This window comes from Amblyraja radiata, chromosome 10 (genome assembly GCF_010909765.2).
Source record: "Amblyraja radiata isolate CabotCenter1 chromosome 10, sAmbRad1.1.pri, whole genome shotgun sequence".
Classification (NCBI taxonomy): Eukaryota; Metazoa; Chordata; class Chondrichthyes; order Rajiformes; family Rajidae; genus Amblyraja; species Amblyraja radiata.
The window spans coordinates 49,584,445-49,728,623 of record NC_045965.1 but is presented as its reverse complement, the minus strand read 5'-3'; the positions used below and the strand labels follow the sequence as shown (position 1 = coordinate 49,728,623).

At 40.8% G+C, this 144,179-nt stretch overlaps 4 protein-coding genes and 1 long non-coding RNA gene across 10 annotated transcripts; 3 read left to right on the top strand and 2 right to left on the bottom strand.

Annotated features, from left to right (window-relative positions):
• Positions 1-32,137: 32,137 nt before the first annotated feature.
• Positions 32,138-48,877, bottom strand: LOC116977922. The gene is made up of 3 exons (XR_004413326.1): positions 48,858-48,877; positions 38,997-39,000; positions 32,138-32,179 (listed from the first exon to the last, which is right to left on the bottom strand). It is a non-coding gene; the product is annotated as an uncharacterized LOC116977922 (long non-coding RNA).
• pif1 (PIF1 5'-to-3' DNA helicase) lies at positions 32,832-63,115 on the top strand. Of its 2 annotated transcripts, none has more exons than XM_033028804.1 (13): positions 32,832-33,142; positions 34,578-35,164; positions 37,351-37,480; positions 39,793-39,918; positions 42,581-42,734; positions 44,300-44,414; positions 45,135-45,241; positions 47,290-47,429; positions 54,201-54,307; positions 56,115-56,202; positions 57,384-57,529; positions 58,678-58,869; positions 62,049-63,115. In XM_033028804.1, the coding sequence occupies exons 2-13, from the start codon at positions 34,604-34,606 to the stop codon at positions 62,091-62,093; spliced, it is 1,911 nt and encodes a 636-aa protein (XP_032884695.1). In that variant the 5' UTR covers positions 32,832-33,142; positions 34,578-34,603; the 3' UTR covers positions 62,094-63,115. The 2 variants fall into 2 exon arrangements, with proteins under 2 accessions (XP_032884695.1, XP_032884696.1); XM_033028805.1 differs by lacking the exon at positions 32,832-33,142 and adding an exon at positions 33,462-33,496.
• Positions 63,116-67,533: 4,418 nt separating this feature from the next.
• Positions 67,534-95,324, top strand: rad54l (RAD54 like). Of its 2 annotated transcripts, XM_033028800.1 has the most exons (18): positions 67,534-68,557; positions 70,089-70,157; positions 71,430-71,549; positions 73,554-73,614; positions 76,162-76,297; positions 76,933-77,002; positions 79,442-79,730; positions 80,728-80,852; positions 81,806-81,956; positions 82,210-82,336; positions 83,785-83,859; positions 84,328-84,467; positions 84,780-84,890; positions 85,803-85,926; positions 87,322-87,400; positions 92,496-92,675; positions 93,521-93,684; positions 93,789-95,324. In XM_033028800.1, exons 1-18 carry the CDS (start codon positions 68,555-68,557, stop codon positions 93,988-93,990), a joined length of 2,226 nt encoding a protein of 741 aa, XP_032884691.1. In that variant the 5' UTR covers positions 67,534-68,554; the 3' UTR covers positions 93,991-95,324. The 2 variants fall into 2 exon arrangements, with proteins under 2 accessions (XP_032884691.1, XP_032884692.1); XM_033028801.1 differs by lacking the exon at positions 76,162-76,297 and having other exon boundaries at positions 67,591-68,557; positions 70,089-70,162; positions 93,789-95,011.
• Positions 95,028-111,187, bottom strand: lrrc41 (leucine rich repeat containing 41). Of its 3 annotated transcripts, XM_033028798.1 has the most exons (10): positions 110,791-110,987; positions 109,416-109,502; positions 107,721-107,791; positions 104,079-105,753; positions 103,161-103,397; positions 101,372-101,536; positions 100,763-100,861; positions 100,138-100,257; positions 99,780-99,855; positions 95,028-95,668 (listed from the first exon to the last, which is right to left on the bottom strand). In XM_033028798.1, exons 1-10 carry the CDS (start codon positions 110,900-110,902, stop codon positions 95,428-95,430), a joined length of 2,883 nt encoding a protein of 960 aa, XP_032884689.1. In that variant the 5' UTR covers positions 110,903-110,987; the 3' UTR covers positions 95,028-95,427. The 3 variants fall into 3 exon arrangements, 2 of the variants coding, with proteins under 2 accessions (XP_032884689.1, XP_032884690.1); XM_033028799.1 differs by lacking the exon at positions 100,763-100,861 and having other exon boundaries at positions 110,791-111,187; XR_004413325.1 differs by lacking the exons at positions 95,028-95,668; positions 99,780-99,855 and having other exon boundaries at positions 101,365-101,536; positions 110,791-111,187.
• Positions 111,188-111,198: 11 nt separating this feature from the next.
• Positions 111,199-131,472, top strand: atpaf1 (ATP synthase mitochondrial F1 complex assembly factor 1). 2 transcript variants are annotated; one of them, XM_033028802.1, is made up of 9 exons: positions 111,199-111,443; positions 113,904-114,012; positions 116,842-116,898; positions 117,640-117,702; positions 122,762-122,812; positions 122,907-122,954; positions 124,029-124,124; positions 126,991-127,098; positions 130,912-131,472. In XM_033028802.1, the coding sequence occupies exons 1-9, from the start codon at positions 111,214-111,216 to the stop codon at positions 131,101-131,103; spliced, it is 954 nt and encodes a 317-aa protein (XP_032884693.1). In that variant the 5' UTR covers positions 111,199-111,213; the 3' UTR covers positions 131,104-131,472. The 2 variants fall into 2 exon arrangements, with proteins under 2 accessions (XP_032884693.1, XP_032884694.1); XM_033028803.1 differs by lacking the exon at positions 111,199-111,443 and adding an exon at positions 111,450-111,636.
• Positions 131,473-144,179: the final 12,707 nt, after the last annotated feature.

The window sequence follows — 144,179 nt, the reverse complement described above, 5'->3', positions numbered from 1 at the left end:
ATGCTGCTGCACCCGCTGAGTTTCCCCAGCAATTTTGTGTACCGGGGTGATGGAGAGGCAGGTAGGCAGATCCATTATGACGTCATCAGCGAGACCATTTATTTTCTAAGTTATTTGAGATTTGTAAACATTTTCATAAATAACTCGAGAAATAATGCATTAAATTTTCAGATAAGGCGATTTCTGACATCATGGTGTAAATCTCTATCTGAATATGTAAAAATAGTAAGATTAAACGAGAACTTACCAGTTTGAAGTTTGATCTTTATTTTATGAGGAGGAACGTTGAGGGACTACGTGAAGAACCCCACTAGGACGCATGCGTGTCGTTCTTCAAAGCAGCGGTGTGAAATCACAGATAACTAATGACTAAACATAGTAAGATTAGACAACAGATACCAGTTCAGACTATGATCAAGGGTGGGAGCGGAGGGTACGTAGTCCCTCAACGTTCCTCCTCATAAATTAAAGATCAAACTTCAAACTGGTAAGTTCTCGTTTAATCTTACTATTTTACTTCGGAGTCACGTGAGTGACTACGTGAAGATTTTAAAGCTCTGTGATTTCATGCCGTGGAACGAGTCCATGCATCACATCTGCCTTGATTTTTGGGGAGAATAGAGTTAACATCATTAGACATCAATACGATATTGAAATCCAACAGTAAAAATATTAACACCAATTATTGCCCCTATTTATGGGTATATTATAGTACAGAACTTAAATTTGTTTCTGCAAATGTTCCAGGTTCAATGACTGGTTTGTTATAAAGTCGTTGGAAAATTCCTCCGTTGACCTCCTGCTGTCTTGAGGATTAGGTCCATTGGTACGTCCAACTTCATTGCTGCCAATGTAGCTGCAGCCCTGGTGGAGTGAGATTTGAAATGCTAGTGTCCACTCCAGCCTATTTAGGATTTGTTTTAGCCATCTAGAGATGGTCTGGACTGTCACTGTTTTGAATGGCTGTTAGTAGCTGATTAAAGTGAAATTTCTTCCCTCTGATGATCTTAGTATACTTCATGTATGATAGTAAGTGAGTTATAATACAGAGACGACCATCTGTAGGGTAGGCTCTGAATTCTGTTTTTTTTTTTTAAGGCGTGTTGACCCCTGTCTGTTCTGTATGACTATTACACTGATGTAAACCTTAAATTGCAGATGAATTAATCATGTTGTCCAACCTTATTTTCTGTGGTGACTGGACCCTTTGTGGCATGACCAGGACCATCAGCATGACTGTTTTCATAGTCAGTTTCCGTAGGAACAGAGCTGTAGCTGGAGACCAGTTTCTTAACATGGTCAGTACAATGCTCACATCCCATATTTGGGAGTACCTGGTTCTTGGGGACTCATTTTAAAAATGCCCCTCATGAGTTTGTTTACCAGGGTTTGTCCCAACAGAATGCCGCTCTCTACCTTCGACAGGTATGTTGACAGAGCACTTCTGGCGCAGTTGATGGCACTATGACTGAGCCTCTCATCGTAATGGAGGCTTGCTAGGAATTCCACAACAGACGGGATGTTCATAGATCTGTGGGTGATGATTATTGTTGTGACAGTACTTCCCATTATTAGATGATACCAAGTACTGATGTTTAGGTGGACTGTCTGTGACCCGCTGAAATAATTCCGCATTCGGTCCGTCAGTCCCAGGTGTAGCAGAGGTGCTTACAACTCTAAATAAATAGGTTAATATATAATAGTGACATGGATAACTCCCCTTGTTGCGGGAAGACCTAGTAAGTTAGGTCTATGATGGATGGTGATGTATGGTTCTGACCCAAGTTGATATCACCAGTACCCATGGTTGCGTAGGGCAATCAGGTATTATAAAAATTCGAGACGTGGAGTCTATAGTTTCTTCCTAAATACCCGACTGATGAGGCAAAGGGAGGGATGCATAAAGGATCCCACAATCAGCGAAGATACATCTGAACCACTGCCCCAGGTTCTGGCTCCCAAGAACATAATTTGATAACTGGTAAGAGCATGGATGTGAATAGGTCGTTATCTGGTGTTCCATACCAGCTGTTCCAGCAATACATATTTTATCCAACATCCATACAGTGTTTTTAGACTTAGCGTGACCTGTTGTCTGCCACTAAATTCAGTTTCCCTGGTAGTTGGAAGCTGATATCCAATCTCTATCTGGATACGCTATTAATCCAGATTAATAGAGACAGTAACTCTAAGACTATTGCCTCCATCACAGTGAGGAAGTGTTTGGTGAACTCACTATGGTGGATGTTAGTTTGTGTTTATTGTGTGTTGTTATTATTACATGTATGGCTGCAGGCAACAACATCTCGTTCAGACCGAAAGGTCTGACTGACAATAAAGAATTCAATTCAATTCAATTCAATTCACAAATAGTGTTGGCCAGATAGTCAAATGGTGTTGATATGTTTCTACCCATATGGTTGACATATGCTACCCCGGTGGTGTTGTCAATTTGTAGACTAACATACTGGTGATATAACCCAAAACAATATGACTTAAAGCCATGACTAGCTCTCACTTCCCCAGGTATATATGCCCAACGTTAGTAGTGATGCCTCCTGAGCATTCCATCTCCCCCTGAGCTGGAGATGGAATTAGTAGCATCTCAATCCAAGGCCCATCAGTATGTGGTTCCATAGACGGGTAACTGAGTTTGGTTAGGAACAATGTCTAATGTATGTTCCACCATTTTGTACCATAGTGGCCTCTGTTGGTTGCTTCATTCGTCTGTCAGAATGAACCCCACATAATTTCTTGAGTGACGCGTGTTACGCTCTGTACTATGATTATGTAAAGGTCCGATATCATGTGGCTGTCACACAGCCCCTAATGCCAATTATTCTACTACCAGTCTGATGGATGGTTTAGTTCCCTGCAAGCTTCCATAAAGGCTGTACCCTTTCTTACGGCAAAGTCACTGCCATGTGAACTGTGTTAACGGTGGACCGCAGTCTATGTTTCTTTCCTGTGATACGTGTTGGATGTCCTCCATAACTCCTATAATACATGGGCACTGTAGTTCAGTATGCGCTTTAGTTGATTCTTACCCGTTAAACATGAACATTCAGTTCGGTACATGCTGAACTGGAGGATAATGGAATGAATAATTCTAAGGTATACCCTTATAACTCTGAATTTTAAGTGTCGGTAGAATAATTCTATGCATACAGATGGATCTGTTATCTCCCACCAACCTCCCTGGTTACTATTAGTAGGTGTGTTACTATTTCGGCATCCTCCGTGGTCATTGGGGTGCCGTGTCTGATGAGGGTAGCACATTTCCCAGGAAGTAGTTTTTAAGACGTTCCTTAATGTGCCCCAGAGTTCCCTCTATGTGAAGTTCTTTCCCTGTTAAGATAAGATGCCTCCAAATTTTAATATTGGAGGTTTGGGAGGTTCCAGGTTAGCATATAAGGCTAGTGCATCCTGGTGATCTAGTGTCATGTCTCTGTTTATAGTGCGACCGATCCCGTCCCGCTGTTAGGACTTAGAACTTTCTTTCGTTTCAATTCCCTGCCCTACCATGTTTTGGTTGATACTGGGAACATTCAGGTTTGCAGTTCCCTGATGGTAAGTGTTTTCCCATAGGTTATCTGCACCCTAAGTGTACTAGGGGTATGTTCTGCTCCCCTGTTCAAGTGCAGCCCAAAATTGACCCCCTATACTCCCCTCTGATGAGGGAGAACACTGTGCAGCCCTAGAAGAGGTACTGCTGTAGGACTTACTAGCTGCCCCTCTGTGACTAGTCTCCATCTCATGGAGCTGCCACTTACATGCTCCAACAGCCGCTCCAGCTGGTCCCGATGCTCTCGGGCACCCAACCGGCTCCAATGCACATGATCACTGGCCATCGCGGCTGCTCCTGAAGCCGTTACTCCTGAGGCTGCTCCTACTCCAGTTCCGGCAGCCAGCCCAGGATTGACTCTTGGTGTTCCCCTCTGATGAGTGAGAAACTCTGTGCCGCCCCACAAGGAGTACTGCTGTGGGCTTGTTAGTTGCCCACTGTGGCTTTGCCTCTTTGGAGTATTTCCACTCTGCAGCCCCACAAGGGGTACTGCTCCTGCAGCCGGTCCAACCGGCTCCAATGCTCTCGGGCACTGGCCGCTCCCGGCTGCTCTTTATCCTGCATGCTGCAGCCGCTACAACCGTCCCCGGTGCTCACGGGCACTGGCCGCTCACGGCTGCTCATCATGCTGCAGCCGCTCCAACCGACCCCGGTGCTCACGGGCACTGGTCGCTCGCGGCTGCTTAATTTCTCCTGCAGCCGCTCAAACCGACCCCTAAGCACACGGGCACTGGTCGCTTGCGGCTGCTCCTCTCCCGACCGGCCGGGCCGGCGCGGGAGCTAAGTCGGGCACAGCTGTTCCCATTACGGGAGATCAGCGTGCCGTTTGCTGCTGCTGCCGGCTGCCCGCAATTCTGCGGTTCTCCCCCGCCAGCGTTCCCGCAGCCTTCGTGGATCTGGTCCATGTCTCCATCTAAAAGGTAAGTGGAAGGAACGCAGACTCGCTTACCTGCTGTTCCCGACTTTCAAATTCTGGAACGCAGAGTCTTCTTACCTGCTGTTCCCGGCTTTCAAATTTTGCCGCTAAGGGGAACGTCGTTCCCCCTGCTGTGACTCGTTGCAATGCGTGTAGCGATATGACACGCATGCGTCCTAGCGGGGTTCTTCACGTAGTCACTCACGTGACTCCGAAGTAAAATCTCACCGTTAGCGCGTTGTGTTTTCGAGGAGATGTGAAACGCACACGAACATCACACACACAAATAAATACACATCCAAGATCAGAGTTTTATAAGTATAGAGATATTTATCATTTTACTAATTATATTTTAAAAAGAACTTAACTATTTTTGCAAAGTTTTCTAAGTATCTCTGACAGACTATGATATTTAGAAAAACTTACCAAGGGGCCAAGCAGCCAGAAATCTACTTGCTGCTTGGAAGCCATTCACCCCATCGAATATCAGATGTATGCAGTGGATTCATGAGTTTCGCCCTTCACATCTGTACAGTGGGCAGTCCAGCATGAATTTTCCCATTACGGAAAATAATTTCCAATGCAAGGTAGCGAAGCTGTCTTACAGCGCCAGAGACCCGGGTTTGATCCTGGCTACGGAGTTTTAAGTTCTCCCTGTGAACTGCCTGGGTTTTCTCTGGTTTCCTCCCACACTCCAAAGTCATACTGGTTTGTAGGGTAAATGGCTTGATAAAAATTGTAAATTGCCCTTAGTGTGTCGGATAGTGTTAGTGTGCGGGGATCGCTGGTCGGCGTGGACTCGGTGGGCAGAAGGGCCTGTTATCTCTAAACTAAACTAAACTAAATTATTACATTTTAGTTATAAGGAAAGAGTGTAAAGAGTTAAACACGATTGAACAAACAGAATATCTTTATGAGAATTCAGCCTTGCCTCAAGATATTCTGCTTTGGATATGTCATACGTGTAATGATCTCTTTCTTTTCCACATTTATAATGAGCTGCTGTACATGTTAACTTCTTGGTGCTTTAATAATTGATGAAAAGGCCATAGCCATCTACAGCAAAAGATTTTGATGTAAAGAACTGTAGACTCCAACTGTCGTGACAAAGTAACGTTTGCCAAATGCGGATATGCTTAAAAGAAACTTAGCGAATCATCTTGAGGCATCCTTATTTTACCTTTGCATTTACTTTCAGGGATGATGTAATATCTCCAGAATAATGAGATTTTTGCTGAGAATCTTTCATGTGATCTAGAGTATTTCATCAAATTCATATCACCACAGTCATTAATCTGAGTTTCAGCATTGAGCACAGTTAGGTTTGCTGCAGTATAAAATAAATGGGAGTGCCCAATTTGTAGCTTTCTCTGTTCACAGGATTCCACAAGACCCTTCTTTTCAGACTGAAGAAGAGTCTCGACACGAAACGTCACCCATTGCTTCTCTCCAGAGATGCTGCCGGTCCCGCTGAGTTACTCCAGCATTTTGTGTCTATCTTCAAATGACGTCACGTGCTCCAGACGGCTGTGCGTACGCACGTAATCGCGCCCGACCTTCGCAGGACCGTCTCGGCTCAATGCTACCACGAGGTCGCGCAAGTGGGACAGGCTCTTTAGCCTCCATTGCCATCTGTGGCAATGAATTCCACAGATTAACCACCCTCTGGTTGAAGAAATTCCTCCACACTGTGACAATCTAGCCTGTTGAGGTCTAGGTTTTCATTTCAAATTCACTCATTTGATCTGTATCAATTTTGCTGATCTTGTTGGTTTGGAAAATGTATCTGTAGTGCTTTCTTTGGCTATTCCAAGTTCACTAGGCTTTATCCAGCCTTGGTCCTAACACAAACCAAAGTGCCAAATTCCTGAGGTGAAGCCAAGGAAGTATTCAACTGAAAAAAACCCAACAAATGTTGGAAACCCTCAACAAGTTAGGGAACTCGTTGAAAGAGAAGCAATATTAATGTTTCAGGCCAAAAACCAAGGCCATAGATGCAATGAACTTCCATCACCTATTTACTTCCCTTCAAGACACACACAATCCTGACTTGGAAGTATTTAACCATCCCTTCATTGTTCTGGGTCTACATCTTGAAGTCTCATGCCTTCACCAGAAGGACTGATGCACCAAAATGAAGTGGCTCATCACTATGTTTCCAATGGTAGATAGGGATGAGGAAAAAATGACGGCCTTGCCAGGAACTCCAATATCCTACACTGATTTTTTTTTAAAAGCAGATCTGTATTTTTCTGGCACTCCACTTTCAAAAGCAGAAGTTTAATCACTAGCTTAAATGCCAAAACACAACTCCAAGTATTCGCAATAACGTCAATATGACATTTCCACATCAGACATTTCAATTACCTCCCAGATGATACCAATAAAAGTATCGATTGATCAGAGTTATGGACAGTTTGGTGCTGTTGGCTGAGTCAATGCCGTTGGAAATGTGGTTGTTCCTTCCACAGATGTATTTCACTTCACACACTGATAGCTAGAAGTGTCACTTTATTCATTAGTTCTGCTGTATTTGAATGATGACTACAGATTTAAAACTGGTGTTCTCGCTGTGCCACCATTTCTCAATTGTCCCAATGCTACTCCTGCCAGATAGTTTGCCAGAATGACTGATTTCTCTGTTGTTAAATGCACTGTCAGAGCACTCCACTTTATTAACTACTAGACTAAGTGGGACCCGATGGGTCCCATTCTCACACGGGAGGCCTGGTCCCCCAACGCAATATTCCACCACTCACCCATAGCCCCCGACTGCGCAGGCACGGCTGACGGGTTCCCGTTGTGACGCTCCTGATCCCCCCTCAACCCCCCTCCACACACTCTGCCCCTTGCCCTTCCACTGTCCCATTACGGTTTTACAGTTTTGCTTTTGTTTGAGTCACAAGTGCACCATCAACATTATTATGCGCGGTGACAACATATTTGCCATTCCAACAACAAAGCCGACATAAGCCAAGAGTAATTTGATTTCAACCAGCAAAACCAAAGCCAAGCACTATATTTCACACTCGCATCTCATGCCTCTGGTCATCTTCCTGTTGCGCGCTCAAGCTGAACCAACGAGTGCCATTGGAGCAGGCTTGTTGGGAGTCACTACAGCACTTTGTTTATTTTTCAACATATTAGTGAACTGTTTTCTCTCGCTCCATTTATCAGTAACAATCTTGAATTTATTCTGCAATAAATTAAAGATGGGTGAAGGTCATAAGGTCATAAGTGATAGGAGTAGGATTAGGCCATTCGGCCCATCACGTCTACTCCGCCATTTAAACATGGCTGATCTATCTCTCCCTCCTAACCCCATTCTCCTGTCTTCTCCCCATAACCTCTGACACCTGTACAACTCAAGAATCTATCTATCTCCACCTTAAAAATATCCACTGACTTGGCTTCCACAGCCTTCTGTGGCAAAGAATTCCACAAATTCACCACCCTCTGACTCAAGACTGAACATTACTCTGATTCGGGTCAGTCATAATGTTGGGATTTATCATCTCAGCTGTAATTAGCACTTCAAAGCCAAGATTACACTATTTCAGCCTAATTAATTGTCATGGATATTTTAGTTCCCTTTCTGGATTTCACTTGCATATTTATTTTCATCATGCTGCTGAAGCAAATTGTTATGTCACGTTAAATGACTTTCATTTGTAAATGCACCAACAATTAATAAAGTAAAGCAGCTTAAAAGAGTAACCTTCTCTCTTCTCATGCATTCCCAATTTCTCTCTCCCTCTTTCTCTTTAAGGCCCATCTCCACAGAGAGCTGGTGTCACATTGTAAAGCCGAAAGGCAAAACCCCGACTTGTAACAATATTTATTACAAGCATATCTGCAGGAAAACGGATACATTGATTATTCATCACCCTCGGATCACAGCTGGGTTCTCAGTGAACTCACAAGCATCTCTGATATTCTAAATTAAACACCTTGTGTACATAAGATTAGTTCAGGGTTCCCAACAGGGAATAAATCACGCTTCAATTTAAACAGTCCTGTTTACAATGTTGTAAATTAAGGTTTTGTCAATATTCTCAAAATACTTTATCAGCACTTATTGCTGAAATTGAGCTCGGTCTGTGAAATCATTTACCAGAGGAAGTCGGACCTTACATTGAAGCCAGAATACAGTAATACGTTGTCTGACCTATTCTCCTCAGGAAAGGAAATAACATTTTACATTTTCCTCATCGGTGTTCACCTTCCACGTGCCAATGCTTTGTTCTGCCCCTCTCTTCTTGCATTCTTCCCCGTAACCTATAATCAGTCTGAAGAAGGCTCCCGATCTGAAATGTCACCTGTCCATGTTCGCCAGAGATGCTACTTGACCCACTGATTTATTCCAGCACTTTGGATCTTTTTTGAAAACCAGCATCTGCTGTTCCTTTTTTCTAAAAGCAGGTATACTTTTTACTATAAGCATCAACGATTCTTCAACATAGAAATAAATTAATCAAAAATAACTCTTCTTCCCTTTTAAATATAGGAGTAGAATCAGCCATTAGAATCGATGGTACTTTATTGTCACATGTATCTAGGTACAATAACATTGTTTTTATGCATACAGTTCAGTAAAATCTTACTGTGCAATAGCACAATCATATAGAAGTACAAGAGTATAAGAATGTTAGATTATACTGAGTTAGTCCACAGGAGTCATATAGTTATAATGCAAGCCTCATGTTTCCATCAATTACCCAGATTTTAATACTTACCTACACGCAAGGGCAATTCAGTGACCAATTAGTCTCCCAATCAACATGTCTTTGGGATATATGAGAAAAGTAGAAAACCCGTGGGGAATCCACACAGTCACAGAGAGAACATGCAAACTCCATATAGACAGAACCTGACCTCAGGGTTAAGTCTAAATTGCTGGCACTGTGAGGTAGCAGCTCTGCCAGCTGTGTCATTGCACCATCCAAATTTGACAAAGATTGTGCACATTGAGCTCAGCTCTTTCATTCCCAAATTAGACATCTTCACTTCAAAATCATTTTGTTCCTAGTAATATCTGGTTGCAAGCACAGCAAAGATGAAAGCCCACCAGATCTTAAGCCTTGGGACTTAATTGAAAGCAGACCAGCAAGCTGTAAATATCTGCCGGGAGTAGACCTGAGAAGAGCTGCATCAACAGTAGAGGTCTCATGGGTCCTGGTACTCCATACGGAGTGATTGAAAGTAGGAAAAGGAAAAAAAAAGTGAGGGAGAGAGAAAATTAAAATGAGGGGGGAGGTTAGAAGAGGCACAGTGGTATAGCAGTGGAGCTGCTGTCTTACAGCGCCTGAGATCCAGTTTCAATGCTGACTACGGATGCTTTCTGTATGGAGTTTGTATGCTCTCTCTGTAACTGTATGGGTTTTCTCGAGATGCTCCGGTTTCCTCCCGCATTCCAAAGACGTGCATGTTTGTAGGTCAATCGGCTTCGGTAAATTGTCCCTAGTGTGTAGGATAGAATCAGTGTACGGCAGATCACTGGTCACGTAACTGGTTTTATTGATACAAGTTGTTGTCATCAACGCAGTGCCTGACCAACACAGAACTGGCCCCATGACCATGCATCTTACCAGTCAGCTCAGCTTGGTATCCTTACTTACTAAAATGATTCCAATCCATCCACGCTATCCCTTTCAATTTACCTTTTCCAGGACTGCATGGTTTCTGATACTATCAATAGTTTTCAATCAGTATTCTCAACACAGAGGACTTTGGATAGTCGCTTGTATGCATCTTACACTTCAATCAATCATTGGTTTAGACTGTGCCATGGGGTTCTTTCCTGTCCAACAAATAAATTCAAAACAAAAAGACGTTTCTTTTGTTCCAAACAACCACTACTATTTCTTCATGACTGCATCTGGGCATCATTGACAAGGCAAGCATTTATTGTCCATCTTTAATTGCTCTACATTGTAACGTTGACAAGAACACACAACCTTCTGACTCAGGAGATAAGAGTCTTACTCACTGAGTTAAAGTATTACAGTTTGTTGAATGAATCATCTCTTGCTTCATCAAAGCCGTTCAAGAATCACAACAGCAGATGATGAGCTTGTAAAAAAATACCATCTGCTTTGGATGACTATTCTTCCAATGTCTAAATCCACAAAATCATAATCTCATCACCAATGTAGAGTTTCTAAGCTCTTTGTATTGCATTACGTCCAAGCAAATAACAGAGGTATACCTATAAATAGAACATACTTTATAAAGTATCTTTCAATTAACAATAATGATGCAATATAATGTATGAAAGTCATCCTACATGGTATACTCAATTCTTAAAGGCACTAATATACACTGTATACCTTGCAGTACAGCACAGGACCAGGCCCTTCGGGGTGTAGGTGGGCGGCGCGACCGACGTTGCAGAGGCCTCTGCAGTCTGCCTGTCTTTTTTATCCATCCCATTGAGTGTACAGTTTGTAGTGGGTTTTTTAAATTGTTTATGTGCTATAAAACTGTGTATGTGTGGGAGGTGGGGTGGGGGAAACTTTAAAATCTCTTCCCTGTATGGGGGACCCGACCTTTTCCCTGTCGGGTCTCCGTTGTCGTTGGTGCTGAGCACCGTGGAGCGACCGGAACGACCTGGGGGCTCCAGGCGCGGAGCCTGCAGACCTGCCATCGTGGAGCTGGCCGAGTTCGGAACGGGAGGAACTGTGATAGCGCGCTGCTGCAGACCGACCCCGGAGCTTCGGAGGCTCCAGCCGCAGGTCCGGTGGATGGTGACATCAGGAGCTCGCGGGTCCCTGGTGGGAAACCGCTTTTCGGAGCTCCCGCAACGGCAACTTCTCCCGCCCGAATTGCGGGGTTGAAAATGACCTGGAGCGGGGCCTTACATCGCCCGGCACGGCTTTAATGGCCGTGGGACTTGCTAGCGCCCGCCGGGGGCTCCAACGTCAAGACCCGGAGCGCGGCCTTGCATCGCCCGGCGCGGCCTTAATGGACGCGGGACTTACCATCGCCTGCCGGGGGCTTTGACTTTGACATCGGGAGAAAAATGGGGAGCGGGGAGAGACAAGACTTTGCCTTCCATCACAATGAGGAGGAGATTCACTGTGATGGATGTTTGTGTAAATTGTGTTGGTGTGTGTCTTGGTTCTTTTCTTGTTGTATGACTGCAGAAACCAAATTTCGTTTGAACTTCATTTGAGGTTCAAATGACAATAAACGGTATTATATTGTATTATACAATCAGCCAACAAAAAAGAGGGAAACCTAAGCAATCCAATAACCCTTTACATTCATAAAATTATTCAACAAATTAGCTGCTTACCTCATAATACAACTCACCCAACTTACTCACCATCCATGGTTCTCTTTATTGAAAGATTGCCACTGCAGGCTGTATCTGACACCACTCTCAATGCAAACCCACCTCTGAAGATAACATTGTTTTATTCACTGTCATTCTGCTTTGAAGCGGCAAGATGATATATTGACGCATGGTGTTTTCTCTAATGTCGCAACATTTTTTTTGTCGCTGCTGTATTTTGAAATGTTCAAAATCTTTTGGCGGCCATGATATGATGCCGGCTGTTGGCGAAAAAAAAATCGCCAAGTGGGACAGGCCCTTTAGTTGGCTGCTTAGTAGCCATTGAATTAAAGTTTTCTACAGCTACCTGTTGATCCTGTCTATGACCCTTCAGAATTTAACCTTTTCTTCCAAGTTTGGGTCTGATGAAGGCACCGCACTCAAAACGTCACTTATCCATTCCCTCCACAGATGCGGCACAGTAGCGGCACATTGGTGCAACTGGTAGAGATGCTGCCTCACACCGTCAGAGACCCAGGTTCAATCCTGACCTCAGGTGCTGTCTGTGTGACGTTTGCACATTCTCCTTGTGATTGCATGGGTTTCCTCCGGGTGCTCTGGCTTGCTCCCACATCTCAAAGACGTGCGGGTTTGTAGGTTAATTGGCCTATGTAAAATGAGCCCCAATGTGTAGGGAGTGAATGGGGAAGTGGGATAACATAGGACTAGTGTGAAGGGGTGATTGATGGTTGTTGTGGACTCTGTGGGCCAAAGGGCCTGTTTCCATGCTGTAACTATAAACAAAAACAAGATGCTGCCTGACCAGTTGAGTTCCTCCTGCACGTTGTTTTGCTTTATATTCCTCTATCAGACCGCCACTCAGCCTCTTTCACTTCAGTCATTGATCATTTCCACAGCCGCTCAACTGAAGCCTCAGTGATCAACTACTTAGTGACTTAATCTTGTAACTCCCAAACCAGCTGATGCTTGGGACATAAATACATAGGGTTTAACAATCAACAAAAAGCACATCGAGGATCAAATCAGCATTGCAATGAGACTATTCTTGAATCTGGCAGTTCTGTGAGAGGTACCTGATCTTTCTGTGAGTACATCCACAAATAAAAATGAGGAAGCTTGCTTTTCACCATGAACAGAATTGCTATAATGTTTGCACTTCCTCTTCTGAGCATATTAGTACCAAACATGTTTGTGCTGGAATAAAAATACAATGGGTAAGGCAGCATCTCCAGAGACCATGGATAGGTGACGTTTCAGGTCGGGACCCTTCTTCAGACTGAACTCCAATGTTTGCGCTGGGTTTGTATTTCATTAAGGGTTGCCGTACACAGCCGACTTCTATCAATGCAGTACATTGTTTGAATGTATTAGCTGAATCATGCTGACAGCAGGATATGAGTGGGAAACGGGAAAGGAAAGAAAAGTAAACATTTAGCCACTAAAATGCAATAATGGGTACTTACTCCATTATTATAATAACACATATATACTGTATAACCACAAGACATATGTAGCTTGTCAGAGATTTGGCCAGAAAATACACATCTCTGACAAGCTTTGCTGGACAATGTACATTTCTTCTAAAAACCTTTTTTTAAGACATCTTATCTGCAAATGGTTGACACAAAATGCTGGAGTAACTCAGCGGGTCAGGCAGCACCTCTGGAGAGAAGGAGTGGGTCGAGACCCTTCCTCAGACCTGAACAATGCATTTACAATGTATCTGAAAAATGTATCTGGACAATGCATTTACTGGGCAGTGACGTTTAAAATACAGTATTTTCTCTCCAGTTGTTAGCTTAATGAATTTCTATTTAAAATTATTTTCATATTTCAAATACAATAATCAAGGTTGGATTGCTGGATAATAGTATGATAGTTCAATAATAGTTTGATCCTGACCTTGGGTGCTGGCTGTGTGAAGTTTACACATTCTCCCTGTGACCGTGTGGGCTTCCTCCAGCTGCATTAGTTTCCGCCAACATCTCAAAAGTCCTGCAGGTTTGTAGGTTAATTGGCCTTTGTAAATTGCCTCTAGTGTGTATGTAAATGTGGGATAACATAAGCTAATGTGAGCTGGTGACCGATGTTTGGCATGGATTTGGTGGGCCGAATGGCCTGTTGCCATGCTGTATCACAAAATAAAACCATTACCATAATACTGTTACCATTGTTTGTGTCTTTATTGTCTCATGACAGTTGAACCTTCAACCTTTTTGCACATTCAAATATCTGTTTGTATCTACCATATCAAATCCCCCATTTCGGTACCTTCATTTTTGCTGTATTCTTCCATCTCCCTTCTCTAATTTTTTGGCTAATTTGTCTACATATTGTTAAATCTCTAACTTCCTGGTTTGATAAAAGGTCATTTATTTTCGTCTTTAACTCTATCTCTTCTGCCTACCAAGTTTTTTAGTTTGTTTTTTTGTAATTCTTGTAATTCCACACAATATTGTATTTCTGTTTTAATTCTGTTCAAAACAATCTGAAAATATGTAATGGATACCTAGAAGCTTTTGAGTCAACCTAAAAATTCTCATTGATTTTCTTTAGGGAATGAAATTAGCCCTTTGTTAAACTTCACACTAATGAGATTGAATCTTACTTATTCTCCAAATAAACAACAGACCACCAGATAAGGAAATACATGCACGTCAGACTTCTATTCATAGACTACAGCTCTGCTTTCAATGCCATTATCCCATCCATGTTAATGTACAAACTCGTGGAACTTGGAGTCAGCACTCACCTCTAACTGGATCCTCGACTTCCTGACCAACAGAACACATTCAGTGATGATAGGTGATAAATCATCCTCTACGATAATCCTTGCCGGGCATAACTGGTGCCCTGTAAAAATATATTCTTATCCCCCTTCTTTACTCCTTGTACACCCACAACTCTGCAGCCAAATACAAATCCAACTTAATTTACAAATTCCACATTGCCACAGTGTGCTGGATATTAATTAATGATAAGATGGAGTACAGGAAGCAGATTGAAAACCTCGTAACCTGGTGCCAAGACAACAGCCTTTCCCTGAGTGTCAGCAAGACAAAGGAGACTGTGATCGACTTCAGGAAGCGAAACACATACATGGCAGCGCCAAAGTAGAGATGGTTAAAAGCTTCAATTACATTGTAGTAAATATCACCAGCAACTTGTCCTGAACAAACCATATCAAAGCAATGGCTAAGAAAGCACACTAACACCCCTACTTCCTTATGCCCCTGTCCCACTTAGGAAACCTGAACGGAAACCTCTGGAGACTTTGTGCCCCACCCAAGGTTTCCGTGCGGTTCGCGGAGGTTGCAGGTGGTTGCCAGAGGTTGCAGGTAGTGGAAGCAGGTAGGGAGACTGACAAAAACCTCCGGGAACCGCACGGAAACCTTGTGTGGGGCGCAAAGTCGCCAGAGGTTTCCGTTCAGGTTTCCTAAGTGGGACAGGGGCATAAGAAGGCTTAGGAAGCTTGGCATATCTCCACAACACTCAGCAATTTCTAAAGATGTGCCGTAGAAAGCATTTTATTGGGATGTATCGCAGCATGGTTTGGGAATAGATCCATCCAAGACCGCAAGAAACTTCAGAGAATGGTAGACACATCCCAGACCATCACGCAAACCAACCTCCCTTCCATTGACTCCATCTACACTTCACGCTGCCTCAGCAAGGCCACCAGCATAATCAAGGATGAGTCTCACTTGCTCTTCTCCCATCTCCCAACAAGCAAGAAGTACAGGTTTGAAAATGCATATCTGCAGATCAGGGAAAGTTGCTTCCCAGCTATTATCACGCAACTGAACAATCCTATCACCAACTAAAGAGCAGTCCTGACCTACCATCTACCTCACTGGAGACCATTGGTCTATCTTTAATTGGACTTTAATAGACTTTATCTTGCAATAAATGTTATTCCCTTTATCCTATATCTGTATACTGAACAGCTTGATTGTAAGTAGTCTTTCCGTTGACTGGATGGCACACAACAAAAAATATTTCACTGTACCTCAGTACACGTGACAATAAACTAAACTAAATTAAGCTAACCTAAGCTCAACTAAACTAAACTAAACTAAACTAAAATGAAAACCAAACGGATCACTCAGTTGCTGTCTGAGAATCAGGACATAAAAACAGCACAGTCAGTCCTTCCAAGTCATCAGGAGTTTGGTGTCAAAATAGAACTGCCCACAGACTAGACAAGCAGCAGCCTGATGTCGTCATAGACAAAGAATCATCCTATCAAACAACTTCCCATACTCATCATCATATATTTTGCCAGTTACAGGACAGACACACCAGAGTTAAAGGAGGAGAGGCATAAACATGAAGAAATTCCAAAGGGAGTCCCCATTATTGACTCTTGATTTCATGAAGTCTCACGGCTTCGGGTCAAACATAGCTTCGGAAATCACCTGCTTATTTTTGTTTATTATCTCTGTCAGCTGATGAATCAGGACTTGATGATGTTGAACACAAAGGAAGCAGGTACAATGAACATACAATGGGTGGGAAAATTCAAAGGAATTAACTAAGTGTAGCTTAATAGAAGCACCATTGAAACATAGAAACATAGAAACATAGAAATTAGGTGCAGGAGTAGGCCATTCGGCCCTTCGAGCCTGCACCGCCATTCAATATGATCATGGCTGATCATCCAACTCAGTATCCCGTACCTGCCTTCTCTCCATACCCTCTGATCCCCTTAGCCACAAGGGCCACATCTAACTCCCTCTTAAATATAGCCAATGAACTGGCCTCGGCTACCCTCTGTGGCAGAGAGTTCCAGAGATTCACCACTCTCTGTGTGAAAAAAGTTCTTCTCATCTCGGTTTTAAAGGATTTCCCCCTTATCCTTAAGCTGTGACCCCTTGTCCTGGACTTCCCTAACATCGGGAGCAATCTTCCTGCATCTAGCCTGTCCAACCCCTGAACAACTGGTTGAGCTCAGAGGTATATAGTTGCTCAACTGGATGTGCAGCTAATGGGAGGATAATCTACCCGAGGGAAAGTTACTGTTAGCCACGTGTTGTAAGAGCCACACAACAACAAGCTTTAAGATGATAAGTGGCTAACTGCATTCACAGCTCAAAAATGGCAGCGAGTTACCACCTCACATTGGATCAGGCTTGACCATTTCTCCTTGGTGTTCATTTGTGCCCTTAAATTGAATCCCCAGTCTCCAAATCTCAGTGGGATTATGAGTGGAGGAGGGAATGTACAGAAGCCTTCAAGAGGATATGTACAAGCTACGTGACTGGGCAGAAATGTAACATATGCAATATAATGTGGAAAAGGTTATCCAAGCTGAGTATTTTTAAACAGTGAGAGATTATGCAATGCTAATGTTCAGGAAGATGTGGATGTGCTCACATCACTAAAAAGCAATAAACAGGAGCAGGCAATTAAGAAGGCATGTGGTACATTGATTTATATTATGTGTACAGGAATAAACATGACCTACTGAAATTATATGCAACCTTGGTGAGACTACAGCTAGAGTTCAGCTATGAGTCACTAGAATGAGATGCCATTAGAGATGAGCAGACTAGACCATAACCTGAACCATAATTAACAATCAGGATGAGGAAGAAAATAAAGGAAAGCCTTTTTGAAGAAAAGCACCCATCCTCATTGACTCCTGATTATTTTTGGACCATGACCATTCATTGGAAAAAGGGGTATTGAGAACCTTGAGTCATGCATTGGGAGCACGGATAGGCATTGGATTAGTGGCAGAAGGAGTGGACCATTCCCCCCCTAAAACTGACCGCCAGCTTGTAGACCACCTCCTGCTCCATCTGAGAAAGAACCTGTTGTCCAAAATTTGGCTTCAATAACCATCTCATTATCAATTTGAGTCATCCTTCATCCCAAGGGGTTGCCTTAGAAGATTAGAAGCCAAGTAGTTAAACCTTGCTGGTGGGATAGAAAAATGGTATATTTGCTCAAAAACATAATACTAAATATAAAGGAGTGAAGTCTAACACACTGTAACCTTTACTGAGTCCTTTATTATAGCACATGGTACACACGTCCCAGCACTGACTGCATCTAGTCTTCAGGCGTGCTGGAACCAACAGGGAGGAACGAAGGGAGGATCTCACAGTTATACTGGTATGGGTAGGCGTGGTTAGTGGTATTGATGTAGCTACGTTATAGGTTGCATGCATAAACCATCTACACTAAATATCTACTGTGAAAATTTAATAGAATTAAGTCAGAACAGATTTCAAAAAGTAATGTCATTCTTGACCAGATTCTGGGAGTTAATTTGATTAAAGAGTATAAAGATAATTTAGTGGATAATTTTGATAATATTCTGAATTCCAAAAGCTTTCAACTGGTATAGCCCCACTATATACCGACTAAAACATTGCCACTTCCAACAGACAATGAGAAACAAAAATCAAAGAATGGTTAGCATATGGAATTTATTTGCAGGAGTAACTGCACTGATGAACACGGTCACACGGATATATTTAAGAGGCAGATAAACGAAGGAGACAATAGATAAAAGTATATTCTGATCAGGTTAAAAGAAGAAACAAGGTTCGAGGTGTGTAACCCTCGTGACTCAATGAGGTTGAATGGAACAATTTCTGTGCTGTAAGCATTATGTGGTTATTGAATTGATATTTAGACATGGACTATTAATAGCCTGGTATTTAATACTCTTGTTCTCATTGTCAATTGGATGAATCTAATTTCAAAATGGGCAAAGTAATGGAAAATGTATTTGCACAAAGATAAAATGAAGTTGTTCCGAAAAAGGTCAACGCTGATCATTTAGTGTCATTGTCAGTTTCCAAGGATACTAATTCCAGCTAAACAACCAAAAACTTTTGTAAGAGCTTGTTAAGACTATAGGGGCTTTGCTTTACTGCTTTTTTTCCATCGGATGGCGCCACCGCAGTGGCTGCCTCGCCAGCAGCTCGTTAGTCCTTTCGCCTTTTTTGTTGTTTTTAGTGCGTCTAAATGTATGTTTTAATGTTTCTCAGTATGTCTTATGTGGGAGGTGGTGGGGAATAGGGAGAAACCGTTTTTCAGTCACTTGCCTGGACGGAGATGCGTCTTTTCTCTGTGTCGCATCTTTGCCCCCTCCCCCCCCCCGCGGCCTACCAACTGGATTGGCGCGGCATTTCCGATCGGTGACCGGCCCAGAGCTTCAGCAGCAGGCGCAGCGCGGTATTACCATCGCAGAGCCTGGGATCCTTGTCGAGAATCGCCAATGTTGGAGCTCCGATTGCGGGGCCTGCTGACTTTAACATCATGGAGCTGTGATCTGCGGAGCTTCTGGTCGTGGGCGCAGCACTGACTTTAACATCGGGGAGCCTGGGATCTTTTGCCGAGGATCGCCAGTGTTGGAGCTCTGTCCAGCGCGGCCTGCGGACTACAGAAGTCACGCTCTCCGGTAAGAAGCGGCTGATTCGGGAACTCCAAGCCGCAGAATGTGTTCCGATCCGTCCCGACGTCGGAGTTTCGATCATCCCGTAGCGGAGGGTTCTAGGCCCCGACCACGGGTGAACAAAAGGAGGAAGATTGACTGAACTTTCTTGCCTTCCATCACAGTGAGAAATGTTGATTCCACTGTGGTCGATGTTTATGTTAAATTCTATTGTGTATTGTGTTCTTTTTATTCGTATGGCTGTATGGTAACTCAAATATCACTGTACCAATTGGTGCATGTGACAATAAATGTGAACTTGAACCTGCTGTCAATCTTTGACTCTATTTCTTTATCTATCCCTATGCTGGGGAAATCGTTGTGTTCTTGTGAAACATATTGCATGAAATAGGGAGTGAATGAAGTGAAAACCACTTGAGAATGAAGCAAAGTTAGGCCGGCATTTATTAAATGTTATTGGCAATTTTGTCAATGAAATCTTGTTCCGTTAATCATTCTCTGCAAAGTATGATTCATCTCTCTGATCCTAGATACTGTATGACACCACTATTGATCAATACAACTGAGTTAATGAGAGAGGAAATTGTGTTAAAAATTCTCTCTCTCCTTGTATATACTGTACTGTATCCAAAAGGTAATGAAAGTATGAAATAGTTCTGCATTTTTTGTCTAAAATTGCTAAACTATTTAGGGCAGCACGGTGGCACAGCAGTTGAGTTGCTGCCTTACAACACCTGAGGCCCAGGTTCAATCCTGACTACAGGTGCCATCTGTACAGAGTTAGTACATTCTCCCTGTGACCACATGGGTTTTCCCCGGGTGCTCCAGTTTCCTCCCACATTCCAAAAACATACAGGTTTGTAGGTTAATTGGCTTTGGTAAAGAATGTACATTGTCCCTAGTGTGTAGGATAGTGCTAGTGTACGATGATTGCTGGTCGGGGTTGACTTGGTGGGCCGAAGGGCCTGATTCCGCGCTGTATCTCTAAACTAAACTAAACCACAACTTAACAATTTGTTGTACTGGGAAATGGGCCTGCCCAAGTAATTGGGGTTTAGTGTGAGAGCATTTTGGGAACAGAGATTACAACTCCTTATGTTTTCAGATAGTTGTGGATAAGGATAAGACTGCACTTCAGGGGAAAGTTTTGTTGGGGTAGGCAAATTACAACATGTGGGCAGAAGCTGGAGAGAAAAGACTGGGTGCAGCTATTATTGGGTAAATCCACATCTGACCTGTGAGAGTCAGTTAAAACCCAGCTGATCAGAATACAGAACCAGCAATTTCCAGTGAGGAAGAAAGACAAGGATAACAAGGTTCAGAAACATTAAATGATGAGAGATGTTGTAAATCTAATCGAGAGCCGTCCAGTGCTCGAAACAGGCATGGTAGTGATGCTTTTGCGATGAATACATTAACTGGCAACATTACCTACTGTGAACCTTGTTAAACACGTTCATGTCCTTTACATTTGCTGATACCTAGGGAACATTGTCACTGGGTCTTGAATAGCATCATAGAAACATGGAAAATAGGTGCAGGAGGAGGCCATTCGCCCTTCGAGCCAGCACCGCCATTCATTGTGATCATGGCTGATCGTCCCCTATCAATAACCCGTGCCTGCCTTCTCCCCATATCCCTTGACTCCACTAGCACCTAGAGCTCTATCTAATTCTCTCTTAAATCCTGCATCTAACTTGTCCAGTCCTTTTATAATTTTATATGTTTCTATAAGATCCCCTCATCCTTCTAAACTCCAGTAAATACAAGCCTAGTCTTTTCAATCTTTGCAACACAGCAACACAGAGGATATCAGCTGTCTATCAGGTGTTAAGTTGAATACATCTTAGGTTGATACCCTGACTAATATCATTGTCAGGGTATCAAGAGGGGGGAGGGGAGGGCGAAGGGGGTCTTGTGGGTGGGGAGAGGGGAGGGTGTGGGGGGGCGAGGGGTCTTGTGGGTGGGGAGAGGGGGGTTGTTGGTGGGGAGAGGGGGGTTTGTGGGGGTAGAGGGGGGTTGTTGGGGGGGATAGGGGGGGTTATGGGGGAGAGGGGTGGTTGTGGAAGAGAGGGGGTTGTGTGGGAAAGGGGGTGTTGTGGGGAGAGGGGGGGTTGTGGGGAGAGGGGTGTGTGGCCGGGGGATTGTGGGGGGGCATTGTAGGGGGTGCGTTGTGGGGGTGTGTGGGCAGGGAGGGTTTGTGGGGGGGAGTGGTTGTGGGGGGGAGTGGTTGTGGGGGGAGGGGCTGTGGGGGGGAGTGGTTGTGGGGGGAGGGGGGTGTGTGGGAGGGAGAGGTGTGTAGGGGGGGTTGGGATGTGGGTGGGAGGGGTTTGGGGGCAGAGGGGGAGGGGGAGGGGTGTGGGGGCAGGGGGGAGACAGCTCAGAGAAATGACAAGGGAAGAGCCATGGGGGGAGAGTGCGGTATTACAGGGGAGGGGGGCAGGAGCCAGCGAGGGGGACCAGAGAGGAAGGAGTTGGGGGTGCGATGGGGACTCACAGCGGGCGCTGGTCACTTCACTGGCCGTTCTCCTCCACCGGGAGTCTCCACTTTCCAATTGGCGACATCTCCGACTTCGTGCTGGCTGGGCCGGGTCGGGCCATCCAGAGCCTCCCGCAGTTGCAGTAAAGATGCGGGGGGGGGGGGGGGGGGGGGGAAGAGTGCTCGGTGTATGTGTGGGCAGGGGGAGGGTTGTGAGGGGTGTGTGGAAGGGAGGGGGATGTGGGTGGGGGGGGAGGGGATGTTGGGGTGTTTGGGGGGAGGGGTGTATGGGCAGGGGGGGAGAGAGCTCGGAGAAAAGACGGGGGAAGAGCCATGGGGGAGTATGCAGTATTACGGGGGAGGGGGGGCAGAGCCAACGAGTGGGACCAGAGGGGAAAGGGGATGGGGGTGCGATGGTGACTCACAGCGGACGCTGCGCGCTTCGCTGGCCGTTCTCCTCTGCACGGCTCCAGACTCAATCAGCACGGTTTGTGGACTCAGCCCCGCCTCCGGGTCTTTATTCTCCTCGCCCCACCCGGTGATTAACAGCGGGTGCCGGAAGGGGCGTTACCTTCATGGTGACTGACAGGTGAGAAGACCAATCTGCAGATCTCACGATTTTTCAAACCATTATAACTTTTGTAATCTTCCACTGATCGGAACAAAACTTGGTGCGCTTAGAGCAGAGGAGAACGGCGAGTAAAGTGGCGAAAAACTCCTAGCGATATAGGGTACTGTTTTTGCGCAAATTAAAAAAAAACGCAGACCAAAAGAGAACAAGATGAGATTTTCAGTAATAGTATAGAAGATAGAAGATATAGATAGAAGATAGATATAGAAGATATCTCCCACACATCCCTCCCTCCCACACCCCCCCCCCCCCCATCCAGTAAAGACGCAACACAAAAATAATTAAAACAATCTGTTATGCTTGGGATACCTTTTCAAATCATCCAACTAATTGGCCCTAAACCCTTCTCCTTCCCACATAGACATGCAAATATTCTGTCTATGAGTATCTTCAATTTTCTTTAAAATGTTTGAATCTGTTGTCACCTCTGTTTGAGGCAGTGGATTCCAAACTGCTGACTCAAAGACTCACTCCAGTGTACCAACCGTTCCTGGTCTAGACTTGCCTGACACGGTTAGGAATTCTGTCCTGCTTGTGTTGATCTTAAGAAGCTATTGGAAGAATTTACCAATGGGTCTATTTGGCCTCTATCCATTTTCCAATGGGAAACCACTCAAAGTAGTCATAGCACACTGACCATGTATGCACACTTTTGAAAATAGCCATGATGATCAAGACCAAGAAAGAAGCTTGCATCTTTTTGCCAGCATTAAAACAATTAGCTGTTCTTCAACACCAGTGTCTGAGTAAGACTAACCGCATGAATTCACACTACAATCATTATACTTCATGGTTGACTCAGACAGCTCTTCTTTCCAAATCTCCAGTAGCTTTTCACATTTCAAAAGTATAAACGTTTTGGAACATTAGCGGCAGCGATTTGAAATATTTGGAAAGGTAACCATACTTCCAGTATCGGAAGACAGGAACTAATTTTTAGCCGTGTGTGGCAGACAGAACTGGAAATGAACTTCTGGTTATTTACCATGTTATAAATGAATCATTTGAGTCAGAAGATTATGGATTCAAGCTTCACTGCAATGCATAATTTGAGTTGAGACTTTGGATAGTAGCTCAGTTGGAAATACTGTTTCTAGTAGAAATAGGAACAAACAATCCAACCTTTGAGCCATTTCTTACTTTCAACTGCAACAAAGGTGCTCTGTACCTCAACTCAATTTTGACACTTTGATTTAAGACATTTTTCTCCATAGCAAAGGGAGTAATTTAAAGGTAAGGGATAGAAGAAGCAGAGGGAATTTGGGAAATAATTTCTTCACTCAGTGGGTGGTTGGAATCTGAAGGATTGGTGACGGTAGGTACTCTCACAACCTTAAAGAATTTTGAGTGTCCCTTAAACATGATGGCACAGAAGGCTATGTAACAAGAATTAGAAAATGGCATTATTTTAATCGGTATTTGATGGGCAGCATGGACATGGCGGGCTCAAGGGTTAATTTCCATGTTGTTTAAGAGCAACTGCTGAAAATCTGAAAAAGAGAACACTGAACCTATGAAGAAAGAAAAACGGGTCACATTATACCAGCCAGTTTTGTCACAAACAAGGAAAACTGAAGTTGTTCAACTTAATATTCAGCCCCAAAGGCTACATGTCCAGATGTTGTTCTTCTTACTTTGGACTTCATTGGAACAGTTTAGCAGGTGAAGGACAAAGAGGCTGGAGGGGAAGTGGGCTGGAGAATTAGAGACTGATGACTGGAAGCTCATGGTTATGCTTACAGACTGAGTAAAGATGTACTGCAAAGCTGTCACCCAATCGGTGTTTGGTTTCTTTGACAGAGAGGAAACCACATCATGAGCAATACACTAGACGGGAACAAATGCCAGTCGATCGTGTGTTTCATTTGGAAGGACTGTTTTTGAGTCCCTGGATAGTAGGAAGGGATGAATCCAAAAAGAATGGTATTACACCTCCTGTTATTAGAAACATAGAAACATAGAAAATAGGTGCAGGAGGAGGCCATTCGGCCCTTCGAGCCAGCAACGCTATTCATTGTGATCATGGCTGATCGTCCCCAATCCCAATTACACGTGCCTGCCTTCTCACCATATCCCTTGATTCCACTAGCCTCTAGAGCTCTATCTAACTCTCTCTTAAACCCATCCAGTGATTTGGCTTCCACTGCCCTCTGTGGTAGGGAATTCCATAAATTCACAACTCTTTGGGTGAAAAAGTTTTTTCTCAGTCTTAAATGGCCTCCCCTTTATTCTAAGACTGTGGCCCCTGGTTCTGGACTCGCCCAACATTGGGGAAAAATTTCCTGCATCTAGCTTGTCCAGTCCTTTTATAATTTTATATGTTTCTATAAGATATCTTCTCATCCTTCTAAACTCCAGTGAATACAAGCCTAGTCTTTCCTCATATGACAGTCCCGCCATCCCAGGGATCAATCTCGTGAACCTACACTGCACTGCCTCAATCGCAAGGATGTCCGTCCTCAATTTAGGAGACCAAAACTGTGCACAATATTCCAGATGTGGTCTTAGCAGAGCCCTGTACAACTGCAGAAGAACCTCTTTACTCCTATACTGAAATCCTCTTGTTATGAAGGCCAACATTCCATTAGCTTTCTTCACTGCCTGCTGTACCTGCACACCAACTTTCAGTGACTGGTGTACAAGGACACCCAGGTCTCGCTGCACCTCCCCCTTACCTAACCTAACCCCATTGAGATAAAAAATCTGCCCCCTTGTTTTTGCCGCCAAAGTGGATAACCTCACATTTATCTATACTATACTGCATCTGCCACGCATCTGCCCACTCACTCAACCTGTCCAGGTCACTCTGCAACCTCCTAACATCCTCTTCACAGTTCACACTGCCACCCAGCTTTGTGTTATCTGCAAACTTGCTAGTGTTGCTCCTAATTCCCTCTTCCAAATCATTAATATATTGTTTGCTAAGGTGCTGTGACAAGGCAGTGGTTGATGAGATGGAAGAGTAAACCATGTCATTTCAAAGAGCAAAGTATGTTTGGAAATGTTGACAGAGGAGTGGAGGGGAATTGTTTCAGGTTGTGGAATCTCTTTGATGGTGGTGGAAATTATAGAGGATGATCCATTGACCAAGAAGCTGCTGAAGATGAAGATGAAGATGACAAGGGGTCTGTAAAAAATAAATTGCAAAGCTTCAAGAAGACAGCAATGGATAGGGATAGGTAGAGTGCCTAGAAATGCTTAAAGTCCCCTTCATGTGTTTCATTAATTTGGTGCTTTAAAGAAGGTTGAAACTGAGCATGTGTAACTGACACTGCAGTAAGTCAGATTCTATTCTCTGTTGTCAAAGGACAAATGGCAATCGTAAAACAATAATCTAAGGTCGAAAGGACATTTGCATATCTGTAATAGACAATAGACAATAAACAATAGGTGCAGGAGTAGGCCATTCGGTCCTTCGAGCCAGCACCGCCATTCAATGTGATCATGGCTGATCATCCCTAATCAGTACCCCGTTCCTGCCTTTTCCCCATATCCCCTGACTCCGCCATCTTTAAGAGCCCTATTTGGCTCTCTCTTGAAAGTATCCACAGAACCGGCCTCCACCGCCCACTGAGGCAGAGAATTCCACAGACTCATAACTCTGTGTGAAATTGGACTGTGTTTACTCTTCTGTCTTTCAGAGGTGCATGATTTATAATTGTTTTAAGATCATTTGGGAGAAGGAAAAGTGCTTAAGTGCCCACTACAGTAAACAACACATCAAAGGAAAATTCTGTATATAAGATGAATCTTTGTTCGTTGAGCAATCTCCTAGATCGCTCCCAGTGATCACTGTATTTGGCGCTCTTAAATAAAGTCTTGATTGACTCACCCGATCTTTGTGTTGTGCTTTTAAAGTTTTTCTTTAACAGGCCCCCTAGTTTTGTTCAGGCTGGGAGGAAAGGACATGAGAATAGAAATGCAGGAATTAGAGGATTTCTGCATATGATTCTCTTGCATTCTCACATACAGATCAGGCCCTTTCAGCATTCAAAAGGAACTGGTTGCTATTTCCTCTTTTGGCATTAATGTAGCCAGAGAAGAACTCCCATGTGCTATTGTGTAGGCCTACTGGATAAACAGCCTCAGCTCATCCTTTGAATGGCATGTCCTGAGGTCCAGACAGTCCATAACAACTAAGGAATGGTTTAATATGTTTCCTTAGCTAACTTTGTTTCTATATTCTGGTTCTGCTACCCCTCCCCCTCCCATTTGGCCTCCACCATCTCCGTGCCTTCCATCTCAAATTCCTACTCCTTCTTTAAGTTGCCTTCCCTCTCAACCTTCCACTCCTTCTTTAATGTATGTCTGAAAACCTACCTCCCTGATGAGGCAGGTCCAAGTAAATATCACTTCATTTAGGCCCCATTTTAATTTTGTCAGATTTCACATGTAAAATAATTTGTCGCTTTGCGTTATGCTTTACGACTTTATTAGCCCTAATTTTATTAGTTAACTGTTTTTCAAGATTTGGCTTAGTTCTTATCGCTTTACTTATTTATTCTTCCATATTACCTGTTTTAACATTGTGGGATTTTTTTTTCTACGTTTCAAAGTTCGAAGATGGACCATCTTTGAGCCATCAACTGAACTGCTCAACTTTCTGCACAATTGCTGTAGCCAGTTCTTTTCCAAAATCGTTTTATATTTTCAGTTCAGCAGCCTCATTTTTGTCCTGTCCATGTAATCAACTCATGTTATTGCTTTCTCCCATCTGTTCTACGTCCACATCAGTTATCTGCTCCAATACATATCCCAACAACAAATCACTTTGGACAGGAAACAAACTCATATAGTTAACAGACCTGGATGGAATCTGATAACACACACTTCCTCAGTTCCAGTCTGTCAGAAGAAAATCAAACACTATTTTGGCCAATTCAGAACTCTATACTGTACAAGCCTGTGTCCCATCTGCATTATTTCAAGTCAAGTTTATTGTCTTATGCACAAGTTTGCTTGCCAATGCATTTCAAAAGGAAATTATATTACCCTTCCCATTTCCTAACTCCAAACTTCCAGGTTCTGTTTTAACACAATCCCTGCTATTTTTTAGTAATGTTCTAGAATTAGCTCCTCAGCCACTGATGATATTTCTCTTTTCTCTCTCTTTCTCTCCTGAAAATGTTAAAGCCAACATTACCACATTTTGGTGTCCAAATTAAAACTGAATTTTCTTGAACGTTACTGCACTACATCCCTCCACATTTATTAATGTAAAAATTCTCCAAATTTCTTTTGATTGCTTTGTGTAATCATATATAAAAAACTTGATTCCTGATTTTTTGAAATATGGTCAACAATTTTATTGCCAAGTTCCTTGCTTTTTTGTTTCCACTTGACTACTCAGTACTAATGAATAAATGGGGCACTAGGGGCAATTTACAGAAGCCAATTAACCTACAAACCTACAAGTCTTTGAGATGTGAGAGGAATCCAGAGCCTCAGAAAGAAACCCACGTAGTCACATGGAGAACATGCAAACTCCACATAAGCATGGTATGATTAAAATTGGCCATGTACCTGTGCATTATTGTGGAAATTATTAATGTATGTCCCTCAGAGCTGAACACTTGCATTGCTTATTCACCCTGACCTTGAGAGCATGCATCATCAGACTTAGGAACAGCTTCTTCCCCTCGGTTATCAGTCTTCTGAACTACAGTGGCTTTCAAAAGTATTCATACCCCTTGAACTTTTCCACATTTTGTCACGTTACAACCACAAACGTAAATGTATTTTATTGGGATTTTATGTGATAGACCAACACAAAGTGGCGCATAATTGTGAAGTGGAAGGAAAATGATACATGGTTTTCAAATTTTTTTACAAATAAAAAACTGAAAAGTGTGGCGTGCAAAAGTATTCAGCCCCCTTTACTCTGATACCCCTAAATAAAATCCAGCGCAACCAATTGCCTTCAGAAGTCACCTAATTAGTAAATAGAGTCCACTTGTGTGTAATCAAATCTCAGTATAAATACAGCTGTTCTGTGAAGGCCTCAGAGGTTTGTTAGAGAACATTAGAGAACAAACAGCATCATGAAGCCCAAGGAACACACCAGACAGGTCAGGGATAAAGTTGTGGAGAAGTTTTAAGCAGGGATAGGTTATAAAAAAATAACCCAAGCTTTGAACATCTCACGGAGCACTGTTCAATCCATCATCCGAAAATGGAAAGAGTATGGCACCTGCAAACCTACCAAGACATGGCCGTCCACCTAAACTGACAGGCCGGGCAAGGAGAGCATTGATCAGAGAAGCAGCCAAGAGGCCCATGGTAACTCTGGAGGAGCTGCAGAGATCCACAGCTCAGGTGGGAGAATCTGTCCACAGGACAACTATTAGTCGTGCACTCCACAAATCGGGCCTTTATGGAAGAGTGGCAAGAAGAAATCCATTGTTCAAAAAAAGCCATAAGAAGTCCCGTTTGCAGTTTGCCACAAGCCATGTGGGGGACACAGCAAACATGTGGAGGAAGGTGCTCTGGTCAGATGAGACCAAAATTGAAGTTTTTGGCCTAAATGCAAAACGCTATGTGTGGCGGAAAACTAACACTGCACATCACCCTGAACACACCATCCCCACTGTGAAACATGGTGGTGGCAGCATCATGCTGTGGGGATGCTTTTCTTCAGCAGGGACAGGGAAGCTGGTCAGAGTTGATGGGAAGATGGATGGAGCCAAATACAGGGCAATCTTGGAAGAAAACCTCTTAGAGTCTGCAAAAGACTTGAGACGGGGCGGAGGTTCACCTTCCAGCAGGACAACGACCCTAAACATACAGCCAGAGCTACAATGGAATGGTTTAGATCAAAGCATATTCATGTGTTAGAATGGCCCAGTCAAAGTCCAGACCCAAATCCAATTGAGAATCTCTGGCAAGACTTGAAAATTGCTGTTCACAGACGCTCTCCATCCAATCTGACTGAGCTTGAGCTATTTTGCAAAGAAGAATGGGCACAAATTTCAGTCTCTAGATGTGCAAAGCTGGTAGAGACATACCCCAAAAGACTTGCAGCTGTAATTGCAGCGAAAGGTGGTTCTACAAAGTATTGACTCAGGGGGGCTGAATACTTTTGCACGCCACACTTTTCAGTTTTTTATTTGTAAGAAAATTTGAAAACCATGTATCATTTTCCTTCCACTTCACAATTATGTGCCACTTTGTGTTGGTCTATCACATAAAATCCCAATAAAATACATTTACGTTTGTGGTTGTAACGTGACAAAATGTGGAAAAGTTCAAGGGGTATGAAAACATTTGCAAGCCACTGTATGTTTCCATAAGCTAAGGTACTGTCCAATTCACCTCTACCCTATAGCAGCCATTGGACTTTGTCGTTGGAACTATTGTGCTACAATGCCGAGAACTATATTCTGCATTCTGTATCTTCCCCTTTGATCTTCCTATTGTATGACTTAATTCTATCTAGAAATAGTATTATCGCATGCAAAATAAAACTTTTCACTTCATCATGGGACAAGAATAAACCTACATATATCCTGATCCGTATGTGATTTTTAGTCCAGCAAGCAATTCGATATCACAAACCACCATCTTCCCTTCCCTGTCAGTCACATTATGATGTAGGGAATCAGTTTAAAAAGGACAGTGTTAAAATTCTTCACTGCAGATGCGTATTCTTCTGCAGTTGTATAGGGCTCTGGTGAGACCACATCTAGAGTATTGTGTACAGTTTTGGTCTCCTAATTTGACGAAGGACATCCTTATGATTGAGGCAGTTCAGCGTAGGTTCACAAGATTGATCCCTGGGATGGCGGGACTGTCGTATGAGGAAAGATTGAAAAGGGTTTCGGCCCGAAACGTTACCTATTTCCTTTGCTCCATAGATGCTGCTGCACCCGCTGAGTTTCTCCAGCATTTTTGTGTACCTTTGAAAAGATTAGGCTTGTATTCACTGGAGTTTAGGATGAGGGGGAGTCTTATAGAAACATATAAAATTATAAAAGGACTGGACAAGCTAGATGCAGGAAAAATGTTCCCAATGTTGGGTGAGTCCAGAACCAAAGGCCACAGTCTTAGAATAAAGGGGAGGTCATTTAAGACTGAGGTGAGAAAAAAACTTTTTTACCCAGAGAGTTGTGAATTTATGGAATTCCCTGCCACAGAGGGCAGTGGAGGCCAAGTCACTGGATGGATTTAAGAGAGAGAGTTAGATAGAGCTCTAGGGGCTAGTGGAGTCAAGGGATATGGGGAGAAGGCAGGCACGAGTTATTGATAGGGGACGATCAGCCATGATCACAATGAATGGCGGTGCTGGCTCGAAGGGCCGAATGGCCTCCTCCTGCACCTATTTCCTATAATGGAATGTGTATTAGTGTCTCAAGGTTAAACTACTAGAATGCACACATCACTGCTTTGTCATACTTCAGTGGTCTGTAACAAAGAATTGAACACAATGCCTAGCTACTGATGTGTCTTTTAAATATTTAGTGGGATTAGCAAGATATAAAAGAGGAAAAGACAATTGTTGGATTGAATAATGTGGTATTACTACACAATAGGCTACTGAGAGAAAAGGCTATTGTAAATGTTCCATCGGCATTACCTCAATCCATCTATCTTGACACATCCTTTTTTAAATATTCAGTCACACAATGCCTAAACAGTACACATTTACTGAAAGAGGCAGATGAATCCATTGTCTCCAATTTATTTTTAGAAATGGAGAATAGACTTTGAGATTGTCATAGGTTTTATGCTGCAACAGCCCACAGATCATAATTTAACAATACATTCAGGACCGGAATCATATATTAAGGAAATAAGGGCTATAAATGGAGCTGCATACACCTCCATACAATTTATTTTTGTATTTGTAGATCTATTAACTTTCCAGGATAAATTAATCTTTGGTTTGAAAGGAAGGCTTACAGGACTTCCAAAATGCACAAGACATGAACAAAAATCAACATATGCACCTAAGGTTTATGCACATTTGTGCAAACATTCACCATAGTTTACACAGTAATAAAAAATAAAGCTGACAAAGGAAGATAGCAGGAAAAACAGAAAATTCCTGGCAAGACCTGAGACTCCATCAGCAGATATTTCATTCAAACATTTCAAGACGCTTTATTCATTTTATTTAATTCCAGTTCATTCCTCATGGCACATAAACTAAATAATAATATTGATATATGGATCATATAATGGGATTTGATAATTAAATAGAGAGTTACATTGGATAATTAAATAGAGAGTTACATTCTCAGATCTAAATTCTCCAAAAAACAACTTCAAATATTACCCTTTATGGTCTCCTTCTTCCATCTTTTGTGATTTAAGACAAACTTCCTATTCCTCTCCCTTCAACTAATACTCTCCTCCACCTTGTGGACTTGACAAATACTCTTTGGACTCCGCTCACTTTCTTCATCAAAGGCGCAGCCTTAGGCACTTGTATGTGGGGTCTCATTTATATCAGCAAGAGCAAGCATAGACCAAGTGACTGTTTCACCAAACACAATAAGGCGCTGCTCTATAAGGTGCTGGTCAGGCCACATTTGGGGTATTGTGAGCAATTTTGGGGACCATGTCTGAGGAAGGATGTGCTGGCCCTGGAGAGGTCCAGAGAAGGTTTACAAGAATGAACCCAGGAATGAGTAGGTTAACATATGATGAGTGTTTGACAGCACTGGGCCTCTACTCGCTGGGAATTAGAACAATGAGGGGGGACCTCAATGAAACTTACCGAATAGTGAAAGGCTTGGATAGAGTGGTTGTGGAGTGGATGTTTCCGCTAGTGGGAGAGTCCAGGACTAGAGGTCATAGCCTCAGAATTAAAGGACGTTCCTTTAGGAAGGAAATGAGAAGGAATTTTAGTCAGAGGGTGGTGAATCTGAGGAATTCTTTGCTACATAAGGATGTGGAGGCCAAGTCAATGGGTATTTATAAAGCAGAGATAAATAGATTATTGATTAGTACAGGTGTCAGGGGTTATGGGGAGAAGGCAGGAGAATGGGGTTAGGAGGGAGAGACGGATCAGTCGTGATTGAATGGCGGAGTAGACTTAATGGGCCAAAGGGCCTAATTCTGCTCCTATCGCTTATGAACTTATGACAAGAGGTAGCGTGCAAAGGGCCGTGACAGATGGAAGAAATAAAAAACTATAAAGATTTGAAATTAGAGCCGAACTGTCTGATCTACAGTATGTAGCAAGCCCATGAATAACTGCTACTTCTCTCTTTTTACTTGTTTTTACCCTCTAATAAATCCGGAAGCTCATTACTTTTCCCGTCCGTCCCCGGAAAATGAAATTTCGGTATTGAAATATGAAAGAATAAGCAGATAATGCATCTGACAAAATATATAAACCGCAAGTCTTAAGAGCCGAAGATAAGTGTAAGGTGTGAAAAGAGCCTCCTTGCAACAGTGACAATGTCTATTTCACCCAACGTTGCAGCAGAAGCCGCGGCGGAAACGTCACAATGGAAAGCCGGCAGACACAAGTGCGATTGGTCAGAAATTTAAAGCGTCCTGCTTTGATTGGTGTAAATAACGCCGGCAAGTTTGAAATTGCAGCGGACGGGGCGAGCGACTGAAAGATGCATTTTCACCAAAGATACTAAAGCAAGAGCCTTCTGTGATCTTTAATTGTCACGCTGGAAGCTCACAGTCTATGGTCGGGAGGGAGTGAAAATACATTTTTCTTAATTTTCAATGTGCGAATACTTCATTGGCAAGAAAATATCTGCTGCTTGGGATCTGCTGGTTGCCGAGTAAAGTCATTCCGGGACAATCTGGATACCTACATGAGAACGTGAGAGGCAAGAATCTCGACTGAGTACATTCAGCCGTGTAAACCCACGGGCTGCAGGTAAACTGGAAATAAGAGTAAAATCTAGGATCTACCAAATTCAGGAAGTACATTTCTGACGGTAAAACGCAGCCCTGAGATTCGTATCTGTCCATAAAGCTTGGAAACTTTGTCATGCTGTCTTTCACGTTAATTACTCCATTCCCTTGCTCGCTTTGTCAAACATTACATGTGTTAACTTTACTCTAACAAACTTTTTAAAATCTTGTCTCTCTTTCTCCGTCACGGTGGCTCAGTGGTAGAGTTGCTGCCTAACCCGGTACGGCGCTGGCTGTACGGAGTACGTTCTCCCCGTGACCTGCGTGGGTTTTCTCCGAGATCTTCGGTTTCCTCCCATATTCCAAAGACGCACAGGTTTGTAGGTTAATTGGCTTGATTAACGTAAACCATATCCAGTATAAAATTGTCCAACTCAGTGTCTTCAGTGTTGGAAGTTACAACTCCCCCACCGCCCGCCTCCCTTATTGTAATAACATTATTGTAATAGTCTCTACTCGTACTAGGTTTAAACTACTCCAATAGTAATTATTACTGGCGCAGGTGTGCCTCAAAGCACCTGAGACCGGGTGCAGTCCTGACATCTGGTGCAGTCGTGACATCTGGTGCTCTCTGTGGATTTTTGCATGTTCTTCCTGTGACCAAAGATCCTATAGCGGATCCTATAGGACCTTTGCCTGTGACTGCCCGGGTTTCCTCCCACATTTCAAAGAGGTGTGAATTGGTAGCGTGATCTTAATTTATTGTATTACATTTATTTTATTGTATAGTATGATTAGAAATCTTACAAAAATAAATGCATTACAATAAATTAAGATTGCATTAGGTTAAATGGCCTCTGTAAATGTTTCTGTAAGTGCATTGAAGTAAGATGGCTGGGGCAGGGAGTTGATGGGAATATGGGGAAAATAAACCAGGATTGGTGTAGGATTAGTGTAATGAGCAGTTAATGGTGTTGACTCAGTGGGCCAAAGAGCCTGATTCCATGCTATAACTTTCTATGACTGAGGACATCTGGTAACAGTCTGAACTTTAGAGATACAGTGTTGAAACGGGCCCTTCGGCCCACTGAGTCTGTGCTCACCGGAACACTAACACTATCTTACACACCAGGGACTAATTACAATGCTTACCAAAGCCAGTCAACCTACAAACCAATACATTTTTGGAATGTGGAAGGAAACTGGAGCACCCAGAGAAAACCCATGCGGTCACAGGGAGAATATTCAAACTCCGGACAGACAGCACCTGTGGTCAGGATTGAACATGGGTCTCTGGTGTTGCAGGGCAGCAAATATACCACTGTGCTGCCCCTGAAGAAAGGGTTTGACTAGAAATGTCACCTATCGATGTTCTCCAGAGATGTTGCCGGACCTGCTAAGTTACTCCAGCACTTAATGTCCATCTGGTAACTACATTTTATTTCGAATCTCTGCAGCATCTTCAGCTTCTACTGGGAGTAGAATGTTCCCTGCTTCTGGTGTGGAGGTGCAGTGCAGTGTTGCAGTGGAATACCTCAACCAGGCTGGTCAAGCCACCAAACGCAAAAATAGCAGCAATGCCACGGTCACACTTGGGCGCAACGAATTTCGAGAGATTCTGCTCCTTGTACACGATGGGAAGCTGTCACAAAATTTTGTCTTGCGTGAAATCCAGCTTTTTACTCGCTTCACTCGGGATGGGAAGAGTACCATCAAATTGATTCCTGAAAATATTCAGATCCTTATTTCAAACTGCCCACCAGACAAACTGCAAATACTTTTGAAAACACTTTCCATTAAGTATGCTGCAGATAAAAAGATCAGCAAACCAGTCAGTGACCGAACACGCCTGGTCTCCACACTTCCACGGACCTTTGATACAATTAGTCCTGTGCAGGCCCAGGATGTGGAAAGAGCGAAACTTCAGATGCAGAGGAATCTGCAGTCACCAACTTCTACTAAAGGATCAAGGAATCAAATGGGTAACAGTCGTCCAAACAAGCAGATCAAGCGATCTCGGACCACCTCATCAGAAAACTGCCTGGTATGTAATCTTTTTGCTTTCATTTTCGCTTCTGGACAAGGTTAGCATCAAAATGCCATTAGGAACATGTAAATAAGTAGTTACTGGCCTCCATCTTTTTGGAGTATTTCAAACTATCTAGGAGCACCCTCAGTCCATCCTCTCATTATGGCAGCATTTATTCATCAGGCACGAATACACCTTAGTGGCTACTTTGTAATACTCCCCTTTAACAGTAGGCTGCTAAGGTTGAAGCTGCTGGTTTAAATGCTGACAGCTGTGAGATTTTACAATGGGTCTGGGGGTAGCACTGCACTGAATCTGACAGTGGCTTCCTGGAAGAAATCAAACGGTGATAGTGGAAGTATGTAGGAAGGAACTGCAGATACTGGTTTAAACTGAAGTTAGACACAAAATGCTGGAGCAATTTTGCGGGACAGGAGAGAAGAAATGGGTGACGTTTCGGGTTGAGACCCATCTTCAGATAGTGGAAGGTTGTTTTTTCAGACTGGAGGCCTGCGACTAATGTGCCTCCGGGATTAGTGCTTGGCCCATTGCTGTTTGTGGTTTATATTGGATGAGAATGTACAAGGCATTATTAGTAAGACACTAAAGTGGGTAGTATTGTTGATAACGATGATAATTATCAGAAATTACAGCAAGATCGACCACCTGAGCAAGTGGGCTGAGGAATGGTAAAGACACAGCTTTACCACTTTGAGTCTGAAGAAGGGTCTCGACCCGAAACGTCACCCAATCCTTCTCTCCAGAGATGCTGCTACTCCAGCATTTTGTCTACCTGAGAAATGGTAAATGTGGTTTAATGCAGATAAGTGTGATGTGTGCATTTTGGCAGGTCAGACCAGGACAGGACCTACACAGTGAGTGGCACAGGCCTGTAGAGCAGAGAGATCTAGGAGTGCAAGCACATAGTTTCTTGAAGGTGGTGTCACAGGTAGATGGGTGGACAAGAAGGCTTGTGGTACATTGTCCTTCATCAGTCAGGGTATTGAGTATAGAATATTGAGTATAGTAAAGTCTGAAGAAGGGTCCCATCCTGCAAAGTCACCTATCTATTTTCTCCAGAGATGCTGCTTGACCCACTGAGTCACTCCAGCATTTAGTCTATCTTTGGTATGAACCAGTATTTACAGTTCCTTTTATGTTATATATTGAGCATAGAGGTTGGGATGTTATGTTTCAATTGTACAAGATGTTCATGAGGCTGTATTTTGGAGTATTGTGTTCAGTTTTGGTCGCCTTGCTATAGGAAAGATGTTGTTAGGCTGGAATGATTGCAGAAGCAATTTACGAGAATATTGCCAGGACATGAGCAGCCACGTTATAGTGAGAAGTTGGCTAGGCAAAGACTATATTCCTTGGCACGCAGAAGGATGAGGGGTAATCTATAGAGGTGTATTAGATCGTGAAGGGAATAGACAGGGTGAATGCACAGTCTTTCACCCAGAGGACATAGGTTTAAGGTGAAGGGAAAAATGTAATAGGAACCTGAGGGACAACTTTTTCCACACAGAGTGGTGGGTATATGGAATGAGCTGCCCGAGGAGGGGAGACTAGTGCAGAAGCTGTATCTTGTTCAGCATGGGCATGTTGGGTTGAAGGGCCTGTTGGGATCTCTGTCACACTGAGGAAACTCCAGTGTAATCCTGTGAACTGCATATTTTCACTTAAGGGGGATTTTGGGGGACTGACAATAATACTTTAACATCATTTTAAGGAATTCTTGGCCTAACTGTTTTTTTTTGTTTTTTTTTTAACATGGGCAAAACATTGCACCTATCACTTACTTGCTTTTCCCATGACATTTGCACACATGCAAAATTGCTCCAGGAATAGAATTTGGCTATTAAGGTTAAATGTTTTGCCATTTTGAAAAGCAGAATTCTGTTTCTGTCATTAGCTAGTAGATAAATATTGTACTTGATGTAAATTTTAAAATAAAACTGACCTCTTTCCTTGTCTAGTGTGGAAGAGCTCAACATTGCTGTTGTAAGGAAAATATTTCATAATTTACCTCTTACAATGGTCCATTCTTTGTCAGCGTAGCATCTCTCTTATCAATGCAAACAAAATTATGTATCAATGCCAGTATCTTGAGCTTATTGATATTTTCAGTGAGTATAGAGAAGGTGGAGCTAGAAAGGAATAAAAAGATTTAATCATTTTTGTACACATATCTGTTGCAGAGTGCAGAGCTGAAACCCTCCAAAAAGCCCACGTTGTCACTGCCAATGGGAAGGAAACTCTCCAAAGAACAGTCACATGTTCTCGCCATGATCCTTAAAGGAAAGAATGTCTTCTTCACTGGAAGTGCTGGTAAGTATTGAAGAGGCAGATTGTGGAGCCTTTACCTTTATAAAAAAACACTTGACTTGGGGATTAGCTCCAGAGACCCGGATTCAATCCCGACTACGGGTGCTGGCTGTATGGAGTTTGTACTTTCTTCCCGTGACCGCGTGGGTTTTCTCCGAGATCTTCAGTTTCCTCCCACACGCCAGATGTACAGATTTGTAGGTTGATTGGGTTGGTACAAATGTAAATTTTCCCTAGTGTGTGTAGCATAGTGTTGGCGTGCGGGGATCGTTAATCAGTGTGGAATCGGACGGCTGAAGGGCCCAAACCAAGGGTTCCCAAACCGGGGTAAATTTATCCCCAGGGGGTAAATGTTGCCTACCCAGGGGGTAAAATTGTTGATTCTGGATTGGTACATATTTTTTCTCATTGACTGACTGTGTTTGGTTCTGTTATACTGGTATCTGTTCATCATTTGTTGTTCATAAATAAGTGAAAGAATATTGTTATGTGCTATTAAAGTTGCCAGGGGTAAATGGGATGAAAAAGGTTGGGAACCCCTGTTCTAAACCAAGCTAAGCTAAATATTGTCCAATGCATTCATAGGGAAATGTTAGATAATTTTATTCCCCTTTTATTCTCAACTCTTAACTTTTGCTCTAGTTGAATTAGCATTATTCTGAACGAATTTTGTCTCATGAAGAGTTGTGGGGGCTTGGCAGAGAGGCATTTGACTACTTCTATGTGATTGGAAATTCAGATCAGACGTGTTCTTTCAACTTTGGTTCTGAGGAAAGTATACAAGAGAAGTTGTAGATTAATCTTGTGGTATATTGTCTCACATTAGCAGTGACCTTGTTTTATCATGACCGCATGGATTTCCCTCTTGTGCTGCCATTTTCTCCCTTCACGCAAAGATGTATGCATTGAGAGGTTAATCAGATAGTATAAATTGTCCCTTATAATACATACTTGGCTAATAAATTATTTGTATCTTGTAAGAACATACAAGGAATTTGATTTGCCATACAGTCATACCATAAAAGCAGCAAAATGCACAACTACATAAAAATCAACATAAACATCCATCACAGCGCACTGTGATTGAAGGTAATAATGTATTACCTTCTTCCTTCCTTTCCTCCCAAGGTTGGGGCAGTAAAACCATCCGCAGTCGGGGCGATCGAAGTTCCCTCATCGGGGCGATCGAAGCTCCCGGGATCGGGGCGATCGAAGTTCCCTCATCGGGGCGATCGAAGTTCCCTCATCGGGGCGATCAAAGTTCCCTCATCGGGGCGATCGAAGCTCCCGGGATCGGGGTGCTCGAAGCTCCTGCGTTTGGAGCTTCCGAAGTCGATCCCTAACCAAGGGACTGCAAGCTCCCCAATGTTAAGGCCGCAGGCTCCCATGATTGGAGCTCCCGAAATCGATCCCCAGCAAAGGGACTGCCAGATCTACGATGTTAGGCCGCAGTACGGATGGAGATACGATATGGAAAAGTCACATCTCCTTCGAGGAAAGAGAAAAACGTTTCCCCCACCCACCTTCCCCACATAATAGAAAACTAAAGATGCACTAAAACATACCTTTAACAGACTAAAAACAACAAAAGAAGAAAAGGACGAGACAGACTGTTAGCGAGGCTGCCATTGAGCGGCGCCACCTGGTGGTGCACAATACAATTTTGGGGGAATTGCCAGAAATTTGGGGAGAAAAGGTTACTGGAACATTGAAAGGTGTAATGGGATTGTTCTGTGAACTACCACAGACTTGATGGGCTGAATGATGTCCTATCTCATAGAAAGATGTAAGATCAATTAATATGAAATGGTGTGATTACAAATCTATCATCCAAGTCTCCAGATATTTGGACATCTGTACTTAATTAATTCAGTATATCACTGTAAACAGAAGGCTGGCATGGAAAGTGGCAATGAAATGGATGATTATAGTGAGATTGGACCTTGGGCAGAATATCAGAACAGAGAAAAGGTGTGCCTGCATCCTGTTTCATGGAACATTTGTTCATGAAGGGACTGCAGATGCTGGAAAATCGAAGGTAGACAAAATTGCTGGAGAAACTCAGCGGGTACGGCAGCATCTATGAAGTGAAGGAAATAGGCAATGTTTCGGGCCAAACCCCTTCTTCAGACTGTCTGAAGAAGGGGTTTGGCCCGAAACGTTGCCTATTTCCTTCGCTCCATAGATGCTGCCATACCCGCTGAGTTTCTTCAGCAATTTTGTCTACCTTCATGGAACATTTGTTCACTGATGCTTTCCACAGAATGTGTATTCATTTTTACTTTCCCAACCACAAATCGTTATTTTGCTTCAAGGAACTGGTAAGTCTTTCTTACTGAAGAGGATTGTCGGAGCATTGCCACCAAAGAATACATACACCACCGCCAGTACTGGAGTGGCTGCCTGTCATATTGGAGGAACAACCCTGCATGCATTTGCAGGTCAGTTGTGTGCAACGATAAGTGACAGAAAATCAGGACTGGGGGAAATATTATTTGTTGAAGATTTAGCCCCTTGGACTGCAAATCGTGGGGTGGGGGAGGATGCATTAGGATAAATTATTTAAAACTGAAGAGGTCTGGAAACACATCTCATCAATGTGACTTTTTTGTGAATATTTAACATTTAATGATGACTCTTCCCATCATCCCAGATCTTCTTATGTTTCGAACTTTTCCATTAAAAATTGGTCCGTTTAATCTCTTCCCTAATGCACGATAACTCGAGTTTTTTTTTTTTTAAGTTAACAATTGTGTTCTTCTCCTATTGTACTTCAAAAGTAATAAATGACAGGACTCTCATTGCATGTCAGAGAAATAATTAAGATGGAAAGAGTGCAGGGAAGATTTACTAGGATATTGCCAGGACTTGAGGGCCTGAGCTATAGGGAGAGGTTGGGCAGGCTAGAACTTTATTCCTTGGAACGTTGAGGGGTGAACTTGGAAAGATGTATAAAATCATGAGGGGAAAAGTAAGTTGAATCCACGGAATATTTAACATTCTTTTACTTAGAATAGGGATTCAAAAATTATACTCTAGCTTTAAGGTGAGAGTGACAAAGATTTAAGAACTACTGGGCAACTTTTTTCACATAGAGGGTAGGGTGGTGGGTGTATGGGACAAACTGTCAGAGGAGATAGTTGAGACGGGTACTATAACTGCATTTAAAAGATACTTAGACAGGTACATGGATAGGAAATGTTTCGAGGGGTAGGGCAACACGGCAGTGCAGCAGTAGAGTTGCTGCCTTACAGCAGCAGAGACCCGGGATCAATCCTGACCACGGGTGCTGTCTGTACAGAGTTTGTACCTTCTTCCCCGTGACCTGCGTGGGTTTTCTCTGGGAGCTCCGGTTTCCTCCCACACTCCCAAGATGTACAGGTTTGTAGGTTAATTGGTTTGGTAAAATTGCAAATTGACCCAAGTGCATGTAGTGCTAATGTACGGGGATCGCTGGTCGGCGTGGGCTTAAGGGCCTGCTTCCACATTGTATCTCTAAACTAAACTAAACGGGTAATACAGGCAGATGGGAATAGATGAGAAGGGGTGTCTTTGGTGGCATGGACAAGTTGGGTTGAAGGACCTGTTTCTGTGTTGTGTGAGTATGACTATGATAGCTGGCATGTGATTAATGAAATTTAAGAGTTAGATATAGCTCGTAAGCCTAACAGATTCAAGGGATATCGGGAGAAAGCGGGAACGGGGTACTGAATTTGGTTGATCAGCCATATTAAATGGCGGAGCTGGCTTGAAGGGCTGAATGGCCTACTCCTGCACCTATTTTCTATGGTAATGAAAGTATGGTGATTTTGCTTCAACAAAGAATAAAGAGTCATCATGAACAATCTAGTACAATGCTAAAGGAGATGAAGGAGAAGGATGTTAATCTTTGAACATGACTGGACAAGATGAGAATCCTGCTTGAAAACACAAGGCTCCTTAACATTATTGAAGATAAAAAGATAGTGTGCTAGTCATAAATAAAAAAGAAGTTAAGCTAATCCTTAGGCCATAGCCTGCCCAACCTCTCCCTATAGCTCAGGCCCTCAAGTCCTGGCAATATCCCAGTAAATCCCTGCACTCTTTCCATCTTAATTACTTCTCTGACATGCAATAAGAGTCCTGTCATGTATTACTTTAGTTCTGGGTAACAAATGTTCTGAAAGATGTCCAGGTCTTGGGTTGAGTCCTGAAGAGATTTATCATTATTGTACCAGGGATCAGTGACTGCAGTTCAAGGAGAAGCTTGACACCTCTTCCTTGGGATCGAAGATCAAAGTAAATTATTTAAAGTAGTCTCTGCAGAGAACTGAAAGCCCTCACCCGAGGTGCCCCATCTCTTATTCAAATCATGAATGATTTTGGTAGACTAATTAAAATGAACTATTTTCACGGAAAAAAGTCAAAACAAAATGACCCCAATTTAAGTTAATTGGCAAAAGAACCAAAGCCAGCACAAACAGAATGTTTCTTCCGTTCTGAATCCTTCATCAGTGTCTAGCGAAGGTAATGAAACAAATCACACTGTAGTCTGCACTTGTGCACATCTTGCCCATCACAAAATGATATATGCTCCTGTATTATTTTTATCGTAAAGCAGAGGCTATTGTTATGAGCTAGGGTTGTCTAACTCCTGCAGCCCAATTAGCTAAGTATGCTTTTCCTTTATTGGCCTTCATTACATTTTTTAAGCTTCACACTTTATGATAAATTGTGCTTTATAGAACAAGTTTTGATTTTTTTTCTCTTTTAATTAGTTACATATGGCTAATGAAAGACCCGCCCTATTATGCTCACATTTTACTGATCACCATATTTCATGATAAAGTTTTATTGAGGCAATGGGAAATTTTATAAATGCTTCAACGAACTTGCACAAAAAGAATCCTGATGAATCAAAATGGTAACAAAAAGATGAAGGTTTGTCATTGATCTGAAACATTAACACTATCAATGGATTCTAACTTGCCAACAATTTTAAATATTTCAAAATGGTGCTAAAGTGTGAATGGTTTTTGCCAATTTGAGATTGGGGTATTGAAAAGACAGCTGTCAATACTTTGCCTAAGGTTTTTTAAAACTTTGGATTTATTTTTTCTTTAGGAATCGGATCAGGAAAAGCTCCTCTGCAGCAATGTGTAGAGCTGGCTCAAAGGCCTGGGATCCTCAGCCACTGGCTAAATTGCAGGCACCTTATCATCGATGAAATCTCCATGATAGAAGGAGAATTCTTTGACAAGCTTGAAACTGTGGCCAGGTACATCATACTGGTAAAAGGGAGCTACAGTTTCCATATTTGTGATATCTCGACAGACTAGTAAATAGATAGTGCTCTGTAATGGTTGAGGGAACATATTCTTTGCAGCTGCTCGTTAGGTTTGCAAAAGTTAATTGGAGCATAAGGCTGATAAATATGGCCACTGTTCTAATGAGAAGGTATCCAGCCTATCTTTGTACTTTCACAATAGCGCAGGATATCAATTTTGTATATCCATTGCGTGTAGGCAACTAATGTTCCCAATTGCACTTGTTAGCCTGTCTCATTGGTCACTCATCCCTACATGCTACTTGTTAAATGTGTAATTTGCTTGCTTTCTGAGTACCATTATGTATTTGTAATGACGTCTGTGCTCTTAAACTTGTAAATGTTGCAGGAGTGTCTACAAGTAAAACTACTGTTGCCAAGTTTAAAATATTAGTTTTTCATCTTGTTTTCTGTACAGTATGTGATGGTGATGCAAATTACCTACAAACATGATTTAAACAAACTAATTTGGCATTATCAACCAAAATATGGTCAGTTTCCAAATGTACACTGGCAGTTTTGAGCTCTAACTCAACAAGATCTACTAAAGGTCATGAATGGTGGTGAATCTGTGGAATTCTTTGCCACACAAGGCTGTGGAGGCCGTCAATGGATATTTTTAAGGCAGAAATGGATAGATTCATGATTAGTATTGGTGTCAAGGGTTATGGGAAGAAGACAGGAGAATTAGTTTAGTTAGGAGGGAGAGAGAGATCAGGCATGATTGAATGGTGGGGTAGTAGACTTGATGGGCTGAATGGCCTAATTCTGTTCCTATCACTTAAGACCTAAATACCCATGCTACTGATTTAATTCCAGTCCTTTGCTGTCTGAGATTGAAGAAGATTGTCAATATTTTAGCATTCTGTTTTCCCTGGAAATGAACATTTGATCCCAAGTCCTCGGCATAAGTGTTCATCTCCCCCCAGTTTATCTGCTGTTAAATCTCCAGCACATGCAATTTACCTCTTCCAGAGTTGATTTCTTGCATTGTCCCCCTCCTTGATGTACCACACATTCAAGCTCTGTTTATTCAAAAGTCCCCTCCCTATAGCCTCCCTTGTACAAAGTCTACTTCATCAATCATTTTTGTGTTTGATAACGTGCATTGATTTCCAATTCTCTAACATTTCCAATCCAAAATTTCCCATCTTGCATGACTTTTCCCAGCCCAATCCCACCTTTCTCTGCAACCTATAATTCCATTCTACCCTTCAAGCCCTCCGACTCTGGCTTCTGCTCTTTGGTCTTGTGTTGGTAGCTTCAGCTTCCTGGACTGTGTCCTCCGAAAATCATTCCTTCTATTTCCTATATCCTCTATTCTCCTTTGCCACTCATTCTGCCTTAATCAACCTAGTTTTGTATACCTACATAATTACAATTTATCCAAGTCTCAACATCCCATTCTAATCTAATGTTTGTAGATTGCAGTAATGAAGGTTCATCTCTCCGTAAAATATTCTCATGCAGTCGCCCAATAACTTAAACGGTATCAGTGTTCCCCTTTGTTATTGCAGGATTGTTCGAAAATGTAATGAGCCTTTTGGTGGAATCCAGTTGATAGTTTGTGGAGATTTTCTACAGCTTCCTCCTGTGAGCAGGGCCAAAGAAAAGTATAAGTTTTGCTTCCAGGTAAGGGGATCAAAGAGTTAAATTTTTATTTTGGGGAGGCCAACATTTCTTTGGGAGGAATTTACCTTTCATGTTTTCTCTGCAGCTCTCAAAATTAAATGTTTAATGTTGGGCATTAGAGACAGTATGTGTTCCTGATGCAAAATGGATAACAGTTCCTGAGGAGATTAATTTCCTTGAATAGCTTGGGCCTAAAGTTATCAATGTGCATTGCAAAATGATTCTTGCTCCTTTACAGTTGAATTAAAAATGTGTCATTGATATTGACATGCTCTAGTCAACCTTTAACGAGACGCTATTTTTAAATTTTCAACTAGGCATCAGTTATTCCTTTAACCAGTTTGGGAGAGGGAGTTTGAGAGGATGGGGGTTTGGGGTTTCTTGTTTCTTAAGATCTTGAACGAGGTTGGATTGTAGAGTATGGCTACTCACAAACCCTGGGCCACTCACATAAAATTCAAAAATATTTTGAATATATGCTTTCTATGGGAAGAAAACAGATGAAGACAAATAGAAGAAATTGATGGATCACAGAGAGTACTCTGAAATAAAGGAGAATGTAGTAACAAAATGCAAGATAAATGTGGTAACTGCAACCATAGCAGATTATTTATTTAATACTTGGGGAAGAATTTGGATGAGAGAGTATTCCTAACTCATTCTTTAGGTGCTTGCACTTCATTGTTCATTAAATGAAATGTTCCTTATGATTTGTTTAAGGCAAAAAGTTGGAGCAAGTGTATGCAGGTGAACATGGAACTAAAAGAGGTGCGAAGACAAACTGATAAAACATTCATTGCAATGCTGCAGGCTGTACGGCTTGGGAGGCAAGTATTATTTAACATATTGCGATAACTTTGCCCCAAAAAAAAACATCCTTTCATTTTCAGTGAAAAGCTGGTTTTAATGCATATGCATGCGTCAATTTAATTGTCATAGGTACTGACAGCTGGATAATCAAATTCTTGTTTGCAGCACATAAACTGGCCTATTTTCTACTCTGAACTAGGAGAAGGGGATATATTTCTTAGTGATTTGATAACTTTTTAATTGCATTCTTTGGCTTGTGTGGGTGCTGCTATGGCAGCAAAAGGTAAATCTGTCACCAAATCAATGGGTATGGATAATGAATGAGATTGTGCTCATAAATTTGAGAAGCAGCTGAGTATCTTTCTGGAGAGGAAGAAGGGTAATGGATGCAATTGATCTTGACAGTCATTTTTTGCAAATGTACTTTACCTATTCCCAAAATGTTCTATTCCCGTAGTTCTTGCTAAAGATTCCAATAAAAGTTAACGAAGCATTGTAAGAAATACTGCCACTGAGTTTGGCAAAGAAAGGATCTGTTTCTTCCAGTCCAAGTAGCAAACAGCAGGCCATGATTTATTTCTGTACTTGTCATTAAAAGAGCAATACCATGGTCACATTTAAAGTGAATAAATAAGAGCAGGTGGAAGCAAACAGTCCTTGAACTTATTCTGACATTCTCAAATACAATAGCTGACTTTCTACCCATGTACCTTCCTATTCCTTGATTGTTAGGAAATAAACATTCTTTTATTTCCTAACAATCTACCAATACCAATACCAATTTTCAAGCAAACCAAATCCACAGCCCTCTTCTGAGAGAAAAGCATTTCCTTCATGGATGCCAAAGACTGCATCATAGTTCTAAATTCTCTGGCCAGAGACGATGATTTCTTGTTGTTTTTTAAACCTGCAAATTATCGACTTTGTACAATTGGAAGCAGCCGTAATGGCTTTTGATATGTAGAGAACAACCTTGCCTCATTGTCAAAAGGTGTGGGATTAAGAATCACTTTCATTTGTTGATAAATATGGTGATACGAATATCACTGTACCTTAATTGGTACACGTGACAATAAAAGACATTTGAAATACTCAAATTGGAATGTATTTGCGAGGCACAAATGGTTGTGATTTATTTTTGGAAGAAATAATTATTTTGAAGAGAATTATTTTTTGAAGAAAAATCTAGTATTATGTATTGAGGATTCGTTAATAATCTGGTAGTTAAGAGGCCTCCAATAAAGAGTGCATAATATGATAGAATTTCTATAAAAATAAAGGGCCTGTCCCACTTGTGAGACCTCGACCTCTGGCGACCTTAAGCGACTAAAAAAAATCAAGGTCGCGGTGACCTGCGATCTTCCTCGACTAGGTTTACGATCTCCTACCTCCTACGACCGGCTTCGACTAGACCTACGATTAAAAAAATATCGTTTTTTCCCACGGCGACCTATTTTTAGTTGCGGTCAATTTTTAACATCATGAAAAATACGCCGCGACCTAGCTGAAGCCTCGACTATGCGGAGACCACTCTGGAACATGAAGGAGAGTGACGAAGACCTCCTACGACCTCGTGGAGACCTTGCTGCGACTATGGGTCGCGGGCAAACTCGCCAGAGGTTGCGGTGGAGGGCGCCCAAGTGGGACGGGCTTGAGCGATTTAATTTGATCTGAAACCAAAATCTTAAATCTAAACAAACCAAACTACAAGGCAAAAGGTGCAAATTGTTTGTAGTTTGGGCGTATGAGCAAAGGCTAACATTTAGACAATAGCTGCATAGTTTACAACAAATATATATCACTTTAAGACACAACCTAACAAGAAGTTAAAGATGACATTAAATTAAAGAAAAAAATCTTACAATATGGTTAAAGTATTGGGTTAACCTAACTTTTTTCACAAAGAAGGACCAAGTCATGTTTGCTGTGTTTGGAGAACCAGATGAAAAATGAGAGGATTAACGTGGCTATTGACAATTTCCCAATTGACTGCTTTCAATGTCAGTGGTGAAAACCTTTGCAATTTGGAGAGATTGTTTTCCAGAATGCCCTTAATTTTCATCAGGTGTCCAGAAGAGGTTGCAAACCAATTGATCAACACTGCATCGCGGAAGATAGATCGAGATGGAATTCTAGCTACGCGGCTTTGCACGCATAAAGATGATGTGGAATTCACTAATGAAAAAAGGCTCCAACGATTACCAGGTAACTAGTGAAGGTCCAGCGCTGATTTCTATGATTAGTCAAGCTTGCGTCTCTCGTGAATGTCCAAAACCCTTTTCTGGAAACCATCTATTCCACCTAGATTATCCTTTATTTTAAACTATTCAACACTATTTGTAGAAACAAGGGAATGCAGATGCTGGTTTACAAAAAAAAGACACAGTACTGGAGTAGCTAAGCATTTCTGAAGAACATTGAAAGGTGACGTTTTGGGTCTGGACCCGTCTTCAGACTGATTGTGTGGAAGGGGAGAAGAAAACTAAGAGATGGGGGTAGGACAATGCGTGGCAGGTAATAGATGAACACAGGCAAGAGGGGAGGATTTGACAGGCAGATGGTTGGACAAAGGCTAGAGATGAAAAAACAGGTTTGAGACAAAAGGATTGAAGTTGCAAATTGTGAAGCCAGAGGAGGAACGGAGATGCAGGGAAGAAATGGGTGCAAGACTCCATGTACCCCACCTGGACTCCCACCTCCAAAGGGGAGGGGGGTGAAGAAGAGAGGGTGTGGGGAAAACAACGGAGGGTTTGTTGGAGGTTACCTAAAATTGGAGAATTTAATGTTCATACTGTTGGGTTGTACGCTAGCCAAGCAGAATATGAGAACCTGTTCCTCCAATTTGTGTATGGCCTTGCTCTGGCGATGGAGGAGGCACGGGACAGAAAGGTTAGTATGGGAATGGGATGGGGAGTTAAAGTGTTTAGCAACTGGGAGAACCGGTAGTTCCTGGCAGACTGAGCGCGTGTTTGGCAAAACGGTCCCCAAGTCTGCGCTTGGTCTTGTCAATGTACAGGCGGCCACATCAGGACCACTGGATGCAATGGACGAGGTTAGGGAAGCTGCCTGTGAACCTCTTTCTCATGTCAGTGTCCTTTCACCCTAGGTGGAGGTGAGGGAGGAGGTATAGGACAGGTGTTGCGTCTCCTGCAGTTGCTGGGGAAAGTACCTGTGAAGGGGGTGGTTTAGGTGGGAACGGATGAGTGAACTAAGGACTTGTGGAGGGAGCGGTCTCTCCAGAAGGTGGAAAGGGATGGAGATGGGAATATGTGACTGCTGGTGGGATCATACTGGAGGTGATGGAAATGTTGGAGGATGATATATTGGATCCAAAGTTGGTGAGGTGAAAGGTGAAGACCAGAGGAACTCTATCCTTGTTTCATCTGGGGGCAGTGAGAGCAGAACTATGGGAAACGGGAGATGCAGGTGAGGGATCCATCTATGAATGGGAGGGGGAGGACCACATTTGTAGAGGAAATACAACAAGATAGAGTGGATGTGGAGAGGATGTTTCCCATGGTGGGTGATTCTAGGACCAGAGGGCACAGCCTCAGAATAAAAGGACGTATCTTTAAAAATGCGATGAGGAAGGATTTCTTCGGAGGGTGATGAATCTGTGGAATTTGTTGTTACAGACAGGTATGGAAGCCAAGATATTGAGTATTTTTAAAGCTGAGACCGGTTCTTGTTTAATAAGGTGCCAAAGGCTACGGCGGGGTGGGGGGAGGGAGAAGGCAGGAGAATGGGGTTGAGAGGGAAAATCGAATGGCAGAGCAGACACGATGGGCCAAATGGCCTGATTCTTCTGCGTCGTATGATCTTATGTCTTGGATGTCCTATTCTTGGATGTCCTAGAATGGAAAGCCTCATCTTGGGAGCAGATGTGGCGAAGACAAAGGAATAGAGAGTAGGGGATAGCGTCTTTACAAGAGACAGATTGGAAGGAAGCGTAGTCCAGATAACTGGGAGTTGGTGGGTATGTAGTGGACATCAATCGATAGTCTATCCCCTGTGATGGGGACCAAGAGATCAAGGGAGGTGGGGGGAGGGGAGGGTAGAGAGGAAGAGGGGGTTTGAGGACAGGGTGAAAGATAGTGAAGTTAATGAAATCAACAAGTTCTGCATGGGTGTAGTGGAGAAAGAGGTGTGGGATGATGCCAGTATATGCCTAGAACAAGGACTGTTTGTTGTAACCAACAATAAGGCAGGCATAACTGGGGCCTATGCGAGTACCCATGGCTACACCTTTAACTTGGAGAAAGAGAAGTTATTGAGGGGAAGGACAAGTTCCTCCAGGTGGAGCAGAGTGTTTGTAGAGGGAATTATTTGTACTCTGTAGCATTTTCCTTTTCATAAAACAAGTACACTTTTGGGCACCTCACCGGACCAATAATTTTTCACATAATGGACCATTATGTTTGTATTTGACAAGGGTTAAATTATTCAGTGTATCTCCAACGTGGGTCCTGACATGTTTTCTCTTACAGCTAGGTTTGTAAATTTGAAGAGTTTTTTTTTATGCTCTGGAAACCATTAGCAATAAAGCTCATAACATCTCATTCCTGGATGATTTAACTGAGCGTTGTTCTGTGAACTGAGTTGTGCTCAATATGACACAAAACTGTTCGGTTTTGTGAGATGTTTTATTTCATTCCTCTGGTCAGATTAAGAGACATTGTAAAATTCTGAACCTGCGGGTAATGCATGACTCAAGTTCCAGTTCTTATTCTGAGGTTCTGGTAAATTCTTAATGAAATTCAATTGCTTTCAAAATACAGCCTCCATTTTGTCATCTTTCACCTTCGAGGGCAGGAATTTCATTTGTAAATAAGTAGAGCATGAATTGTTGTCACCAAGTAGTCCCAGTGTGTAAAGCTCCCATTCATTCCTAACACAAACCTTTGAGGTAGGCTCCACTTCAGTGGCATGATCTATGATTCTCCACTAAATTGGACATATTCAGGCACTCCACGACTTGCATAATGGTTATGTTCTGTGAACCCTTGTAAATCAGATTTTATGTAAGTTGGAATTGCCACCCCCTCCCCGAAATAACGCACTGATAGTGTTAATGGTCTCAGCGACATCTGACTGATGCAAGGATGCTTAAGGGGCTGTCCCACTTGGACGACCTAATCCACGAGTTTAGAAGAACCTAGACGAGTTGAAAAAAATGTCAAAGTCATGTTGACTCATCGAAGTAAAAGACCTCCTACGACTATGTCCATGACCTCCTACGACTATGTCCACGACCTCCTACGACCCCCCTCGACCTCAATCTTCCACACCTAAGTCCAACTAAGACTAGCTACGAGTGGAAATGATCACATGATAAAATGATGTCATGTTTGCTTTTTTTTTTTTCTCGGGCCAGTTACCTACCTATGACTACGTACGACTATCTACGACACCATCACGGCTTATTACGAACTACCTACGAGTAAAAAGTATCAATTTTTTCCATGCCGACCTTTTTTTTTTGCACATGGACATTTTTATCAGGCTGGAAATGAGCATGAGGAAGAGTGACCTACGACCTCGTGGCGACCATGCTGCGAGTATGAGTCGAGGGCAAACTCGGCAGAGGTCGCCAATTAGGTCGTGAAAGTGAGACGGGCTTTAAACGGGATGAACATAGAAGGTTGCACAAAATGTGAGGTTATCGGTGACATGAAAATTGAGGGTTTTTTAAAAAAGTGCCATAAAATGTAAGAAAGAGGAGCAGGAGTTGGCCATCCAGCCCTTCGAGGTAGCTCAGACATTCATCAAGACTATAGCTGATCTTCCATCACAGCATTGTATCCCTTCACTATCTCTCTCCCCCCCCCCCCCCCCCCCCCCCCATCCATTGATTTTCTTCCCCCCCCCCCCCAATACCCATAAAATCTATCGTGCTCTTTTGAATAAATTCAACAATTGAACCACCACAACCCACTTGCAGAGAATTCCATAGATTTGTCAGCGTTAGAATCAGGGGACAGATTCTAAATTATTTGAGTAGAGAAAACATCTTTCTTGCATTCAGCTTGTCAAGCTCTGTCAGATCACCTCTCATTCTTCTAAACTCCAGAGCTCCCCTGATAACTGTACCTAATTGCTCTTGTAAAGTATGCCTGTCATCCCTGAAAGCAGTCTGGTGAATCTTTGATGCACTCTCAATATGGCAAGATTCTTGGATTGGGAGAGCAAAACTGTACACAATACTCCAGATGTAGGAGGAAGCAACTGCAGATGTTAGTTTACACAGAAGACGGACACTAAATGTTGGAGTAACTCAGCAGGTCAGGCAGAATCTCTGGTGAAAAGGAATGTGACATTTCAGGTCGATACCTGAAGTCTGAAGAAGGGTTTTGACACAAAACGTCACCTATCACTTTTCTCCAGACCCTCTGAGTTACTCCAGCAATCTTGTAAAATCCTTCTCTCCCTCTTTCATTTTATTTATTTCCCATTATCCTTTGTTTTTAACAAAACTGCTCTCCTAACATTTGCCATAAACATTTCTATGTTTTTAATTAATCATTCAGGGTGCATTTACTTTTCAGATGTTCTTTCAAAATGCCTGTATTTTTTACCGGAACAATCTCTTCCCTTTATGTTATCTTGCTTTGTCATTTAGCCTGCAATTGACTTTTATTCTATTTGTGCAAGCTCCCTTCTTAAGATTAGATTAGATTAGATTAGATTCGGTTTATTGTCATTCAGACCTTTCGGTCTGAACGAAATTTTGTTTCCCTGCAGTCATACATATAATTTAACAAGTGGCAAAAACACACAATCAACACAAATTTAACATCCACCACAGTGAGTTCACCAAACACCTCCTCACTGTGGTGGAAGGCAAAAATCTTAAAGTCTCTTAAATCATTGACATTGTCTTTATTTATCAAGATAAGCACTTTTAACTTTTTCTATTTTGTGTATTTTTTTTCATGATTACTTTTAAATGGAGTTATGTACCAGATAGGGGGTTGGTCCCTCCACTCCATTTTTCCTACTTCATTCCTCCGATCCAGACCTATTTTGTTCCTTACCACATTGAAAACTTATTTCTCAAAGACATTCTTGTGCAAACGTGTCGGTATGATGATTTTTCTCATTTAAATCAGAGTAATTGTTCTCCTAATTGTCTTTTTGCATTTTTATGTCTTTGCAATAAGCTGCTCTAACTTCTGCTTGCTCCATATAAGACTCTCAAAGGTGTAACAACTCCCTCTTTGTTCCTCAACAAGAAAATTCAATATTAGAACCATTAGTATGTCCTCCATATAGTTTAGATAAACAGTGCGGAAAATGGCCCTTCGGCGCACCGAGTCCATGCTGACCAGCGATCCCCGCACACCAACATTACCCTACACGCACTAGGGACAATTTGCATTTATACCAAGCAATTAACCTACAAACCTGTTTGTCTTTGGAGTGTGGGAGGAAACCAAAGATCTCGGGGAAAACCCATGTGGTCACGGAGGAAACGTACAAACTCCGTACAGACAGCATCCGTTGTTGGGATCAAACCTGGGTCTCTGGTGCTGAAAGAGCTGTGAGGCAGCAACTCTACCACTCTGTCACCGTGCTGCCCATTCACTTAAAAGAAAACACAATTAGGAGGAGAAATAGACCAGACAGCCCCTTGTCATAATAAATGGCACACCTGATCTTGGCATTAATTCCAATTTTGTATCTCGCCCTAAAACTCCCCAAATTTGCCTATCCCGTACAGTTGAACAAGACATCTGTAACTTGTAATTGTATTCTTACTCACCGTCACATCTTGCCCTTTTTACAATGACCTGAACTTGCAGCTTTCTGACTGGTGAGAGTGCTTCTATTTTTTTTTTTTTTTTTCACTCTGTTCCCGTATTCCAAGTTAATTCCTGGTTTTGTTTCAGAAATATTTTCATTAGTTCAAGGAATGTCTAATCACACACAACAGTCTGTGCCCTCGAATCAGCAAACGTATTGTTGCCACAACAGACATTGACCTACTGTTGTTTCTTTTTCATTTTTGCTACTGATTTGATCCCTGCAATTTGGGGGATCTTGGTAAAGTCAATGTTACGTAAAATGTTATTATTTCCCTCTGACCTCATTGTTCCTTTCTGCAGTTTTTAACTACTGAAATAGCTTAAATGCTCCCCACCAGTTAACTCTAAGGTAGAATGTGGCTTCAATTCTGTTTGGGTGTAACTGTGATTGCTACTTTAGGAGAGTCCTACTTTTATTTAGTTCTTGGATCTCTGCCTGGAAGTTTTCAATTACCTTTTCTATCCATGCCATGGGATTAAGCATTGACCACAACTTCTAGTTATTTTCCTTGCCCTCACTGACAGCATTTGCCTGACATCATGAAAGCCAAGTACCTGTTGGGAATCATTTAACAGTGCTAAAATTATATCTCTACCCCCAACTATTGGAAGCCCTTTGACTACTAAATCTTCTGTAACTATGTAATTTGTACTTTGCTTTTCCTGTGTGCCTTATCACTCGATTCTCACATTTCGAGATGCAGTAATGGGCTCTGTCGACTTTGTTAGAGGGGAAGCAATACTTCGTAAACTGTCTTTGTTTTTGGATTACACAATCTGGTGAAAAGTCCTGAGAGATGTAGCAAAAATCATTTCCTCTTGTGTTGAAAATGTATCCTAAATTCCAGAGATTCTACCCTAATTTTATGCAATTTCTCCTAGTACCATCACCACGAAGAGTTCAAGTATTATACTTGTAAATCTGTGGTATATTTTCTCCTTAGCTGATATGACTTTTTGAACAAGTGGTGTTTGGAACTGTTCGTAATGTGGTCAAACCAGGGTTTTATATATTTGTAATTACATGTGCTGGAGATTTGTTGTTCTATTGCCCTTTTTCCTGCTGCTCAGCGTTTGGGCATTTCAAACTGAGCTAGTCTTTGACTCTGAAAGATCTACTGCCTCAAGCAATTGAGTGTTTTCTTGCTGATGGACATATCTGTCTTTACAGGGGAGATGCTCACGTTTGAAGCTGTTGACAGCGATCCTATGTTGGGAGAAATGTTAAACGCACAATGTCCGGCAGGTCAAAAGCTGCAACTGAAGAAAGGGGCACAGGTCAGTAGTGTTTCTGAATTGGATCTCGTTAATCCAATATTTGTAATTTAATATTTTATCCTTTTTTACATTTCTCTCCTTTTCTCAGTATCATGCTGATTCCTTCCTTTGACACTGTGGTCTTGAGACTGCTTAATCAAGCATGTGATTGCAAGGTCCAGAATATCAAATGGATGTTGCTTTCTGCACTCGGTATCACAAATTTCTAGTGAGCGGGGCCCCACATCCATTGACCCATTGACCAAACACTGAGCATGCAAAGTATTTGTCTTTTACTGCATGCTATAGAGTACCCAAAGGAAAATGGGTATGTGTGGATCTAGGTCACAGGTTGAGATGGGTGGGGGAAGAGGAGGAGGAGGAGGAGGGCCAGGATATAAGTTTAGTAGCAGGAGAGCGTGACACCTTGAAGCCTCGGGTCGGAGGTTGGTGATGTTGGTATCAGCTGCTAGCAGCTGTACTGGGGAATAACACAAAGTGCTGGAGTAACTCAGCGGGTCGGGTAGCATCTCGGGAGAACACGGACAGGTGATATTTTGGATCAGAACACCTCTTTAGTTTCCTACTCGAAACATCACCTATCCACATTCTCCAGAAATGCTGCCTGGCCCACTGAGTTACTCCAGCATTTTGTGTTTGTTTTTTTGGTAAACCAGCATCTGCAGTTCCTTGGTGAGCACCAGTGTGAGGGATTGAATACTTTGCATAAACATAGAAACATAGAAAATAGGTGCAGGAGTAGGCCATTCGGCCCTTCGAGCCTGCACCGCCATTCAATATGATCATGGCTGATCATCCAACTCAGTATCCTGTACCTGCCTTCTCTCCATACCCCCTAATCCCTTTAGCCACAAGGGCCACATCTAACTCTCTCTTAAATATAGCCAATGAACTGGCCTCAACTACCTTCTGTGGCAGAGAATTCCAGAGATTCACCACTCTCTGTGTGAAAAAAGTGTTCCTCATCTCGGTCCTAAAAGATTTCCCCCTTATCCTTAAACTGTGACCCCTTGTTCTGGACTTCCCCAACATCGGGAACAATCTTCCTGCATCTAGCCTGTCCAACCCCTTAAGAATTTTGTAAGTTTCTATAAGATCCCCCCTCAATCTTCTAAACTCTAGCGAGTACAAACCAAGTCTATCCAGTCTTTCTTCATATGAAAGTCCTGACATCCCAGGAATCAGTCTGGTGAACCTTCTCTGTACTCCCTCTATGGCAAGAATGTCCTTCCTCAGATTAGGAGACCAAAACTGTACGCAATACTCCAGGTGTGGTCTCACCAAGACCCTGTACAACTGCAGTAGAACCTCCCTGCTCCTATACTCAAATCCTTTTGCTATGAATGCTAACATACCATTCGCCTTCTTCACTGCACTAAAGATTACTACCTGAAATGAGTACCTCATGCCGGACCTGACATCCTGGGACCTCCACAGACATGTCTCGTGATGAAGCAGGTTTAGCGTGTTGTGAATGTCAGTCTTCGTCTGGGCTACCTGCAGATCTCGCTGAAATCTATGTCCAGGGACACTGCACTGTGCATTCCTGGGTCCTTTCACCATTAAAGTATTGCATGCAAAGAGAGCTAGAAAATAAAATGGTGTATTTTACAACTCGGAGTTTTTTTTTCTTTGCTGAAAACACAGATTTTCTCAGACAAAGATTTTGTTTAATTCGATGTCCTCGTTCAGATAGCCAGATGCATCCAGTGGAATATTTTAGATGTCAGTGTCCAAACAGGGAGACCTTAACAGGGGGGAAATGTTGTATGCAGGGATCCACTGACCCCACACTTTTGTTTTGCAGGTGATGCTGACCAAAAACCTGGATGTACAACGAGGGATGGTAAATGGTGCTCGAGGTGTCGTCATTGGCTTTGAACCTGGAAACAAACGTAGGTGTTCATTTACATGCAATGAAACATGGATGTAAGGTGGCCAAATATGGGGAATTATTTCAGGAGTAGAGGAATGGGAATGTGTTTCTACCTAGCAGAATGGAGCAATAAGAATTTCATAATCGTATGAGGGAAAAGGGGGCAAGTAGAAAAGGTGAATATTACTAAATGTTGAAAATAGGAAAGATCTGAGGATGAACATATGGTACACATTCTTGAGAATTATGAGAGATTTACTTTTGAGTAAGTTTATGATCATTTTGGATGGTTGTGGGAAAGAAGCTGTTCCTGAACCTGCATGTTGCAGATTTCAGGCTCCTGTACCTTCTACCTGATGGCAGCGGAGAGATGAGTGAGTGGCCAGGATGGTGTGGGTCCTTGATGATGCTGCCAGCCTTTTTTGAGGCAGCGACTGCGATCGATCCCCTCGATGGTAGGGAGGTCAGAGCTGATGATGGACTGGGTAGTGCTTACAACTTTTTGCAGACTTTTCCGCTCCTGGACACTCAAGTTGCTGAACCAAGGCAACCGGTCAGCATGCTCGCTACTATGCTCCTGCAGAAATTCGAGAGAGTCCTCCTTGACATACCGACTCTCCGTAATCTTCTCAGGAAGTAGAGGCGCTGATGTGTTTTCTTTATAATTGCATCAGTGTGCTGGGACCAGGAAAGATCTTCAGAAATATGCACGCCCAGGAATTTGAAGTTCTTGACCCTTTCCACCATGATATAAAAAGGGACTGTGGGTCCCGATCCCACCCCTTCCAAAGTCCACAATCAGTTCCTTGGTTTTGCTGGTGTTGATAGCTAGGTTATTGTGCTGGCAGCATTTGGTCAATCGGTCGATCTCACTTCTATAGTCTGACTCATCACCATCAGTGATACGTCCCACAACAGTGGTGTCGTCAGCGATCTTGATGATGGAGTTCGCACTATATCCGGCTACGCAGTCATGAGTATAGAGTGAGTACAGCAGAGGGCTGAGCATTTGAAGAAATTTTATTTTAGTTCTATTGTCCTACACTTTCCTGTTCATGTTACAACAAGTGCATCATGTGCATCCTTAGACATTTTTGTTCTCCATAGTGTTGGGTGTGTTATTGTCTATTGTTACATATAACGATCCCGTCTTGATAATTAAAATATAATTAATTGAGATTTTTTTTCATTCATTCATAGCAATGCCCCAAGTCCGTTTTATGTGTGGTGTAACAGAGACAATAAAGCCAGAACGGTGGTTGGTGAAAGCCTTGGGCGGAAACTATTTGACCAGACAGCAGCTGCCTCTGAAGCTGGCCTGGGCCATCTCCATTCACAAGAGCCAGGTATGCAATCTCATTTGATTGAGGCCATTGGCCTGAATTGTGTGTTTTTTATTTATTTAATTACTCCATTGTCTTTAAATTGATATTGAGAGGTGAAATCTTGTAATCAATCATGCTTGGTAAATCTTCAGTCAATATGTGGGCACCGATCAGGCAGTTTAATTTCTATTTTACTAATTTCTGTAATGTGTTTGTATATTAATTTATTCATTTAAAATCTATTTCAACTGTCCGATTATTGTGGAGGAGTCTCCTCCACAGCCTGAACCACTTCTAAGGCAAGGGTGTTGCAAATTGAGGCACTTACAGGAGTTGAGAAGAGACAGTGCAATGGGTCAGTAGAACATGGATAGGTAACATTTTGCGTCAGGACCCTTCTTCAACACTTATTTGTGAATGCACCGAGAGCTAATTTGGAATTACGGAGTTCACCAAGATCCAATGATTCAAATTTTCTCAAATCCCTTTATTTTGGTGCTGTGATAAGTTGGCATTTCAAAGGTTAAAGCATGAGGCACCAACCCCTCTCCACACACACAATCCCCAAAACTGAATGTAGAAGAATAGAGCAGGCATTATAGAAAATTGTAACTGCTGCTATTTGCATTCTATGGCTTTTAAAGCTCTCTGCCAAAACATTTTGACATAGACTCTGGCTCTTTTTGATAGTGTTTTCCAGCTTTGTCAGTAAAACTGGCATCTAGTGAATGGAGATATTAATAAAGAGAAAGCATTGGCTCCCTGAGCTGTTACTGCTGAGAGATACAGTTACTGATAGCCACTGAATTTCGGACACTTTAGGTAAAATGGTTTGTTGTCATACCTTTTGGATTTAACATTCTGTGCCAGTATTTGAAAAATTGAGAGATAGGAAATGCATTTCTATTGTTGGTTTTCTGCAAGAGTAAATAAACGGATCCAAGTCACGGTTTAGATTTTTTTTTAAAGAGAAACCTTTACAAATGCTTCCAAATTGCAATGACTTTGTGCAATGGTTGATATGGAAGTGTTGGTCTATTTGACATTTTCATTTTTAATATATATCTCTATTTTATGGGAATTTGCTTTACTGTGTGTGTGTGTGTGTCCAAAAGCTGCTATAACTGTGTCACCAACATTTTATTCTCTCCTTCCCCCTCCTATCTCAGGGTATGACATTAGACTGTGTGGAAATTTCACTAGCACGAGTCTTTGAAAGTGGTCAGGCATATGTGGCTCTTTCTCGTGCACGCAGCCTGGAAGGACTCCGAGTCATGGACTTTGACAGAAAAGTCGTTCATGCCAATCATGAGGTGTTGTGCTTTTACAGCAGATTAAAAAAAGAACAGATGCTGATGCAGGTGATTGGATTGCTTTTGTTTTACTTTGGGCCTTGACTACAATCATCTGAATTAGATATTCTACTGCAGAAACCAGCAACATAGAGGAGGATACAAGGAACTGCAGATGCTATTTTTACAAAGAAAGACACAAAAAAACGCCGGAGTAATCCGGGGGGGGGGGGGGGGGGGGGGGGTGGAGGATACTGGAAGAGAGATGGGGCAGGATAAAGCCTGGCAAATGATAGGTTGATACAGGTGTGGGAATTTTTAATTTGCAGATGATTGGGTAAAGGCCAGCGATGAAAAGACAAAAGGTGTGAGAAGGAGAAAAGGATTGAAGTGCAAATTGTGAAGCCAAATGCAGGGGGAAGGGAGAAATGGGTGCAAATCCAGGTGGGGCACAGGGAAGAGAGGAGGGCAATGGGTGGATTGTTTGTGGGCTAGTTACCTAAAGTTGAAGAATTCAATATTTGTATCATTACACTGTAAGCTACCCAAGTGGAATACGAGGTGCTATTCCTCACGTTTGTTTGCAGTCTCACACTGGTAAATGGAAGATGCCCAGCAGAGGTCAGAATGGGAGTTAAAATGGTTAGTAATTACGAGATCCAGTAGGCCTTGGCAGACCGGATGCAATTATTTGGCAAAATGGTCACCTAGTCTATACTTGGTCTCGTATACTAGGAGGTATATGGCCATGATATCACTATGATAATGCCCAATTTTGGCATTTTATTTGTTATAATTTACAAATTATCACTGAAACGATATTTTTGTGAAATCCTGGCATATTTTTCACACTCATCTAATTATTTTTAATGTCCCGGAACCACAGTTCATGATTTACACTTTAAAAAAAAAAAAAAAAGAGTTAATCACGACGATGAAGACCGAACAAATTTCCACCATTGGAATCTTTAAACAACAATATCCATGCAAAGGGAGTGGGAAATGGAGCGGTTCTGTTTTAAATGGATGTTTGGTCCTTTTCCAATAAACAAGGAGATTATAATTTCCACATTTTATGATCTGTTACTAGGGTTAGTCATTATTGTTTGGCACTTGATCAAATAGATCCGCCTGAAGAATTAGATCCAAACTTTACTTAATAATGTGCTGCCTTTGCACAATCGTCTTTCCATTTATACATTATATTTTAATAAACTACCGGTGTGGATGGTTCTTTCACTTCTGTGGCTTCAATTCAAATCTACGCTATTATGCTGTAGGATAATGAATTGTACTGTAGGATAAAGAAAATTACAATCATCCTATCCTGTCTAAAGATTACTGTGTTCAATGTGCTACAAAGGGTTGGCAAGGAATCCAGAGGGAGCCTGTTCACAGGGTCAAATTGCCTAAAGTTTAAATTGGCACAAAGCTGGCTGCCATAAGAAATGTAAGAAAGTTTCCAGATGGGGATTTTGGTTCTGGGGATTAAATTGGAGGCAGCAGAGAGCAGAATTGTGATTAATGTAACTTGATTTTTCTCTTTGTGAAGTTTGATTACTCCTACCAGGATTGCTGTGGACTATTGTGTAATTCTTCTTGGCTTAATGATTGTAGTTTCGAGTTTATCAAAAGGATTTTTAGCTGATGTGTAGATCAACACACCAGTGCAGCATTATTGGAGGCTGCTAATTTTGAGGGAAAGATTGAAAAAAACTTTGATCCTACTTGTTCAGGTGGTCATTAATGATCTAGTACTACCATTCAAATGGAGGAGCAGACTTGAAGACATCCAGGCTTGCATTCTGTCTCAGCAGCTAGACCCGATGATACTAATAGCAATACACACATTGCTGAATGCAAATAGCTTAAGAGTCAAGAGTGTTTTATTGTCATGTCCCAGATAGAACAATGAAATTCTTACTTGCTGCAGCACAACCGAATATGTTTGCATGACTGGTGTTCATTGTACACAAAGCACTAAAGACCTCCTGATAACTTGGTAATATATTAGGTCCTCTCCAATTCAGAAGCTCTTTATCATTAGTAGAAAGAATCACGAGTTCTAGAATGAACTCAGCAAAACCAAGGAACTGATTGTGGACTTTGGAAGGAGTAGGAGGGGGACCCACAGCCCCATTTATATCAACGGGTCGATGGTTGAAAGGGTCAAGAACTTCAAATTCCTGGGCGTGCACATCTCTGAAGATCTTTCCTGGTCCGAGAACACGAACGCAATTATCAAAAAAGCTCATCAGCGCCTCTACTTCCTGAGAAGATTACGGAGAGTCGGATTGTCAAGGAAGACTCTCTCTAACTTCTACAGGTGCACAGTCGAGAGCATGCTGATCGGTTGCATCGTGGCTTGGTTCGGAAATTTGAGCGCCCTGGAGAGGAAAAGATTACAAAAAGTAGTAAACACTGCCCAGTCCATCATCGGCTCTGACCTTCCTTCCATCGAGGGGATTTATCGCAGTCGCTGCCTCAAAAAGGCTGGCAGTATCATCAAAGACCCACACCATCCTGGCCACACACTGATCTCCCTGCTACCTTCAGGTAGAAGGTACAGGAGCCTGAAGACTGCAACAACCAGGTTCAGGAATAGCTACTTCCCCTCAGCCATCAGGTTATTAAACCTGGCTCGGACAAAACTCTGATTATTAGCAACCACTTTCTGTTATTTGCACTACCAGTTTATTTATTCATGTGTGTATATATTTATATCATGGTATATGGACACATTTATCTGTTTTGTAGTAAATGCCTACTATTTTCTGTGTGCTTAAGCAAAGCAAGAATTTCATTGTCCTATACAGGGACACATGACAATAAACTCACTTGAACTTGAACTGTATCAACTGCAGTATTAATTCTTGCACATTTCTCAATTATTCTGCAACACCTACTTTTAATAAAGTCTTAATGGACATAACATTAATATGAGATTTTGCAGCAAAAAAAAAGTAAAATATTTAACAGCAAGGCATCCTGCTTACCTAAGTAATCAGCTATGAATGTGTTTCTAGTAATTTTGTGATGTATTGAAACTGTGGCTAGTTACATATTGTCTTCAACTGAGATGTGATGCTTTCTAGAGGATCTGCAATAACGGGAAAATAGGTTGGCCAGAACATGCCAGCCGCTTCATCATTAACATTGCTAATATGTATTTTATTAAATGTTTTTCATTTGTAAATTGTGTTCCAAGGACATTTAAACTCATACATTCCCCTTTGCCTTTGTTTCAGTCCTCATTGGATGGCTATTTTGAAATGGAAGATCAAGAAAACTAAAACGACAGCAGAATTTCCTGTGAAGATCTCTCCTTCATCATTGTCAATTTTAATACTGAATTACTGTAAATTGTGTTAACTATTTAAAATAGATATTTAAAGTTACCTTGACATTTTTATATTTGTGAATTGATAATGGTATGAAACTATGGTATAACAAGAAATCAATTGTCTTGGAAATAGAAAATTGAAAACTTTTTTAATTCCAAACAATATCCTTCTTTGGGCTCTCAAATTAACTTTTAATAAATAATTTAATTGAAGTCTGTATAGTAATTAGAAATATCTTTCCACATGAAATGATAATCCTTTTACTGTTTTTTTTTTTTTGCTCTCCCTGTTGATGGTTTGCCGGGTTATTGTTTTATAGTTTTAGAGTTAACTTTATTTGCTGCTCTGTATATTTGACCCATCACTTGATTACACTGGTTTGTCCCATTGAATGGCAGTTCTGCTCCTTTGGATACAAACAGCCTTTATTACTTCCCTGCAGATAATGTCATGGAGCTTGCATTGGGATTGGACTTATGCTTTTTCATGGCTTAAGTTATTTAATGGTTTCAGCAGCACTGTCATTGAATACTCTGACTACTTTTTTTAAATAGTTTTCTGCAAAAAGGAATTGCATTCGATTCAAGAACTCAACTTACAATAAATGAAATCAAATTAAATTAGAAAAAGACAAAGTGCTAAATTATGGTATCAAATGCATGTTGTAATTATATGGTATTATATGTTGTAGTCCACCTCCAATAGAACCAAACTTCAGAATGGAAATGCATACAAGATGTCATTGCTTGGCACTTGTTGGGCACAGATGTTGTCATCAACAATACAGAGTGCACCCACCTCCATTTGACATTAAAAGGCCTTGCCTTCATCAAACCTCAACCCCTATCTCAAAGCATCAAATTCCCAATCTCAATTGACCAGAAACTTAACCAGAAATGTAAATGTTGTGATTACAAGTGCAAGTTAGAGGCTGGGTATTCTTGGGTGAATAAAATATTTTTTCCGATGCCCTGGTGTCCCCACTGTCAATAAGATAAATTTGGTTGTGTTTTCTGCACTATCCTGGGTGAAATCGGCTCCAACATCTCTTGAAGCGTGACACCATCAAATAAAAGATCACATAACTGTTTGCCGTCATCATCCTGGATATTTACTCTCTATTATCATGGCTACAGCATATATGTACCACCTGCAAATTTTTGCAAATGCGCACCTCAAACCCTATGACTTTACTATCTAAAAAGATAGAGGAGGCAGAGGTGTCATTATCTACTGGTTCCTCATCCACATTACACAAAAATAAAGCAGAATTCCTTTGTTCTTATGCGGTCGAATTAATGGAATTTCATATTTAACAGTAGTGTCTGGGACTACCCTCACCACATGACATGGTAAACTGCCTAAAACTGATACAATACCTTCTCAAAGTACATTAGAAATATGCAATAAATGCAAGATTTGCTAGCAGCACATGCACTCTGTAAATTAATTAAAATTTAGATTTTTATCTGAGGTCATGAAATTGACTATTTTATGCATGTTATTTCTTAAGTTTGTTTTTTAATCAGAATAATTTACGAATTGGGTATTTTTTCAAACTACACTATAGTGTTCTTGCAACCTGGAAGGTTGAGCAGATGTGACCACAGATGTGACAAATTCTTAATACAACTTGTTTGAATGTCACCAGGTCTATTTTCGCAGTTTCAGGGCATTAATTAAACTATATCACTTAATAGCAGATACTGTCTGCCATCTGCTGGTCCGAAAAAAAATTGGCACCTGACTAAACATAAGATACAAAGGGCGCAAAATACTTCAGCTAAAGAGCTAGAATTTGTGAGCTTGTCCAGCATAAAGTTCGTGTGCAGAACATGACTGCATGAGTGCACCTGAGGATGAGGAAAACTGCCTCTGGATGTCACTTTGAGTGCCCAGTGAAAATCATGCCTATCCCCCACTGCCCCATTGCACTCCCTGTTGTACTTATGTATGGCTTTCAAAAGCTTTCAACTGTACGCAGTGACAATAATGAAGCAATAATAACCAATTTGATTTTTTTTAAAACACTCCTTCCATTTAAATGCTGGAATTGGTTGTTTAGCCCCAGCTGTTCACAATCTAAATCAATTATTCAGATTAGGAGATCGGGTATAACATATCCTGGATGATACAAAAAGCTAAGTGGCAGAAGGTGAATGCAGCAAGGTTTCGGAGTGCATAATAAAGTGAAGTTAATGGACAAAGACAAGACTGATGAATGTAATTGGAAAAGAAAGGTATAATAGTCTTTCAAAAATGTAAGATCAAAACGTGCTGGTGTTCGCAGGGACTTTGTCCTTGTACACAATTTACTGAAAGTTAATATGCCAGTTAAGATGGCGATTGGAGATAAGATATTGTAAGAATTCCAGAAACAGGGGCCACAGTCTTAGAATAAAAGGGAGGTCATTTAAGACTGAGCTGAGAAAAACTTTTTCACCCAGAGAGTTGTGAATTTATGGAATTCCCTGCCACAAAGGGCAGTGCAGGCCAAGTCACTGGATGGATTTAAGAGAGAGTTAGATCGAGTTCTAGGGGCTAGTGGAGTCAAGGGATATGGGGAGAAGGCAGGCATGGGTTATTGATAGGGGATGATCACAATGAATGGTGGTGCTGGCTCGAAGGGCCGAATGGCCTCCTCCTGCACCTATTTTCTATGTTTCTATGTTTCTAAGAGGTAAGGATGCCTTCCTCCAATTATTTAGACTCCTGGTGAAGCCATATCTGGAATAACCATATAACCATATAACAATTACAGCACGGAAACAGGCCATCTCGACCCTTCTAGTCCGTGCCGAACACGTATTCTCCCCTAGTCCCATATACCTGCGCTCAGACCATAACCCTCCATTCCTTTCCTGTCCATATAACTATCCAATTTATTTTTAAATGATAAAAACAAACCTGCCTCCACCACCTTCCCTGGAAGCTCATTCCACACAGCCACCACTCTCTGAGTAAAGACGTTCCCCCTCATGTTACCCCTAAACTTCTGTCCCTTAATTCTCAAGTCATGTCCCCTTGTTTGAATCTTCCCTACTCTCAGTGGGAAAAGCTTATCCACGTCAACTCTGTCTATCCCTCTCATCATTTTAAAGACCTCTATCAAGCCCCCCCTTAACCTTCTGTGCTCCAAAGAATAAAGCCCTAACTTGCTCAACCTTTCTCTGTAACTTAGTTACCCAGGCAACATTCCAGTAAATCTCCTCTGTACTCTCTCTATTTTGTTGACATCCTTCCTATAATTAGGCGACCAAAATTGTACCCCATACTCCAGAATTGGCCTCACCAATGCCTTGTACAATTTTAACATTACATCCCAACTTCTATACTCAATGCTCTGATTTGTAAAGGTCAGCACACCAAAAGCTTTCTTTACCACCCTATCTACATGAGATTCCACTTTCAGGGAACTGTGCACAGTTATTCCCAGATCCCTCTGTTCACCTGCATTCTTCAATTCCCTACCATTTACCATGTACGTCCTATTTTGATTTGTCCTGCCAAGATGCAGCACCTCACACTTATCAGCATTAAACTCCATCTGCCATCTTTCAGTCCACTCTTCCAACTGGCATAAATCTCTCTGTAGACTGAAAATCTACTTCATTATCCACAACCCCACCTATCTTAGTATCATCTGCATACTTACTAATCCAATTTACCACACCATCATCCAGATCATTGATGTACATGACAAACAACAGTGGACCCAACACAGATCCCTGTGGCACCCCACTAGTCACTGGCCTCCAACCTGACAAACAACCATCCACCATTACTCTCTGGCATCTCCCATTCAGCCACTGTTGAATCCATCTTGCTACTCCACCATTAATACCCAACAATTGAACCTTCTGAACCAATAAGGTGTAGAGTTATTCTATTTTAATAAGGAAGAACATGTGATGCAGGAAATGCAGCAGAGTTTTACCATTTTGATTTCTGGCATGGCTAGTTTGTCATGTCAGGAGAGCACACTACTTTCTGAATGAGAGGTGAAATGATGAAAATATCCAAAGTTCTCAGGGACTGGGCTGGGTAAATACAGTATTTATGTTTCCTTGGGCTAGGGTATCCAGAAATGTGTCCGAATAAAGGTCTGGCCATTCAGTGAAGAGAAGAGAAAAAAAAATTACTGAAAAGGCTTGAAAATGTCCAGGTTGAAATGGAGGCTCTGTATATTCAAGACTAAGTGATAGATTTGTAGATATTAAAGGTGTATGCAATTAGTGCATGTAAGTGGAGATGATTATTGGTACTCAGCTCACGGTCACCTGGGCGAATTCGGCACAGAGACTCTTACGGCAGAGGTGCAACGCTTCCGATGGCCCGGGACTCTTGCACTGTGGCTGCTCCATGGCCGGGGCTGCAGCGAGTGACTTGCCAGCCTGGCAAACACTTGCTAGCCCCGGCTCCCCGTCCGCATCTGTCCCCGCCGCTGCTTCTGCTTTCATCCTCCCTCAACCCCGGCTCTCCAACACCTGCGGCCCATGCAGTTGAAATTAGTTTTGAAATTTTCGTTGACAGAGCGTGAGAAATTTGTGATCAGTGTGAGAGCGTGATAATTTGGGGAAATGTGTGATTCTCAATGCATGAGAGTTGGCAGCCCTGTTTTCACAACCTTTACAAAGTTCCTTGATGCCTTCTATCTGGCTTCAGCTTTATTACTGTTTGTCTGAAGAAAGGTCCAGACCCGAAATGTGGTCCCTTTGGAGATGCTGCCTGACCCACTGAGTTACTCTCGCCAGCACTCTGTGTCTCTCTTATTGTTTATTTAGTTCATCAACATTTAAAGAAGTCGATTTTAGCTAGAATGAAAATATCATACGAATCTGTATTTCTTCTCTAATCGCTCCCACATATATTCTCTAAAACGGAACGTTTAGATTCAATTTCACCTCTTTGATTCTAGTGGATCCACTGAGGGCCTGGATCTGAGTACAGACATAAGATGTGTAGGAAGGAACTGCGGATGCTGGTTTAAACCGAAGATAGACACAAAAAGCTGGAGTAACTCAGTGGGAACAGGCAGCATCACTGGAGAGAAACAAAGGGTAACGTTTCCAGTCGAGATCCTTCAAAGTTTGATGGTGGGAAGGTTCTCGACCCGAAATATCATCCATTAGTTATCTCCAGAGATGCTGCTTGTCCCACTGAGTTACTCCAGCATTGTGTGTCTAAAGACAGACAACTTGGAGTAACTGGTGTAAAGACACGATCAAAGATCCTAGAGGAGCTCCTCTATAATCTTTGGACACGATGCTGGAGTAACTGATCTGTCGAAACCAAAGATTATAGATTTTTGTCTTTGGTCTTTGGTCGAAACAACCGACAAACGCGATGCGCCGAGCCTCAGCGGCACCCGTAGACGCCATGGCGCAGGCGCGCTGCGGGGATCCGGCGACTGGGCGGCAAGTTTAAGCCGAGAAGGAGCGAGGTGGTGGTGCCCGGGGAGAGGGGAAGAGAGAGATATATATAGAGGGAAGAGGCTGGCCGGTGGGGAAGGGTGACAGCGATCGGGAGAGTGACGGTGAGAGAGAGAATAGGCGAAGAGGGTGACAGTAAACGGGTGAGAGGAGGTGATGGTGAGTGAGTGGGTGAGTGACGGTGAGAGAGAAATATCTGCATTAGAGAGATAACATTAGGCCAGTTGTGAGAGGGGAGGCTGATCAATCATCTGTAGAGTTGCAGAGGGACGGGACCGGACAAAAATAAGTTGGACAGGGGAGGTGCACACATTCTGTTTCACGCATTCGACAGGTGAAACTCAAACGGTTGAGTAGGACAGGCTGGTAAATCAATTGGTCCTTATTTGACACACTATCACTTAAGAAATGGGACAAGAACAGGAATAGGTCAGGGAATTTATCAAATTGTGGGTTTTAATCTAATGATACTAATAGAAGTAATGTGGAAGAATGATTTATTGAAAAGTGAGGAGTTAGACATATGTAGTGGGAAAAATATGTAGCAGATTTAATACAGTAAAGAAAAACAACGAGAGAGAAAATAAACTAGCACTAGATCACTTTGAAGAATTAAATTATTCAAAGATTTCGAAGGGCATGGTAATTGTTTGGCAAGGTTTTAAGAAATCAGCCAAGCTTATCAGAAAATGTTAACATTATAATAAAAGAAGTCGGCCCAAAAGGAGAAGCTGCACATGGAAACTGAAAAATAATTGTTGGTTGATCATTACCATACAGTAAATTGAACGGTTGTAGGAATGGTCTATAAGGAAATAGAGAATGAAAGCTAAAGTGCCCCATCATTTGACAATTATGGACTAGGATTTGGAAGAGGTAAAGGCATTCATTCTGTTCAAGAATATCATGGAACTTTGATGCAGGAAGAAGACAAAGTTTAAAATTGGTTGAATTCTATTGAAATTCCAATTTCAAAAAATGGTGAGTAACGTGGAAGGGATATTGAATTAGTAAATTATATTTATGTATAGTCTTTTCCTTGACTGGATAGCACACAATCAAAAGCATTTCACTGTACTTCAATGCATATGACAATAATAAACTAAACTAAAGAATATGTATTTGGGGTATGTAATTCAACTGTTGGTTTAATTGGTATTCTAACAGCAACAGCTGAGGTGTTTTAGTGAAATATTTGGGAGTTCACTTTTTGAGCTTGAGAGTTGTGGCTTTGTAAAACAGGAGAATGACACATTGCATTTCTGTAGCACTTAACAAGTAAAACCTCCCAAGATACTACGCGGTAAAATTATCAAACAAAATTTGACATAGCTCGAAAGGAGACATTAGGACAGAACTAGAAACAAGGAATTGCAGTTGCTGGTTTATAAAAAATAAAAAAAAGACACAAAGTGTTTGGAGTAACTTGGAGGGTCAGGCAGCATTTCTGGGGAACATGGATAGGTGACATTTTGGGTCCGGACCCTTCTTCAGTCTCTCACTTTGAGACATTGGGTCGGGTCAGGTCAGTAACAGTTGGGTAAATTAAAAATCTGCCACTAAATATTCAGAGTTTTAACTATTTCTCTCTCTGCAGATGCTGTCTAATCTGTTAAGAATTTTCAACACTTTTTTTTACTTCAGATTTCTAGCATACATAATTTTGCTTTACAAACTTGGGAAAAGTTGTAGGTTTAGAGGACAGTGAGTGATGACACATTTATCTCCTCCCACCTAGATTACTGCAACTCTCTTTACACTGGCATCAGCCAATCTTCCCTGTCCCGCCTGCAACTGGTCCAAAACGCCACAGCGAGACTCCTGACGGGCACCCGAAAAAGGGACCACATCACCCTGATCCTGGCCTCTCTCCACTGGCTCCCTGTGTGGTTCCATATACATTTCAAGACCCTCCTCTATGTTTACAAAGCCCTCAACGGGCTTGCCCCCTCCTACATTAAAAGTCTTCTTACCCACCACTCCACCTCCAGGTCCCTCAGATCGGCCGACTTGGGGCTGCTGAATATCCCGCGGTCTAGGCATAATCTTAGGGACGACCGCACCTTTGCGGTTGCAGCTCCTAGACTGTGGAACAGCATCCCCCTTCCCATCAGAACTGCCCCCTCCATCGACTCCTTTAAGTCAAGACTAAAAACTTATCTATACTGCCAAGTCTTTCCTGACGTCCACTGAGCAAGGGCTATATGTATATATGTATGTAGTTTGTTTGTTTATACTATTCTTATAACAAATGTAAAGCACTTTGGCCAACGAGAGTTGTTTTTTAAATGTGCTATATAAATAAATGTGACTTGAAATGTGACATGCGACAGATAGGTTTAATTTGGTCTTGGATGAAGTCATGGCGTTCATGAAGTTCATAGAGAAATTAAAATTATCGTGTTCGTGCTTTAAGAATGGAAAGAAACCACATGACTTTGAGAACTGACAAATTTGCAGCAATATAGCAATAGTCTATCCATTTCCCCAAATTTGTTATTTTTTTCCATAGAGACGAAGTCTTGCACCAAGTCAGCTTGCGAAGCGAAAGCCAGGAGATTCATCTGACGAAGAGGATGTGGTAATGTAATCCAATTCAAAATTGAAATTACTGATCTATTAATGACTTTTGTTTGTACTTGTATGTATGTTGAATCTATATTCTTTGGTTGTCTTTGTAAGAGATTTTATTTTACTTGATTGTTGCTGCACCTCAAGTCAAAAACACTGTGATTTAACAGTTCAAAGTGAGTTTTATAATTCATCAAGTTAAAGGTTCATCGCAGCAAATGTAAAAATATAACCATCAGTCTTTCAACATCAATGAAATGGCTTGCCAATTGAAATTATCAGTTTTCAAATGAACCATGGCCAAATTCTTCAGTTAACTCAACTTCGGAAGGAAGATCTGGCCTGCCTAGACTATGTTGTGTCATTGTCTGTACTAAAGATGCAATATAATGGATTCTACATTTAATAACTTCCTGTATATTAACAGAACTGACCATAGGCCAATGATAGACACAAAAAGCTGGAGTAACTCAGTGAGACAGGCTGAGAGAAGGAATGAGTGACATTTCGGGTCGAGACCCTTCATCAGACTGGTTAGGGATAAGGGAAACGAGAGATATAGACGGTGATGTGGAGAGATAAAGAACAATGAATGAAAGATATGCAAAAATGTAACGATGATAAAGGAAACAGGCCATTGCAAGCTGTTTGTAGGGTGAAAATGAGAAGCTAGTGCGACTTGGGTGGGGGACGGATAGAGAGAGAGGGAATGCCGGGGCTACTTGAAGTGAATAAAATCAATATTCATACCACTGGGCTGTAAGCTGCCCAAGCGAAATATGAGATGATGTTCCTCCAATTTGTATTTAGCCTCACTCTGACAATGGAGGAGAACTTGGACAGAAATGTCTGTGTAGGAATGGGAAGGAACCAATACCTTTTTCTCATCTTCAAATTTATTTTGTTATCATAGATAAAAACCTGAGAATGAATGTCTAGAGTTTTTAGAATTACTTCCTGAGCTTTCAAAATAATCTTAAACATTGAAATGTATATAATAAATTAAGGGGTATAAGATTAAATACAATAGATCATACAGAGTTAAGATGTGAACTAAAATTCTTGTCACATTTTGCCATCTGATATTTGGGTGACTGAACTGAAATTCATTTAATATTAATTCGGTAAATGTTGTGCTGTTGCCTTCTATAATCTCTTATAGCTTACTTATAGGAGTGGTTGGGAATTGATTTTGGAGATGGGAAGACACTAAATTAAAGAATCTGCATAAAATCTAAGAATAAGTTAACATTCAAAAAAATAGAATTTACTTTTTTTACAGAAGCCAAAGAGACGAAAGCTTGGATCTGAGCGCAATAATACTGAAAGTTTTATTTCTCCATTCCGGAAACCGCTAGCACAGCTAACTAATAGGCCGGTCTGCCTTGACAGCAATCAGCATGTGAGTAACCGATCTTTTAAAAATAATTGAGCATGTGGAAAGGACTTGGGAGCTCTGTGTCCTGTAATTTCAGTGAGTAGAACAAAACGTGATTGAATTCTGTATTAAAATTGTAGGTGGCATGAACCCATTCATTTGAAAGGAATCACCAAGTTTGATTGAAAATAATAACTACATGTGCAATTTTTATTCTACTTAACCCTAATTTTCTTTATTAGATTTCTGGTACTTAAATTAAAAGCAAATTATTTACACAATTATAATTTAAATATAACCATTATTAAAATCATATGAACAGTTCAAAACCCAATGATAGCAGCAAGGCTTTCAAAGTGGTGTGGGGTGGGTACTAGGGGTTCACCACCTGACATCTGATGCCCACAATGATTTGCATTTGGATTGTTTGACTCAGGAATACTCCTTTAGAGCTTAATATGCAATTAATTATTTACATGCACACTCAGAAGGGGTGGGTGACGTTTCGGGTGGAGACCCTTCTCCCCAGAGATGCTGCCTGTCCCGCTGAGTTACTCCAGCATTTTGTGCCTACCTTCGATTTAAACCAGCATCTGCAGTTCTTTCCTAGACATTTCTCAATGTTCTTTAAGCACAGCTCTGGCAAGCTATTAAGTTGCCACGTGCAATTTAACATCTCATTAGATGATGATCTTATCCCTTGGTACTGCAGTAAAATGTTAGCTTCAATTATGTGCTCAAATGCTGGGATGAGCGCACAAAATAATAATTTCAGCAAGAGAATGACCTTTTGATTTTTTTAAAATCTTATTAAGCAGAGTACTGAATGTATTACTTGCAGCATCACATTGTTAGTCAAGAAGACCTAATACCAAAATAGTATCGCCTTAATTATGTTGAAAGACAGTTAACTTGCAATCTCCTCATCAGCCCTACTTGGAAATGTGATGCAACCTAATGCCCCTGTCCCTCTTGGGAAACCTGAACCGAAACCTCTGGAGACTTTGCGCCCCACCCAAGGTTTCCGTGCGGTTCCCGGAGGTTGCAGGTGGTTGCCGGGGTTTGCAGGTAGTGGAAGCAGGTAGGGAGACTGACAAAAACCTCTGGGAACCTCCGGGAACCGCACGGAAACCTTGGGTGGGGCGCAAAGTCTCCAGAGGTTTCCGTTCAGGTTTCCTAAGTGGGACAGGGGCATTAAGCTATTTATTGTAAAACTCATGTATTATTAGGTTCTTGTGATTTATTTGTATGTTAAATGTTGATTTGAAGTTAGACAATATCTCCAATCAATTTGTTTTCAAGTTTTGTATTTGTATTCTAATGGGAAAACCTCAAAATCTATGTCAGACCATATGACTTAATTTCAGAACTTGCCAACGAACATAATTGTTTTGGTTACTATGGGGGGTATATCTCAAAACTCAGCCTTCATTTCAACATGATTCCACCTTAATTTATCTACCTTCATTTCAAGTGTTCATCATCATGTGTCTACCTTCATTTCAACATGATTCATTTGAATGGTAGGAAATGCACTGAAGAAGGGTTCCGACACGAAACGTTACCTATTCCTTTTCTCCCGAGATGCTGCCTGACCCGCTGAGTTACTCCAGCTTTTTGTGCCTATCTTCGGTATAAACGAGCATCTGCAGTTCTTTCCTGCACAGTAGAAATGTATGGAACTGTAATGGACGACTATAGTCCATTTCACTCTTCTCAGTTACTGTGAGAAACTAGCTTCAGAATAAGTAGAAACAAGGAACTACATAGGCTGGTTTAGCAAAGAAAGACACGACATGCTGGAGTAACTAAGTGAGTCAGGCAGCATCCCTGAAGAACATGGATAGGTGACGTTTCTGGTCAGGACCCTTCTTCAGCCCAACCCGAAACGTTACCTATCCATGTTCTCCAGGATGCTGCCTGACCCGCTGAGTTACTTCAACATTTTGTGTGTCTCAAAATAATTGGTTTTGATTGTTTTAGTAAGATCAATGCGTTGCATAATAACTTTTTTCCTGTCCTCCACAGGAGGCTTTCATTAAAAGTATCCTGGCCAAACCTTTCCGAGTGCCTATTCCAAACTACACGGGTGTGTACCAGTTTGTCTGCCAAATACTGCTCTTTAGAATATTATTAATAACTTCTGGTAGAATAGCTATATGATAGTGCGACTAGTTTAAAATTGAAATATAGCAACTGCTTTGATAGTTAGAATGTTTAGTTAATCTGGCTTTGAATACCTTAACTGAATTGTTTATAATAATAAGAATTGAATTTTGTGGAATTAGCATGTAGCTTTGATAATTATTGCAGTAATTCAAGTCAACAAAATTTAAAGAAAAGGCAAGATTATCCAATTCTCTCAACTTTTAATAAATTATAATTTTGCAATAATTGTCTTGTCTAATATTGTTTACAATATTATAGTTATAGAGTCATATAGCATAGAAACAGGCTCAACAGCCCAACTTGCCCATGCCGAGGAAGATGCCCCACCTACACGAGTCCCACTTGCCTGTGTTGGCCCATATTCCTCTAAACTATTCCTATCCACGAATCTGTCCAAATGTATTTTAAATGTTGTTATGGTACCTGCCTTGGCTATCTTTTCTGGCAGCTCATTTCATATACCCACCACCCTCTGTATGAATTTTATTTTACTTAATACCCTGACTGATGAAGGCCAACATCCCAAAAGTCTTCTTGACCACCCTATCTACCTGTGGCACCACTTTCAAAGAGCAATTGACATGTAACATTATTTATATATAAATAATTGAATAATATTAAAATATAAAAGAGAGAAATTAATCCTCTCCACATTTTGCTCGTCATATCAATGTGTACAGTGACTTTTCATTTGGTTTTGGCTTTATAATTCATTTTATTATTTTAAGCAGAATAATACTTTTTGGCCTTAACTAACAGAGTGATTTACATATTCTTAAACTGTGTTAATTGTGATTAAGTTTTAGAGTTTTATAAACACCCTTGTATGGTCGCGGATAAGTATGAGAGAAAGAAGTGTGAGCATTGAAGTTCACATGGATGCAAGTAACTAAGTGAAAGAAGGGCGAGGAGCTCATGATGTGAAATTGTAGCAAGTTATGGCATTAGCAGGAGTTGGGAATTGAAGATGTGAGTGTGTTTGCCCAATGTTTTCTGGAAAGTTTTTGTAGTCAGTGGAAGACTGACTTTTTGAGTTGGGGATTTGAACTGAATCTGAATTGGGAACATAAGGCAGCTAAGATGAGGGATGAGGGTCAGAAGGAAATGGTGTTACTGTGGCTTGGACTCTTGCAGGTTTGATGGGAACCAAAAAGTTGAAATCAGGCATTAGCTCTGGAAAATGGTGTAGTTTGATCACAACACACTCGCAATGGATTTGTTGTTTCTCTTGGGCTATATTGTATTGGAAGTTAAGCCTTTCACGCTTAGGAAAGATTCAGAGGGATATGTGCCAAACATGTTAAATGGGTCTAGTTTAAATGGGGCATCTTGGTCAGAATGGACGGGGTGAAGGTTCTGTGTCCTTGCAGTATGACTATACCTGGAAACTTGGACCTGAGTTGTACAATATACTGGATACTGGAGTCTCAATATGTTGAAATTACAAAAAGATGAGAAGAAACATAAAACCAGTCAATGTAAATTTCTGAAAGGGAAGCCAATCACAATTGCACTAACCGATATGTTTGAAGAAATACTACAAATGTTATGTAAATAAGACGTGTTTGATAAACTTTTGGCAAGGAAACATGACTATGTTGAAATAATCAATAGATCTGATGTTCTATGTTGATCAGCTTTTGTTTATAATGTATTTCAATGATTTGGACGTTGATTGCAACATATTCTGGGTAACACTCAATCGAGTAAAATACTATGGGATCGAGGGAGAAGTGAGCTGAAGCCCTGTTCAAAGATTTTGCAAGGAGACTATTTATTACCCATTCCAACGGCGATGGATAGCCTGTGTATGACTTAATTGCAGCCTTTCTGGTGAATTGATTCCAACAATGCTGTTGAGTATGGAATTCCTGGGTTTATCAAGATTTAGCAAGAATTAAGGAATGGAGGAGCATGCAGTTGATAATGTTTCATTTTGTTTGCTATTGGTTTCCTGTTGGTAAAGATTGCATATTTTTCAGATGCTATCAGAGTAGCTTAGGCAAGTAACTGCAATGCTTTGATATGTAGTAGGCATTGTGCAAATTAATGTTTCACAAATTAAATAATGCGGATACTCAAAAACAAATGCATGGAATACTTAGTAGGTTAGGCAGAGCCAGTGGAAAGAGAAATAGTTCAGTCAACCAACTTACTAGAATTTGATGCGTGATCTCTTAATATGAACATTTACGCAGGTGGTGTTTTGTATTAAGTCTATTCTTAAGAAGCAGATGTCAGGATATTTCTATTAATCCCTGCACTTCACTACCTTCAGAATAGTTCACACTTGAAACTTGATCCAAGATTAATGTTCTGTTGTGTCCAATTAACGCCGCAGTCCTCTTTATCACGCTGGAAGGCCATTTGTCATTGTCGGGGGATAAAAGAGCAAAATCCTGGATGTTCTGTTTGTCAGCAATGATATGTGAACTCTATAAATAACTAACTTTTGCACACATTTAAGGGTCTCTTGGATTAAAGTCACTGGGGATTAAACGTGCAGGTGCCAGAAGATCACTTCATGATCCATATGAAGAAGGTGCTTTGGTTCTCTTTGAACCTCCATCTCTTAGTGCACATGACCAACTAAAGGCTGATAAGTGAGTAAAAATATCAACTTTAAGGCATCACTTTTATTTTGCATTTAAATGCTTGCACCAAATTATATGAAGGAAACAAGGAACATAAAATGCTAATATTTTGTTAGATAGGTTTTTAAGTAGATTATACTTATTTATTTAAAATATCTGAACTCAGTTTACTGTCAGTTAATTTGTGAGTTTAGCAATTAAAACATTAGATTGGGGCACACATACAATGAGCAGATTGTTGGTTAATAAGGCATTGTTTTGGCAATTCAGCACAATAGGATTACATCAATTGTCTGATTTAAAAAAGATGACATTGATTTTTTAAATGAGAATATGAAAAGAGGAATTTAAATAAAGGAAGGCAAAACATGATCAGATAACAGGCAAAGCATATCAATAGCGATTCATGCGTTGAACATATTTATGATATTGGGCAGGCATTAAGGTTGCCTTGGAGACTTTTGGAAAATATAAACATCAATAAGCAGGTCATTGGGAAAAATATTAAGAATAATCCCAAAAAAACAAAATCAGTAATGAGATGATGTTGGGATAAATTTGTAATAAATCCAGGGAGTAAACAGCATTTTCATGCTAAGGCATCATTTGTATTCTTCTGAATTTCAACGTTTGTTTTTCTTTAGAGATAAACTTCCAGTACATGTAGTGGTGGATCCTATCTTGACTTCTGTTCTAAGACCACATCAAAGAGAGGTGGGTTTAGTTTTGTGGTTGAGAAAATTATGACAGTTCACTGTGATACCCTGTATAATGATTGCATTGCCTAAAGAAATATGGATACATTCTCAAATCAGGCAAACCAAACCGAATTGTAAGGTTGAACTGACCTGCGGCTCCACCTGCTTTTCACCTCCTTCCCAATCTCTGATATTTTTGTGCAATGGTGGTGATGGGTATGGGAGATAAAAGGTAAATGTTCTTATTTTGAATTGGCAACTGGCTTAAATCTGGTGTAATGTGTAGCTTCTTCAAATTGAGTTCTTTATCCTAGATGCGCCACGATAGGCAGATGCAGAATGGTACTTGCTTCAGTGTGGAGAGAATAATAATTCAAGGACCTGGTGAAGGATAATCTTGGTTGTCTTAGAATCTGGTTATAAAATATAGAACAGTACAGCACAAAAAAGGTCCCTTCAGATGAATATATCTGTGCTGAACATGATGTTAAATTAAAATAATAGCTTTTAATTGCATGCAATCCATTCCCTGCATATCTACATATCTAAAAGTCGCTTTAACACCACTATCATATCTGCTTCCTCCACCACCCCCGGTAGCGCATTACAGGCACCAACCACTCTGTTTATTTTTTTTTAAAACACAAAAAACTTGTCCTGAACATTGCCTTTAAAATTTGCCCTCCAGCATTTGACAATTTCACCTTGGGGAATAAGATTGACTGTCTACCCTGTCTATATGTGCCTCAAAACATTATGTAACATGGTACAAAAAACTAGTACATGTGCCAAATCTTTCCACTTTAGGTTTAGGTTTATTATTGTCACATGTACTGAGGCACAGTGAAAAGCTTTTGTTTGTATGCTATTCAATCAAAACAGATAATAAGATGTCGGAGCAGAATTGGTCCATCGAGTCTACTCCGCCATTCAATCATGGCTAAACTATCTTATCGTCCCAGCTCAATTCTCTTGTCTGTCCCCGTAACCTTTGACCCCCCCCTTACTAATCAAGAACCTATCAATCTCCACTTTAAAATTAGCCAAAGACTTGGCCTCTACAGCCATCTGTGGTAATGAATTCTACTGATTCACCATCCTCTAGAAATAGAAACCCCTCCTCATCTCCTTTCTAAAGGTACATATTTTTATTCAGGTCCTAGATCCTCGGGTCCAATCCTCTCTCATTAGTGAAAACATACTGTCCATGTTCATTTAATGCAGGCCTTTCATTATTTGTGTATCATAATACCATTCTTGAATGCAGTCAAGCCAAACACAGGGGCAAAAGGTAGAGCGAAGAGAAAAATACCAGAGTGCGTAAGTTTCTCAGCAATGTGCATAACAGTTCCAGAAGCAAAGTCCAATTTCTGCAAAGAGGTAGGTTGGAAAATTGGGTCAGTACCCAAGCTTATGGATGGACTGTTCAGAAGTCTAATAACAGAAGGAAAAAAAATGTTTCTGAGTCTGGTGGTAAGCACGATCAAGCTTCTGTATTTTCTGCCCGACGGGAGGGGAGAGAGAAGGAATGATTGAGATGGGATAGGTTCTCGATTATGTTAGCTACTTTCCTGAAGTGTGGATGGCTTCAGAAGATTGGTGAGACAACAACTGGCAAAAAGTTAAAGGGAACGTACCCAGTAAAAAAAACCTCAACCATTTAAATCTGCATTCTCTTCTCTTACTTCATAATGTAAAACACACGCTGGGGTAAGCTTCTCCTAAATTCATGTCAATATAATTTGTGACCTATATAACCATATAACAATTACAGCGCGGAAACAGGCCATCTTGGCCCTACAAGTCCGTGCCGAACACTTATTTTCCCCTAGTCCCATCTACCTGCACTCAGACCATAACCCTCTATTCCTTTCCCATCCATATACCTATCCAATTTATTTTTAAATGATAAAATCGAACCTGCCTCCACCACTTCCATTGGAAGCTCATTCCACACAGCTACCACTCTCTGAGTAAAGAAGTTCCTCCTCATGTTACCCCTAAACTTCTGTCCCTTAATTCCCTTAGACCTGGTATCAATGGGTCCAGAAAGTATACTGGGAAAAATGCCATATATTTTCATTCCATATGGTGGAAGGACATTGCATCTATTAGTAGACACAAAAAGCTGGAGTAACTCAGCGGGACAGTTAGCATATCTGGAGCTTTGGTTTGCGACCCTTCTTCTGACCGAAAAAGGGTCTCGACCCGTAACGTCACCCATTCCTTCTCTCCAGAGATGCTACCTGTCCCGCTGAGTTACTCTAGCTTTTTATGTCTATCTTTGGTTTAAACCAGCATCTGCAGTTCCTTCCTACACATGGCTTCTATAAGTGTTTCTAATTAAACAATTAAGCTATGTTTAAAATCATGAATAAATTATTGTGCCTTTCCATTTGATCTGCATACTTTTTGTCTACAGTAATCTGGAGGATAACCTTTATTTGTCTTTCAGGGTGTGAAGTTTATGTGGGACTGCGTAACAGGCCGGTGTATCACTGAAGGCTATGGCTGTATAATGGCAGATGAGATGGGATTGGGCAAGACTTTGCAGTGTATTTCCTTGGTATGGACCCTCTTGCGACAAAGCCCAGAAGCTAAACCAGAGATTGAGAAAGTGATTGTTGTGACTCCGTCCAGTTTGGTGAAAAACTGGTATAACGAGGTGGAAAAGTGGCTGGCAGGAAGGGTACAATCGCTGGTCATTGATGGAGGAACCAAGGCAGAGATTGACAAGAAACTGGGTAGGTAAATTAAAATTGGTTTGTAAGATTTTTTTTCATTTGCATGCCTTGTGGCATGCTCATCTGTGTGTCAGAATGCTGATAATTTTAAACACTTTCACATTGTTCAAACAGATAATCAGAGTTGACATTCATTCGGTACCGAGAGTTTGCTCTCTTAGATATGAAATATGATGTTTCTGCCAAAATGTTGACGCGTGTTTTTTTGCAATGGGAGAATAGTTTTGAAAATTGAGGTCAAAATGGCTATAATTGAAAATGTTATCTTAAATACCAACTTAATTGCAGGCTTGGCATGATTTCAAGATAAAAATAACAGAACTAAATGTGAAGTTCGTCGTTGAATTTACTCCTTTATTACAAGTGTCAATATGTTCAGTTTGTTTACAGACATAGCTTGGGCATTTAAAAAAAAATATATAGATATCAATTTACACTTGGAGAAGTAGGCAAATAATCTAAGGCATGCTTCAGTGCTGGTCGGCAGCAACTGAGAAAGGAATGCTATTGGTCTTGCCGTTTTTCCCATTAAATGTGATATTGGGCCCCAATCTGTATTCTTGCGTGGAAGTTAATGATCCAATGAATCTTTCTGAAGAGAGCAGGAGAATCTTCCAAATTGTCCGACTGTTATATAATGGTCAAAGGAAAAGAGTGCTCAGAATGAGTTACCAACCGGAGAAACTGCAGCGATGGGAAGGAGAGAAGCCACTGAGTTAACCAGTGCAAATGTTCAATTTGTGGTGCATGGAGAATCGAGAACAAGCTGCAGGTATTCAGACCTGACGGGGGTTGGAGTGCAGATATGTACCTACTGAAGTTTATGACTGACAACAATTATCAAATATTTGAAGGACATAATATGTTGAAGACAATTTAGTAATAAATCACTTTTGATAATGCAAATGAGTTCACAACCTTCTGTTGTAAATTGTTGCTTTAAATAGAAACATCTGATACTGAGATTTGTTTCATTTTTTCTCTTTATCCTCCACAGCCACATTTATGAGCCAACATGGGTTACGGATTCCAACTCCAATCCTAATAATTTCTTATGAGACGTTTCGATTACATGCTGAGGTGCTTTGCAGAGGTCCAGTTGGTTTAGTCATCTGTGATGAGGTAGACAGCCTTGTATCTTGTAATGTTCATGCACTTGAACCACATTGCTATTCTGTGTGACCAGCTTGCACCTGCTTCATACTTTGCTTTAATTAACTCTCAGCACATTAGCCAGACATAAAAAAAGTTTTTTTTCACGAGCAGTAGCTCTACTCAACAACCAAATGTCTGTAGCCTCTTTTTACTCTGGTACTTTATTTTCACATGTTTAAATTATAATTTTTTATTTTTAATTGACTGCTGTATATTGTGTTTTGCGAGCAAAGCACCAAGGCAAATTCCTTGTATGTATACATACTTGGCTAATAACATTTTAATTAATTTATTCAAATCTCCTCTTGAAACAAGATGACAAGATAATTAATGAGTGGGGCTATTTATTTCTTTAAAATTAATCCATCTACAAAGCACTTTGTTAACATTTCTCCCTCCCTTAGCATTGTTTCATGAATGTTTTCAGAGTTATAATCTACATTGCTTGATCCAAATATAATTCCACATATTCTGGCCACTGACAGTTATACATGGCATATGCTATTTTACATTGTGTGTAGCTAAAACTAATGTTCCAATTGGATCTTATATACGTGGATCTCTTATACTACTGGTTGTGAATAATGTTTTGAATGAAAGATGTGTAGAATGTGTACTTAACATACCAGGAGGGCAGGTGTTTAAGGAAAAAAAATACCCAATGGTATTAAAGGTCTTCTAGGGATATGATATAATTAAAAATTAACTAATGTACAGATTATCTGGGTAGTTTGCAAAATTAATTTAGCAGTTTCTTTGCTGCAAAGTGTACTGTATCCGTTCGAAATAAATATTTCACCTTTAATCTGAATTAAATTATAATTTATATACTCTGTAAGTTTTCAATATTTAAGGGATGTCTTGCATTTTGAAGTGAAAGCTTTCATAAGGTACTCTGCCGCTCTTCTTTTATATCATAGGGTCATAGGCTAAAGAATTCAGACAATCAGACATATCAGGCACTGAACAAACTGAATGCCAAGCGTCGCATATTGATCTCTGGGACTCCAATCCAAAATGACCTACTTGAATATTTCAGCCTTGTTCATTTTGTTAATGCTGGAATACTTGGTACGTTTTTTAAATATTTGTCTTTCGATTTTCACTGGCCTCTCTGCTTAAAATTCAACCCTTGCAGGCATTCAGCAAATCTGCCGACTTCTTCCTATAACTAGTAGTTGGGAATGCATGATTGTTCTCTTTGTAATATTCATTTCCTTATCGTTAACATGGTTAGAGGTAAAAGTTGCAAAGATAATCTAGTATTAAATACTCAGCATTTCCCAGCTTGCACAAAGGTTAATAATTGTTCAATCTTCACCAGGGACTGTACAAGAATTTAAAAAGAGATTTGAGTTACCCATCTTGAAGGGCCGTGATGCAGATGCAAATGAAAATGAAAGACTGCGCGGAGAGGAGAAACTGAAAGAATTGATCAGCGTTGTGAATAGGTAAAGCAACATTGATCCCTTGGCAAGGGAGTTCATGCTGGAAGATCACCTGCATCTTTTTTGCATTAGGCCTTAGAGTGCAAGGCACGGGCAAATTCCATTTTTTATCCATTCTACCACTTTCAGCGAAGGTGATGGGCAGCACTCGTGATGAAAACGAATTCCAAATGTTTGTCTAATGGTGACGAGGTGACTGAATGTATCCAGATTTGAATTTTGTGTGTTTGAATGTTGTGAGGTCTTTGACATTTTGCCTGCCATAATAACAACTCTTTGATATCATATGGTGCAGAGTATTGCAGCAGTTAGTCCTGCTGTTCCAGCGACCTGGGTTTGAACCTAACCTTGGTCACTGTCTGTGTTGAGTGACACCTTGGGTTTCCTCTGTTTCAATTTTCTCTCGTATGCCCAAAGCATGCTGGTTTGCTATTGTAAATTATCCTTGTGTATGTAGTCATAGAGTGATACAGTGTGGAAACAGGCCCTTCGGCCCAACTTGCCCACACCGGCCAACATGTCCCAGCTACACTAGTCCCACCTGCCTACGTTTGGTCCATATTCCTCAAAACTTGTCCTATCCATGCGTCTGTCTAACTGTTTCTTAAATATTGGGATAGTCCCAGCCTCAACTACCTCCTCCGGCAGCTTGTTCAATACACCCATCACCCTTTGTGTGAAAAAAATTCCCCTTAGATTCCTATTTAAATCTTTTCCCCTTCACCTTGAACCTATGTCCTCTGGTCCTCGATTCCCCTACTCTGGGCAAGAGATTCTGTGCATCTACCCAATCAACATATGCGTGGAAGGTGGTAGGAGGTTGCAGGTCACCTCAACCTTGAATTTTTTTTTGGGTGGCGGGCAAGGTCACCAGAGGTTGCTGTTTAGGTCTCCTAAGTGGGACAGGAGCTTAAGATCACCCATCCTCCTGCGATCCAACGAATAGAGACTCAGCCTACTCAACCTCTCCTGATAGCTCAGACCCTCTAGTCCTGGCAACATCCTCGTAAAGCTTCTCTGAACCCTTTTAAGCTTGACAATATCTTTCCTACAACATGGTAATGGCAAGAACCAAAAGGGTGTTGATGGGTAGATACAACAGAAAATAAGTTGCACAGGTATAAGGAAATAAGAAGAGTGGAGGTGAGACCATTGGGATTGTTCCTCGGAACTGGCTGACCCAGTGGCGAACTGTTTTACTCCTATATCATTAATGGGTTGCAGTTGAATTTCAATTTATGTATGAAATGTATGCTGAACCAGGGAACATATGTACTTAATCTTGTTGTATTTACTTGTCATGGTAGAATCCTTTTTGTCGATTAAAAAGAATGGCTTATTGGCTGCTGTATGCATAACCTGCCCAGAGCTAGCAGAAATAAGATCACAACGAAATGCTGATTTCGAGAATGGTATTTAATTTGATTTTATTAACTAAATCTTCATTGCAGGTGTTTGATTCGAAGAACATCAAATATCCTCTCGAAATACTTGCCAGTGAAGATTGAACAGATTGTCTGCTGCAGGTACTTTGTGTTTCAGTTTGTCTGACATAAATCTATTAATGGAATGGCTGCCAATGTACGCTGTGTAAGATTATCTCCACGTTGATTCAGTAGGTCCTTAAATTATGGGAAATCAATCAGATAGCAAGTTAACAAATAGCATGTGGAGGGTAATATGCTTAAACTATAGAGATACAAATATAATAGATATTAAATCTCTGCCTTCAGTTCTTGCCGCTCGATCTCAGTAAAGATATGTTGGTTTTGAAATGATGCAATCATGGAATTGTGGAAAGTTACAACAGGGAAGGAGGCCATTTGGCCCAATGTGTCAACACTAGTTGGAAAAGTTATCTGATCTTCCATTGTGATCCAAAACTCAGTAAGGTCGACGCTAAATAAATGTCTAACTTTGATGATGGATTTCTGCATGCACCATTCACTTATGTTATTCAATCAAATAATATCAGACCTGTTTCTTTTATACAGACTCACTCCCCTGCAATTAGAGTTGTATAAACTGTTCTTAAAGCAAGCCAAACCAGCATTGGAAGTGGAGCAAGCTCACAATGGGAAGATAAGCTTTTCCTCCCTATCTTCCATCACCTCACTAAAAAAGCTTTGTAACCGTAAGTAATAAGATAATTGGAGTTGGAGTCAATACTTTTCTGTTATTACTATCTCACAAAATAGCAATTTTCATACTCTGCTGCTGTACTAATAGGCAAAGCCTCAGTATACTTTACATTGAAGAACATAGCATAGGAAAAGTCTGCATTAAAAGTTGGTGGAATTCAATGAGAGGGATGATAAATATAATGTAAAATTGTACAGAAATCCAGATACAATTTGTTTTAAACAATTAATGATCTAAATCAAAAATAATTAGTTAATTGAGAAAGTCTACCATATCTTTTCTCCTTATTTTCTTTTCTGTCTAGACCCAGCATTGATCTATGAGAAGTGTGTGGAAGGTGAAGGAGGATTTCGCGGAGCACTTGATCTTTTTCCACCACGATATAGTACAAAATCAGTGGAGCCTCAATTATCAGGTAAAGCTTTACATCCATAAGGTTTTACTTGAAAATTCCTTATTCAAAATTAGTTTTCTTACTTCTAATGGTTTCTATTGAGCTTGGTGTAAATTACACATGTTCAACTGGACTCTACTGTCATTCACTTGTGAGTGGCTGGTTATCACTTATTGTCCGGAAATATCACCAGGTTCAGCTGCAAAAATTTACTTCAGCTACTTACCAGTTGCATTTCACGTTATTTTAGCCCCCTCCAAGTTATTGATATATTGTTTATTATTAATTCCACCAAGGTATATTTTGCTATACTCTTCATATGAACAAATTTATTAAAAGTCCTTTAATTCCCTCAATTTAGTTTGCTCTAGTGTCTCAACTCAGACCCACTGTTATAAGATGGTCTGCTTAGAGCATATTTGTTAGGTTAAAATTGGATTGACTTTAGGAAGCATGGCTTCACTCATTAAAAGGTTTCAACCTTGGTGCACTGTTTTGAGTCGGACCTGTACTAAACTCCTATACTAAACTGGTTGCAATAATATGCAAACAATTAATTCTTATTACACACAGGAGGCCATTCGGCCCATTTCACCCAGGCTGCATTCAAGCAAAACTGTAAATGATTTAATGTTTGGCAAATTTTGCCAGTATATATTTGAATATCTGGTTTAAAGGGGCTGTCATAATTACTAGCATCATGTGCCTTTGAAGAAAATGTCCTCAGCTGTCTTTAGCATGGACCTACATTGTGCATTCCACCTTGTTTGTTCTGTTTGCACTCACCTCAGTCTACCACTGGCCACAAGGAAAGTTAGTTTAAACTTTTACCAGCAAGCATAAGGAATGATCGTATCTTTGTATCCAAATGAGAGGTTGTAAAATAGGATTTAATTTTTTAAAAAATGATGATCCATCTCTGTTTTACTCCAGGCAAAATGCTTATCCTTGACTATATCTTGGCTATGACTCGAAGTACCAGCTCTGATAAGGTGGTTTTAGTATCAAACTACACGCAAACTCTGGATTTATTTGAGAGGCTCTGCAGAGATAGGAGGTGAGTCAAGGCATTACAAGTAAACACACGATGTTTGAAACAGCTACAGCAGCTAGATATTATGTAAAATATCTTCAATTACAGTTTTGTGACAATTCTACAAATTATTTTGGAAACAAGTAGAACTGTGGATTTGATTATCGGGTATCCTAAAATTGATTTGCAGCTGTAAATGACGATTCATTATTTATTGTGCAATCATGGCATTCATAAGGGGCATTTAAAAAGAGTTTGTGCTTGTTGTGTGATCTTCACTGTCAGTATCACTAATGCAGATTCTGTGCTCAACGTCTCATCTGAACAATGGTAATGCTGAAGAGTTGACCTAGACTGAAAATCTTGATTTGAGATAATTTCTCAGCTGGTCATTTGTGCATCCTCTCTGCGTAAAAACAACTTAATCTTGTTATGTCAACCAGTGGATTTCTGAATGCTAATGCAAAATCTTTGTCTGTATCTCAATTCTCGGCAAGTACTAAGTACCTTCTAATGCTTGCTGACCAGTATTGACTCCTGGCTCATCAATGTCCAACTTTAAAAATGTCATCCTTGTTTTCAAAGCCACTTGTGTGCCTCCGTCACCATATGTCTTTAAACTCTCTCCAGTCCTACGTACCTGGTTCCTGAGTTGCTTGCAGCATTCACCCTTGTACTGGTGACCTCCACGTTGTGACCAAAGATCTTATAGCAGAGCTATAGGATGTTTGGTTGTAACCATTAGGATAACAGATATTCACCCTTACAGAATTTGGAAATTGCGACCCAAAAAATTTGAAATATGGAATCAACTTTGCTGTCATTAAATTTATGGGGAAAAACACAGGTCATCCCCAAGTTACGAACGTCAGACATCTGGACACGCCCACATAAGAATGTGCTCCCGTAGTTTATTATATTCAAAGGTCCAATGTGCATACACATATAATTTCTGATGAACAGCAGAACTAGTTTCCTCTCTACTTTTGCTTTTATCAGTCCTATCAGTTATGTGCCTTTAACAGCATTCATTACAACATTGCAGAGATGTGATTACCATATTGAGTGATTTAGTTGTTTTCTGTAAAAACGCAGACCCTGTTCATTACTGGGGGATGCGTGCAAATACATTTTTTTTAATCGATGTTATGGGATTTGCCCTGAAGCTGAATGAGTGACTGATAGCTGCTGAAGTTGCCAGCAATGTAAAAATACCATTTGAATAATTTGTTTTGAGGGTTGCAATAAGCATTGTACAAGTGGTGTGATGTAGAGAGAGCCCAAAGATGCATGGATAATGTGAATCAATGCATCCTTTACTTCTAAATCATTTGTTTTATTGCTGCATTTCTTGTGGGGTATCAAACGTTTGCTCATCCTTGAAAGGACAATATTTTTAACTTTGTTCCCATCTACCAGATACCTATATGTTAGACTGGATGGCACAATGACAGTAAAAAAGAGGGCCAAGGTTGTGGAACGTTTCAATAATATATCAGTAAGTGACAAATTTATTGATATACATATGTAGTGATTAGAAATAAATTCTAGAGATATTTGAACTGAGAGTTATTTAGCTGTGGGTCTAACACATTTCACAAAACCAGAACATCTTAAGTCCTGCAGCATAACTCATGATAGGCTATAGTTACATATAATTTCCAGCTACCATTTGGAGGGTCCAGCATGAACCAAGAGATAAGAAGTGTTGTCACAAAAGCCCAACCTCTTAACATGCAGTCCAGATTGTCTGGGCCTTGGGTTGATTCATTGCTGGCTGTCTGGATTTCCTTTGGGTGTATTCTATTGGACCCGTAGCTGTGCACTGAAAAGGATCTTGTCTGGGGACTTGCCTCCTTCCAGTTGCCCCTAAAACTGGCTGTGGTAATTCTCAGTCCAACTCGGTCACCCACAACTAGAGAATATGGTGAAAGAGGGCCAGTCAGACCTGAACCTATCTGCTCAGACTTCTCATCCTGATTTCCCTCTCAATGTAATCCAAAATTCTATATGAGCTGAGTAGTAAGCACAATGAGCTCTTTAATAATTGCCCAAATGGTGTCTCATATTGCAATTTAAAAAAATCAGGAATTTGAAAAACAGACGAAGAGGCATTAGTGATTCGTGAGTGGAGGAGGTAGAAGTAAGATGGGGTAATTCTAATGGAGATAAATTTTAAATTGCATCATTATGATGATAAAGTTGCAGCATTTACCATTGGCCCTTTCAAAACTATTAGTACTTCATTATTGTATTTTAACACCAAGATTAAAGTGATTAATCAGATATTCTTTTTGTGTGATGAATTACAATTATTTTTAACCTCTTAACATTACCAGAGGGTTTCCTCTTGATTCCTTTAATCTGTTTAAAATGGTGCAGATAAGAAATATTTAAAGGAATATGGGTCTAAAACATGCAGGTGGGGTCGATGGGCATCTTGTTCAACATGGGCAAGTTGGGTCGAAGGGCTTGTTTCTATGCTGTATGACATTTTTGTAAATATATATTTGTATGTCCATCTCATCAAAGTCATCTCAGACACAATGGAAGTTAGACTACTCCATTTTCATAGTGTTTTCCTTGGTAATTGTTATAGTTCTTAATTAAATGTAGCAATTTAAACTATACCAAACAATAAATAACGATCTAACAATGACTATGTTAAATTATATATTAGGCAATTAATTTTGTTACATGTGGTTACATCTTTAATTTTGCTTATTTAAGTTTTTACCTGAACTTTTAATACATCCTGAACAGATCTGATCAGAGCAACTAACCCTAACCCTAGTGCAAGTACAGTAGACGTCTTCAGACCCAGAAGGCAATTGTCTTCACTAATCCCACAAATAGGGTAATTGGCTGAAGCCCCGTGCTGTTGAGAAGGCCTTCCAGCCTGGACGGCCTTTCCATAAACTAGGGTACAGTCCTGATTTTCCAACCTACCTCATTGCGGACATTGGACTTATTTTCTGGAACCTGTACACTACAATGCTGAGAACTATATTCATTATATTGCATCTTTCTCTTCATTCTACCTATTGTATTTGAGTTTGGCTTGATTGTATTCATGTGTAATATCTGATTTGATCGGATGCAATGCAAAATAATGCTTCTCACTGTACTTTGGTAGAGGTGGCAATAATAAACCTAACACAGCCTTAAATTTTATTTTCTTGATTATTTTGGAAATCTCTTGATATTTATAGTTTAAATCTTTTTATTTGAATTTTGAATTTAACAGCAATTTGCATACATACAATGATAACAGACAGTGATAATCAGGACATAATTGTACAACAGTATGTAAACGACCCTCAAAACCCTTACCCTTACCCACCCTCGCCACCCGGGAACAAACAACACTCACATACGTACACATCCACACAAATACGATTAAAAAAAAAAAAATTTAAATTAAAAAAAAAGGAAAAAAAAAAATAAAAAAAATAAATAAATACAAAATAAATAAAAATAAAAAATAAATAAAAAAATTGTGGGGAGGGAGGGGGGGGGGGTTGAGGGGATAGCAGCTGCAATAAGACAGAGCTGTGATAGAGGACAATCAGTCCGAGTCTGGAAACAAGTTAAGAGAGTTAACAAGTTCCAGGAAAGGGTTCCATGTATCTAGGAATGTCTTGGTAGAGCCTTTGAGAGAGAACCTAAGTTTTTCAAGCTTTAAGTTGTAGAGCACCTCCTTGATCCAGCGGGCGTGTGTCGGGGGACAGGTAAGTCTCCAGTTAAGCAAAATCAGTCTCCGGGCTAACAGGGTTGTAAAAGCCAGGACCTGCTTCAACGCAACAGAGAGGTTGGTGTTGGGGGGAATACCAAAAATAGCTGACAGTGGGTTTGGAGGAATAGTCTGGCCATAGGCTCTGCTTAGCACGTCGAAAGCACTCCTCCAAAAGGTTGCTAGCTTAGGGCAAGACCAAAACATATGACTATGGTTCGCAGGGGATTGATTGCATCTGTTGCAGGTGTCTTTAACAGCGGGGTATATTCTAGATAATCTTGCGTTTGTGTAGTGGACTTTGTGAAGGACTTTGCATTGGATTAGGCCATGACGGGCACATATGGAGGAAGAATGGATCAAATCCAAGGCAGAGTCCCATTGCTGGTCTGTTAGTTTCATATTCAGCTCGCCCTCCCACGCAGCTTTTAATGAGGTATAAGGTTTCAATATAACCGACCCTAACAAGTTGTACAAAAAAGAGATGCATTTCTTCCGGTTGGGATCTAGAGCTAGGATGGAATCGGTCAGGGTTTCAGGGGGACGATTTGGGAAATGGGAGAATATCTTCTTCACAAAATTCCTAATCTGGAAAAAACGAAAAAGGTGGGAGTTTGGGAGGCTATAGTTGTACGAAAGCTCCGCAAAAGACGAAAAAATACCATCCTTGTATAGGTTTTTGATACTACTGATGCCATTACTATGCCAGGTTTTGAATGCGGAGTCTGTACTTGAAGGTTTAAAGATGTGATTTTTAAGCAGTGGGGTCAAGATGGAAGGGCCTTGTAAACCGAAGTTTTTCCTAAATTGACTCCATATCTTGAGCGAGAGGGACGCAATTGGGCCTGCACCCGCAGATGTTATAGAAAGGGGGAGTTGAGAGCATAGGACAGACCGCAACGGGAGATGTGAACTCGCCTTTTCCATGTGTACCCAGGTCGGTAGGTGGTCGCAATCATCATTCATCCAGTACAGGATTTTTTGCAAGTTAGCAGCCCAGTAGTATCGCCTAAAGTCAGGAAGTGACAAACCGCCGTCACTCTTAGGAGACTGTAGTAGCGTCTTTCGAATTCTGGCCGGTTTGCTACCCCATAAAAATTTAGATATTCTCCTTTCTAATTTATCAAAAAAAGATTTAGTGATAAATATAGGAACATGCTGGAAAAGGTACAGGAATTTGGGTAGGACGACCATCTTGACCAGATTTATCCGGGCCGCGAGGGATAACGGTAAGACTGACCAGCGGTCAAAGTCTCTTTCAGCTTTCTCAACCAGAGGCAGGAAGTTTGTGCGGAACATATCAAATATAGGTATTGTGATAAAAACGCCGAGGTAGCGAAATCCGTCCTCCGCCGGCTGTCTGGATTTCCTTTGGGTGTATTCTATTGGACCCGTAGCTGTGCACTGAAAAGGATCTTGTCTGGGGACTTGCCTCCTTCCAGTTGCCCCTAAAACTGGCTGTGGTAATTCTCAGTCCAACTCAGTCACCCACAACTAGAGAATATGGTGAAAGAGGGCCAGTCAGACCTGAACCTATCTGCTCAGACTTCTCATCCTGATGTCCCTCTCAATGTAATCCAAAATTCTATATGAGCTGAGTAGTAAGCACAATGAGCTCTTTAATAATTGCCCAAATGGTGTCTCATATTGCAATTTAAAAAAATCAGGAATTTGAAAAGCAGACGAAGAGGCATTAGTGATTTGTGAGTGGAGGAGGTAGAAGTAAGATGGGGTAATTCTAATGGAGATAAATTTTAAATTGCATCATTATGATGATAAAGTTGCAGCATTTACCATACCTTTCAAAACTATTAGTACTTCATTATTGTATTTTAACACCAAGATTAAAGTGATTAATCAGATATTCTTTTTGTGTGATGAATTACAATTATTTTTAACTTCTTAACATTACCAGAGGGTTTCCTCTTGATTCCTTTAATCTGTTTAAAATGGTGCAGATAAGAAATATTTAAAGGAATATGGGTCTAAAACATGCAGGTGGGGTCGATGGGCATCTTGTTCAGCATGGGCAAGTTGGGTCGAAGGGCTTGTTTCTATGCTGTATGACATTTTTGTAAATATATATTTGTATGTCCATCTCATCAAAGTCATCTCAGACACAATGGAAGTTAGACTACTCCATTTTCATAGTTTTCCTTGGTAATTGTTATAGTTCTTAATTAAATATAGCAATTTAAACTATACCAAACAATAAATAACAATCTAACAATGACTATATGTTAAATTATATATTAGGCAATTAATTTTGTTACATGTGGTTACATCTTTAATTTTGCTTATTTAAGTTTTTACCTGAACTTTTAATACATCCTGAACAGATCTGATCAGAGCAACTAACCCTAACCCTAGTGCAAGTACAGTAGACGTCTTCAGACCCAGAAGGCAATTGTCTTCACTATTCCCACAAATAGGGTAATTGGCTGAAGCCCCGTGCTGTTGAGAAGGCCTTCCAGCCTGAACGGCCTTTCCATAAACTAGGGTACAGTCCTGATTTTCCAACCTACCTCATTGCGGACATTGGACTTATTTTCTGGAACCTGTACACTACAATGCTGAGATCTATATTCATTATATTGCATGTTTCTCTTCATTCTACCTATTGTATTTGAGTTTGGCTTGATTGTATTCATGTGTAATATCTGATTTGATCGGATGCAATGCAAAATAATGCTTCTCACTGTACTTTGGTAGAGGTGGCAATAATAAACCTAACACAGCCTTAAATTTTATTTTCTTGATTATTTTGGAAATCTCTTGATATTTATATAATTATAATTTTGTAAATCTTCAAGATGGAGTGGGGTTTTGCCTGGGTCTCATTATTTATTTATTTCCTCAGAGTCCTGAATTTGTCTTCATGTTGAGCAGTAAAGCTGGCGGATGTGGCTTGAATTTAATTGGTGCAAACCGGTTGGTTATGTTTGATCCAGACTGGAATCCAGCTAATGATGAGCAGGCGATGGCTCGTATATGGCGAGATGGACAGAAGAAGACATGCTACATTTACAGGCTTTTGTCGGTAAGGAGCTGATGATTAGTTATAGTTGTAGTTCTGATATTCTTAAAGTTTTAAATTGCTGTATCTAGATAATTAAGTTGTTAGATCAAATTGAAAACAGTAATCGGACCAAGTCTCAGCAAAGTTCAGTTGAGGGAAGTCTGAACAGCTTATGATGTATTTGAATATAGTTCTGTATAATCTTTGTTGCTTTATAAATGACATTTCCAAGACCATGTGTGGGCAGGTGAGATTAGAATAATTTGACAGCATGATTAGTCGTGGGCCGAAGGGATTATTCCTGTTCTATGGAACTGAAAAATCCCTATCCATGTAAACATAATCAGAAAACAATAAATGCCAAATCTGGAGCTGCAAAGACTTTATATACAAAACCATGGATTATCAGGAGTAATTCAAAGGGTTTTTGTGAAATTATTATTGTTTGGCAATAGGAGCAGTGGGATATGAAACGTGTAGCCTATGTTTACATGCTCCGCCTATGAAAATATCTTAATAATGAACAGTGTTGCATGTTACCATGTAGAATATCCTGGGGTTGCAGTGACATTTACCAAGACTCAGTTCTCTCTCATTAGTACGCTCATCTCTTCAGGCTTCCATTCATCATTGGTCCCATGTTTGATGATTTAGATTGACTCATCTGAGTTTGAATCATTATATGTTCTTGCATTTTAATGTTAAAGGGCTTGGCCCTGCTGTCTTACACCTCCTTGGCGTTACATCTAAAAACGGCTTTAATTCATTATTATGGCATTAATATCTTGGAGAGGTTTTGTACTTAGCTAAATATTTGGGTGGGATGTTATAGTACCCATAGGTAACTATGTCGTATAATGTTTCAGACAGGAACAATCGAGGAGAAGATTTTCCAGCGCCAAACTCACAAGAAGGCACTAAGTAGCTGTGTAGTTGATGAGGAACAAGATGTTGAACGGCACTTCTCTCTTGGAGAGCTCAAGGATCTCTTTACCCTAAATGAGAGTACAGCAAGTGATACACATGATAGGTAATTATAGCTGGATCAATTTTGCAGCCATTTCTAAGTCTGTAACCTCACAGAAGCATGGTGTCTGGAGCTCACTGTGTTGTTGCCATCTCTTCCTTCTGCAGGTTGAAATGTCATCGATGTGTGAATGGTCACCAGGTGCGCCCTCCTCCTGAAGACTCAGATTGTACATCGGATCTTTCTCGGTGGAATCACTGTTCAAATAAACGTGGACTGCGAGATGCGGTCATTCAATCTGCCTGGGATGCTGCAGTCTCCTTTGTGTTTCATCACCATTCCCATGAGGAACAACGTGGAGTTCTCTGAGATACCACAATGCTTATGCAAAATTTTGCAAAGACACAAGTTAACAGTACCTGAAGCAGATTATTTGCCTTTATGAAAAGTGACTGGATTCTTAGAGGAATCTAAATAAGGATCAGCTCGCTACCTAGTCCACCGTGACTTCATTTATTTGAATATAACATTCTGCTGCCTTGTACACATGGTTAAAAATATTCAACACTTTAGATGTGCTCAAATGGTGTATAAATTATGACTTTCCTATCTATTGTCATGGGAGTGACAGCACATTATGTAAAGATATTTTTTACAATCTATTCAGTGAATAGGTAAGGGCTTGTTCTAAACTAGATTTTGCAAAAGGTATTGGAGAGTTGTAAGTTGTGCGGATGAATCAGTACTGCTGAAATGCTAATATATCATTTCATGTTCAAACTGAGGAATAACTGATTTAAAATTCATAGCTTAGTGTATTAATACCATCTTCTCTGTTATTATCTTTGGTGTACTAAAAGTTTACAATTTCAAGGATTGGAGACATTGTCAGCAAACATTTAAGTACTGCTTGACAATTATAGTTAACTCACTGATCATTTGGCACATCGGTATTAACTATTTCCCACTCGATATTCCCTGAAGATGTAATATGGTATGTTTGACTCCATTCAAACAACCATGTATCTGCTCTCAGTTAAAATACCACTGCTTGCTTAATAAATTATAGCTATAATAAATGGCTAATTTATGGAAGTCAGTGCTACAAATGACTTCTGATCTCATCAACTGTCTGCACTTTTAAGTTACCAGAAGAATCCCCTGGATGGAAATTCTCCCTAACCCAGATTTCTGTCCATTAAATCCACAATGTGATCTGTGGTAGCAGATGTACTGTACTGAGACAACAAAAAATAGATTTTTTTTTGTTTGAATGGAAATCATGGCTGAAACCAGTTTTGTTTAAATTTGTTTTAAAGTTAGAAGGAACAGTGAATTTCAGAGGTGGAATGTATGTGGAATGAACATTGGCTTTTTAGCAAAATGGAAATTCTTTGCCACTGAACTTTATTATGAAACTTTATTACAATAATTCATTGCTTCAAATTACATTATCTTTATAAAACCTGGTAATGTTAAGGCATGAAAAATTAAGTGACTCAAGATTAGATTTGGTACATTAAGGCTTACTGTACCATCCTTTAACAAACAAAATCATACTTATAAAAACATATTGTCGTTAGTACAAAGTACTCTGAAAACTTGGAGGAAGAAACAACCCCATAATTGTCTGTTGTCCAAAATACATCTCAAATCGTTTCAAGAGTTACATTGGAGTAACTTGGATTTCATGTCCGTTTTTTTTTTTTTTTTAAACTGTTTTCCAATAAAGTAGACATAGCTTTGGTCATAAAACAACAAATCCATTTGAACAAGGGTACAGAAAAAATACAATATTGGAAATATTTACATTACACTGGAATAATCAGCAAGTGCTTGTAATGGGTCAGTAAGAGACTGTTCAGTGATTACATGACATTTGTTTTTGAAGAGTTCAATTGCCTCTTTGGTAAGTGCAGGATCTCTGAAGAATAGGTTCTCACTTACGTTCAGTTCTTTCAGCTTTAGCCGGCCAGGCCGTTCCAAGTCAGCTTTCGTAAGGACCATTGCAAACTCAAGTAGTCCATCCCCACGAATACAATTAGCACTAAAACAAAATTATATGCTATAAAATCTGATTTAAATTAAGATTGTACATTAAGTTGTTTATTACAACTGCAACGTATAAAACTGATGCATTGGTATTAAACTTATCTTTGCGTCAAACAAATTTGCATTTTTTTCCCAACATAATCTCTTAGTTGCATCACAACCATCTTATGATTTCTGCTGATTTTGCAACTACTGCTCCAGTGATGTATTGGATGTCTTCGTATGCCTAAAGGAGGATTTAACCCCCTTGGTCTAGTGAGGTTCTTGGTTCCCCGGCTAATATGGGAGGCAGAGAGGAGATTGCTGGATCCCAGGCAGATTTTTAAATCTTTGCTGTCCACAGGTTAGGTGCTGAACAACAGGAGGACAGTAAATAAGGTACCTTTATTTAAGAAGGGCAGCAAGGAGAAGCCAGGTAATTACAGGCTAGTTAATCTAACAATAATGGTAGATAAGTCAGTGGATAAAATGAGGGACAGGATTAATATATTCTTGGCAAGTCATGGATTGATCAGGGACATTCAGTATTGGTGAAAATGCCTATCTGACTGAGCAGTTTTAGAAGTAGCAACAATATGTTCAGTTAATGTAGTCCACAAGGACTTCAATAAAGGTTTCAATGAAGGTTCATCCAAAAGGTTGAAGATCAAGGGCAAATTGGATAAACATTTTAGTCAGTGGAAAGAGGGAAGTGTGGAGAGACACTTTTGTGGTTAGAAGCCTGGTACACCACAAGGATCTGTACAGGAATCCTTTCCCTTGTACATTAATTAATTATGTGTGAATGAACATTGCCCTCCATAATGTTTGGGACAAAGACCCATCATATTTATTTGCCTCTGTACTCCACAATTTGAGATGTGTAATAGAAAAAAATATATCACATGTGGTTAAAGTGCACATTGTCAGATTTTATTAAAGGCCATTTTTATATATTTTGGTTTCATCGTGTAGAAATTACAGCTGTGTTTATACATAGTCCCTCCATTTCAGGGCACCATAGTGTTTCGGACACATGGCTTCACAGGTGTTTGTAATTGCTCAGGTGTGTTTAATTGCCTCCTTAATGCAGCTACAAGAGCACCTAGTCTTTCCTGCACTCTTTCCATCACATTTGGAAACTTTTATTGCTGTTTATCAACATGAGGACTAAAGTTGTGCCAATGAAAGTCAAAGAAGCCATTATGAGAAAGAGAAACAAGAATAAAACTGTTAGAAACATCAGCCAAACACTAGGCTTACCAAAATCAACTGTTTGGAACATCATTAAGAAGAAAGAGCACTGGTGAGTTACTAATCGCAAAGGGACAGGCAGGCCAAGGTAAACCTCCACAGCTGATGACAGAAGAATTCTCTCTATCATAAAGAAAAATCCCCAAACACCTGTCCAACAGATTAGAAACTCTCTTCAGGAGTCAGGTGTGGATTTGTCAATGACCACTGTCCGCAGAAGATTTCATGAACAGAAATACAGAGGCAAGACCGCAAGATGCAAACCACTGGTTAGCTGCAAAAATAGATGGCCAGGTTAGTTTGCCAAGAAGTACTTAAAAGAGTAACCACAGTTATGGAAAAAGGTCTTGTGGACAGATGAGACAAAGATTAACATATCAGAGTGATGGCAAGAGCAAACTATGGAGGAGAGAAGGAACTGCCCAAGATCCAAAGCATTCCATCTCATCTGTGAAACTGGTGGGGGTGTTATGGCCTGGGCATGTATGGCTGAAGGTACTGGCTCACTTATCTTCATTGATGATACAACTGCTGATGGTTGTAGCTTAATGAATTCTGAAGTGTATAGACACATCCTATCTGCTCAAGTTTAAACAAATGCATCAAAACTCATTGACCGGCAGTTCATTCTACAGCAAGACAATGATCCCAAACACTGCTAAAGGAACAAAAGAGTTTTTCAAAGCTAAAAAATTCTTGTGTGGCCAAGTAAATCACCTGATCTGAACCCAATTGAGCATGCCTTTTATAAGCTGAAGAGAAAACTGATGTGGACTAACCCCCAAAACAAGCATAAGTCAAAGATGGCTGCAATACTGGCCTGGCAGAGCATCACCAGAGAAGACACTCAGCAACTGGCGATGTCCATGAATCGCAGACTTCAAGCAGTCATTGCATGCAAAGGATATGCAACAAAATACTAAACATGACTATTTTCATTTACACTACATTGATGTGTCCCAAACATTATGGTGCCCTGAAATGTGGGGGGCGGGGGGGGGGACTATGTATAAACACTGCTGTAATTTCTACATGGTGGAACCAAAATGTATAAAAATGGCCTTTATTAAAATCTGACAGTGCACTATAGCTACATGTGATTTTTTCGGTTATAAATCTCAAATTGTGGAATACAGAGGCAAATAAATAAATGGGTTTCTGTCCCAAACATTATGGAGGGCACTAAGTGGTACGATTAAGTATGCAGATTACATTAAAATTGGTGCAATATTGATGAGAAGCAGTCTGGGCCACGGGAAAAATATTGATCAGCTGGAAAATTGAACAAAGCAATGGCAGATGGAATATAATCCTAATTAAGAACAGGATCAGGGGTACCTTAGTGTATACGTCTAGAGATCCCGAAAGATGGCAGCAGAGCTAGAGATGCTGCAGAAGGCATATGTGATGCCTAATGCAGGCTTTCATTAGTCAAGGCATAGAATACACGGAAATCAAAAATATAAACTGCAGGTGATGAAAATCAGAAATTAAGACAAATGTTAAAAGAGAAATGGGTCTGGCAGCATCAATGAGAAGAGAAACCTAACATTTCAAGTCCAGAATATTTCATTATCTGGGAAAGAGAGGACAAGCGAGATCTAATAATCACCCAATCAGGGATATTCCTTTCTTCCACCCATCCACTTATCTTACCTTTGCTACCTGAAGAAACACATTTTCTCACTTGTGGAAGCAAGGAACTACAGATGGAGGTTTTAACAAAAGGACACAAAATGCTGGAGTAACTCAGCGGGTCAGTCAGCATATCTGGAGAACATGGATAGATGACGTTGCAGGTTGTGAACCTTCTTCAGACTGAAGAAGAGTCCCAACCCGAAATGTCACATATCCATGTAATCCAGAGATGCTGCCTGACCCATTGAGTTACTCCAGCATTTTGTGATGTTTTGTTTCTTTCCTACTTCTGATGAAGGATCACGGACCCAAAATGTTGTTTCTTTTATCAGATGTTGCCTCACCTGTTGAGTGTTTCCAACATTTTCTGTTTTTATCATAGAGTGCAAGAGGGTAGGCGTAATGATACAACCCTATAAAACTTCAGTATGGTGCACAACTGGAATATTTCATGCAGTTCTGATTGGCACACTACAAAGAGGACGTAATTGCATTGGAGAGCGTGCAAAGGAGATCTGACAAGACATAGCTTGGATTTAAATGTTTTATTTGTGGGGCGTGTGCATAGGACATATTTGTTTTCCTCTGACCAGAGAGAAAATAGATATACTACAGAGGGCATAGATAGCATGAATAGTAGGAATATTTTCCTCATTACAGAAGCAACTATAACCAGAGGGCGCAGCCTTGGTGTAAGGTGCAAAAGGTTTATGGGAACCTAAAGGTAGAATTTCTTTCCGAGAGGGAGGTTTCTAGCTTGAACACACTACTGGAGGCTGGTCATACACCAAAATGGAACAATGAAATTCTCACTTCCAGCAGCACAATAGGTTTGTAAACACAATATTCAATAGATAATATAAATAAACAAACATTTTAAAAAGTTCAATAAGTTAACAAAATGAACAATATATAACCCCAAAAAGTAAAATAAAGCGCAAGTCCCTAGTGCAACCAAGGCAGTTCACAGTGTTCAATAGCCCAATGGTCATTGGGATAGCACAGCATTAAAAAAAATCCAGTCAAGCACTTGAATTTCACAGGACCTGCTCCAGTACATCGACCAAGCAGGCTAACCAGACTTTGGATTTTGAATAATGGTGGCGCCTGCATGGGTAATATATGGAAAAATAATTTCACTGTGCAGTTGCACATGACAAATAAAGCACTACTGAACTAGTAATTGTGTCAATCTGAGGAAGCTGGATCTGGAATGAAGAAATTAAAAAAATTACCTCACATTCAGGCAGGAGATACAAGACAAAGAATCCTCAGTAAAGAGCTTTGAGAGTGACAGCAGACCTTTGTTTCCTAATTACAAAAAGAATCATAATGTGTTATACATTTATGAATTGTTTCAACTTTTGCCCTTTAAACGATACATTTCCACATTGACACAAGATATATCAACAGACTCGGAGAATTGGGACAATATTGATAAAACAACATTATCCCACCAAAAAATAAACAAAGCTCAATTGCATTTATTGATAGTTGAACATCTCAGTCATTGTTGGGAAGGTCCAAGCACTCCACTTCTGGAATGTAAAAACATTTCCCCCAATAGCCGTAAGAGTAAAAGAATGTACCAACCCAATCGATTTGCAGGCAGAGACAAGGATTTAAGGGATTGATTTTGTTTTAGAGCAGTGACAATTTCAGACACTGTTTCTATGTGGTTTTCAAACAGATGGCAGTTATCCATAGTTAAACCTGGGAACAAGAAAATGAAAGATGTTTAGCTTTAGGCTTATCTTGAGGAATCATACTGCTTTGCAATTCTTGAAATAATTAATATATAAATTACTTGCACTAATATGCACCTATCATAATCTCAAGGTATTCCAAGGTTTTTAAAAGAGAGTGTGCAGATAAATAGATAGGGTGGGTTTGGAGAGATATGGTCAAATTGAGGCAAGTGGAACAAGCCCAATATGCCAACTTGCTCGGCATCGACAAGGATTTGAAATGCCTTAAAGACGGAGATTTTTTTTTGAAATATGGGTCAAAGGAGAACATACAAACTACACAGACAGCACCTGAGGTCAGGAACGAACTCAGGACTCTGGTGCTGTGACGCAGCAGCTTTACCAACTGCACCGTGCCACCCTTATTCAGTATTCATCATTTCAGATTAGTATGACACTATTAGTGATCACTCGTTACTGACATATTCCTTACACTATAAAAATGATACACCATCATTGCTTTTTCTCACCTTTGAGAGGTGCATTGCGCAGAAGATCTAAAACTTCCTTAAAGCAAACAGCAAGGTTAACATCTTGTATGGTGATCCATTCTAATGAAGGAAGAGAGACTAGGACCAAAATTATACATTATTAGGTTATATATTGCTTTACAAATGAAGACAACATTTGATATGGGGTTTTACACTCACAGATCAGCAGACCTGCTCTTTTTGAATGCTTCCGGCAATAAAACAAGAACACACAGTGAGAACCTGGAAACCTGTTTGAGTTTCAAACAATTGATCATACCAGGTAATAGGAGTGTGAGATTAGCAAACTGCACGTTCACACGTTTCATTGTCAATGTATAAACATGGGGTTACATGCTGTAAAAGAGACCGATTGCTCAACATAATGTTCTTTTATTTTCTTGGAGGCAAATCGCAAATTTGTGATTGTGGTTAAGATACAAGAGTCTTGACCCAAAGCATCACCTATGCTGCCTAACCTGATGAGTTACTCCAGCACTGTGTGTTCTGAGCGAATGAGTAATGTTCATTTCAAAGTGAGATATACACATTCAATACATGCCGACAATAAAATACTTTTGACAAACTTCAAGGTACATTACCACGCACATGTAGCTGCATGCAGCAATTTGCCAAGTGCATCAGGTGGATTAAATGATGCCTTGTGCAGATTTAGGTATTTAAGGACTTTCAATTCCTTTAAAACTGTCAGCAGCATGTCAACCTGTAGCGGCATGTTTGTACAACTCAGACTCAAATTCTCCAGGCAACTACCTGCAGTAACAGAAATGAACAATTAGAAAACATGTCAAAGGAAACATCCAAATCATTGTCTTGCTGATTAGAAGTTAAAGAATAGTTTTATAATGCTCAGGTCATAGAAACATAGAAATTAGGTGCAGGAGTAGGCCATTCGGCCCTTCGAGCCTGCACCGCCATTCAATATGATCATGGCTGATCATCCAACTCAGTATCCCGTACCTGCCTTCTCTCCATACCCTCTGATCCCCTTAGCCACAAGGGCCACATCTAACTCCCTCTTAAATATAGCCAATGAACTGGCCTCGACTACCCTCTGTGGCAGAGAGTTCCAGAGATTCACCACTCTCTGTGAAAAAAGTTCTTCTCATCTCGGTTTTAAAGGATTTCCCCCTTATCCTTAAGCTGTGACCCCTTGTCCTGGACTTCCCCAACATCGGGAGCAATCTTCCTGCATCTAGCCTGTCCAACCCCTTAAGAATTTTATAAGTTTCTATAAGATCCCCTCTCAATCTCCTAAATTCTAGAGAGTATAAACCAAGTCTATCCAGTCTTTCTTCATAAGACAGTCCTGACATCCCAGGAATCAGTCTGGTGAACCTTCTCCGCACTCCCTCTAGGGCAATAATGTCCTTCCTCAGATTTGGAGACCAAAACTGTACGCAATACTCCAGGTGTGGTCTCACCAAGACCCTGTACAACTGCAGTAGAACCTCCCTGCTCCTATACTCAAATCCTTTTGCTATGAAAGCTAACATACCATTCGCTTTCTTCACTGCCTGCTGCACCTGCATGCCTACTTTCAATGACTGGTGTACCATGACACCCAGGTCTCGCTGCATCTCCCCTTTTCCTAGTCAGCCACCATTTAGATAATAGTCTGCTTTCCTGTTTTTGCCACCAAAATGGATAACCTCACATTTATCCACATTATACTGCATCTGCATCTGCATCTGCATCTGAAGTTCTATCACCATTAAACTATACGATTATAAAAAAAATTAAGAGCTGGAATTGTTCAGTGCATAAGCGTACTCCATTATACAATGACTGATCTAACCATAACCTAAACTCTGCATTTCCACCTCCCTGAAGTATCATTTGCTTATCATGAATCTTCCTACCACTGTCTTAAAAAATATTCAAAACTCTGTTTCATTCACCCTTCGATAAAAAGAGTTTCAAAGACTCATCACCCTGAAAGATAAAACATAGTCTAATTCTAGATTCTCTCATAAGAGGAAACTCCTCTCTACATCTACTATATATAACATCAATTTAGGAATTGAATGTTTCAATCAAGTCGTCATTAACTCTTCAAAACTTCAGAGGGTATAAGCCAAGTCTTATCAGTCTTTCTTCAAAACACAACCTGTCCATTCCAGGTCTGTTAATCTCTTCTGCCTTCATCCAATTGAGAGCTTTTTTCTCCTTTTCTCCTCTGTAATTGACTATCACTGTTTTCTAAATTAATCGAGAGATTGATGTGTTCCTCTTTCCCTTCCCAGTTAACACTGCTGCTACTATAGGCAATCTTCTGAACCCCAAATACTATTTCACATGGAGCACATGGAGTTTTCTCCCAACCATCCTGATAATAATACAAAGCAAATTAATACAATGGAAATTTATTACCAACCTCTTATTTCTGGAGTACCCGTCAACAACTTGTTTTCTAATGATTCACTTTGGATTTCCAGCAGGAATCCCAAATGGAATGTTTGAAGGTGGGGGAAGATGCCAATTATGATTTCAATAAGTTTTACTAGGGGAAGGTGTAAGATATCATCTTTTAATACTAGAGTGGAAAGACAACTGCTGCGACAAGAAAGTACGTAGAGCCCCTTAAGGACCAGAAAAATGGCAGGACCCAGGCCTAGAAGAAAAGGAAACAACAAAATGTAGCTACGGGATCCTTTTAAGAGCTTGTAGTATGTAAATAAGCATCAATGTTATAATTACATTTTTGTGTGAACCTGTAACTGAATCAACCCCAATCTGTCATAAGGTTACAAGGTTGATTGAGGCCTCCTTGCAGATGAATTACTTGACTCATTAGAGGAATGGTGAAGAACTAAAATTATGTTGATGTCTATTCCTCAAATACACTAGGTTTACTAAAACAGCAACATTGCTTAATGAGATTACATGAAAATAAATATTGCTCTAAATTAAAGTGAAAAATAGACACAGTGATATTCAAACACTAATTTGATAGCGTTTCTAACAAGATAAAAAGTACATAAGTACATGGCAAAACAAATGCTTTTTGTTAATCTGTTGGTGAAACTTTCAGTGGTGTTCAAAACTTTAAATACCTGATTTTTTGGAGGTAAGGGTTAGGGAGAGAAGGTGTTAAAAAGTCTTTGGTATAGTGAATATTGCACTTACAAACCAAAAATTAAAACTTTTGTCAGTTTTCTCAGATGCATCATGCACCCAAATAAAGATACTTAATCAGGTTCAAGTTTTCTGCTTCTCCCATCTGAAACTTCGGATTAACTGCAGTTCCAAATCATGTAATGCTTTTATTTCTTAATAAATCTTGCAAACTAACCATTGTACTCCAAGACCAGTTTCTGGAGGGAAACCCATGAACTGAGCAACTTGGATAGCATCACGGCAGATTTGTAGGACAATGCGACTGACGTAATTTCCAGCACCGACACACTCCTCGCAAACAGTTCCGGAGAAGATGAAAACGTTGTGTCAGCTTGCTCTTCCCCAGTAAGAGCATCATCACTCAGGTCTTCTAATAGGCTGTCATTGGTTTCATCACTGTCTGATGTATTTTGAACAGATTTTGTTTTACTTTTACCAATCATAAATATATAGTCATAGATGTCCCCTTGTTTCTCAATCTCTTCAGATAACCTTTGATTTGTCTTTGATTTTTCTTCTGACTTGAAGTTACACACATCAGTGAGTCGTGGCTTCTTACACATTCTATTATAAGCATAGCATGGAGTCAAATCTTCTGATGAACAAGTGCTTGGATGGCAAACATAAGATTCATCTAAAGTTCTGCTGTGTGCATTTGTTCCAAGTTCACCAAACACCATCCTTGGACATCCTAGCTCTTCTGAAAAGGCAACTTCTTCCACAATAGCAGAGTTGTGGTTCTGAAAACCATTTGCACATTTATGAGACACTAGCCTTTCGGAAGTCCTTGCGGCAGCATGGGGAGAGCGTGGCTCCGTAAAAGTCCTGCTGCTAGCTTCATGGGAATAGCTTGTTATTTCTTCAGAAGCACTGTGTTGTTGTTCAGAATACTCCATTTCTTTCATAACTCTGCCAGGTGCAGAATACAACTGCCCTTTAATAATCTGCTGCTCGCTACAACAATTGCTTTCACAAGTCTTGTTGGAAAGATAAGTTGGTTCAAACAGATCATGGCTTGAATAAGAATGTGGTTCTGCCGAAGCTCTGCCATTGCCTTCCGAAAAAAGCTTCACATCTAAACCGACACTGCGTGTATCACGACTTCTCAATGGATTCTGCATCCCGAGACAGGATTTGCACTTTTTTGGATGAATCTTACGTGTACTACAATTACTAACCTCAGGTATTATTCCAAGTTCTCCACATGATATTTCTTCACAGGTTGCATGATATGTACTGGGAGATATCAGATCATCAGAAGTCATGCCGGCAGTTGCAGACATAACTGTCTTAGCTGCATTGTCTTCAGCAGTGGTGAATCTCCTAACAGCCTCCTGCTGGCAACAATCCAATATATTTTTCTGAACTGTTGAATCCCTTGCTTTAATGTTCATCTTTAATCTATCCTCATCACAACATTCATTATACTGAGATTCCTTCTTTCTTGCATGCCACAGTCCTGCACTTGTCCTCAGTAGGAGGGCCAATAATTCAGGGTGGGGCTCATTCCAATGTGACAGTGCCACCTCCTTCACAACTCCATGGTGAATGAGACCATGAAGCAACGTTAAGAGCGAATCTTGCAATGTGTGATCCACAGAACGTAAATGTTGAAACACCAGCTTGTGCACGGTGCTCGCTAAACGGCTACAAATGGTTGGATTATCAGCCAGTTCCTTCACTCCTTGAAGCTTGTTGCGAATTACAAGTTTGCTAACATGTCGAGAAGCAAGAATTAACGCAGAAGAACGAGAATTATTTAGTTGCCTGTCGCTCAAAATATCCAATGTTCCCCAAAGAACACCATGAAAGAATGTTTGCAAAAACTTTTGCCTCCAGTTAATATGTTCCTGTAGAAATAAAGGAAAGGCAGGTTAAAACACAGAAGCAATATCACACTGTGACATTTACTAAATTATCTTATACATTTGTGAGAACCACCTTTAATATTACTTTATGTATTCTTCACCAGCAACAAGTGTAAATGTCCACAACTGTCATATTGCGAAATGCACAACAAACCATCCTTTCATCATCTGTGGGAGAACTAGACTTTTTGTCCACCATGTGGATCTCGAACAAGGTTTTTACACTCCAAGGAAACAGCTCCAGTCAGCTAACTTTCAAAGCACCAGCACCATGAGCACAAACTATAAGATACAAGAAATCTATACGGACTCAGGTTAATGTTTGCCAATATTAACAACTTCAGGCTAAGATATACTTTACCCAAAAACAGCTCAGTTTGCATCAAATGATTAATAGGCCCATAAGCACACTTTCAAATAAGATAAACTAGCAACAAATATGGATCATATTTTTAATGTTTCTTTTGGCATAAAAAATTACCATTACACAGCTAGGTGAGGCCCTAGTAAGAAACTAAGTTATTATTTTTTTTAATATTTAATTCTACAACTTCAGGTAACTTGCTTTTGGTCTGTATCATTTGGCCACTTGTGACATTGGTTCAACTGGTCTGTCTTTTTCCCCCTTTTTTTCTTCCTCTGCAAGTGGAGGACATGCCCAACCTGACTCCCTGGGTATATACAATACAATACAATACCGTTTATTTGTCATTTGAACCTCACATGAAGTTCAAACGAAATTTAGTTTCTGCAGTCATACAAGAAAAGAACTAAGACACACACCAACACAATTTACACAAACATCCATCACAGTGAATCTCCTCCTCACTGTGATGGAAGGCAAAGTCTTGTCTCTCCGCTGCTCTCCATTCCTCTCCCGAAGTCAAAGTCAAAGCCCCCGGCGGGCGCTAGCAAGTCCGCGGCCATTTAAAGCCGCGCCGGGCGATGTAAGGCCCTGCTCCGGATCACTCTCAACCCCGCAATTCGAGCGGGAGAAGTCGCCGTTGCTGGTGCCCCACAAAGCAGTCTCCCACCGGGGACCCGCGAGCTCCCGGTGTCACCATCCACCCGAGTCGGGCCGCAGCAGCGCGCCACCGCAGCTCTCCATGCTCCGAACCGGCCAGCTCCACGAAGGTAGGTCCGCAGCTCCGTGACTTGAGCCCCCAGGTCGTTCCGGTTGGAGGCCGCTCCACGTTGCTAGGCCCCAACGGCAACGGAGACCCGACAGGGAAAAGGTCGGGTCCCCGTACAGGGAAGAGATCTAAAAGTTTCCCCCCCCCGCCCCCCACACATACACAGTCAAAAACCCACCACAAACTGTACCCTCAACAGGACAATAAAATTAAAAAAAGACAGACTGCAGAGGCCGCTGCGACGTCGGTCGCGCCGCCAACCCTGCTCCCCCCTGCTCTGCATTTTGTCCATGTTTTCACTCTAACTGCTCCTATTCACTCACTAACCAGAAAAACTTATTTACAAGGTATCCCTATAGTCACCCTAGTACTACCCTACGAGAGACATTCCAACCACCCCACCCCCCCCACCCCCACCCCCACACACACTTCCTCCAGCCTAATAAATTCTACTTGCCTCCTTTCCAGTTCCAACAAAATGTCTTCAACCTAAAATGTTAATTCTGTATTTCTTCCTACAGGTGTGGTGTGATCTGCTGAGTGGGGTATTTCAAGTATTTTCTGTCTATTTCCTTTTTGTTTTAAACAATGTTTTGTTTCTTTATATTCTGGTGAATGCAAAATAATACCCTGCTAGGGGTTTACATCAATAAAACAATTTGTGCAGTAGCCTTTTTTTTTTTAGCATTTACAAAATTTGCAACAACAGCAACAATATTAGCCATGTTAAATTTCTTATTTTTGCTTCAAAAATATTAACATTTGTAAAGAATTACCATAAAAATTACAAAAGGGATCCAGGGTGGATAAACTTACTGTCTTAGCTTTAGGATTTGTTCCTATCACATCTTTCCAAATCTGATGCCAAAAAGCTCGAGTAGAAATACCTGGAACACACAAAAAATGAATGCAGTACAAAATATTAATATGGAAAGTTGGAGTATAACCACTAGTCCACAATGGTTGATTGCAGGGCTAGATTGCAGCAAAGAACTAGACCCCAAAAACGGAGTGGGAAAGAGTAGAAAACAGACATGCATATGTGTTGACAATATATAATTGGAAGAATATTAGTATTCAATATTTTTTTAAACTTTTAGTAGCATCAGAGTTGTAGAACATGGAACCACCTACCCCTTACCCCGACTCCCTCGTCGTCACATTTTCTCCCCTTCCCACTCTCCTGTCCCCACCCACCTATATTTCTTCCTCTAGCTTCACGATTCACACCTCTTATATCCTTATCTTACACTTTTCATCCCTTCATCCTTCTTCAACCTTCTACCTATCAAATATGTCCCTCACCCATGCACACACACCACCACAATCAGTCTGAAGAAGGGTCACCTATCAATGTTCTCCAAAGATGCAACCTGACCCACTGAGTTAGACCAGCACTTTGTGTCCTTTAAAAAAAAAATGGAAACAGGCTCTTTGGAACTAAGATGCTTATTTATATCCCATATACCTACATTTGACTCGTATCCCTCTAAACCTTTCCTATCCATGTACCCATCCAAATGCATTTTAAATATTCTAATTGTACCTACCTGAACAATCCTATCAACAACCAGAGAGCAGTCTTTAATCAGTCTTCACCTTGCACTAAACATTATTCCATTTATGATGTATCTGTACACTGTGGATGGCTCGATTGTCATCATGTATAGTCTTTCCGCTAACATGTTAGCATGTAACTAAACGTTTTACACTGTACCTCAGTACACGTCACATTAAATTAAACTAAATCTCTACTACCTCTTCTGGCAGCTTGCTTCATATACACTCCACCCTCTGTGAAAAATTGTCATTCAGATCCCCTTTAAATCTACGCTTCTAGTTTTAGGCTCCCTTGAAAGAGCTAATAGTCAAATCTAAAATGGAGTCGTTCTTCTACAAAAGCATGGACTAGTAAAACAAAAGAATAGCTTGGTGCCAAGTCTGAAAGACTTTGTAAATTATATGGAACACAATATGGAGGACAGATTGTCTTTTCAATAAAGACATTAAGATGGCAGCCTGCAGTAATAACATGTGCTTCTTTTCAAGGTCATAAAGAAGACAAGATTGAAAAAAAAAAAAAGGCTGACGCTCCAGAGATAAGTAATAACTTGTTATTGGATGAGCTTGATTTGGACCCAGCTTTCCTATATTGCGAAAGGCTACAGAATATTTCAGTCATGCCATATTCAGACTTGGTAGGTGTACTGATAAGAAAGATGTATAATTGTGCTAACTCGCCTTTGTTCTGAGAGTGGGAGCCCGAGAAGCACTGAGCGACATTTGCGTCACTCCCACCTGACGAATCAATTAAAGATTGCCATGGTTTTTTACCTTTAACAGTTTTTGTTGCTATCTACATTTAAGAAACGAACTTTGACACCCTCACCCTGAGAAGAAGATTGTGAATATCTATCCCTAAGTATACTCCAATTTTGAGAATAATTCAATTATCAAAATTCTACAATTTCTCCAAAGGACAGTTTAAAAAACGTAGAACTTTAACCTTACCTTTCCTTACCGCGACCTCTTCGATCCTCTCCAGGTCATAAATGTTAAGAAATTGCAGCAGCTCTTGAAAGACCACTGCTGGCAAATCTACGTGAGAAATACAAGATTGAAAATGATTATGAATCTATCAAGGAATCACCTACAAATACTTCCATTTTCTATGTCTTTAGTTTCTTTTCCAGTCTCCCATGGATCTATTCTTGATTCTCTACTGTTGCTAATTCTCATGTTTCTCCTCAGCATCATCCAAAAATCACAAGTACACTGGCATCATCCACCGTTCTTTCCTGCCACTTTCTGTATAGACTGCCAGAAATGTTCAAAAGTGCAGAAACTGCTTCCAATTAAAGAATTCCCATACAAGTTGTAGCTTTCTGTTCTCCCCGATCTGAAGAAGGGTCCCAACCCAAAACATCACATACACATGGCTCTGGAGATGCTGCCTGATCCAGCACTTTTTTTGTAAACCAGCATCTGCAGTTTTTTGTGTCAACTTTGATCTTATCGCTCTCACTCATCATTGTCTCTGTCACACCCTCTACACGTAAAACATAATGAGCTTTCCTCAGTTTTGGCCTCAAATAGCATGTGCCAATCGATGACTCAATGGCTCATTTGATCTGTCCTGGACCCAACACATTGATGCAATCACAAAGAGAGCCTCTACTTTCTAAGAAGATTGAGGACATTCCGTATGCTATCAGATATTAACAGGTCAAAGGTAGAAAGTTGATTGGTTGTATCATAAAAGTATATTGACCTGGTTCAGCAACATTGAACGCCTAGGAACAATGGAGACTAGAGTGGTAGACATTGCCCAGTCGATCACAGACATTGACCTCTCCATCATTGAAGAGATCTATATAAAGGTTCACCTCAAGAAGGCAACCAATATCAGACCCACATCACCCTGGCTATGCTCTCATTTCACTATCACCTCAACAAATATGATCTTCTATGGACCATGTCTTTGCTTGCACTACAAACTTCAGTTTTGTGCTATTATGGTTACCTAGTATTAGCTATTCATTTATTGCATGATGATTATTACACAATTATCTGTGTTATTGAGTTTACGGGTCTGTTAAGCTGCAGCAAGTAAGAATTTCACAGTTCCGTTGCTGACAATAACATATAACAATTAAATTATCTTGACTCTTGCTTAAACCACCGTGACAATAGAAGAGGAAGTGCTCGTCAATGGCGGCAGTGTTTACAAACCAATCGCATCACAAGTTTGTTTTTAATATTGTGATTTAGATTTGAATGTTTCTCGGACAAAAGAAAAAAAAGAACGAAGTCCACCTGCACCAAAGAAGTTGCACGGGCTCCGGACACGGTGCTGCAGTAATTATTATAGTTTCGTGTCTCTTACCACATATCCCCTGCTCCAGCCGGGACACGTTCTCACTGATGGTCCGAGCACAGAAGGTGAATAAAGAGAGCACCTCGCTACTCGTCTCCTCACAGCCACTCGACCCCATCATCTGCCTGTAACTGGGGCTGTCGTTACCGCGCCGCCATCTTGATGAGGTCAACGTCACGCCGACCTTCTTCTTTGACTGGGCGCTGGTTCCAGCATCTCAATTGGTTCCGTCACTTGACATGGTATCAATTTATAAAAGCGTCGGCAACTAAATACAGTGATCGGTGCAAATAAAAGTTATATTTATAAGGTCATTTAATCTAGCAAAATGATTTCAAAGAGATATTAATTCTCTATTGTTTTTACTATGCTCTAAATTAGTGTTTGGGGCGGAACTGTTTCCCTGAGACGCTGCCTCTGTGGTGCCGCGTTATGTGCGCGGAGCCGGACAAGATGGCAGCGGCCAGGGAGCTCTGGTCCTTCTCCAACCGGGTTCTGGCTGTCAGAACTCGCTGTCAACTCCCTCTGGGGCTCGGTGTGGTTTCCAACCACCTACGCACTTTCTCCCTATCCGGTCATTTAAACCGGGCCGAGAAGGAGCAAGATTTGCAGGCGAATCCCTTTTATGACAAGTACCAGAGTCAGATCCAGCAGCTGCGGAGGTGAGAGAAGCGACGCCCAGCCGGAGTTTAAAATTAATCTCAGTCTGTATCCAGGCTTGATTCCACTAATTATGATAGTACAATGAATAATGGTCATTATCGTGGTCAAACTGGACCCCCTCTCTGAGCAGAGGCAAAGGAAAGCAGAAGAATGCGACGGTGCCAGAAGTGAATCGTGACTCTTAAAACTATGGTAAATTAGCGAAATCTTTAAGAGAGTGTCGAAAGTGTTTATTTGGGCAACAACCGGAGTAATGACATTCTTTGCAACCACATCAGCTGCAACAACAATAAGTTATTCTATTTAACCTAGTCCATGATAGTCCAAAAAACAAAATATAGAATAATCACAGTGGTGCAGAGTAGTAGTGGTTTGGTGTTGAGGTTGGGTTGTGACTAGCGTTATGCAGGGTGGTTCAAGAGTCATGAATACACTCTTCCATGCTGACCAAGATACCACATATAAGCTTATGCTCCATTTGCTTATGTTTGGTCCATATCCCTCCCAAGAGCTTGATACTTGATAGGGAGAAGCTGTTCTTGTACCTGGAAGTAAGTGTCCTCAGACTCCTATAACTCCTTTCTGATGGGAGCAGCAAGAAGAGAGTGTGGTCAGGGTCGTTCTTTGATGATATCTGCTGCCACCTTGACGCAGTGGTTCATGTAGATCCTTTCGATGCTGGGGAGATCAATACTTGTGGAGCACACCACTTTTTTCAGCTTTCTTCCTTTTTGAGTGTTTGAATTTCTGAACTAGGCCAGGATGCCACCAGTCTGTATGATGTCCACCATACATCTATTAACGTTAGATAGAGTATTCCGCGACATGCCAGATCTCCTCAAATTTTGAACTTGCAGCATGGAAGAAACCCATTCATTCCATCGTCCTTGCTGAGTCTGTCCAAAGATCCTTCTCTCAGGGATCAGTACCAAATCTTTTCTGTATGCTCTCTTAAAATGTTATTAAATTTGCTAAAATATGGTGCCCAGTCTAAAATTGGTATTCCCAGTTCTATTTAAATCAGTGTCTGATCAAGATTCTATTGATCAGACACTGATTGAAATAGAACTGGGAATACCAATCTCTTATACATTTTGTCTCTATTGATAAATACCATCCTGTATGCTTTTAACTGCTTTCTTAACGTTCTGTGCCACATTAAATGATTTATGTGTATATATATATACTTCTAACTCTTTATTCCCATACTCATTTGAGAATTGTGCACTATGGTTTGTATTCCCTTTCCTTCTTTCTACTGAAATGTAATACTTGGTGCTTTTTATCAAATTTTCTCCTGGAATGTGACTACAAACTCCAGCACAAGAATGTTGAGACATAAGAAAAAGGAGCTGGAGTAGATCAATCAGCCCCTTGAGTTTGTTCTGCCATTCAATAAAATCATGATGCATATTATACCGATAGCAATTTGCATTTATATCGTTTATTGCCTCTTTAGAATACTTCATAATAACATTAGGTTGTTTTCCCCCTAATCCAGTTTTGATAGGTTATTACATGGGTACATTGAGTTTATGATAGATAGAAGGTGCTTGACCAACCTTTGTTCAAACACCTTCAAGGTATTTTAGTTTATCTTTCATTTACAGAGTCTTAGAGTGATACAGTGTGGAAACAAACCTTCGGCCCAACTTGCCCACACCGCCCAACATGTCCCACCTGCATGCGTTTGGTCCATATCCCTCCAAACCTGTTCTATCTATGTACCTGTCCACTGTTTCTTAAACGTTGGGATAGTCCCAGCCTCAACTACCTCCTCTGGCAGCTTGTTCAATACACCCACCGCACTTTGTGTGAAAAAGTTACCCCTCAGATTCCTAATAAATATTTTCTCCGTCACCTTAAACCTATGTCCTCTGGTCTTTACAGCCGGCCTGCGGCCTATAACATACTGAAGCCGTGGTCTGCGGAGCTTCTAGCCGCGGGCGTGGCGTGGACTTTAAGAGCTCCAACCACCGGCCTGCAGCCTATAACATTGTGAAGCCCCGGTCTCCGGTAGGAAGTGGCCGATTCGGGACCTCCAAGCCGCGGAGTGTCCATCCGTCCTGACGTTGGAGTTTCGAGCATCCCAACGAGAGGGCCTGTACATCGGGCCATCCGGAGCGGCGATTGCGGAGGGTTTACGGCCCGGACCATGGATGAGCAAAGGAGGAGGACTGACAAAGTTATTGCCTTCCACCACAGTGAAGAAGTTGATTCCACTGTGGTGGATGTTCATGTTATATTCTATTGTGTATTGTGCTCTTTTGTTTGTATGGCTGCATGTTCCACCGTACTTTAATTGATGCATGTGGCAATAAATGTGAACTTGAACTTGACCTTTAATTTATCTTTCTAGATATTTTAGTTTATCTTTCGTAGGTGCCTTCTTCCAATCTTTAGACTTATTTCTTCCCATTTTCTTTGTGCAATTAGTTTTGTTTTTTTTTAAATTGTAGCACAAAACCAGATGAATATGAGGCCCGTATGACAAAGAAAGAAGAAGTTAAGAGGCAGCCGCTGGGATGTTCAAATCAGGGTGAATTTGTCAAACATATGGAAGAGAAGGTGAGCATCTGTATGGCAGTATTAACATGTGCAGGTTTGTTATTTATGCCAAGGTATTTTGCTGACATTCTATATGGCTTTGAAGAGGCAATATCTATAGTATCGAGTTGCAAGAATGATTATCAATATTTAGTGAATGGTGAGATGCTCTATGAGAAGTCCTGTAGAATATACTTCTCACAGGAGTTCAGAAGAATGAGGTGCTTGGCTTCATTGTAGAATCCAATATCTTCCAATGCCAATCTGTCTTGAGAATCTGGATCACAACAGGCATTATTCCAGGATAGGTGGTTGGGCTGTTAGGACTGAAGGGAATAGTTCCTAACTGCAAATCTTCCTCTGAAATGCTCAGTTGTTGAGTACATTCAAAAATCTGAACTTTTGGATACTAATAGAATGAGGTTATATGCTGATTGTTATTTAAACCCTAATTTTATTAAATGGCAAATGATACAGTCTGCAAAGGTAATTTTTAATATATATGAGCTAGCCGTGATCTTGTGGAATGGCATGACAGACTTAAGGGAACAAGTTTCTGTTTCTTATGTTCTATAATGCTGTCGTTTTATTGGCACTAACCTATAGAAAAAAAGATACTTCTCTGCATTTTCTAAGAATTCTCAAGAACTGTTGAAATCATCTACATTGGTTTGGATTTTTCCAGTTATAATGTTGTTGATACGCTGAGTGTCCATTGACGTTAAGCTGCAAAACATTCAACAATTTCTGGAAAGTACAAATGCACGGTCCAAGACTTAAATCCAAAAATTACTGTCAGTAATTTCCTTCCCTCCACAGCTTGCCCTGTTTCAGAATGTGTAAGCTGAAAAGAAAGGATTTTTCCAAACTGTAGATACAAGGGTGCATAGAAGCTGGTTCCTACCAAAGATAGACACAAAGTGCTGGAGTAACGTCTTGAAGAAGGGTCCTGACCCAAAATGTTACCCATCCTATTTCTCCAGAGATGCTGCCTGACCTGCTGAGTTACTCTAGCATTTGTGTTGGAAGGAACTGCAGATGCTGGTTTAAACCGAAGATAGACACAAAATGCTGGAATAACTCAGTGGGACTGGCAGCATCTCTGGAAAATAGGAATGGGTGACTTTTCAGGTCGAGACTCCAGCACTGTGTCTATCTTTGGTATTTCCATACTATTCTCACCACTTAAGAAATAAATCCTGAACATTCTGTTACAGGAGTTGAGAATCAACTTTTGAATGCAAATTACAATATGTTTATACTTCTATGATCTCAAAATGTCTTCAATTTTTTTTATGATTGATGCTTTTAAAATGTTCATTAGTTTTTAAAATGCATTTATTATTTGAGTTTCTAACTTAATTTCATGTGTTTTTATTTTACACATTCCAATATATATATATATATTTTATTTTCCTCACAATGCGGGTATCAATTGCAATTGATTGCTAAGCCAAACTGATGACATAATTGCCACCCGAGACCAGGGATCCCCAGAGCTGATGTCACGAATGGTGAACTCCACGTCCAGAGATTGCAAGGGTCATTGTACGCAGCTACCTTCAAGGTCGGGGCTAATGCCACACCTGCACTCCTGCCCGCTAAATCCAGACCATAGTTTATACCTCTCTCTTCCTTATTTGTCTGTCAATTGGAGCCCTCTGCTGGCAGCAACTGAACTTACAAACTAAGTTGTAGCAAGGTTACTTCTTTTTGGATTCTGCATGTTCGTTTTTTAGAATCCTTTTTACTAATAATAATTTGTTGCTGGGTTTTACGCTCAGCTTCCAGAAACACAGGATCTGATTAAAATTGTGTAGCAAGGAACTGCAGATACTGGTTTAAACTGAAGATAGACTCATAAAGCTGGAGTAACTCAGCGGGTGAGACTGCATCTCTGGAAAAAAGGGATAGTTGACGTTCTAGTGAGAGTCACGGGAAAGGGAAACGAGATAAATAGACGGTGATATGGAAAGATAAAGAACAAATGAATAAAAGATATGCAAAAAAGTAGAGGAAGAATCACAGATGGGGTGCAGTGAGAGAGGATGTTGCAGAACTCATCGGAGCTAGAACTTCTTCAAAGTAAGTATACCTTGAAGAGATTTTGCAGTGGAGCAGACAGAATATGTAGGGAAAAACTGCAGATCCTGTTTATAACCCGAGATAGACACAAAAAGCTGGATTATCTCAGCGGGTCAGACAATATCTGTGTAGAAAAGGGATAGGTGACATTTCGGGTCGAGACCCTTCTTCAACCTGAGAGTCAGGGTAAGGGAAACCATAGATATAGACAGTAATATAGCGAGATATAGAACAAACGAATGAAAGATGCAAAAAAGTAGCAGGAAGAATCACAGAGGCGGGTGCAGCGAGAGAGGATGTTGCAGAACTCTCATCAGAGAAAGGAGGAGAACTTCTTCAAAGTAGGCATACCTTGAGGAGATTTTGCAGTGATTGGGCTGAGCCAACAACTCTCCGCAGCCTTTTGTGTTCCAGTGCTCTGGAATTGCCATACTTGACCATGATGCAACTAGTCAGGATAATGTTACCATCATCTCACAGTGGCATCCGTTCAGGGCTTTAATAATGCAATATGGGGTTTCATTTATGAAATACATTTTTCAGAATAATGTTGTGTTCCTAGACTTTAAATCCCTTTTGTAGAATTAAAATTGCAAACAATAGGTATATGTATCAGAGGTATATCGAAAGTCCAATTAATTAGAATACCATTTACTTGACTATTTATGGGATCTTTGTAAATGTCTTCAAGACTTGAATGTTTAGTGGGTAAGTGATTCTGGATCGGTTGGTTAGGAATTGTTGTTGCATTTTATTTTTATTCAGTCAAAACAACTCGGTGAAAGAGCATCTGGGAAGAGAAATGGTTTCGCTGAAGATAAGGTAGGAAATGTTTGACACACTGTTCCATGTAGAATTGCAGATCATTGGCAATTGTAAATAAAGCTAGAGGTGGTAATAGCTCAGCAACTACCGTCTTGTTGCTTCAACCATGAGATTTAGTTGCAACATTTCAATCTGTTTGCAATTTAAACCATGATTGTTGCAATTTGCCCTTTAAGTAACCTGCAACTGTTTTGATTTTGTTGTGAAATTATGCAAGATTTCATTAGTTGGTAAGTCGATGTTCACCTTGGAATTGTAAAATTGAACTGGATTGCTGCTGTATTGATATTTATAATGCAATTGTAAGTTTAAACCTCTCAAGCATTTGTATATGCTTGGTAACAATGTGGGGATGTGAATTTTCCTCATTCCATAATGAGTAGAAATGCATTGTTTTCCAAAGCAACACTGAAAAATTCTCTAGGCTCTTTCATAGATTAGTAGATATTTATGTTTAAGTCACGGATACTACCTAGAAAATTGCAATTTAAAAAATGCCTTGTTGTTAAATTTGAAAATAGATTTTTTGTTGCAGTTAGATTGTTTTTATATCGATGCTTCGTGCAAGATCTCCTTTACTAAATTATTCCAAAACCTGTCAGCCCGAAATGTGAAGTAATTGCTCTTGATTACTATGTGCAAATATTGCTCAACATTTCCAGCTTCAGTAGTATCCTTTATTTTGCCTTTGAGCTGATTTGACCGAGGTTTATTGAGTTATTTTCCTTTGTGCTACAGACGCTACAATCAATAATCAATCTGAGTATGGTGAAAGATAAAAATCCAGATGAAATAGCGCAGGTGAGTATTTAAGAAGGAAATCATCCGTTAAAATTAAAGCGACAATCACTTTCTTGTCTGCCAATCACTAATGAGCATTATCTCTTGTATCATTGAAACACTGCTTATATTTTAGCCACACTCCTAGTACAGAATTCTGATCCTGGTGTGGAATCCTGATGCAAAAGGGGATGCATTTTCTAATGATTAAAAAGATCAATTAAATATATTCAACTTCTGTAAATTCAACGTAAATAGAATCTAATGTACCTAATGGAATCACCATTTGTGATTTGGTGGGGATAAGAATACAATAAATAGGAGGAAGGGTAGGCCATTCAACCCTTCATGCCTGCTCATAGCAGAGCATCTCACCACCATTTTTCTGAACTGTGCTTGTATCTCTCAATTCGTTTAATATCTAGAAATCAATAACTCTTGATTTGAGTGAGCCACAACTGAGCCTCCAGAGAATTTGAAAAAGTCAAGAAACGTCTCTTCATTTCCGTCCTAATCAAGGAGTAAGGGGTCACAATCAGGGGGATTGTTTTCTCTGTAACCAGTCTGCCAAGCTGAGTAAGAAATGAATGAATGAATGAATGAATGAATACGTTTATTGGCCAAGTATGTACACATACAAGGAATTTGCCTTCATGCTCCGCTCACAAGTAACAACACGACATACAATAAACAATTAAGAATAAAACATAGAACATTAAGAATAAAACATTATAGTTTAAACATGTGAATGAAATGAAATACCAGAGCAAAATGAGGCTACAGACTTTTAGTTATTGAGTAGAGCTATTACTCGAGGGGAAAAAAAACTATTTTTATGTCTGGCTGTGGAGGCTTTGACAGTCCGGAGTCGCCTTCCAGAGGGAAGTGCATCAAGGAGTTTGTGGCCAGGGTGAGTGGGGTCAGAGATGATCTTACCCGCTTGCTTCCTGGCTCTTGCAGTGTACAGTTCATCAATGGGGGAAGATTGCAGCCAACAACCTTCTCAGCTGATCAAATGATTCGCTGAGCCAAACCAGACCATGATGGAGAAGGTGACGACAGACTCTACGATGGCCGTATAGAATTGGACCAATCTTGCCTGTGGCAAATTATACTTCCTCAGCTGCCGCAGGAAGCACATCCTCTGTTGGGCCTTTTTGACTGTGGAGTCGATGGTGGCCCCCATTTAAGGTCCTTGGAGAAGATGATTCCAAGGAACTTAAAATACTCCACAGATGTGACCATCGCGTTGTTGATGGTGAGTGGGGTGAGGGGAGGGGGAGCTCTCCTAAAGTCTACTATCAATTCCACTGTCTTAAGACCATTGAGCTTCAGGTTGTTACGAAGGCACCAGGACGCCAGCTGTGTCACTTCCTGTCTGTAGGCAGATTCCTCCCCATCCTGGATCAGTCCAATCAGGGTTGTGTCATCCGCAAACTTGAGAAGCTAGACAGAGGAGTCTGTGGAGGTCCAGTCGTTGGTGTAGAGAGAGTAAAGGAGAGGGGAGAGTACGCAGCCTTGCGGTGCTCCTATGCTGAGGGTCTGCGGGTCCGAGATGTGCTTTCCCAGCCTGACATGCTGCTTCCTGTCCGTCAGGAAGTTGGTGATAGGAATTAGACCTGTTTGGTTAGCTTGAGGTGCTGAAAGATCTACAGCTCTGCCTATTTCTCCCATTCCTCTTATAGAGGGAGAGGATTTGCTAGTCAAGAAAACAACAAGGTCAATCTAACTTACCTTTTGATGTTATAATAGTCCTGTGGTTATGAATTTGTTAACCAGTTATACACCCTAACATAGTTTGAGGGAAAATACTGATGGGGGATAACTTTGAGATTCAAGTTTAATGATCATAATAAAAAACACAAAGTGCTCAGCACATCATGCAACATCACTGGAGAACATGGATCGGTGACGTTTTGGGTTGGAGTTTCCATACTGTTGGTAGAAACTAATGTGACTGAAGTAAGTATTTCTTTGGCCCCCACTAGTCTCTTTTTACTTAATGGAATATTTCTTGAAGGCATAATTATTAGGCACTAATCTCATTCTGTGTTCATGTCTCATGGCTTATTCTCACATGCGAATTTAGCTAGTGTGTGTTTTGAGTTGTTCCATTAACAGCTAATTAATTCCTTGGCCTAAATCTAAATTCACTATTTTCATTGAGGATTAGTAGATAGCAAATGTATGCTTTCTCACATTTCAGAGTTAAATTAAAACAAATGTTCTCAATTGAGGTGACAAAAAACTTTCTTTGCCTGTAAAATGTAATGTTTCAAGGCCATAGCACGTTCTATCTGCCCAGAGAGTTCACCTCCACTGTTGTGACTGCAGCCTATATCCCTCCTGATGCTAATGCCAAGCTTGCAATGAAAGAGCTGCGTACTGCCATTAGCAAACAACAGACGCACAACCCCGAGGCAGCCTTCATTGTTGTGGGTGACTTCAATCACTCCAACCTGAAGACTGTACTCCCCAAATTCCACCAACATGTATCCTTCCCCACTAGAGAAGACAAGACACTGGACAAAGTCTACACTAACATGGCTGAAGCTTACAAAGCTGTCCCCTTCCCCCACCTTGGTCAGTCTGATCACCTCTCATTGTTCCTGCTCCCTAAGTACTCCCCACTCATCAGACGGGTTAAACCCACTGTGAGGACAGTTAAAGTCTGGTCAGAGGAAGCGGACTCTACACTTCAGCAGTGTTTTGGAAACACTGACTGGAAGGCGTTTGCAGCCCAGGCCACCCTTGACTCCCACACGGACATTGATTCCTACACATCCTCTGTTCTGGACTTTATAAACTCCACCCTCAATAGTGTCACCTCCCTCAAACGGGTGACCATATTCCCGAATCAGAGCCATGGATGAACAGCGAGGTCAGGCTACTGCTGAAAGCACGGGACTCCGCTTTCAGGTCAGGCTATGCTCGAGCCTACAGTTCATCCAGGGCTAACCTGAAGAGGGGCATCAAGAAGGCCAAGCACTGCCATAAGCTCAGGATTGAGGAGCACTTCAACAACAACTCCGACCCCCGACGCATGTGGCAAGGCATCCAGGCCATCACGGACTATAGACCCACCAACACCACCCCCACATCCAGCGACGCCTCCTTCCTTGAGGAGCTTAACCACTTCTATGGCCGCTTCGACAGGGACAATCTAGAGACAGCCATCAAGGCTGTGCTCCCTGCTGATCACCAACCCCTCACACTCACCCCCTACGACGTGTACGTGACACTGAGTAGGACTAATGCACGTAACGCTGCTGGCCCTGACGACATTCCCGGACACGTCCTCAGGGCTAGTGCTGCACAGCTGACAGACGTCTGGACTGACATCTTCAACCTGTCACTTGCCCAAGCAGTTACCCCCACGTGCCTTAAAACCACCTCCATCGTGCCAGTGCCAAAACACTCCACTGCGGCAAGCCTCAACGACTTCCGCCCAGTTGCACTTGCCCCCATCATCACCAAGTGCTTCGAGAGGCTGGTCCTGGCACACTTCAAAGGCTGCCTACATTGGATCCCTATCAGTTTGCCTACCGCAAGAATAGGAGTACGGAGGATGCCATCTCAACGGCACTTCACTCCGCCCTCTCCCACCTTGACAACAAAGACACTTACATAAGAATGCTGTTCATCAATTACAACTCAGCATTCAACACCATTATACCCTCTAAACTGATCACCAAACTTGGTAACCTGGGCATCGACCCCTCCCTCTGCAACTGGATACTGGACTTTCTAACCAACAGACCCCAGTCTGTTAGGTTAGACAAGCACACCTCTTCAACCCTCACCCTGAACACCGGCGTTCCACAGGGCTGTGTGCTGAGCCCCCTCCTCTACTCCCTCTTCACCTACGACTGCACACCTGTACATGGTACTAACACCATCATCAAGTATGCAGATGATACAACGGTGATTGGCCTCATCAGCAACAACGATGAGTCGGCCTATAGGGAGGAGGTCCAGCTCCTATCAGCATGGTGCGCTGACAACAACCTGGCCCTTAACTCCAAGAAGACCAAGGAGCTCATTGTAGACTTCAGGAAGTCTAGGGGCGGCACGCACACCCCCATCTACATCAACAGGACGGAGGTGGAACGTGTTTCCAGCTTCAGGTTCCTGGGGGTCAACATCTCCAATGACCTCTCTTGGACCCACAATACCTCAACTCTGGTCAAGAAGGCTCACCAGCGTCTCTTCTTCCTGAGGAGACTGAAGAAGGTCCATCTGTCTCCTCAGATCCTGGTGAACTTCTACCGCTGCACCATCGAGAGTATCCTTACCAACTGTATCACAGTATGGTATGGCAACTGCTCTGTCTCCGACCGGAAAGCACTGCAGAGGGTGGTGAAAATTGCCCAACGCATCACCGGTTCCTCGCTCCCCTCCATTGAGTCTGTCCAAAGCAAGCATTGTCTGCGGAGGGCGCTCAGCATCGCCAAGGACTGCTCTCACCCCAACCATGGACTGTTTACCCTCCTACCATCCGGGAGGCGCTACAGGTCTCTCCGTTGCCGGACCAGCAGGTCCAGGAACAGCTTCTTCCCTGCGGCTGTCACTCTACTCAACAATGTACCTCGGTGACTGGCAATCACCCCCCCCCCCCCCCCCCCCCCCAGACACTCCTCCCACAGGAAAAAAGAAGTCTATGACTGTATGCATGTAAATAGATTTATTTATTGAAATCATATTCTATGTCGCTCTTCCAGGGAGATGCTAACTGCATTTCGTTGTCTCTGTACTGTACACTGACAATGACAATTAAAGTTGAATCTGAATCTGAATCTGAGAAAGCATTGATAATCTGCAATATTTTGACCAGAGCGTGTATCTGGTTCCCTCTCTGCCATTTTCTTTCACTTTGAAAATTTAATCAATTGTGCAGGTAAGAGTATGCACATTGGGCCAATTTATTACAAAGCATGTGAATGTGTGTTGACTGAAAAAAAGGGTTGGAAAGTTGTGTGTATGTTGGTTTGAATGTTGAAGCAAGATTTTCTGCTCCTTTCAAATGTTATTTAAACCTTGAGTTGTCCTTGATTTGCACCGTTCACATTTATGTTTTCAGATCTGGAATATGTATTTTGCTTCAAAGAATACAATCTCAGCAGTGGTTCCTGTGAGTATGACCTTGATATAAGGATTAAGGGATAAATAATTAATGTTATCTTTTAAAATTACCATATTTTGTAATAGACATTTTTTCTTGAAAGGGTGCAACGTTTGAGCTGATGCGCAGCAGGTCCCAGAAATGTCCCATGGTGAGTAAACACTGCAGTTCAATGTCAGCATAATAGGATCTCTGAATATTGCTATAAAATATAACCAAGTATTTGAATTGTAGAAAGATTATTTAACTCGCATATTCAGTTATGGTTTCAATAGAAGTCTTAGTTTTTGTTTCTTGTGGTCAATTTGTAAAATGATTCCAAAAATTGAAGAAATCAATGCCCAACACAAAGACCTGCCAATTATGTTTAAAGACCTGGATTTGGCAAGAGAGAAGGACAAACATACATTTGCACCTGAGTAAGAACAGATAAACAATATTTTAAACCAAACTCCATTTTAACTCGGTTCAGGAGAGTGATATCAGCTGGAATGATATAAGAGGGAGAAAAGGGAGTTGGGGGGGGGGGGGGGGCTGTATTTTAAATATGTGTCTGAGACCATATATCAAAGATTCATTTTGTATCCCCACTAGTTGTGCAGTAGTTGTTTTGGCAGATTCTCATCTAATATGGGAATGTATTTAAGCCTAAGCAATATTGTGCTTTTTATATCAACTAATGGAGCAGTTGGTGAGCCTAATTCATATTCAGAAGCAATCCTTTAATCAGGATGCACTTTTCCATTGGTCTCATTATCTAGTGTTCTGTGATGCAACCCATTTTCAAAGGTTTGTTCAGTCTGGGTCTACAGATTAGTCTTGAACCCCAGACTCCTCAGCACTTTAGAGCAAAACATGACAAAAAATATGTAGCAAGGAATTACAGATTTACAGTTTACACTAAAGATGGACACAAAATACTGGAGTAACTCAGCGGGTCAGGTAGCATCTCTGGAGAAAAGAGATGGGTGTCGTGGGTCTCGAACTGAAATGTCACCTATTCCCTTTTCTCCAGAGATGCTGCTTGACCCACTGAGTTACTCCAGTTTATGACAAATATCCTTCCAGCTAACTTGCAGAAGCAGCCTTGATGGCACGATTTGCCCTCTCAAATTATTCAGGCTAATTTGTTTGTGTTGAAATATGTTCCATGCCACAAAATAGATATCTCTGCAGAATATTTCTAATTTAGTTGCTATTTATAATCAAACTGTTCTCGTTGCAGTTCCTTTATGCTTTGCCGAGAGAAACGGGCTATGAGTTCTTTGTGGGTCAGTGGTCTGCAACTGAGCTTCATTTTTCCTCATTAATAAATGTTCAGGTATGTGACTGAATGTTTAAGACACACTTCAGAGTATTAAACTGAAGTTAGAGAAAGCACGTTATTGTGCACTGTTCGTGTGTTAACAATCTGTTAATGATAAAGCTTGTTTCCATGTAACATGGTCTATTACAGTTACTCGCAACAACCTGCCCTTTTAGAACATTAAAAGAATGGGAATCTGGTACCATTAAGATATTTTCCTGAACCTTGGCTCTCTCTTCCATTGTAGACAACATCAAGGCTCTCACCCCTTTTCACATGGTCCTCACCTTCAACCCCACCAGTCTGTGCTCTTGCTCTTTCCACCTGCTCCAACAAGATTCCACCACAATCACCTCTATTCCCCTCCTCATTAAGCTTTTGGAAGTGATCGATCCTTTAGCCATTCATAGAAACATAGAAAATAGGTGCAGGAGTAGGCCATTCGGCCCTTCGAGCCTGCACCGCCATTCAATATGATCATGGCTGATCATCCAACTCAGTATCCTGTACCTGCTTTCTCTCCATACCCCCTGATCCCTTTAGCCACAAGGGCCACATCTTACTCCCTCTTAAATATAGCCAATGAACTGGCCTCAACTACATTCTGTGGCAGAGAATTCCAGAGATTCACAATTCTCTGTGTAAAAATGTTTTTCTCATCTCAGTCCTAAAAGATTTCCCCTTTATCCTTAAACTGTGACCCCCTTGTTCTGGACTTCCCCAACATCGGGAACAATCTTCCTGGTGTACTCTTCCAACTTCTATTATTCTTCTTTGAAAGGCATTTTCCCACGAAAATGCAGGAACTGCAGTATCCGCCCTTTCACGCTTTCCCTTCCTATCATCCAAGGACCCAAACTGTCCTTCAGATAAGGAAATGATCCACTTGAACTTCTTCCAATCCAATAGTACTGCATACGTGCAGTAAATTAATTTATTTAGTCAGAGGGTGGTGAATCTGTGAAATTGTTTGCCACAGAAGGCTGTGGAGGCCGAGTCAGTGGATATATTTAAGGCAGAGATAGATAGATTCTTGATTGGTACGGGTGTCAGAGATTATGAGGAGAAGGCGGGAGAATGGGGTTAGATTGATCAGAATCTACTAGATTGATCAGCCATGATTGAATGGCGGAGTAGACTTGATGGGCTGAATGGCCTAATTCTGCTCCTATCACTTATGATCTTATGATCTAGTGTTCACAAATGTTCTGCGCTACAGCACAGAGACCAAACAATAATTGGCAGAGTGCTTTGTAGAGCATCTATGCCCTGTCCTCAAGAGCAATGCTGAGCTTCTGGTTGCCTGTATTCTAATTCCCCATCCCGTTCCCACTCTGACTTTGGGGCCAATGGCCTCCTACATTACTACAATGAGGGCAATATAGGCTGGAGGAGCAGCATCTCATTTTTCATCTGGGAATATGCTGGAGCCTGCAGGATACTGTTGATTTCTCCAACATCAAATAACGTGTTTCTCACGACCAGCCATTTACGATTACCCTCTTCTCCCTCCCACTTCTTCCCCAGCCCCCATTTTTTTTTTTTTTCCATTTGTATATTTCATCCTGCTGAATGCATGTCAACCGGCCAACCTATACAACGTCACCCACTCATCACAACTTTAGCATCACAGCATACAGATGTAGTTCACTCAATGGCTATGCCATTTCATACTTTTACAGTTTTTTTTTTAAAGCAGATACAGGAAATCTAAAATAAAAACGGAAAGTGCTGGAAATACTCGGGATAAATCTGTGGGATGAGAAACAGAAACAAAGTTTTACATATAAAACTTCCCTACAGAACAGGCTAACCTGCTAGGTATTTCCAGCATTTTCTGTTCTTATTAATGCACTACCCCTTATTGCATGACCCCCATCTTCACTGCCACTTGGACTAACTTGTATTGAAAGGGATATATACTCACTGTTATACCGGGAATCTGATGTGATGCCCTGTCCTGCACTGATGTTCCCGCAGTAATGAAATCATGATCTCAACACTGCACGTCTGTGTGGAATGATCTCGGAAGATCATTTGCAGAAGTGCCGCGGCCATTGGTCCTGGATTATCCCTGACGGACTGTGTTGAGATGTGAAATTTGAGGCTGCTCCGTGGTCGACACCCTGAAAGGAACATTACTGGGGTTTGGCAGCAGCAGGCAATGCTTGCCCAGAAGGACTGGTGTTCGTGGCAGTCTGGGACATCACTCGGCTTCCCATCGCTGAAATGTGGACTCTGGGCTACACCCGGGGCATGACATAGAAGCCAGATTGGATCAGGACCAAAAGTGACTTCCTGTGGTCTTACATCTCATCATTTGGCTGTGTAGCTCTCCACACCCCAGAGATTACACAAGCACAATGGTGGTCACAGGCCCCAGCAGCTTCCAAGAGGTGATAAGAGAGACTGTAGGATCCAACAATTTGTTTGCCCAATGGTGCAGCTGCTGCCAGTCTCAGCAATGGTGCGCAATCTCCGTGCTTGTCTGGGTAGAGCCCCGTGTCCCCAACTCAGCATTGAGCGGCTATCCCGCCCAGTTTTAGCCCTCGCAGGCAGCCATTGCATGTTGCCTTGGTTGCTTGCTCCACACATGAGCCATGAAGTGATGAGATCTCTTTAATCGTTCCACTGTTGTGGTAGCAACATTGGGGGGCTGAGTCCTCGACTAGGTTTCTGGCACAGCAGCAAAACACTTCTCTCCCTTTTATAATGACCCCTTCTAGTGCCGATTCCATTAGTGACGTCGCTGCTGGCAATGTATTCTGAGGGCTACAAGAGGCACTGGTGTATTGTCTGTGTATAGATTGTGCATCTATTGTTCAAGGTGTGAAAAGAACCTCTTGGTTCTCTGCCCCATGATTGCCTTTTTGCTTTGCAGTCTTTGGGCGAGAATTCACCAAGCCAGCTTGTAATATATCATTACCCTGATCTTCAGAAGGAAAAGGGCATTGTGCTTCTTACTGCAGAAATTGACACAACCTTTCTGGTAAGATGTATGTTTTTTTTTCAAATGTGTTATTAAATATTTAGCATGGGGATTATAAGAATCATAGGATAAACAAAAGACATTTGTGTAAATCAAAAATAAATGGAGGCTTGGTTTTACCCAATTTTTTGTTTTATTTCTGGGCAGTTAACATTAAAAATATGAATTTCTGGTTGGAAGAAATAGATCATCAACCAGACTGGTTAAAAATGGAAAAGGAAGATTGTTTACCTTTTGATATCGGTTCGATATTATTTACTACGTCTAAATTAAACAAAAAAATTTATAGGGAAAACCCTATAATATTTAGTGCTATACGAATTTGGAAACAATTAAAAAAGACATTAAAATTAGATAATTTATCACTTTTTCTTCCAATTGTGAATAATCCTTTGTTTAAGCCTTCATGGTTGGACGGGGGTTTTACACAATGGAAGAATTATGGAATTAAAAATATGGGACAACTTTACAAGGAAGGCACTTTTCTGACATTTCAGGAATTGCAACAGACTTATGGACTTCGAGGAAATGATTATTTCAAATATCTTCAATTTAGAGATTATGTAAAATCGAACTCCCAAAATTTTCGAATTAGAAATTCAGAAATTCTTGATGAATGTTGGAACAAACATCCTAATACAGAAAAATTAATATCTTATATATATAATATCTTATTAGACAGTGACATTCCTTCGACGGACTTACACAGACAAACATGGGAAAAAGAATTAAATCAAGTAATAACGAAAGATACTTGGGAAGAAAGTTTGCAACACATACATCAGTGTTCACTAAACGCCAGACATTCTCTAATACAATTTAAAGTAATACATAGGTTACATTATTCAAAAACAAAACTACATAAAATTTTTCAACATATCTCACCTATATGTGATAAATGTCAACATTTAGAAGCTACATTATCTCATATGTTTGCAAACTGTATAAAAATTTAAAAATTCTGGGTAAATATTTTTAGTATAATATCTAAAGTAACCAACACACAATTGGACCCAGATCCAAAATTAATAATACTCGGAATATTAGAATTAAATCAAACACTTAGAACAACACAAAGAAACTTTATTGATTATAGTTTAATAACAGGAAAGAAATTAATTCTAAAATTTTGGAAAGGCCCTACGGCCCCCACAATCAAAATGTGGATTATAGAAATGACGGAGACCTTAAACGTGGAAAGAATCAGATTTTCCCTGTTGGACAAACAGGAATTATTCGTTGGAACATGGTCTCCTTTTATTGATTACTTAAAGGGTCAGAATGGTTCAACACAGGAACCTGACTAGCACGCGGGCTAAAGAATGGATGAAATACTATACTCTGAAATGTACGAATATATCTCGAATGAAGTCTTTTTTATTTTAATAAATTTTTCCATTCATCTTTAACTATCTTTTTCCTTTTTTTTCTTTTTTTTTTTTTTTTTTTTTTCTTCTCTTTCTTTTCTTTCTTTACTTCATCTATCTCTTTAGTTCTATCTAGTTTAAAAAAAAAAAAAAAGGCAAAAAGTATTGGAGACAATGTAATAATAATTGACAATATTATCAATTTAAAAATGTAAGACTGTAATGATGTAATTGGTTATGTACCTATCTCCAATAAAAATATTTTCAAAAAAAAAAAAAAAAATATTTAGCATGACATTCTCCAATATTGTGGTTGCTAAGGCAATTCTTTTATGAATTTCTGGTTGTGAGTGGAATTGATAGTTATCTGGTTAAGACTAGATAGGGATAAAATTGTATAGAACTAATAATCCCTGGGGCTTTCATTTGAGTATTAGGGGAATTATCACATTTGCGGTTTAACTATATAATGTGGAGCCTGCCACATGGAGATATGTGTCTAAAAATGTGAGAATCAGATAGTGAACAGAATTTATTCAGAGAATTTAGAAACTAGGGCTATGGGGCATAGAGAGATGCACACAAAATGCTGGAGTAACCCAACGGGACAGGCAGCATCTCTGGAGAGAAGGAATGGGTGACGTTTCTTGTCCAGACCCTTCTTTCCTCGACTTGAAACGTCACCCATACCTTCTCCAGAGATGCTGCCTGTCCCGCTGAGTTACTCCAGCATTTTGTGTCTATCTCCGGTGTAAACAAGCATCTGCAGTTCCTTCCTACACATAGAGAGATGCAGCATGGAAACAAGGCCTTCAGTCCTTCAAGGCCATGACAACTAAATCCTAGATTAATCCCTTTAAAAAAATGTTCATTACATTCTCATCAAACACTTCAATTCACCCGCTCGCAGAGGGCAACTTACAGTGATCAGTTAACCCACTAACTCGCACACCTATGGGACGTGGGGGGAGATCTGAGCACCTGAGGGAAACCCGGGTGGTCACGAAAAGAATGTGCAAAACATTCAGCAACTGAGGTCAGGATTGAACCTGGACCTCTGGCATTGTGAGGCAGCGACTCTGAGCTGTGCCATTGCAGGTGCGAATTAATTACGGTAATAATCTGAAAGGTAACAGAGATGGATTGAGGAAACATTCTTTTAAAACTATTGAATTGCAGGTGTGTGGCACTCAAAATGAATAGCAGTGATAGAAAGTCTCATTGCATTGAAATGCACATCGATGAACTCCTGAGGTGCTGCAACTTGCAGGGATATAATGACAGCTAGGTGGTGATGTTTGCCTGGCTTCCTTTTACTGGCCAGCATGGGGATGAATTATATTCCTCTTGACTGTAAACTTCTGTTTCTGTGATAGTGCATGTGATGTGTTGGTGGAAAAAAAAAGACCTATTCTTGACCCACATGCATTAGTATTGAGCAGAGTTTTATTATTAAAAAAATGTATTCCTACTTCCACTGTACTCCAGTACATCTTCACGGTGCTAGAAAACAGACCCTGAGGAATGAGTAAATGTTCTTGTAGTACTTGAAGTAATCTCCCACAGATGGCGCTGCTGGATACTTTTCAGTCCTATTTAGTATCTAACCTAATTTTCTTTTTACCCCCCCCTCCCCCCCCCAAAAAAGCTGCAAAAGACTGTCTTTCCAAAATTGGGATCAAATTTTAAAAAAGCCACAAGGGCAACACTTTTGTTTGCGGTTTACTACAGCTGTGATTGGGTAGACTGTACAAGTTGTGTGGAACAGACAGTATGCAAACTGCGCTGTTATACAGCAAATCAGCGTTTCAAAGAGAAATTGGACTTTGGAGATTAAAGGTAAACTAAATAAAATACTGATAAAAGGATAACGGTGTATTGACATCTAAGTTATATCTTCAGAAGTTATAAAGAATGCTATTTTTGAATGCTATACATTTTTTTACTAATCTAAACAATGGTGTGGTTTGGAAAGAATGTAAATGTTAGTGTCCTAAGATTTTTATTTTATTTCTTTTTAAGTATGGTGGCATAATTGGCAAAGCAGCATTTATTGCCTCTGGCTAATTTCCCCTGGGAAGTGCGTGGTGAGCTGTCTTCTTGAATTGTTTTTAATGTTGTTCCTCCAGTGTGGTGAAGAGATTTTAAATCTACCATCACGTCATGAGAAAATGAGCATTAATTATAAATTTTATAAATATTACTCCATGCCAAAATGTCATTGAGGTCTCGTTGCATGCCGCCATGCAGTTTAATTTTGTAAGAAAATCTCAGCCACTAATGTTACAAATTAAGAAAGATCATTAAAGCAGCTGATGGTGGATGGGCCCAAGCTACTGTCCTGAGAAACTTGTGCAATTATAACTTAGGTCATATTTTTAAAAATGGGAACTACATTATGATGCTTAAATAACACAATTTGCTCAACCTTGTATTTCTGACTTAGAGTGCACAAGACGCACAGTGTCTGGCCAATGAAGCACAGCTATTCTACGCCACAGACTGCCAAAGGATCATCAATCTGGTGGAAGCATTCAACCATAAACCCAGCGATTTCAAACACATGTCGGTCATTACCGAGATTGAGCAGCATGGAATTGGAGGCCAGTTGATGAGAGATGGGAGCAAACAGACCTAGACGTGTATGAATGGCAAGAAGTTTATTAAATAAACCCTAACGATCGTTCTCATGGAGCTAAACCATTAACATTTTTGAAAGAAACATATTGCATGTGAAATTTTCTGATGGACATTTTCTGAGAATCACTGACTAGAACGAGGTTGGAATTTGTTCACCTTTACTGGCAAAACTGGCACAGTGGAGTATATGCGGAGTTAATCTTTGATAAATAAGATATTGCTTGTGCAAGATAAAGGATCACTTCACGAGGCAGAGTTTCAGCTGAAGCTGGAGGACTGTTACCACGAGCAGGCCACAGGTTTTTGAGGATTTTTTTTCCAAAGAGCCAGTGAAATCTGGTAAATGAGTAAACAATTGTCTATAGCTGATGTTCAGTGGAAATGTAACTTTCTAAAACCAAGCCCAAACCATACAGTCCATTTACTGCACAGATGACCTATATCACTCTGTCCAAGGCAACCATTCTGTATTTTGATGCAAAAAAGTCTCAGAAAGTAACGGGCCTGTCCCACTTAGGCGATTTTTTTAGGCGACTAGGCTGTCACCACATGGTCGCCGGGGTGCCGCCTGTATGGTCGTGAATAGTCTCCTCAGTCACCCAAAGAGTTGTGGAGTGTTTCTGGACGCCGCTGGATTTTCAACATGTTGAAAAATTTTCGGAGACAGTCGGCGACAGTGGGTTTGACGCCAATGAGCGTAGCTTGACTTCTCCTGACGTCGGTGCTGTCATAGTTGTCACCAGGTTAAAGTAGGTTGTCACCAGGTGACGTACGTTGTCGCCAAGTGATGTAGGTTGTCCCTGGTGCTGTCTTCATTTTTGTTGTTGTTAAAGTAATGATTCTATTTCAAATGTTATGTCGAAGGGGGGTTCAGTCGCCAGTTTTTCAGCGACCTGCTACGACTATGAAAGTCGCCGGCAATCGCCTAAAATAGCCTAAGTAGGACAGGCCCATAAAGTGTTGGTGTGATATTTTTGATCCCATTATCTTCCAGAAGCAAAGCACCTCAATGAGGCAATGCAAGAATGATCTTCCATTCAGCCATTCCATAGCATCTTAATGTGCTGAGTTATACATCCCTCTGTTTTCAGATAAACACAATATATATATTCTATTCTCATGTGATGTTATAATGTGCATTTAACAATATTTAAACATGCACAAATCAGCCTTACACTTGCAGTGATATTTTGAATTAAAAGTGGTCATTAGTGGAACACCATTTGACATCTTTTATTAAAGAAGTCTTGGTTGATGCACATTTGTGGTAATACAGGGAGGGCTAAATATATCATGCCTCGAAACTGAAAGGCAAATGTCACTAGCTACATTTTTTCTTTGGCTTCAAAGAAAGAGGTTCTGGCCCATGCAATAATTATACTTCTTGTCTTTAATACAGCAAAGCCTAACAAGCTGCGCAGAAGTATTATCAAACAAATTCCGAACCAATTCACTGGAGGAGGTATGGAGGCATCTACTTGATCAAAGGGATAGGTTTTAATGAGGAATTCTTAGAGCTTTTGAAAGATAAATGTGTGGCTCTTGGTGGTGGATTGATTAAAATCAATAATGCTAAAGAAGCCAGTATTGCAGCATAACCAAGATGACCTATTTCCACCTCTAACATTGGTGACTTGGTGATGCTACAATGTGTGGTTCCAACCCTCTGTGATACTGAGTTCGCAAACAGTCTTGTACAGTCACATTATGGTTACCTAGGAGAAGGATAGAGCTAGTGGCTGCCGAGCTGTCTTTGTGTGTCTGTATTTAGTGGTTTTGTGTTTCCTTTAAAAAAAAATTTTTTAATTAGAAGCCGTGTACAAAAGTGGTTTCGTGTTTCCAAAGAGAAAAAAGCTACAGGTATTGGAAATCCAGAAAATGCTAGAAACATTCAGCTGGTTGGGCAATTTTGCTTTCCAAGATGTTGTCTGACCTGTAGTTTCCAGTATTATCATTTTTTATTCCAATTTTCCTAATTGCAAATTGAATGCAGATTAGACAGAGGTTCAGGTGACACTGCTTAATTTCTTAATGGAGACAAACTAAAATGAACATATCTCTTGTAAAGATATAATAAAAACATTTTGTTAAATATAAATGCATGCAATCTTCCATTTAGTATTTATATTTGACAACAGGTTTAAAATATGCACAATTCATGGTTAGATATGTGCAGACTATGATGGCTAACTAAGAGTGATAGCATCTGACCTCTAGCTTGTTTCTCACTTCTTTGAAATGCACTGGTGTGGAAATGAGCTGACCTGCGTCAGTATCTGACCTCCAACTCAACTTACTTTGCACTGCACCGATACTGATGCCAATCTACAGACAATAGATAACCATTGATCTTCACTGCCAGCACTTTCTTATCACTCGTACCTAGGTTCTTATCACTCGTACCTAGTGAGATTCTTTAATTTTGCATCTATAGTACACAAAAGAGTCGCCACAAAGGCACTGACAAAGTTACAAAATGTACTCATCCTTTCTTCATCCCTTCTTCATCCTCCAACCCAACCGTCCACCACGGCCCCGATCATGGCCCAACTCTGACCTCGCGGCTCATACAGCCCGACATGCTCTGACATCGCTAAATAGTGATCCGATTCAATGAATATGTGTAAACTCAACAACACTTTTGACCCAATGCTTTTGCCCCGTTGCATTTATTTTAATATTCACTTTCAGTGTCTCATGAAACCATCATGGAATTTTAGTGCAAATATGTTTTTTCTAAATCAAGTGTGTGTTATCTTTGGGCTGGAAGTGAGACCCACTACGAACTGGCCATAAATGAATGGCGATACCTGGGTATTTTCGAAAGCTGTGCTTTTTCACATATCTGTGAGATGCTTCCAGAAATTAACATGGAACTTTTAGGGAAAATAAACCAACCTGAATATTTTGCAAAGTTTTGAATGATTTTATATTTAAATTATGGAGGAATTAAAAATCATACCATAAACAAATGAGAAAACCGTTTTATCTTTCAATGTCATTTGCAATAAGTTAAATATTGGCATGAAAGAATGCTAACAGACAGCAGTGGGAAAGCCTATAATACACCAAACTAGTGTATACCTGAAGACCTATGAATTATTTTTCTAGGTTGACTTCACAGAAGGCTTTGTGCAATACTTGATGATGTTAGAATGGTACATGGCCTTCAGCTTTCACAGTGTTGACATCCTTCTATGTCAATCTCCTTCATAAATGGCCAATGAAGAATGTGGTCGTGCGATTTGTTCAACCACTAGTTGACAACCACTGTCACCATATGTACACGAGAATAGCAAAGCAAAAATATGAAAACCTACGAAAGTATTGCCAAAAGGGCGACAGGATAAACTACATGCTGGAATTTTGAACAAAACACAAAGTGCTGGAGGAACAGCGGGTGTGGCAGCATCTGGGGAGGAAATGGACAGACAACCAGTTGGGTTGGGACCCTCCTCCAGTCTGAAGAAGAAAGCTGGAAGGATAATATGGGTAAGGGGGGTTTGATGGGCAGAAAGGTGTGTATGTGACAAAGAGGTGAAATTGCGGAGTAGACTTGATGGGCCAAATGGCCTAATTCTACTATTCCTTATGAAAAGGCGATTTAAGGGTGTCTGATATGGAGAGGAGGAGGGAAATGTAAAGCCACAGTGAGGGAAGTGGGTGGAAGGGGACAGAGGAGAGTAATGGGGGGAGGGGGAGGGGGGAGGGGGGGGGGGGGGGGAGTTGGAGTATCCAGGGATGGAATATGCGTGAGCAAAGGAAGGGAAAGAAGCAGGGTGATAGGAAGGGGGGGGGGGGGGGGGGTTGACGATGGGAGTAATGGCAGTGCAACATGGTGGGAGTGGGGAGCAAAAATGTGTTTATTGATATTGAGGAAACTATAGGCAAATGTTATAACATTTACTTGCTTTTCAAAGCTCATTAATATAAGTAAAACAACAACATTGTTTTATTCAAATGTATAATGACAAATATTCAGTAAGTTTATTTCTGTGATAACTTATTTTCAATGGTATAATCAAACTAGCAAGTGCTATGTCAAGATGTAACGAAAATTGGTCAAAATATGGAGATTTTTGCTTTTTACAACCGATAAGCAACAGTTTGATTCACATGATGGCCCACAAAAAGTCCATCCCTCTCATTCCCTACCAAAACTTCTTGAAATATTACACTGTTTTTCCAGCTTTTATTAAATAACCTTTTCCTCCCGATTAAAACTGATATTGCCTGGTTCTTTTGTTCTTAAGGAGAGTGGATCTTTAAATGACACTTGTTAATGATTGCAAAGCCTCCTCAAGAAATTTTGAATGCTAGTGTCTATTAAAGCTATGGCAGTTTGGGTTTACACTTATTTTCAATTAATTATAAATTGTAAGGAGTATTGCAGTTTCGGTAGACTACCCTGGTGAATATTTAATCAGATGCTACCTCTATGTTTCTCCTTCCAGTAAGGCAATAAATTACCTAAAAGAATATCCTCCCTTTAGCAATATTACTGCTGTATTAGCTGATAAAAGGAGTACAGTAATGGATTTGGAGTGACATGCCTGTCAGTTATCCTTTCTCTGTCAGAGAAACATCTGTCATGGAGCCGGGAGAAATATATAGAAATGCATGAAATCTCATGCAAATTAAACTCACCAGTTCATTTTTAGCAATCAGCAAGTGGACATTTGCGAATAGAAAAGTCATGTGTTTTATTATTATTTAAAAAAAAACAATTATGAAAGTTATTTAATTCAGTAAAAGACTATTAATGTCATTTTGCTCTATATTCATTTTGGCTAACTGCTAGCACTGAAGCCAAGGATGAAAGTGGCTGGTCAAATTGAAAGTCAAAATAATTTGAACACATTATCCTCACATCGGGTTTAAAAGAGTGGCAGGTCCATAAAACATTCAGATATGTTTCATTCCGAAACTCATATCTTGCAAATATCATTTTAGGTAACTTATAGAACTATACAGCACAGAAATAGGCCCTTTGGCCCACTGAATCCTTGCAGGCCATTCTATACTAATTCAATTTCTCAGCTCTCAATGCACCGTATTTCCTGAAAGTAACATCAAACTCGCACCTTGTATTTAGGGTGCAACAGATACAGTTCTAACTGATCTCTGTGATATGGGCAAGTAAATTTGTACTGGATGCCACTAGGTGGGGGCGCAGTCGACCTCCACTGCATGTGTACAGGTTGTGACAATAATCAAGTCAAGAATGTTTTATTGTCATATGTCCCAGATAGAGCAATGAAATTCTTACTTGCTGCAGCACAACAGAATATGTAAACACAGTACACATACGAGAGAAAACAAAAAGTTCAGTGTGTGTATATATACATACACACGTATATTCAAAAAAAAATTATAGTGCAATAATAATAGTCTGTTGTAGTTCAGAGCTTATTTGTTGTCGTGTTTAATAGCCTGATGGCTGAAGGGAAGAAGCTGTTTCTGAACCTGGACGTTACAGTTTTCAGGCTCCTGTACCTTCTTCCCTATGGCAATGGTGAAATGAATGTGTGGCCAGGATGGTGTGGGTCTGTAATGTTGGCTGCTTTTTTGAGGCAGCGACTCCGATAAATCCCTTCGATGGTGGGGAGGTCAGAGCCGGTGATGGACTGGGCATTGCATCTCTTATCCAAGAACAATGAATGGAGAATGCATGGGGCTTTGCCTGTACATAATTATTTACATGGTGCATTTGGATCTGTAGAAATTTGCCGTGCATCAAGATTTGAGCCACTATGACAAAAACATGGCTGATATTCTAGTGGGTCAAGATATGTAGGAAGAATGCATACAATGAACCTATGGATGGTGCCACGAAATATTAATGAGCAAACCATTGCCAGGAATGGCCTGATTGACCACCACAGTAGCTGGGTAGGTGGCCATATTTGTGGTGGGCTTAATATTAAACAACCTTGGCAGCTGCTACATGGCACGCGAATGGCCAGCTGGAGGAAAGGAGAAAGCAACCTGAACATACCACTACTGTTCATGTTTTTCATGAATAGCTCCTCCAATAGCAATACCAGTAAACCCAACCCCACTTCCCCATTCCCACATCAGACTCTCAGGCTGAGTGTGTAGTTACCCACTTCCTTAGTTGCCAGGGTCATCGATGTCCTTCAAGCTTTGTACGAGGTTGATGCTTTACTCTTTTACACCACTTGATATTGCATGAAGCCTGACTGGTAGGCCCATTGATACATCAAGAATTATCTGGAACTTACACATGCATAGCCTGACATATCTAGGTTCTCATTGTGTCCTTGTCAGTAACTCTTTATACCCTCTACACCCTCCCTTGGCTACAAACCACTCATGGCCACCGGTGGGGAAGCTAAATGCTGCAGCTCACTGCCTAAAGGCTAGAGCTAAGCTTCTCCAGAAAGCAGATAGTATGGTCAAACACTGGTAAAAGTTTGAAGTTCTGCAATTGTTCTGCAAGTTTGAAACAGCAATTGTGCTTAGGTTAATGGTTAATTTAAAACCTGCGACTGAGAGAGTTATTTGACAACCACTTATTAAGACCTAGGGGAGAAATGCCACAAGATAAGTTACAATCCTGATTTAATTGAATCACTGATCAGCCTCGAGAGGTGTAATAACCCACTCCAGTTTCTAGTGCTCATGTGCCTGAGCGTGAGCTGATCTCTTTTGTAAGATCTAGAGAGGATCCAGAGTCTCGGATGATTGCAGTGAAATTTAGTGATGATATTTCTTCATTTTCAGTCTTGCTCTTGTAATCACTTGACTAGATGGCAACTCTTGGCTAATTGAAAAGAGAAATGCATATGCTTGGACTTATAATGACTGGTGGCTCGATGGAGAATGAAGAAATGCATCGACGATTTCTAGAGCCACCTCCTTGAGTACCCTGGGATGCAGACCATCAGGTTTTGGGGATTTATCAGCCTTCAGTCCCATCAGTCTACCCAATACTACTTCTCACGTGCTTACATCAGGTTTGCTAAATTCTAGGGATAGAAAGATTCCAAGGGAAGTTAGGGATGGAATAAAACTAAAAGAAAAGGTGTATAACATAGCAAAGAGTAGCGGGAAGCCAGAGGATTGGGGAACATTCAAAGGACATTCAAAGAAGGCAACAAAAAGGGCAATATGGGCTGAAAAGATGAAGTACGAAGATAAGCTGGCCAAGAATATAAAGAGGGATAGTAAAAGCTTCCTTAGGTATGTTAAGAGAACAAGATTAGTAAAGACAAATGTGGGTCCTCAAAGGCAGAAACAGGTGAAACTATTGTGGGGAACAAGGAAAGGGCAGAAGAATTGAACAGGTACTTTGGTTCTGTATTCACAAAGGTGACACAAACAATCTCCCAGATGTACTAGAGGACAGAGGATCTAGGGAGACAGGAACTGAAATAAATTAGCTTTAGACAAGAAATAGTATTGAGTAGACTTATGGGACTGAAGGCTGATAAATCCCCAGGGCCTGATGGTCTGCATCTCAGGGTACTCGAGGAGGTGGCTCTAGAAATTGTTGACGCAATGGTGATCATTTTCCAATGTTCTATAGATTCAGGATCAGTTCCTGTGGATTGGAAGATAGCTAATGTTATCCCACTTTTCAAGAAAGGAGCGAGAGAGAAAACGTGAAATTATAGACCAGTTAGCCTGACATCGGTGGTGGGAAAGATGCTGGAGTCAATTATTAAAGAAGTAATAACACGCATTTGGATAGCAGTAAAAGGTTGGTCCAAGTCAGCATGGATTTATGAAGGGGAAATCCTGCTTGACTAACCTTCTGGAATTTTTTGAGGATGTGACAAGTAAAATGGATGAAGGAGAGCCAGTGGATGTAGTGTATCTGGACTTTCAGAAAGCCTTTGATAAGGTCCCACACAGGAGATTTGTGGGCAAAATTAGAGCACAGAGTATTGGGGGTAGGGTATTGACATGGATAGGGAATTGGTTGGCAGACAGGAAATAAAGAGTAGGAATAAACGGGTCCCTATCAGAATGGCAGGCAAAGGAGTGCAGTGCCGCAAGGCTCGGCGCTGGGGCCGCAACAATTTACAATGTACATTAATGATTTAGATGATGGAATTAAAAGTAACAGACTTAGACAGGTTGAGTGAGTGGACAGATGCATGGCAGATGCAGTATAATGTAGATAAATGTGAGGTTATCGACTTTGGTGGCAAGAACAAGGAGGCAGATTATTATCTCAATGGTGTCCGATTAGGAAAAAGGGAAGTACAACGAGACCTGGGTGTCCTTGTAGACCGGTCGCTGAAAGTAAACATGCAGGTACAGCAGGCAGTGAAGAAAGCTAATGGCATGTTGGCCTTCATAACGAGAGGATTTGAGTATAGGAGTAAAGAGGTCCTTCTGTAGTTGTACAGGGCCCTGGTGAGACCTCATATGGAATATTGTGTCCAGTTTTGGTCTCCTAATTTGAGGAAGGACATCCTTGCTATTGAAAAAATGCAGCGTAGGTTCACGAGGTTAATCCCCGGGATGGCTGGACTGTCATGAGGAAAGATTGGAAAGACTGGGCTTGTATTCACTGGAATTTAGAAGGATAAGAGGGAGTCTTATAGAAATGTATAAAATTATAAAAGGACTGGACAAGCTAGATGCAGGAAAAATGTTCCCAATGTTGGGGGAAGTCCAGAACCAGGGGCCACAGTCTAAGAATAAAGAAAAGGCCATTTAAAACTGAGATGAGAAAAAACGTTTTCACCCAGAGAGTTGTGAATTTGTGGAATTCTCTGCCACAGAAGGCAGTGGAGGCCAATTCACTGGATGAATTTAAAAGAGAGTTAGATAGAGCTCTAAGGGATAGCGGAATCAAGGGGTATGGGGAGAAGGCAAGCATGGGTTACTGATTGTGGATGATCAGCCATGATCACAATGAATGGCGGTGCTGGCTCGAAGGGCCAAATGGTCTCCTCCTGTACCTATTTTCTATGTTTCTATCATTTGCTTGCGGGAGGCGGGGGAAATTATGGGAGGTCCGGGCTCTGAGCACTAGGAATGCATTTGAATAGTTTCTGTCATAAATCAATTGTTTCACTATCAGCATTGTGTATGAGGTTATGCAGCTGTGCCTTGAGCCCATGAGCTGCTGCTGTCTCAGGGTTTCGTATCACATTGTTCTGTGGTGATGAGAGAAGTGTGTATTGTGCAATGATTTTGAGCGATCTGCCTGTCGTAGTGAAATCATTGGCAGTCTGTACAAGCTGCGAACTGCGTGTGTGAAGCTTGCGGAAATGCCAAGTGTGAAGATGAGGTAAAGTATATGAATTGGGTATGAGTACTGTTTTTGTGACTGAGGAAGACTAGTAGGCCGTGGTGAAGCGATTGAGAAGTGTGTGAGGAATCAGTGGTGCAGCTGCAGCATTGGGATTTGAAGATAGATTCAGAATTGGCCATGGCATATTCTCCGCACTGGTGCCCCTCAAGGTGGTGTGCCTAGTCCCTTGTTCTACTCTCTGTAGACATGTGACTGTGGCCAAGTACAAAGCCAGCTTGATCTTTAACTTTGCCAATGATGTCACTGTTGTTGGCCATATCTACGACAATGATGAAACGGAGTAAAGGCAAGAGATCAAGACCTAGTGTTGTGATGTCAGGCCAATAACCTAGCCCTGAACGTCAGCAAGACGAAAGAGGTGATTGACCTAAGGAAGCGAGAGGGTGAACACATCTTTGAGGTTAGGAGGCAAGGGAGGAGGTGTAGGGACAGGTGCTACATCTCCTGCCCAGAGTTAAATACCCAGGGAGAGGTGGTTTGGGTGGGAAGGGATGAGTGAACCAAGGAGTTGTGAAGAAGCGGTCTCTGTTGAATGCGGAAAAGGGTGGAGATGAGAAGGTGTGACTGGTGGTGGGATCATGTGTCCTTTGTCCTGCTCCTCCTATCTTCCAGCTTTCTTCCCACACTCCCCCCTCCCCCCCCATTCTGTCGGAAGAAGGGATGCTGCCTGACCCGCTGAGTTACTCCAGCACATTGTAGTGTTTTTTTCCTGAACCAATCACCCTTTTCACACTCCATTCCTGGCACAGCTATCACATACTCTTGCTCTTAATTCTATTCCATTGGATTATTCCAATATTGTCCGTGAATACACTTACACTACTCGGGTTTTGCACTACAATCTTGCACCATTCTGCTGTTTTGCACTTGTCATTGTATATATTGTAGTATTTATCATTACTGAATGTATACTCTGTAAGCATCATGTGAACAGGGAATTTCATTGCATCTTGGTGCATATGTAATAAAACGAATCTAATCTGATTTTGATGGCACATGAGGCAGTTGAGATTCTTATAGCACTGTATCAGGTCTGACTTTGAACCTTGACATCTCCATGGTCATCTCCTCCTATCACCTATGGAAAGTTTCACATCCTGGCTTCCTGTGACTTGTGTAGTTCTCCCTTTTTCCCTGTCTCCAGGATCAAGGCTTCCAATGGAAAGGAAAAATACACACAGAAATGGTCCAAACCCACAGACATTGCCCGAACTGCGGAGTTCCTCCAGCACTTTGTATTTTGCACAGAATTTATTTTGCTGTTTTCTGCTATTCTTCAATGTTTACAGGTCACAATGATTTGTTTAATGTACCCCTATTTAAGAACTCCTGGCTCCTTTTAAGTTGTGTAGTATGCTATACACTCACTGGTGAGGCATACAATAACTGAATGGGTATAGTTAACACTGAATGCAAGGTGCAATCACATAAATTAGAATAAAGCCATCTGCCCCAGGTTGTGATCTTTGTGTATGTCTTCATGAGCTGTCCAGTTTATCACCCTTCTACTTAATTTATTTGCCTGAAGATTTCTTGCGTGCTTGTTACAGATAAAAGGAAATGATCAGAGAGATTTAATGATATTTTGATTAGTGTTTGCCACGCTGATTGCCCTACTTTATATTCCCAGAATGTTCTGTTTTTGTCTATAGCCGTGTGGGCAATAGACAAAAAACTGAAAATTCTAGGAATATAAATTAGGGCAATCAGCATGGCAAACACTAATCAAAACATCATTAAATATATCTGGTATCTTAACAAGAGGATACAGGTACCAGCTCGATGGAGAGAAGGTGAACAGATCCTTTAATGGTAAATATTGATACAAATTGCCTGTGGAAACAGTGGGAAATGATAAAATCAGCAATATCTGCAGAGAAATGTACATCCATAAGACAGACAAAGTGATTGAGGGAAATGAGAAATAAAACAGTCAACAGCAAAGGGCTATATTTCAACTTCCATTGGCTGAATATTACCCTGGTTTGGCATAGAATACTTCAATCTCCTTTTACGATGAAGAGTTCTCAAAGTGTTCATATGAATCGATCTAGTGATTCACTTTTAGAATTTACCTCCTAAATAAAGCAATGGTTTTAAAAAACAACCTTTTAAAATCTTCCAAATCCAAGGATGAAAATTAAGTAATTAAGTAGAAACACAATATGATGTGTTGAAAGCATTGAAAGAATCCATTTGGCGTAATGGAAACTTGCCAAATTTCATGCTGTGCAATAGCCTGCTCCCACATCTTCGCATGAGCCCAGAAACACATTCTTCCATTATTTATGCCTCATGTGCTTATCCTGAATGAATCAATGCTAATTGCCTGTTTATCAAATAAAATATTTGTTCGTGGAATATGGATGCCACTGATGAGGCCAGTGTTTGTTGCCCATCCATAACCACTCACTGAACTGATTGGCTTGCTGGCTCATTTCCCATAGCAATTATACGTAAACCATTGCCCTGTATCTCCAGCACTTTTGTCGCACCCGCTGAGTTTTTCCAGCACTTTTGAATGCCCTGTGTCTGGATCTGCTTGTGGAAAAGACCACTTTATGATGCCAGATTTCCTTCCCTGGCGGATAGTAGTGAATCCGAGCAACCATCCAGCAATTTCTTGGTCACTGACTTCCTCCAGCAGTTGTTTTACGATTATTAAAGTTTTTTTTAGAATCCAAATATATTAGGTCTATTCCACCATTCTAGTCTATCTCTCCTGTTACGATTTCAGAAGATTCAATTCGGGGCCAAGCATGGTCTCATTCTTTTTTTATATATTTTTTTTATCCCTTTCTTTATGAATTTGTTTTTGCTATATATACTGTTTCTGGATGTTTAAGGGCCTGTCCCCCCATACGAGTTTACCCAAGAGCTCTCCCGAGTTTAAAACAAAAATCAAACTCGTGGTAAGTACGTAGAATGTACGTTGCGGGTACGTCGGAGCTCGGAACGTCTCTTAGCGGCTCGTAATGCTAACGGCAGGTACTCGGGAAACGCGGTAAGCTCGTGAAGTTTTTTCAACATGTTGAAAAATGTCCACGAGAGCCCCGAGTACCTACGAGCGGCTATTACCGTAAAGGGCCTGTCCCACTGTACGAGCTAATTCAAGTGTTCTCCCGAGTTTCCCCTGATTCGAACTCGGGGAATTACGGTAATAGCCGCTCGTAGATACTTGGGGCTCTCGTGGACATATTTCAACATGTTGAAAAATCTTCACGAGTCTTCACGAGCTTACCGCGTTTCCCCAGTACCTGCCGTTAGCGTTGCAAGCCGCTAAGAGATGTCCCGAGCTCCGATGTACCCGCTACGTACATTCTACGTGCTTACCACGAGTTTGATTTTTTTTTACACTAGGGAGAGCCCTTGAATTACCTCGTAGTGGGACAGGCACTTTATCTATTAAATATTTGATTTAGAATTACATTATCTTTCCCTTGCCTATCATGAAGCTAATTGGTTTCTAATTCTCTGAACTAGTTCTTTCCTCATTTTGTATATGAATTGTATTTTATGTCTACAAAAACCCAAATGTTGTTTATTTCTCCAATTAGTTTTTTGGAATTTTATTATGTCCTTGTTATGTTTTTAACTTTTTTACTATGTATGGGTCCATCCATTTCGACCACGAGTTTTACTGTTCCTAATTTGAAGTGTTTTATGAGTTATTTCATCCTACCCATTTTCAGTATATTTATATGTTTTCTTTGATTGCTGCTTCTATTATCATATTCACCATGTTATTCACCGGTATAACATCGAGATTATCTCTGTAT

Excerpts from the sequence above, each read along its gene's own strand:
- rad54l (XM_033028800.1), top strand. Across the intron at positions 70,158-71,429 it reads CATCTGACGAAGAGGATGTG|AAGCCAAAGAGACGAAAGCT; the intron begins GTAATGTAATCC and ends CTTTTTTTACAG. Across the intron at positions 79,731-80,727 it reads AGAGATTGACAAGAAACTGG|CCACATTTATGAGCCAACAT; the intron begins GTAGGTAAATTA and ends TATCCTCCACAG.
- pif1 (XM_033028804.1), top strand. The coding sequence starts at position 34,604 with ATGTTCCCTGCTTCTGGTGTGGAGGTGCAGTGCAGTGTTGCAGTGGAA. Across the intron at positions 35,165-37,350 it reads CCTCATCAGAAAACTGCCTG|AGTGCAGAGCTGAAACCCTC; the intron begins GTATGTAATCTT and ends TATCTGTTGCAG. Across the intron at positions 42,735-44,299 it reads AAGCTTGAAACTGTGGCCAG|GATTGTTCGAAAATGTAATG; the intron begins GTACATCATACT and ends TTGTTATTGCAG.
- lrrc41 (XM_033028798.1), bottom strand. The coding sequence starts at position 110,902 with ATGATGGGGTCGAGTGGCTGTGAGGAGACGAGTAGCGAGGTGCTCTCT. Across the intron at positions 103,398-104,078 it reads ACTGGTCTTGGAGTACAATG|GCCTGGGTCCTGCCATTTTT; the intron begins GTTAGTTTGCAA and ends CTTTTCTTCTAG. Across the intron at positions 99,856-100,137 it reads TCTGCCTGCAAATCGATTGG|GAAACAAAGGTCTGCTGTCA; the intron begins GTTGGTACATTC and ends TTTTGTAATTAG.
- atpaf1 (XM_033028802.1), top strand. The coding sequence starts at position 111,214 with ATGTGCGCGGAGCCGGACAAGATGGCAGCGGCCAGGGAGCTCTGGTCC. Across the intron at positions 111,444-113,903 it reads CAGATCCAGCAGCTGCGGAG|CACAAAACCAGATGAATATG; the intron begins GTGAGAGAAGCG and ends TTTAAATTGTAG. Across the intron at positions 122,813-122,906 it reads CAATCTCAGCAGTGGTTCCT|GGTGCAACGTTTGAGCTGAT; the intron begins GTGAGTATGACC and ends TTTTCTTGAAAG.